This window comes from Pygocentrus nattereri, chromosome 10 (genome assembly GCF_015220715.1).
Source record: "Pygocentrus nattereri isolate fPygNat1 chromosome 10, fPygNat1.pri, whole genome shotgun sequence".
NCBI lineage: Eukaryota > Metazoa > Chordata > Actinopteri > Characiformes > Serrasalmidae > Pygocentrus > Pygocentrus nattereri.
Window position 1 is genome coordinate 32436177 of NC_051220.1, and position 121896 is coordinate 32558072.

The 121896-nt window shown below is 39.2% G+C and overlaps 1 protein-coding gene and 1 non-coding gene across 9 annotated transcripts; both read left to right on the top strand.

Annotated features, from left to right (window-relative positions):
• Positions 1–23821: 23821 nt before the first annotated feature.
• Positions 23822–23969, top strand: LOC119264192. Its single transcript, XR_005130857.1, has one exon. It is a non-coding gene; the product is annotated as a 5.8S ribosomal RNA (ribosomal RNA).
• A 6387-nt stretch (positions 23970–30356) lies between these two features.
• On the top strand, positions 30357–105267 carry esrrb (estrogen-related receptor beta). 8 transcript variants are annotated; one of them, XM_017690841.2, is made up of 8 exons: positions 30390–30477; positions 39020–39088; positions 52422–52843; positions 62039–62155; positions 75928–76038; positions 78628–78789; positions 96594–96863; positions 101825–105267. In XM_017690841.2, the coding sequence occupies exons 3-8, from the start codon at positions 52435–52437 to the stop codon at positions 102067–102069; spliced, it is 1314 nt and encodes a 437-aa protein (XP_017546330.1). In that variant the 5' UTR covers positions 30390–30477; positions 39020–39088; positions 52422–52434; the 3' UTR covers positions 102070–105267. The 8 variants fall into 8 exon arrangements, with proteins under 8 accessions (XP_037398111.1, XP_037398112.1, XP_017546330.1 ...); XM_017690837.2 differs by lacking the exon at positions 30390–30477 and adding an exon at positions 34608–35603; XM_017690836.2 differs by lacking the exon at positions 30390–30477 and adding an exon at positions 34608–34783.
• Positions 105268–121896: the final 16629 nt, after the last annotated feature.

Below are 121896 nucleotides of genomic sequence, written 5' to 3' on the forward strand. Positions count from 1 at the left end.
AGATTACTGCCCAGCTGTGCCATCTTAAAGACAAACAAAACTGTATGCAATCACTACTAATGCATTGGGTATTAAGGATGTTAAACAGTTAAATTTTGTTGTAATTACTAATAATATGGTCGTACTGTTGCAGTGATTTGAGAAGCTAAAAATAGCTGAAATGTGCTTTTCCTTGTAACTTTTTAAAGAACCGTACTGTTAAGTTACAAGCAACAGACTTGTCGTGTTATGTATCAGACTACTGTATGTAAATATGTTTCTTTATTCTGTAAATAGGAGTTACAGTAATGTTCCTGTCAATTACAGTAAAGGTCTGGGAACTCTGCTGCCTTCTGTATACTGTAAAATTTACAGTAATGACTTTGATACTGATTCCTTAACAATGCCTCTTCTGTTGAAACTCTAGCTTTACAGCTAATAATTCAGCTGCAGTGTGTTAGTTTTAGACATGCAGGTATTTCATATGAAAACTCTCACTGCTGTTCATGTGGCGCACTCGGGGCACTGATGGAAACTCCTTGCATTGTTAGTCGTCTCTGCCCACCAAGGGACCAAATTAAGAGTTTGTGCACATGTTTCTCTTTGCCCTCTCTGTGCCCTGAGTGACATTTGTATTCTGATTGGCCACACGGCTGTCGAGGCTGAGAGATGCTGCTGAAACGTTGCATATGTAAATGGTGCGTGTTGTGTGAGGTGGCGAGATGTCCCGGCTCGCTGACTGAAGGCTTCCTGCAGCGTGTAACTGAGACTTCCTGGTGTGGTTGCCACAGTGAGGTCGCGACCCCAGAACATGGCACAGACTCACGGCCCTGTCTGCCTGCCGGCAGAGAGGAGTCATGGAGAGAGAGCGGGAGAGAAATAGAGGGAGAAGGGGAGGGGAAATGAAAAACAGTTGGTTTATCTATTTTCACTCACTGCTGATGAAGCTGTTTGGCAGAGAGAAAAACAAGGAAAGAGAGTAAGATAGAGGAAGAAACATGGCATGACGAAGTGCACGACAATTCTAATGTAAATCCAATTGTTCACAAATCTTTAGTTAATGTAGCTTAATTGAGAATTAGTTCGGAAAATTCCTGACTGCAACACTGGTTGAACGCTCATCTGCAAAAACAATAATGTGGCTTCACCTTAGAAAGTGTTGACAACTGACTCTTATGACTCCTTCGCAAATGCCTATGAGGACTGTTCCTAATTTTCCACTTGTAAGAATAATATTTAATATTTTTGTATTCTTTTCATTTTTTTAAGACCTTTCATTTTTCTTAAAGATATTTTTGCTTAAAAAGTCTATCCCACATTTTCCTGTCACTACTGATACACAAAGAGTTTTAGTCCATAGGCAGAGCTTTATTGTAGCCACACCCCTGCATTTTAGAGCTGGAAGTGAGACTGTATCCCTGCATTAATTAAGCCTTCTGAAACATTCTGTCTTTTAATTACAAAATGTAACTGTTCACAAACGTTTTACAGCTGCTCACAAACGCTATGGTTGCTTTAGTCTTATACTGACTAGGTTTTTTGAGCTCTAAATTAAAACATTTGGTAAAGTTCTGTTAGCGCTGAGATTGTTTTGTTAGTGTTGAATGTCCAATGCTGAATGTCTCTAAATTGAATGCCCAATCAATTGTTTTAATAAGACTAACAAAATTAAAGTACAGGGTAATGCAAAGCAAAAGGATTTTAGTCTAAAGTCCGAAATGTGTTTTCAACCCTGACTTTCAACCGATTCAGGGTTGAAAACACATTTCGGACTTTCACATATCTTTATGAACACTGCCCCTCAGTAAGGTTTTAGCAAGAAATCTCATAATTAACACAAGTGCAGTTTTCTAATGATTTTGTCCTCATATAGATCTTAAACATGATGAAATCACAAGCAACACTATTGAGTTCAGATCATTTAATGGCCACTCAATTAGCTGCTTATAAAACATTTCTAGCTATCCTTCTCTTTGCAAAGCTCAAAGTGATGACTCAATTGGGCAATGTCTACATCGCAAGCTGGTGATACAGAAAAGATATTTAATCACCATTTGTGTGCTCGGCCATCCCTCACTGTGTTGAGTCTGCTCCCTGCATCAGAATGTGCTCAGCCAGCGTGGCTCGCAGGGCTACTTCTAAGTGTTAAGTTGTAGGAATTTTTCTCTTTTTCATCTCGTAGCCTGGGGAATCTCGGCGGGTAGGAGGCTCATTTCCTCATCAAACAGTGCGCGAGTGATTTGGAATATTTATGAGGGCTCCAATTTAAGTTAAACATTTAACAAAAAAGCATCCGATTAAAATTATACAGCAGAAAGAGTTAAAGTCCCCGTGGGGGGGCCTGGGGTAAAAAACTGAGGCAGGGAACAGGTTGAATTAAAGCAGGATTTTACTGAGAGGGGCAGTAATTCTCTCCCGCGCTCTCGCTGTTGCTATGTAGTCGTTATCAGTGCAGATTTAAAAGGTGTTAATGAATTTGTATCAGCTCAAAAAAACATGTCTAATGTAAAGCTTAAGATGCAAATCATTTCAGCTGGATCATCATCATAATTGTGTGTCGACTGTCAGATGATATCTTGATGAAGGAGATAGATAAGACCAAGGCATTGATGTACAACTCAGAGATTCATTAATTACCAGCCAGTTCAGAAACGGAGGCCTAGCATTAGCATGGAGAGTAATCCATATCATGGCAAAACCTGGGGCCAAGGTTTGAGCTGATCCATGGGGGGGGGACTAAAATTATGCCATAAACATATAATAATATATTATGTCTAGTAAGATAACACTGTCATGTTACCATTGTTGATTATTAATTAAAGTTAATTATTATTAACTGTCATGACAGCTATCACAATGTTTGATTGTTGTAGATTGTTGATTGTTGATGATTGTTAATTAGAATGCACAGCAATAATTAGCATTTGACATAATATCAAACCTTGACATCTGACATTACAACTCAGGACAACACAGAATATCCAACATAACATGTTTATGGCATAGTTATGTTAGTGTTATGTAGCAGGGTTCAAGTAAAGTGTTTTAAGAAAATATTTTGCATGAATCTTTCTGTGTTGGTTTATGTTGCAATGTGCTGAAGTTAAATCTATCTGGATTTAGTGTGTTGTTAGCAGAATTTTAAACACAACATTTTGAAAATACCGCTGATGACATGAAAGCAGGAATTAAGTTCAACAAACATATTATTTTGTTTGCATAGAAGCACAATTTCATCCACTACCTCAGGTATTACTTGAGTATTATCTACTTCAGCCGAGTACGTTTATTTATGTTTTGGCCTTTGAACTAAACATTTCACTGTGTGGTTCACGTATGCCAAGCTTCACTCCTTTCCATTTCCAGTCTTCCCTCTGACTCTGCTCCTCACTGTATTTTTACACAGAGTGGGTAGAGACGGGCTGCTGTAGCACTTCAGTGCCAAAGTGACTCATGCTTGCTCCAGTTTAATCACCCCTCCCTGGGGGTCTTCTGTGGATCTATGAATCAGGTAGGGAGAGAGGGACCTGGCTGGTTTGATCAGCAGAAAGATAGACAGGCACTCTGGCCCGAGTGTGGCCTACATAAATGATAATGGTACCACTACAGGCCATGTTATGACAAGTTGGACTGTGTGATGGAGGCTGGTCAGACATCCATAGAGGTCCAGCTCCCATTGGGATGCCCTGTCTCTCCTCCCTAGGAATGGGTTTAGGTGCATTATATAGACTGGGACAGTAGGAAGAACTTACGCTTTCAAGGGGATTTTTAAAAGTTATTTCTGCATACATAAAACAAAGTCATTGCGTGGGGTTTGATGTGAAATGGCACATTCTAGAGAAATCTACTGATCCAGAATTGAACCAATAAATATTAGGCATCTGAAGCGTTTAATGCATCTAAAAGCTTCCTTACAGAATGTTAGTTCAAAAAACAGTTGTGAATATGTTTTCTGATGTCTGAAATATTGTTTTAAGGTAGTTTTGAGATAAGGCCTAAACAATATTTTTAGTCCATTCATGGTGGAGATTTGCATGGAGGCTAAATACAACCAAACGTAACATAGTGTCTCTATACAAAGAAAAACAAATTATCTCCAAAACAGTACTTTTACAGGAGATCGCAAAAACATTCTTAACTTTGGATGTAAGGTAATGTAAAGAGTACTTTTAGAGAACTTCTATTGATTCTTTCATCAAGAAATGTCCACACAATGTCAACGTATATCTGCCATATGCAAAACATTTAGAAAATAGAAACTGATAAAAATATGCATACTTTTTTTTTGGAGAGTGGAATTGTAAAAACACTGCTTCCTAGAACTTTTACATTATGTTCTTAAACTTTGAAGACATTCTCACACTCACACATTTACTTTACAAAAATGGTTCTCTAAACAACCTTTCATTGAAATGTTTTCATGGAAAGCAAAAGTTTTAACCTGATGAGAAACTATAGCACACAACTCATTTTTGGTCAAAATCTGTATAAAGTGTTAAGAATTATTTATTAATTATTAAATTATGAATGAATCTACCTAGTTTTGAATAGCACCATCAACATAGTCCAACAAAGAAACAGGAATTTTTCATAAAATGCCTCTAAATGGTGCTTAATTTCTCATTATGTAAACAACATTTTTGCCAGTGTTGTTAGAGATGGCCTAACCTAACATGAGCTAAGAAGATACAAACCTAAATTCTGTTTAATCTTTACCTGTCAACATAGTCTTATGAATCAGCCATGGGCCCCCAATTGACCCTTGCAGTCTAAAGGGTTACATTTTTGATGTTTTACTACATCAAACTTTACCATTAATATTTTACCTTTGAACTTTATTGCTTATTTTTGTTGTTTTTTGTAGTATTCATTGTGTGTTTGTTTTTGTTAATGCGTCCTGTCCATCACAGAAGCATGTAGGTTTTTAATGTGTTTTTTGTTAATGCGTGCTGTCTGAGGGATCGAAGGTCACAGAGATTTCTCCCTGAATCTTTTTATGATGTTATGCAGTTTAGTAGATACATAAGCCTTAGCAAAAGCTCACTGATGAATGCTCTTAAACAGTTGGACTTTTTGCTGATACATTTTTTGGCTCGGCCCATCAAGGACTAGGCTTGCTCTGAATGCTTCTTGTAAACCTAAGTATAATTGCATCACCCATTTAAGAAGCTTTTTGAACAATTGCTAAGTGTCCTTAGTCTTACATTGCCCTGTCCCACCTTGTTTGGGACTGAGGTTTATATGTGTGGCTCAGTTAGAAATACTGTATGTGATGGAGCCACAGTAACATTTCAACTGCTGCTATTTAGTAATGAAAATGATAAAACTTATTTAAACATTTAGCACTTATTTTTATAAGAAATACTACATTTTTTCCCAAGGAACTAAGCTACATCTACACTTCCAGTTAAAAGGAGAACTGCTGTGCTGTTACCGGAATAAACGCAGTGTGCTGTGGCTTCTCCTCGCAGTAGGAGTTCACCTTGTGTTTGTATTATGTGTGTGGCAGCCTTCAGGGCACTCACTGATGCCTACTCCACTGTTCTATAGCCTCGGGCCATCATATGCTGCCCGCTATGTCTCCTGGCCCAAACTGCATGTGGGTGCGGGTGTGTATGTTTGTCCCAGCATGTTTATCTTTCTTTGCTTCGAGTGCAACTCATCATGCTTGTGTTACTTGTCAATTCCACTCATGCATCGCCTCAGAGACAATGCACTGCAGTCTGTCTGTCCATGCATGCATGCAAACACAACCACCCTGCACTGGTAAACATTGTTTGGCTGTGCTCCCTGCTGGAGAATCACACGCAAATGTAATGTATGAATATGGTTTGCCGGAGGGTCAAGAATGCCATTGCGTTTTTGGTACACGATCATATGACCTGTTCAGAGATTCCTGGAATTGTTTTGTCTTTACTCATAAATTCCATTGTTTGACATGATAGTTTTCCATTAAATGAAAGGAGAGCCGTTGTTTCCAGAGATCTTGAAAGAGCCGTTTACACTGCTTATGTTGCAATAGTTCTGTTAAACAGTTACTTTATAGAAAAGCTTAGAAGAGTCTATTTAGACAAGCATTACTTATGGTCTTAATCATCCTCTGGAAAAAGCTCAATGCTGACATGTTGCAGGATACACTGTTGTCTGTCAGACTGCTAACACATGCACATGGAGTTTGAAGAGGCTAATTGTGAAGTGTTTATTTACACATTACAATTTGTCATTCTATAATTACAGACTGTAGTCCATCTGCTTCTCTGCATACTTTAGCCACCCCTTCACCCTGTTCTTCAACGGTCTATTTGGGTGGTGGATCATTCTCAGCAGTGCAGTAAGACTGATGTGGTGGTGGTTTGTTAGTGTGTGTTGTGCTGGTGTGGGTAGATCAGACACAGCAGTGTTACTGAAGTCACTGCTGGACTGTGAATAGTCCATCAAGCAAAATATCCAGCCAATAGCCTCTGAGCACTGATGAAGGAATAGAGGAGGCCCGAAACAAACTGTGAAGCAACAAATGAGCTACTTTCTGTATCTTTACATCTACAAGATAGACCAACAAAGTATGAGTGTCTAATAGAGTGGACAGTGAGTAGATACAGTTTAAAAATTCCAGCAGCACTGCTGCGTCTGATCCAGTCATGCTAACACACCACCACTACATCAGTGTTACTGCACTGCTGAGAATGATCTACCACCCAAATAATATGTACTCTGTGGTGGTCCTGTGGGGGTCCTGACCATTGAAAAACAGGGTGAAAGGGGGCTAACAAAGCATGCTGAGAAACAGATGGACTACAGTCTGTAATTGTAGAACTACAATGTGCACCTATATGGTAAGTATCCATCCATCCATCCATCCATTTTCTAAGCCGCTTCTCCATCAGGGTCGCGAGGGGGTGCTGGAGCCTCTCCCAGCGGTCATCGGGCGGAAGGCAGGATACACCCTGGACAGGTCGCCAGTCCATCGCAGATATGGTAAGTAGAGTTGACAAAATGGGCAACAAATATAGACAGATGTACCTAATAAAGTGCTCAGTGATTGTTTTTTTCTTTCATCTTTTCTATGGTAGAGAGGAACACATAGGGTGTTGTAAGGCCACATAGCCCCAAAGAATTTTTTTTTTCAGATTTTCTTATATTTTACCACTACAAACATTACATATAAAAGCACAGAAGACAGTAAATATTAATTACTGATTAAGAAATTAAGAGAGAATTGTAGAGTTCTATTTTTATACAACATTTGACAACATCAACTGCTTTTTTGTACATCATATGAGCATTTAATGAATTAATTTATTGACCACAATATACACTTAATTTGTTGTATTAACATTCACTTAAATTAGGTCACTTTTTCTCTCATCCTTTTTCCATGATCAACATTACATTGACAGATTCAGAATACACATGTAGGTTTACTGGTCATTTTGTAGACTAAGGAAAACGATGTATTTGTGCTGTACTCATCTGCTTCCTATCACCACCACTGTAAACCAATCTGAGTTGGAAAATTTATCTACAATGTACAAGTTCACACCAAACCTCTCTGATTGACTTTGTTTACATGTCAATTATGCAGACAATTTCTGTCTAAAAATGTTTTTTTTAACTTTTCGTATGAAGTTTCCATGTTGGAGGTATGAGGTTTTGTTATGACTGTGATGTGTTCTATAGCAGCTGTTAAGCTCTGGGATTTCATTTCACCAACTTTTACACTTTGGCATCTTTTTAATCAAATGCAAAAGTAATGGACTTCTTTTACATCAAGATGGTAAGATGAATAGATTTCAGAGCCTGGTGACCTCTGGGTGATCTCCTCTGTAGTTTGCTTGTCGGCAAGTCTGTTAGAGTTGGACTGCATGGCACAGATGCCTTTCCAAAGCAAAGGGTCTGTGATTAGCTGACACGGCGTGTGGGTTTTGCAAGCTGTACTATTCTGGGAAAGGGTGGTCAGGCTGAAATGGGAATGAAGGTATTGATCCTTTGGCCTGGATGAGAATGATGCACCACAAGCTATTTTGGTAGCGGGGGGAATTCGTTGCCTTTGAGTGCATTATGCAATATGACGTAGATAAGCTCAATGATATTGGCTCTGAAACAAAATGGCTGCTTTATCACATGACCTCTAAACCACCCAAGCCAAAATAACAGCTCCTTTTGCCCTGGCTCTGCGAATATAGACACGACTATAGTTCTTTATATTCTCTATATATTAGCCAGCAAAGCAGGTACTACTTGCAGTCAGCCATTACTATATATAGGACACTCTTACATGCATCTCATCAAGCGTGAGGCACAGTGAATCGCAAGTACTTTCTGAATACGCAATGTAGTCTGCTTACTTTACTGTCTGATTTACTGACTTGTGACTTGTGATAACTATAACATTCTTAGTATGTCAAGAGCTAATAATTGACTGCTTTTGGATGAAAACTTTTGCTTCAAATTTGCTTCAAATCTTTTCAATATATTTGTCCTCCCACTGTGCCTTGTGGCTGACAGTGATGAATATTTGGCTAAAAGTTTGTGCTCTACATAATGATTTTCCTTAATGAAAATGGATTAAGGCAAGGGGGGTGTGGTTAATGTGTGTGGAATGGCGTGTTGTGGGCTTACACCCCTCTAAAAGGCCATCCATGGGTCAGTGCACCATGCAAACTCACCACTCTGGCAGCCTGTTTGCCCCTCTTGGTGATAATGCAAAGAACAGCTTTTACAGTTCTCTACCTTTTTAGTGATTCCTTTACCCAAACAAATGTGATCTTAATGGTAATGTGCACAGCTATTTTAAAAATTATAACTTCTTATTAATAGTAGTAGTAATAGTAGTAATAGTACTAGTAGTAGTTTAACTTTAATCGATTATAAGTTACAACAATTGATCTTAGGCAACTGAAAATGTCTTGTGTAATTCTGTAAAATAGTTTCTATTACAGCAAAACGATATTAATGAATTTATTATCATGATTATTTTCCAAATTATCGCTGTCAGAACAAGACCTCATGTCTCTAAGTAAGCCTTGGAGTCTTTGCAGAAGAAGAAGAAAAAACATTCATAACTTTCAGTCTAAGTTAATGTGACAATATATTATTTTAAGTCATTTGGAAATGTTCATCGTAAAATTCTGACACAGTGCAAACAGCTTTTTTTTCTAATTAATGTAAAAAAACTAAATGTCAAAAATGGAGACATAACTGTAAATTATGGGAAACAAAGTTTGGGTTATCATGTTCTAGAGTCAAGCAAAATGAACCAAGCAATTGATAGGAATATCAACTGCAAATGTGAGCCAATGGATTATCCCACTGGTCCCAAATGTGACATGTTTACATCTCCTGTAAGCATGATATAAATGTGGTAGCATAATCTTAATTAAAATACACCTGAAATAACGGGCTGTGCCAGTGGTATCTGTTTTATAACATTTTTCTTTTTCTTAGTTCCTTTTGTAGAGCTTCACCATTCTTGGGTGCATATTTGACATAAAAGTCTCAGGTTGTGTGGAAAGTCAGGATAACCTTTAATTTAGAATTTGCCTTTCAGTAAAGTACACATTACTTCAGATGCACAAAATTTCAGTCACAGCTGTGGCCGGTGGGATTAACACTTAAAAGGCAACCAGTGGGTCCAGGTTTCCTTACTCTTATAATATGAGAGTTCAGCAAGTTTGCATTGTTTTGCATGTAGCTATAGTATAATAAGCCTGAGGATATACTGAAGTTGAGATTTTAAGGGATTAAATTGGTTAAAAAAAAGTTAATGACCTTACTGGGCACTGCTACTCTTATGCTAAAAGACTATTACAAACCTAACATCTTGATTTTTTTTCTTCTGCTTCCCCTAAAATGACACTATAGGATATTTTACACAGTATTGTACATGGTGGTCACTTAAAGAGCAGATTGCCATGAATTTTTTTTACATATTTTGTAAAGGATTTTGTCCAGAAAGCATTATAGATGACTTTTAAGAATTTTTTATGATGTATGTTGTTGGCTGTAAGTGTTACACATACAAGAACTATCAAGTATGGTTAATACATACACAGAGAGAAATACATGTGTTTTACATTGTACATAAACTGTTATTCTTTCCAAAACTTGTCACATCCAAAATTGTTACAAATGGATGCATGACATTTTAGAATGAAACCCTTCAGCTATTGTTTTAAAACCCGAAGCACCCAGCACATTAGATTTAGTGCAGTTAACTATGCTATACTGATGTGTCAATACACCTTATATATCTCAAAGCATTAGTTTCCATTATATCAGCTGACCTGTACTGTAGACCTTCTCAAATGCATATGCATGAACCAGAGCAGCCATTTGACTACTTGGTAGTGAGACAGTTCCAGCCAATAGCAACCGGATCAACAAGCAGCAGTAATAGCAGATGGCATTGTGTGGATTTGAAAAACGATGGCCTCTAACATGCCCCAGGCTATCCCACAGGCCTGTGCACTACCCCCTCTCCACATGTGGCTGCCCACTGCAGACATTAACTGGTTAATGGTGTACTAGCTTATTGATATCACGCGTGGGGTTTTATGGACCACATCCACCGTTTTAGAGCCAATGACTGAACTTCTAGATTCACATCTATGCCAGCGTAAACTCATTCATAGATGTTTTAAGGCTTGAACAAACATTGAGTAATCAGTCATGAGAATACGCCAGGCTGTATGACTTCATTTGGAAACAAACTTTCCACATTAGCACTGGTGTAGCATTTATTCCTTTCTCAAATATCATGTGCTCACAGGTTATTTATTTAACTTTATACAGCGGGTGAACCCTGAGGCCTTTGTGTTCAGATCACTGATAGAGGCAAGGTCCTAACATTGCTTCTTCGAACATGTTATAAATAGATTTAAAAGAGTTATGTTTTTTATTACATGTTGAGAAATCTGTTCTATTCACTGCACTGCAGGCTCCTCTGTGCTGACTTCACTCTTTTGGTTTAAAAGTGTTCATTTGTGACCAGGTGGATTTTAATGAACACTGCAAATGTTAATTCAACACTTGAATATGTGTTGTGCACTTGAAAGTTGTTTACCCCCCCCTCCCCAATATAACGACAATGGTCTATATGTAGGCCTTCTTCAGTTCCTTTCTCTCATAAATACACTACATACATATTTTTCATGTTTCACTGCAGTCACTGAATAATGAAAAGTGGTTATGAAAAGCTTTTTAAAAAAACTGTATATGTTAATTTATTTATTGTATTTTCCAGGTAGCACTTACCTTTGTGACTTATTGGAAATATTTTAAGCAGATGAACTTTCTATAAGTTCTAAATTTAGGAATAATAAAGGACTGACTTGATGCCTTCAGTAATTAATCATACATGTTTTTGGTGACTCTGAACATACTCATAATATTCTACTATTACTATGTTAACTATGCATTATGAATTGTTAACATAATGCATTATAGTAGTAGTATTTATAAGACATGATACTGTCAGTGCCAAAGACACTCAGTTCCAGCCTGCATAAAACAAATGTTTTCAACACTAGTTTGCTTTGGATCACTGCATTTGCTGTGATTTTAATAAACATTGTTGCAGTCTAAAATATACTTCTCTTTACTTAGAGCTTGTGAACACAACAAATACATTCTAACAATATGGTTATAATATATACTTTACTTGTCAATAATAACCAATACCTATTATTTAATTTGGCTATTACATTAAATTACATACTACATACATGCTAATTACATACATTAAAATGTCTGTGGACCACTCTATGAATTAGGTCAAACTGAGGTCCTACAGTAAACAAAAAAACAAAAGAAGATTTACAATTATTATTTTAGGAGGTATTTGAATCCAAGGCATTCCACTGGGATAGCAATAAGCTAAATGTATACAAAAATCTTAATTTATTTGGTGCTTTCTGCGATGGGGCATCGGTCCCAAACCCTTTTGAGCTTTAAATTTCTCTGTGTTCATGTCACTACTACAGTTTTAGCCCATAGATGCCTTATAAGAATAAGAAGCCTTATTTTAGCTACACTCTTGTGTTTTAGAGCAGGAAGTGAGACTGCATCCCGGGCCCTCATAGCCACGTGGTGACCCAAACTTTGAAAATGAGAATTTTACGAGGGACATTAAGGATTTGTGTTTTAATGAAAAATTTCACAATTCTTTTTCGGCAGCTTAGTTGTAGGAGAGGTGATCCAGCAACGTTCTTGGGGTTTGTGGGTGCAAGTTGAAAAAAAGACTTCCCAGGACTGCCAGGATATTCATGGCTGTGCCCTTGGGCAAGGCATTTCAACCCCCAACTGCCTCAGGCAGTGCTGTGCTGCCGGCAATGCTGTGCTACTCCCAGACTGGACAAATGACAAATCTTCCTTTTAGGACCTATAAAGTATGACATGCCTCATGAATACATTAAAACATATTATCACTGTCCTCGCTGTTTTTATAAACAGAAAGTGTTTAGCAGAAAAATGTTTTTGCTTTTTATGTTTTTAAGTGTACAAAAGTATTTAAAGTTAGCAATTCATTTATAACTAGAGCTTTTATTCCTTTTTCATAACCCCAAATAAACAAAATGAATTTAGGATGCATGTAGGGTGGATGTATGTTTTGTACACTCTAAGACATGTAGAGAATATATAAGAGAATAATAGTCTTATGTATATATAGTAGGTTGGTTGACAGCACTGGGTTAACTGTATGCTCTCTGACTGTATCCTTTCATCATTTCATTCTAGCTGAGGTTCTTTAATCACAGACTGAAGGCCCAGCTCAGACTATGTCCGTCAGAGTTGAAGTCAGATAGAAAGATAGAGCAGCTTTAATATCCAGCAGCTCTGTGTCTAATACGCAAGCTGGCAGAGTTCTGGATGATGACAGTGAGGCCATTGAGCCTACTGAGGAGAACATGACCCCAAGCCCTGGGCAAGGAGCACTCTGAGTGCCACGGTCCATTCAGCACTCTGTACACTGCCAGCCCACCGCTTCACTGAGTAATAGCCGCTGTATAGAGAGAGCATTCAAGAACAGGATTTAAAACCATTCATCGTTCATCATGGACTTCACAGTGATTATATTTAGTTGTGTAAGAAGATAATATGAAAATTATGACTGATGTGCATTTATGGCACAGACGCTTTAATGCACACTCTTAAAAATAAAGATTTCAACAGTGAGAGACAACCCTTCATCAGTTATTCACTTTTCAGCACCAGGAAAAAGCAGAATCATATATTTCATAGAAAATGACACAGAAACCTCAACAACTAAAGTATCAGTTTTTGTAAGTTTTTAGTATATGCATTCTTTGCTTTTATCACAACGTCAGCTTTTAAGGAGACTTACTTTCAGTTTTTTTTCCAAAGAAATCTGCAGGGATGTTTTTATACCTTCAAAGTTCAGTCTTAGAAGTTGATCAGATTTTCTGCTTCTCACAATCCACGGAATCCCAAACACATTCAGTGATGTTGAGGTCAGAACAGTAGTGTGGTCAGTCTATTGTTCTGAGAACATTGCTTGATTAGTTTTTTTGTCCATTGCACATCCTTTCAGACCCATATTGCTGAGTTTCTTCTCACAGTGGAGGGGTAGATTTTTAAGATCTGAAGCAAAAGTGAAGCTTGATTTCCTCCTACCTTTATGTACTGTTTATCTGACTGTGACAGTTTTGGTGGTCTACCAGGTCTTTAGGTTGTTAGGAGTCCCATGTTCTTTATATCTTTTGATCTACAGTTTCACAAACAATTTTTTCCATTTGTTTTCCTTTGACTTTCCCCTTGCTTAAGTGGGGAAGTAAGTGGGCTGTCTTATATCTAGTCCTTTCAGAAATCTCTCTTGAAAAATGAAAAAATTGTACTCAAAGGGGAATTCCAAATTTTTCATAACTCATTACAATATAAAGAAAGTTATTGGGTGTGGTTCGATGTGAAATGCCCCATTTAAAAGAAACATACAGTGTCAGAATCTTTATCCAGAGTAATCAAGAAATCCATGCATCTGATGAGTTTAATGCTTCTAAAAGCTCACTTACATGAAGTTATCACATTAAATGGTTATGAATACACTGACTGACTGACATTAAAACATTGTTTTATAATAGTTTTGAGAAGATTTTGGCTTCAAACATCCATCCATCCATCCATCCATCCATTTTCTAAGCCGCTTCTCCGTCAGGGTCGCGGGGGGGTGCTGGAGCCTATCCCAGCAGTCTTTGGGCAGAAGGCAGGATACACCCTGGACAGGTCGCCAGTCCATCACAGGGCAGACAGACAGACACAGACAGTCACTCACACCTAGGGGCAATTTAGCATGTCCAATTGGCCTGACTGCATGTCTTTTGGACTGTGGGAGGAAACCGGAGAACCCGGAGGAAACACACCCAGACACGGGGAGAACATGCAAACTCCACACAGAGAGGATCCCGGTCACCCGGCTGGGGAATCGAACCCAGGCCCTCCCTCCTTGCTGTGAGGCGACAGCGCTACCCACCACGCCACCGTGCCGCCGGCTTCAAACATATATTATTTAATTCATTTATGGCAGAAGGGTACATGCAGAATGTGCAAGATAGTCCCCAAAGAATATTATTTGTTCTGATTTTCAACTATTTCACCATATCAACATTCATTTAAAAACTCAGATGATACATGTAGGTTATCTGGTCATTTTAAATAGCAAATAAAATAGCTATATTTGTATTGTGGCTTTATCAGACATTGGTTCCTATAACAACTGCTGGAAAAACCATTTCACATCAAACCAGGCCAAATTACTTTGTTTCCATCTCAACAAATTAACTATGCAGAAATTTTGAAAAATCAGTGGAATTTCCCTTAATGGTTGTTTTGACAAAATAAATGCATGAAGGGTGATCTCGGACTTCTGTGCGGTACTATACATGGTTCTTAGCTTAGCCGTATTGTTCTAAGAGAACCCTTCCATTGGTAAGAATCCTTTAAAGTTCCCTTTTAAAGTTCTTTAAACTTTAAAAGGGTTCTTCATGCTCAGATCCCGTATTTACTGAGACACCCACTGAACCCATGTTTGTGCCTATATTTAGAGAGCATATTCACTGCTATAAGTAGGGCTGCTGGATGTTCTGTCTGTACATGTGTATTATGTCCCTCCGTGTTCTTTCACATAAAGAAATTGTGGTTGGAAATGCGATGAAACTTGTTTTTTCCCCCAGGAGACTGATCAGGGCGCAATCGCTGTTGTTACTTGGTTGCACAATTTGAGTGCACATTATACTGCACAATCAATGCCCATCAGCCGTTTCATTTGGGCATTTTTGCTCCTCAGAGTCGGAATAATGTATCCGAGGCTACACTGAAAGCCGTTTAACCACTTTGGAGCTGTGTCTCTAATTGGATTTTAACTGCAGAGCCTATCAAATGCCCAGCAGTGACCATCATCTCCACTATTGGATTTTTCCAATACTTTTATGCATCAGGTCCTCGTCTGCATTCCCTCCCTGGTTAAATGACATGCCTTTTAATCAGGAGCTGTGTAAAATGTCCATATGAATTGCGCTCATCAAACCTGGACACACGCGCTGAGCAGTCCATTAGCAGGCCAGACAGAAGATTGTCTCTAAAATGAAGCCATTAGTTACGCAAAGCCCATGGAGTAAGCGCTTGTTTGGATAAATCGGATTGATCTGCCTGCCACTGTGGACGAATATTTTACCCAAAATGAAATTTAAACGCATGGAGGAAAAAAACAAAAACAGTAAAACAAACAACACAGAGGACAAGTGGTGGTGGGGGGGTAACGGTGAGAGGGGATGTGAAGGTGGATGATGGGCACGGGAAGGTGGATTGGGGGTGTATTCCCCCTCTCTCTCCCCTCCTCCTGGAGCTCCAGGAAGAGGATTTTCTCCAGGTTGAGTTGGCAGGGCTGATGATGAGTCGCTGAACGGAGGCTGCGGTCTGAATGCTCCCAGTTAAAGGAGAAATTAGGGGCCGAGGAGAGGGGCTAATAACTGTTATTAACCCCGCGCGGGCGTCGCCGTGCAGAGTGCGCCGTGGTAACGAGGGCCCACTGTCAGGGCTGTGAGGCGCGACGCCCAGCCGCTCGCCCCCTAGGAGAAGCTAACTTATTAAAATAATGAATTAGCCCAGCAGATTACTGCAGCCTGCGGCAAAGGCAATTATCCCTCTCTAAATCCCCGGACGGGGCTCCCCAGCGCAGCCATAAAACAAGCGCTCGCAAAAAGAGCGGCAGCAGAAAAGCCACACTCCAATGAAAAAGGCTGTTAATTAGGATCTCTCCCACTGCGGGCAGCCCTTTACTTCAGCCATAACACAGCAACCACAATGGAAGAGTGAAACAGAAGCACACACAGAGAAAAAGGAAGAGAAAGCAGAGAAGTGTGAGATAAGATGGCAGGAAAGAAAGAGGGAGCTGTGGCAGGAAGCGGAGGGACTGCACTGTCACTGGAGACTGCTAGTGCTTCTTCAGCTCAGACTGTTTAGGTGCCAGGTAGAAGCCTCGGGTCCACTTTATGTAGTCCAATATAGATTATTGACAGATGCCCAAATTATTAACAGACTATCTGGTCATTGATCATTCTCAGTATCAGTAGTCAGTTCCACATTATGGCACCTAAAGTGCATATAATAAAGCACAGTTAGGTAAAATATATAAACAGTATATACAGTTAAATAGTTTTTGAAATTGTTGATTATTTTATGTCTTATTTTATGTATATTCGACAATATATATCTTTTGAATTTTTTTGAATGGAATTTATATCAATATCTGCACCATGAGAAAATCTTGTCAAAGTGTCCTCCTGCACTTGCTGAATAAAAAAGAATCTGGTTCTGATTGTGACTAGGGTTAGAGTTAGGACCAGGGCTAGGTTGAGTTTTAGGTGCGATTGAGGTCATTGTTAGCATTAGAGCAGGAGTGTTCAGACTTTTTTTTTTTGTGGGGGTGGGGGGGTGGTGGTTGATGCAATGTTTGTTGACAAAAAACAAAACTATATACAAAGAAAGAAGGCAGATGGGTCTCAAATAGACTTTTAAAAAATGTATTTTATAACAATACCTTATATTAAGTGACTGTGCAATGCATGACATTATTGTTATTTGGTTTATGTTCTTAATGTTGTCAGATCTATGTTCTTTTGTAAGTTAAAGACAAGGTGAGCATCTACAAAGCATTTGTTTTGGATCACCTAAATAAAGTGTTAAATAGCCAGAGAGAGACAGAGACAGCAAGACAGGCTGGAGTGGAAAAATGAATTAGCAAAGCAACTCTGGTGGTATTAAATGATGCCACTGTATAATAGCCCTCTATAGACATAAGCAGACAAAATCCTATAACTAAGCATAAAGCATTTGTCTGTGTATATATATGCGTGTGTGTGTGTGTGCATGAGTCGTCTAAGTTTCAGCCTCCGTTCCCATGTCACAAGCTGGTTAAATCTCCCTGGTGTACCGTATGTGCTTTATCATGGTAGTAACTTGTACGCTGTGACTGGAATGAGTCCGTATGGACTCCACCACAGCCTTCTGATGGGCTCAACTCAATTCAATTGAACTCAATTCTATTTGTACAATGCTTCTCACAATGTCATTACAAAGGGCACTTTATAAAATGCTCTGTTAAAGTTAGGCCTGCTGTCCGTGTCTGTGTTAGGCCCTCACTGCTGGATGTTTTGTCTTTGCAGCCTTTGAAGGTGAGAGGCACATCAGTCCAAGAAAGTCGGGCAAGACTAAGCGACAAGTGAACTAGGCCAATAGCAACACTGACAAAAGGGCTTCGCCATACACCATGACATATATATACCTATTAATGGTTACAAACACAAAACATATCACACGTTTGACACTGAATGAACAAAGCGCAGAGTTTCCATCCTCTAATGTCAGGACCAGAGGAAGTTTTGAAGGCTGTGCTCACCTTGTCCTGTATAGAACTTAACAAAGGAATCTGAGCTGGACTGTAGGCAATGTGAGTGCTATATAAAGACACTGTCAGTATCATGGAAATCCAAATATATCATAAACCTGCCTAAAAAATGCAAAAATATTAAAGGGCCCATTTCATGGAAAACCACATTTTTAATTTTTTTTTACAGAACCCATATAATTTTTCTTTAATTTTATTAAAGTCTGAGTTTTGTATGGCTTGAAATACGAAAACAGTCATAATTCATTTTTCATAATCCATTTGTCCAAATGTGCTCTGTTCTGTTTGGCTGCCGTGTATTGTGTTCATCTGGGTTGAATCACTCCTTATAACTTCACTGTGAATGGCCAGGGCTGAACTGCTTTATGCTGAATAGCTGGATATATATATATGTAAATGGTATGTTTTGATGACATCATAAAAACAGTGAATTCAAAACAGGCTGTTTTTCACCTTGGTTCTATACAGGTGCTGTACAGACTGGGGAATGAACATTATTGAAACGGAACAAAATCGACGTACTATTCAATCCTTTTTTGTTTATATAAGAAAAAGCATTTACTTCCATGCTACATAGCATTCACTATACTCATGTTATAAGGAGTCAAGACTGCTTTTAGAATGAGGGCAAGCAATCAGAACAGAGACCATTTACATACATTTACATAAATTATGTACATCTTAAAGGCACAGTTACAAGAGCAGCCTTTTTTGATGCATAAAACCTCACAAATGGCTGAAAAAAGTACAAAAAAGATGTATGCTAATCCCTTTAATGTATAAATATGTAAAGATATTCATAAATAAATATGACTATGTTACATACAGTACCACAGATTGGGGATCATAGATAAGTTTTCTTTTATAAAAGCAACAATAACAAGATGGCAGCAGGATATTACTGTAAACCGGCACACATAATGCTGCTGACGAATGACTTATATGATCTAGAATTATGGACAGGGTTGAAACCATTCTGTACCAGCCAAATGACTCAATTCACCTCATGGTTTTACATCCAAGTTTACATCCAGCACTGCATATCACTGTCAGGATTTGCATATTATGTATGAATACGTGTCTGGATTTGCATATGCATGAAGAGCTTATGCTCAGGGACTACAGCTTGGTGACTGTAGGTCAGTCGCTGCTCATCTTGTTGCTAACAATAGATATTTTGACACAGACGTGACACCATGATGAATAGCATTGTAATTATAGTGTATCTGATCACTCAGAACATTTTGAGCGGAAACAGCAGGTACATCTGTACAGCTCTTGTCCACTGCAGTGACTGACACTCCACCGAGTGACACTTCGCTTCAGCATGTCCATATACAATGACCCTATTAACGTTACATGGACGGTGCCTGAGCGCTCAGAGAATATCCCTCCACCTCCAATCGCTCCTTGCTCTATGGCTGCCTGTGAAGAACAATCAAACAGCCCCCTACCCCCCGCTATTTATCACTTTAAGACATTAGCAAGACATGGGGGGGAATATTAACGAGTTCCTTTACCGCCGAGTCCCACACCAGAGGCTCTGCATGGTACCATCCATTTTTAATCAGCGGGGAGATTTAGTTCCGTGTGTTTAACACTCCTTTGAGTCTTCCGCTGATGCTCCTGAATACCTCAAGGATGAGCATGCTGATCCTGCTAGCTGTACCTGCTTTTACACAAAGAGTATGTTCTGGAAGATCTGTGAAGCAGACCAGGGCTGATTCCAAAAGCTTAGTCAGATTTAATGTCATTGTCTAGATGAATAGGTCACTATATGGTGAAATGAAGGTGGCCATCTTTTGTAATTTTTTTGCAGTGTTTTAGAATAGGGCACCTGAAAGGAATAGAATAAAGTTTAGACGGTTTTACACCAAAGGTCATTGATCAGACAACAGATTAGGAGTCAAAAGTGTACTTCTTTAGCTTGCCTCAGGAGCTACAAGGCTAACGTAGCTAAAAGAAAACTGAATGCTTAAATCATCGCATTTGGCACAAAACATTTCAAGTAGCCTCAAATGGACTTATGTGGCTTCTGACACTGTATGGAATACTGTTATCAATAAAAGAAGACAAGTACAGACAAAATTCAGGCTTTAAGTTGGCTATATACTGTATTCAACATATAAACTATGTATAAACTAATATAAGCTTAAAAAGCTGGGACATTATGTTCATTCTAAAATTGATGCCTTATTTTGAAATTGATGCCAAAAAAGTTGGCACAGGGGCACTTTTAAGATGAGGAACATTGTCCATCCATCCATCCATTTTCTACGCTGCTTCTCCCTCTGAGTCACGGGGGGAGTGCCGGAGCCTATCCCAGCGGGCAGGAGGCAGGATACACCCTGGACAGGTCGCCAGTCCATCGCAGGGCAGACAGACAGAAGGAACATTGTGAAATGTTAAAAAAAAACAAGGGATGCAATCACGCTATAGCATAAAGGAGCAGCCAGGGAAGGCCTACTTCATTGGTCCATTTTGAGCAAGGATGGATCAAGCCTCACCAATTTCCCAAAACTGTATCAGCGAATAACTCAACAGTTTAAGAACAGTGCTCTTTCATGAGCGATTGCTTGAATATAAGATATTCTACAGTGTGTAAAATTTGTGCATAATGGGCAAAGCTGAAAAACAACAACCAAATGCACATGATCCAAAAAACCTGCATGCTTCTGTGATGGTTATTATCATATGGGCTCAGGAATACTTAAACTGTTGTCAATCAAAAATGTTCATTGCTGCATCCACAGTTAATTTAAGACACTATTATGCAGGCTTCTATGGGCACAAACACTTCTGAAATGAAATGATGCACAGTGGAAATGTGCATTGTGGTCTGGCAAGTCAACCTTTCAGCTTGTTCAAGGAACTAAACCAATAAGGGTCCTTGGGCAAGACTCCTAACACCACCTTGGCCTACCTGCGTAAAAATGATCAAATTGTAAGTCGCTCTGGATAAGAGCGTCTGCCAAATGCCGTAAATGTAAATGTAAATGTAAAGACAATGTCTTTTTCAGGGATGTTCATGCTTATGCTTATTTCACCATGAAAACTCCAAGAAACATTCTGCAGTGTTACAACAGCATGGCAGCTTAATCAGAGACTGCAGGTGGTAGACTGACCTGTCTGCAGTCCAGAATTGTCTTCCAATGTCTGGCACCTTGTGGAGTGCAATATCTCACAATGAATGCCTCATGGAGTGATAGAGCTCAAACAATGCTTTCAAACTAGATCAATTAGTGTCTTGAGTCCTTAAACAAATAATAAGTTAAAAGGAAAGGTGATGTAAGACAGTGGTAAACATGCTTCTGTCTCAATTTTCCTGGAATGTGCTCCAGGCATCAAATTTGGAATGTGCATGAAAACATCAAATATTGTATACTAAGGCTTTATTCAGTAACTCTTGTTGAGCTATTCTTAGGTTATAGAAGTGTGTAATAAAACTTTGGGCCTGTCAGCCCAGGCCTTGTAAGGGGTTAATATAGGTCAAACAGAATTTACTAATCACTGCTTTCTGTTTTTATTAGACATTTCATATACTGTCGCAACCTTTTAGCAACTGAGGTTTGTTTTTTTGTTCACTATAGACATTAGTGTTCTGTACTGTAGCACATGCCACATGAATAAGTCAAGATTACTTAACAGTTCTTGAGGTAGGTGTTTCTGACATTGCATGTGAACATCGATTATATTTCAAACATGCTAGCCTCAAAGCTCCAATTCAAAACTGTTAATTAGTTAAGAGAGTTCAGAATATGACTCTTCCCAAACAGTAGCCAGCACCTGCCTCATCCCTGTGTTTTCAGAGTTAGATCAAAGTTTAACTGTTTCTACTATTGCTTTCTTTTCAGTCATTCAGTCCCAAGCAGCTCAAATCTTTCAGATGGATATAAGTGCAAAATACTCCAAAAGGTTGATACGAATACATATACCCTAGAAACATTACATAGATCAGTATGACATCTTCTAATACATCCAATAGACAGCCAAATTTGATGAATTTGCAACAGCCCAATTAGGCAGTATCACCAACTTTACCATAATCAAACATTACAATATAAAAATGTAGACAAATGTAGATTTAGTGCAAATTCAGCTTCTCATGTCAGATTAAGTCTAACAGATGATGTTGTTTGGTGGGGAAATGATGCAAATCAGTTAAATTCTAAAGGAAGGCATGCTTGAGGGACTTCTACCAGCATGTATCAATCTCAATCGCTCTCATAGCCACACAAATTAAAAACTAAAGAAAGACATTTTGTGCCCAATGGAAGTTTTCCTTTGGAAACTTTGCCTTCCATTAAGAAGCAAATTAAGTACTGGACCACTGCTCCAGCTCCTATTAACCCCCCTTCCCAGACCTCCTCACATGTACACACACACACACACACACACACACAGTCACTCACTCACAAACACATGCTTAATTTGTGATTTATTAAGTTCCAGTAAGAGCAGGAAGGATTGGCATGATGAGGATAGGGTACTTTTTTCTGCTGTACTGCGTGTGTGTGTGTGTTTCTTTTTTGTTTTCATATCTTTTGAGGACAAAAGGCTTCCAACTATATAGGAAAACCTGAGAAAACAAGACTAACCTACAAGACCAACAACATGCTCCTGACTATTTTTTTTAAGCTGCAAAAAAAAAAAAAATTAAGGTTAACTTTACATTTATAGTTTGACAAGACCATTTAAGCTGTTCACTTTAAAAATAAGCATGACCTGCACTATTTATATTTGTTTAAGTAACATTCTTTTTTAGAGTATATCGTCACATACTGTCTGCTTATTTTAAAACAGTTGATAAACTAGCATTTCGTAAAAATGTAAAAGGCTACTGTATTATGAATAATGTCTTTACAAAATGTAACTTGGACTAAATACAGATACTTCATTTCTGCATAATCAATACATATTACTAATAATTGTATTCCAAACCTGTGCATGGAGCTGTCTATGTGGGTGCGTGAGAACATGCATTATTCATATAAACATGCTTCTGTGTATTTACATGTGTTCCTCTTTTAAAAGACAGAATGAGAGCGTTTAAAACCAGTGAAAAACTGTATAGCCATCTTTCATGTTGATGGGTCAGCTCAGCTCTGCATGTGACAGGTTTGGTGACCAGAGTGAGACAGTAAAGGTCACAGTCCAGCAGACACTACGCTCTGTACTCTGCTCCATCCATCTCTCTTACAATCATATTTCTCTCCTCAGATCAGTTTTAGATATTTGCCTAGCAGGACAATATGGTAGTGATTCATAGCTTTCATTCAGGTAAATGTGCAAGTGTAGATCATCACATGAATGGAAGAGGCAGAATTATATTCATACATGGTGTTCTATACACTTTTAGCCTTGAAGTCACCTTAAGTCCACTACATATCCAAAAGTTTATAGAGACCTTCTGAAATAGCCTCTGCTTTTCTGGAAAGGCTTTATAATAGATGTTGGAACATTGCTGTGAGGATCTGATTGTATTCGGCCACAAGAGCATTGGTGAGGTAATGTCGGATGATTAGTTCTGAATCTTAAATGCCAATCCAACTCAGCCCCAAGGTATTCAATGATGCTCCATACCCCAGTGCTGGGCAAGGCTTTATACTCCTCCAGTTGACATGGCTTTGGGCATGATGACCTTAGAATCATGTGTGGCTACTCCAGAATATCCCATTTTAAAGGCAGCGGTTTTCTATGGAGATTTTGAGCTGCGTGTGCACAACTGAAAGCTTGTTTCAGCAACGGATGCGAGCTAGCTGGATACTTTTGGACATCCCTTTGCATTGTGTTAACATTTCATGATAAATGGACCAACAAATGGTCCAGACTTACTTAATATTTATTAAAGTTAAGAATTTTTGTTTTTATTCCAACATTAAGTTGCTACTTCAGAGATACGTCTTGTTTCAACTGTTACTATACAAGTGTATGGATCACTCGGCTCATGCATTGATGAAGAACACAGCCAACTGAGAGAACTAATGTGAATTGCAGGACACATTGATCATCGACACTTTGAGTGCACATTGCGGCCCTGGGTCACTCCCGGGCTACACCTGTCTGAGGATTGCTATTGCAATCGACTTACCATTTCCCTTCTGACAGAAATGAGTGACAGAACAAGTGAGTGAGTAACAAGCTACATCCATGAGGCGCTTCACATCCAAAGACATTACTGGTGACAATATATGTAATTTATAGTTTATTTACAATAAAATGACTATTTAAATTTAAATAAATAAGTTAAAGTATTTTTGATCTACCAGCTGTTCTGATACATTATCCATGCATCTGTGACATGTGACACTGTATTTCAAACTACAGCAGATAAAAAAGACACTCAAAAAGGGCATTGGTGGATTAAATAAAATTGCAACCTCGGGGACTTAATGGCCCAATTTATATTTTTAAAAGACTTTGATTTAGTCATAGTTCTATTCATCATACTATCTATTTAACAAGTACTATCTAGCATAGTCTGCTGAGTTACTTGTGTTAATAATTTATCATGTACATGTGTTATTAATGTGTTAGCAAGTCATTAACTTTGACACCACTAATAAGAATGTAAGTTTTCTTGTATTCTCCTATGTGTGTGACGTCTGGCACTTAAGCACACGCGTTTTGGGCTTTCAGCGGTGATTCAGGCACTGCGAATAGAGCAGATAAAGGTGTGTGTGTGGCTGGAGCAGATGAAGGTGTGTCACTCCGTTTTCATCCCTCCTCTCGATGCCCTCAGGGCTGTCTTCTCACCGCCTGCATGAAACCCACTGAAACGTCCCCTAATTAGTCGTGCCAGTGTTTTATCCCTGTTTGAGAGTTGATCTGAGGACCTCTCAGTCTCTCTCTCTCTCTCTTCCTCTCTCTCTTCTCTCACAGAGTGAGATTTACAATTTAATCAATACTATAAATGTGCTTTATAGAGACATAGTTTTACCTCCCATGATCATATCTGCAATAAAAGAACTATCAACTATCGACAGACCAGGCAATAATCGAAATCACAGTCAAAAGGAGCTGGAAGAATTTGATTTAGCATCGCTATTATGCGGAACTGAATCACCTGCAATTCTCTCTCCAGCAGGGAGTGGATGAAGGTCCCCTCAAGCTACAGCTGCAAATGAACCCTTTGTTGGGGACTGCCTGTTGTAAGAAAAGGCCACAGATAGGAAAGCAGATAGCTCTGATCAATAAGAGCTGCACTTTCCCACTTTTTCTCCCTGGCCTTGGCCCTCTTTCATATCTCCACTCTTTCTTCCATCCGTAGGGGGTCGGGTCAGGCTATGCACGTCCGTTAGAGTGCTGAGGAGTGGTGGTGGTGGAGAGGGGGGGGCAGTACGTGGTGATGTAGGCGGTCTCAAGCCGCTTTATCAATCAGGATTTTAATTATACACATCCCAGCCGACAGCTAGATTAGAAACCAATCGACGCTATCGGCCACAAAATCTAATTACTGTTTATTGACAGATAAGGCCAGCCCCCCTTCACTTTCCCAAATAAGATAAACCTTCTTTTTTTTGCCCCTCCTCTGCACACAAAGAGACTGCCATGCTTACTGTCCATGAAAGATTTTCTAATGAGTAGCTTGTTAGTGCTGAACAAATGGTTTTAGCACTGGGTGCTTCTTATATACTCTTATATTGCGTCTAGAAGGCTATTAATGGCTTTTAGTCCATCTTTCAAGTGAAACATCAATATAACTAAATGCATTCTTGATTAAAGCTTTTCTGGAGTGAATGTCTGAATATCACAGCATCACCAAGAACTTTACATTCTTAAAAATAAAAGTTCCTAAATGTTTATTGGCTTGGATGTACAGTTCTAGGAAATATCTCATCATGTGAAGGTTCTTTAAACTTTAAAAAGGTTCTTTACACTCTTGCATCTCATCTACAACAAAAGGCTCTTCATAGAATGATGGATTGAAATGTTCTTTAGACAAAAAGTGGTCTTCAAAGAATGTTTCTGGCAACTTTATTTTTCAGAGTATAATAAAGTCAATCAGCATCTTCAACAGCAAAACAAATAACTTAATGATGTGACAAAGTGAGATGCTGCAAGTCACACCTTCTCCCGTTGTGCAGGTGAACACAACTAAGTTCTGCAGTGAATTTTAACTGTATCCAGACAGTAGGGAAGAGCTGTAATTATAAGACCCCTAGAATTTTACTCCATTAGTTCAAGAACATTTATACCATCCACTTCATATTTGTGTTGTTCAAGGAGGCCTTTGTGCCACAACATACTTTAACACACTTATATACTCAACTTTACACCATATTCCCCTTTCCACAGTCAGTCATCCAAGACATTTGATTTTCGAAGTCTGCTTCTTTAGAATTACGAGGCTTATGTACCCAACAGGTGATGTAAAATTACATAAGCATGCTTAAATCAACTCACCTCAAACCACACAGAGTTGTTAAGTAATCTCTGATAGACTTTCTTATAAATAATAAAGATTCTGAAAGAAAAAGATTCAGGTGTCTATAAACATGGACATGGCCTATAAACAAGGAAAGTATGAGCAAAATTCAGGCTTTAGGGTGGCTGCTAATACTAATAAACCAGCATATGTATAAACTGATATACTTAACAGAAATTTGATGAAAATATATCTTACAAAGAACTCATATATATCAGTATTTTATCTGCTTCAGGTCTGAGAAAAAATCTACAGGTGTTTCTGGTCATCCTTCCACTGTGAGAAGACAACTCAATACTATGAGTCTGACAGGATGTGTAGCTGACAAGAAGCTGTTACTGAGAAAAAAATAGAGAAAAAAGAAGAACACTTGCACTACAACATCATCTAAGATAGAGAGTAAAGCTTCATACACTTCATTTTACTGTACTTTGGAGAAATATTCCAAAAAATGCAGCAGATTATTTATTTTTGTTAAACTGTCACTATAATGCATTAGAGAAAAAAATAATGTAAATCCCACTGCTGCTGATGAATGCTACTCCAGTAGTTGCTGTTTTAGTCATTCTGTCACTGTTCAGAAACTGGGTGTACATTTGCAAACAGGGGACTCCACTTCTTCTTCTTTCGGCTGCTCCCTTTAGGGGTTGCCACAGCAGATCATCTGCCTCCATCTTGCCCTATCCACTGCCTCCTCTACTTTTACACCAACCATCTCCATGTCCACCTTACGCTGGTATTTAATTGCAGTCAAGTCAATAAGGCTAAATCTATTATGATGTTAATTTGAGCTGTTCTTGTGCTTTCTCACTCTAGGTTCTGGCAGCCACCACAGTCTTCTGGAATGAAGTAACAGGTGCTGTTTTCTTCAGTGCATTATTTGCCACTTCACTGTGAATGTTCTCCAGGTAAATCTGGCTTAAATTATTGGATTATTGTCCTTTCATTTGGCTTCGTGGTAATGGCTCAATGATAAACATTGCAGTGTATGGATTTGCTGTCAGATCCCATGAAGGAGACATCCTCATCTCGCCTCTGGACCCCACCTCTCACATATCATGCCTGATACAGCCCCATTTCAGGCAGAGAAAAAGGGAGAGAGGGAGTGAGATAGGGCATCAGGGATGGATAAAGGTGGAGGAGGAGGAGGTTATGTTCAGTAGTGGCACTGCACATCCACTCCAAAGTTCATTCAAAGATTTCAAAAACCACTTAGAGTCTCCTGTCCATTTTGCTTAACTGAGTAACTCTACTGGATGAGGTGAAGTGAAGCAAGATACCAACTTGGAGCAAGCTGGGTGAGCGCGAGCATCTCCCAAATGAAATTTGGGGCTGGAGAGGATTGAGAGGAGTGGACAGAGGAATGAGTTTAGAGGAGAGCCTGGTGTCTGATTCAGTTTGAGCGCTGGGAAGAAAAATGTTTGTGTTTTGAATTATGCAATGTTCAAAGGGGCACGTTTAGATTAATGCTTGATTCTTTTTGATCCGAGAACATATTTTACCAGGGCTCCTCCACTGTCCATCCACTCAAAATGTGAGTGACTTTAACTCAGTTTGCCATTATGTCATAATTCATTTAGGGAGCAGCGTACAAGCGGAGGGCAAAAAATAATTAGGTATACTGCTTTTTAAAGCAAGCCACTATAAACAAGACCCATACAAATCAATCAAAACTAATCCAAACTGTGTGTATCAAATGTTACATTAACTATATATTGGGTCTGTGAAATATGACTTAGCAAATTATTTCATATTCAAAGTCACTGAGATAAAGGGTTAGATAACTCACTTGTTGTTTAATTACTGCAATATAAGTGACAAATCTGTTGTGGTGTAGTAAATTTATCTTAGAATTTCACATAAAACACTGAAATGTGGGAAACCACTGACTATATCATCAATATGTAAAATCAGTTTCTAAGGCTCTCATCATAGATTTAATCAGCATTGAAATAAACTACTGATTAGATGTGATTGCATATAAGCAAATACTAATTCAAAGATAAGCAGACATAAAACCCCTCGCAGGCTTTAGACACCACTGAGTATACACACACTTGTAAAAGCTTTAAGCTAATCATTACATTCAATGTAAAACAGCAATGCAATTTAAAATAACTGATACTCAGCTGCAGTTAACTGTGTACAAGCAGCTCAAGCCTTCTCTACATAAGTGACACTGTAGGAAAGTGCTGCATGGGCATTGGAAGTGACTCTCTGTACACTCACAGTATTCTTATTGAAACACAAACATGCTTTCTTGTCAAGTTTGCATTTGTGATATATTCCCTGTGGAAAGAAGACAAACAACTATACGAATATAAGAACCTGCATTAATAAATAAACAGGCCTCTTCAACTGTTCTCAGTTCTTGTGAAACAGAGCTCCCTCTAGTGGAGTCATGTGGATTGGTGAAACCCTCCTAAATGACTGCAGGATGCTTTAATCAGCTTACTACTAGCTTTTTCCACACTGAGGCCTTTAGTCAGGAAAGGTTTTGAAGTAATTTTTCTTTTGTTTTGAAGTATTTTTTTTTGTCTGTGGATAGAAAGAGTGTAATTTGTTTGTTATTGGAGAATATAGTGAATAAAACTGTTAGTTACACAGAAACAAAAATCTAAATAATACTGACTGAATGAATAAATAGCCTACACCAACTGAACAGCTGGAGAATCATATATCTATTGTCATATGCTAATTTATGATAATTAACCTCTTTATCATGCACGTTTGTTTAGTTATTAACCTTTAGATTTATTATTCAACTACTTTTAACTATTCAGTAACTACTATAAAACTAATATGCAAGTTACGTAGCTGTGAGAAATTCAAATATGGGCCTACATTCAGGTCACTTTAAGGGGTTAAAGACCTTAAAGGAGAACTCCAGCAACTTTTCAATACAGTTCAATGGCCAAGATATAAACAGGTCAGTGTGGTTTGGTGTGAAATGCTCCATTGTAGAGAAACGTGCAGAGTCAGAAAAGTTCACAGTGGTGGTGATAGGAGCCAGATGTCCATATATAAAAGCTCCCTCAGAGAAAGATAACACATTAAATGGTTAGACATATGCTGTCTGAGACATTGCTTTGTGATAGTTTTGTTATAAGGTTTTGGCTTAAAATGTATTGGAATCCATTTATTTTGATCATTTCGTGGTGGAAGGCTACATGCAAAACAGCCCCAAAAGAAAACTTTTCTAATATTTCTATTCTATATTTCTGTTTCTACGTTACCATTGTCAACGTTACATATAGAAGAGACACATAGAAGAGACGTAGGTTCACTTGTAGTTTTGTGTAGTAAATAAAATGTCTATATTTGTGTTGCTGGCATTCCTATAAACACCACTGTAAAGAAATCAGTGTCATTTTCTATACAATATACCTTTTCACATCAAACCAGTCTGAATGACTTATCTCAAGAACTGAATTATTCAGAAATAAAAAAAATGGGTGGATTTCCCCTTTACATTTATCATAGATAGCAGGTCACTAAATACTGAAGTAACTAAAATAAATCAACTATCTGAGGTAAATGAACAAACGGATACACATTCAGTTAAACACCGAGCTTCACACTTTCAGACTTTCCACAGGCTGGACTGAAGCCCTAACTTCAGCCCAATGACTACATGACACCGTCTCCCAACTCTCAGCTCACGTCGCCTCAGACTGTTGTCTTCTAATTTATTCATCAACGGCGGACTCAAAACGACCTTTCTTTCTTTTTTCTTTCCAGAACTTACGGTTCGTGTTCCGGCGCGCGAGCTGCGTGTTTTCATGTGAAGACTTGCGTACTACGACCTAGCATGTGTGCTAGCGTGCCTGTTAAAGGCAGACGGAGGGGGACGTTGTGGAAGACGGCTGAGCTACACGACTGAACTTCTTTCACTCATTCGTTTACTCGTAGCTTAAAAAAAAGTTGGAGCGGTCAGGGCTCAGAAAGCACAGCGTGTGGAGGCTCGGAGGGATGGAGTGAATGAGGCAGAGCCGGAGGTGAAGGAGGAGGAGGAGGGGTGGACAGACCTGTCGACCAACGGCAAGGAAGCAGCAGTCAGTTTAAGGTAAACGCAGTCAGAGGAAGCCGAGGACGTCTCTCTCTTACACCGGCGCACCTGAGGGAGCTCGAAATGACCTGTGTGTGTGAGAAGGTAGAGTAGTTCTCTCCTCCTCTCTCTCCTTTTTCTCTGCGACGTAGGCTACTAATGCTGTCTCGTTTCGTCTGCTGGCTTATTCAGACGTGCCCTTTTCCCTCAGAGTTTTGTCTGAGTTTATCTGCTACTCAAGCTGTGGAACTCTTACAAAGTTGATTAGAACTTGAGTGACACTGACATTCTGAGGCTTTCGTGTCTGTGGACTTTCCTTTCCGCCTGAGCGCCGCTGCTGCTCCGGTATCGCGATGTTAAGCTGTTCAAATGTTTCACCACGTGGGCAAAAATGTAAACATTTGCAGTGACGTTACGGTATAGAAGACGTACGTGTCGAACGTTAACGATAGCAGCGTCTCAAGTCCCACCTTAAACTATCTTAAACGGCAAACATTAAAATAAAATGAGGCGCGTTAATGATCAGTGTCGTGTCACATGCTGCCAAGAAGCCGGGCAATGATCTCTCTCTCTCTCTCTCTCTCTCTCTCTCTCTCTACCGCGTCAGTAGTAGCCTACCTTACTATTAACTAGTTGTGCAGTGGACTTCAGAGAGCTTTTAAGGCCACCAGGGAAAAGGGAACGTTACACTGATATTTATCTGCACCTCTACACAGCTCTGCCTAATAAAGCCTGTGTGTTTTATTTTAGAGCCTATTTTTTCCATATTTATAATCCACAGGTACAGCAGTGGCCTTACTTTATTTTGATCTGAGTTATCATTTAAATTTTAAGCCACATTTACTCTAGTCTGTTTTTTGCTGAGTGTAAAATCAATGTAGTTGTCCCATTAATTTTCCAATATTTTATACTGCTTTGTTCAGTTCTCAATATATATGATCTAGTGTCTGTATTTTTCTATGTTTTTATCTATGTCTGCTATGTCTGTTTTATCTATATCTGTATTTTTGTAATGAAACAAATTACACCAAAGCTTAGCAAATAATTGACTGAGATACACTTAAAATGACTTTAATCTCTTAAAAATCAGCATTAAATTTTCTGCCACTTTTGTAATTTGCAGCAAGTTAACATGTTGGGCATGTTTTTGTTTTTAATGGTACATCTTAACACTCTCATTACAATACCTTTTCATTTCTCTCAGGTTGTGAAAAAGCAGCATCTGTACTGCTGCTTACATCAGATTCAATTTAAAGCATTCTCACTATTATTATTCACCATATCAGTGATTTACGTCGTGTGCAAGTGTAAGGCAAGGCATAAAAGGATGAATGAGGCAGCTTTTTGTGCAGGACTTTGTAGAGCCAGTTGCCTGCCACTTAATATGAATTCCAAAGGGATCTCAGCCCTCCCCTTAAACCAAATCAGGTGGATTAGAATCTCGGATGAATGACCTTTAATCCTGTGTTTTGCAATTAAATTACAGTATGTTCCTGAATTTCTGAGACATCAATCATCCACTCGATATGAACCACAATGTTGATGTACTTAAAAATAGCTTAGCACATGCTGGGGCTCTTATGAGCCTTTTACATGCATGTTGGATCAGAAGAGCCTTTGATGCTTTTTTTAGAGTTTGTACTTATAGCTCGTATATTCGGGTAGATTGAAAGGGGTGTTTTGAAGGACTGAACTGCATCTGTATGGCTGGATTGAGAGTGTTAGGTGTAATTAAAGGGGAAAGTAAATGCAGTCTGTATTATTGATTTGGATACATGTTCATATTATTACAATAGTTTGGGAGCTGTTCATGTTTCTGAAATTACTTTAAAGAATTTGTCATTATTAATTTACTTTGATTCCTGGTTGTCGTGCACTTCAAACTAGCTGTGATGTCCAGCTGAATAAGTGGGTTTTTTTTTTTTTTTATGCAAACCAAACCTGAAGGCCTGCGGTAGAGCATCAATGGGGGCCTGTGATGATCAATAGGGATTGCATGATGTTTTAGTATTGATTATGGAAACGTGAGCCGATGAATAGGAGAGTGCTGGATTCTCTTAACAGCAGGCTGGAGCCGCCCAGTAACGAGCCCACCTCCTTCTAGTATGTTCCTACAGAAATCAAGCAATGAAACAAGTGCAGCCCATCAGTCACGCTCTCTGTTGTTGATCATAACATATTTGTAAAAGTCTCTGAACTCGGCCCCGATGTTTTGTCTGCTGTTTCTCTGCAGAGTTGCTGCGAAGGCTTTGTGTGTTTTATAGAGTTTGGTTTTGTGAGACGCTGTAAGTTACATCTGTTCAAATCGCCCATTGGTCATCCATGGCTTTGTCAGCGCTCCCTTTGGTTGATATGGTGTGCCGTTGCTTTATAAAATGGGATACAGTAACATGGAGACCCTCATCAACTGTGAAATGGTATCTGCATTCCCTGCATTCTTCTACGGCTTGATCAACAGTGAGACACAGGCGTTTTTAAAACCTCGGGACACTGAAGACAGGCAAGGATTTTCCGCCGCTTTAGAAGCTGATGGGTGTCCAGTTTGAGTTATGGCTCGAAACATTTCTCACACTTGTGCTGAAACTTTCACAGGATGGTTGCTGTGTGATGGTGTAAAAGAAGAAAAAAAAAAACTGATGTGACTCTGCTGATTTATTTCTGTAGACTTGCCAGTCTTAAAAAAATCATGAAAGTTAACTAGTTTGCAAATGCATGTGCTTGTTTTAACTTAAACATTAAGTTATTAATGTTCATTTAAGAAATATTGACATAAATAAATAACTTCATAAAATACAAAATACATTATATCTGTTTTATCTGATTTCAGTACATCTCAGGACACCAATTTAATCTCAGTACATCTAAATCCTGGAAACACATCATTTAAGATGAATGCGTTAAAAGAGAAATAGTTGACAGTAGAATTAAATGTAATAGTGAGCTTAAAAAATAAACAACTGTGCTCTGACAACGGCAAAATATCTGTACTGAACTATATTACCTATGTTTAAACACATGCTTATTATTAGAAGTCAAGAGATGTATAAGACATAAGAAAAAAGGCTTTTTGTCGAGCCTGGTGATTCGGGAGGTTTTCTTAAAGTATGTGTCTGTTTTGAATCTGTGGATGTTTTTGTATTGCTATACTAATGAGGACCAAAGGTGCTCACATGTAGGGATGCACCGATATGGTGCCTATTGTGGGCCGATGCTGATATCTGATAAATTTCATCTATATCTGATGGTTCTGATACATAAACTTTTGTACATTTGGAAATGTGTCTGCCTTATATAGCATTATTGTAAAAACAAATAAATTCTTTAGAACACTTTGAAGATTTTAGTGCAGTAACCATGTATCACCTAAACATTCTGCTCTTTCAGTAATAAAAGTAATAAAAACATCAAATTTCAGTCTGAAGTATCTGTCAAATATCAGATCTTTTTTTAAGCAACAATTTTCTGACATTGATATGATTCTAATATTATTATGCATGCCCACTTTGAAGTAGTGAGTCTTTTTGCCGGTCGTAATAAGTGTACGTGCATTTATTGTATAGATTTATTGTGTATATTTATTGTGCCTTTTCTATTCATTTTCCAAGTGTGTTCTTCCTCTAAATGGTTAAAGTTAGAATCAGGGCTGTGTTTAGGGTTAGTGTTATATTCTCTCCCTGGAGTCAGTGAAAGACCTCACATGGAGCTCTATAGTAAATTGTGTGTTTGTGTATATCAGGGTGTGTGATTTTCTGTGTGGGCATTTAAGACCACCCCCCCCCACACTTTCTCCCCACCCCCTCCCCTGTGTTCCACCAGCCTCTCTCCCTCTCCCTCTCTCTCTCTCTCTCTCTCTCTCTCTCTCTCTCTCTGTCGCTTTAAGTCCGGCCCCCCGGAGCCAGCCAACAGCAGCTGTTCCATATTCATCAAGCCCTTCAGTCTTAAAGAGCCCTATCCTGAGCATGGAAAGAGTCATTTCTCTCGCTCGCTCTCGCACGGCCACTCCATCTTAGCGCTTGCTCGCTCACCCGCTCACTCTCTCTCTCTCCACCGCTTCCTCTCTCTGCCTCGCTCACTCCTTCTCACCCCCCCCTCCCACTTTACCTCTTGCCCCCCCACTCTCATGCACATCCATACACACACACATACTAGCTAACTTATACACACACACGCAAACACTCTTGTACCTGTGCAGACTGGGGGGGGGGTGCTGTGCAGGAGGGTGCTCTTTTTTTTTTTTTTTTTTTTGGTTTAACATTATTCTTTGAAGGTGCTCGTCCGTCTCTCGGTTTTTGGGGGGAGAAATAGGGGGTCACTCATTTCCTCTTTCCTCCTCTGCTTCCTGGAATGCTAAAACTGGACTGATGGACATTTCCGAACTTTGCATCCCTGATCCTCTCAGCTATCATAACCAGTAGGTGCATCTTTCTCTTCTCTGCTCTATTTTAACCTCTCTCTCTCTTAATCTCTCTCCCTCTCTCTCTCTCTGGAAATAGCATGTTTCTGCTTTTGCTCTTTCTTTTTCTTGCTTTTCTGAGTATCTGGTTGGGCTGTCCTAAGCAGCTTTTTGCTGTTATTTTTAAGAGGCTTTGTACTTTCGTCAGCTGTGTTGGCACTCCACATATGCGTAGACACATTCTCTCTGTCTGTTTCGAGTGTAACGAGGCTTGAACAGATTATTAAGTATAGCAGCGGAGCAGGTGCTTGTTCTGTATGGGACAGGGGGAGAAAGCCTTGCCTGAAAGCCGCTTGTTAGCTGTGTGTGGCAACTCTTTGCACATTGCATTAAGTGCGTGGCCAATCAATTAGGTGCTCCTTAAGTGCGATTTCCCTTCATTTGTATGTGAACGCGTAAGTATGTGCATGTGCATTTCAAAAAGAATGAAAGGGGGAAAAAAAACCCAAAACAAATCTTAAGGTACTTGTTCAAGCGGGACAAAAGCAGTGAATAAAGGGGAAGTCGCGCTTAGATCAGCGCCTGCTCTTAAATGCATGGGGCTAAATGGAAAGAGACAAGATTAAAGAGATCTCATGGGGATCGGATAGGCTGAATTACATGGTGGGAATATTTGTTATAGAGAAGAGAGATCCAGAGGAGGATTCGCCGCTCAGGACGCGCTCTCTCTCACCCCTGTACTGTGCTGCTACGGCTACAGCTGACTGGCCTCAGAACAGAGCCAGAGCGCCTTTTTAAACTTGACAATTCTCAAACTCTGTCCATACCAGCTTTAAATGTGAGTTAGAATTATTTTCCTTCTGCATTTCAGTTATGTCTCATTTTCAAAAATGAATTGTCTTTACATCAGATCTACTTGTTTAAAACCTCAGCATATTTTTTTATTAGGCTTTTATAAGTGATATCTAGTTGTCATTTCTTTTCACTTCTCCTCGCGCCATATTTCTCAGTTATTTCTAGAAATTTATAGCCATCAGAAGTTTTTTTTCCCTGCGCCCGGCATGTAATCTCTGCATGTACTGATGTACTGATATATATCATGTTGATCATAAACCATACTCAGAGCACTCTTAATTTACAACAATAACTCTTTTCACGCTAAAAATCCAATCAGCCAAATGTGTGCGTTATTGTGGCTGGATTATCATAAAAAGATCTCCAGCGTGGCGGGCTGAAAGATTGATATGCTTGAAAAGAATAATGTGAAGTAGCTCAGCTGTATGGATTTTTTCCCTGTGGACGGCGTGTAGGATTACACCGGCACTCCGAGCCTACAGACGCACTGAGGGGACGGAATGAAATGGGCTAAAATGACATCAGTTCCTGCTGCAGTCCGGGGACTGTGTGTCTGTGGGTTTTTGGGGAAGTGTGTCTGGCCTGCCGCTGACCACGCTGTGCACTGCAGAGCTCGTTAACTCCTTAGCCACGCATATTTTAATCTGCTTTGTAGTTAACACTAAGCAGGATTACAACGGTTCAATACGGCTCAGCTTTTCTAGGTACACTACTGGACAGCCTCTGCCCAAACTGCTACATTTACAAACTTTTTACATTTGCTTTAAACACTGCTGCATTTTGAGTTTAACATACTGAAAAATGGGTCTGTTAGTTCTTCTGTGATGTGTGTTTTTTTGACAGCTCTGCTGGGATATTTATTATCTGCCACATAATTGCAGAACATAGAGAATACATTTGCATTAACAAAGCTTAATAAACAAATTATTATATTAAATAAAAAGTAAATATGCATTTTAGATCTTGCTGTATTTATTTTGTTTAAATATGATTTAAACTTTTGCTGCCTACATTTTACAGCAATTCTATATCTTAGCATTAAGAATAATGAGGGGCTGAGTTTACACTGTTGTTAAGAGAGAAATTCATGTTTTTAAATAAGACCCTATCCCTATTCAATATCCTAACTGATATTACCATCTCATGCTGTTAATTTGATTTCTTTAAAAATATTTTATTAATTTATGCTAATATTTTTATTCAGATTTTAATCAGTGCATTGTTTTCGTACTACTTCCACAAGTCTGAGAAATAAACAATATTTTAGTTGTTGTGTATAAATGTATTTATGCCACAGAAAAACAGTTGGCATATTTACACCGTGGTGAGAATTGTGCACACACATGTGTATACAGACTTCAGATTAATACACTGACACTACTTTAAAAGACTAAACATTTACTTTTAATGGAAAACACGTTACTTGAAATGACGTGTCTATTATGCTGCAGTGTAAGGCTAGACCAACTCTTTTCTCAGGACACCACCCAACAGTGTTTAAATGGTGTGCAGTGTGCCGTATGTATGACTCGCACAGACATGGAACACTAACATGCAACAGCATGTGCTGTAATATGACAATGAGAGAGCAAATGTTTGGCCTCTAAACAAACGTTTATATCATTTAATATCATTTAACATCAGCAGTGAGATTTATGTGTATGTGTGTGTGTGTGTGTGTGTGTGTGTGTGTGTGTGTGTGTGTGTGTGTGTGTGTGTGTGTGTGTGCTGAACAGTAGAAGAGCGCCAAAAATCGTTTGCTGTTTTAGAAATTTCAGGTTTCCTATATATATATATATATATATATATATATATATATATATATATATATATATATATATATATATATATACATATATATGCTAATTACTTAATTATTGCTATATCAAATTTAAAAAGTAATATACATATTTTAGATACAGTTCTCTATTATTACTATTTATTTATTTTTAGTCATGCATTACTAAAAGCACTAGTTAGTAAAACTAGTAAAAAGAAACTTTAGGTGTATTTCATTTTTAGTTTCTGAATGCTGGTCATTTTGACACATCTTCAAAGAATCGCTCTGAATTGGTGCTCTGTGGGGTGAGAATTAGATAGAAAGAGAAAGAGAGAAAAATCTGCTATCACTGGTTTGTTGAGTGGACTGTGCTGGCCAGTCCATTAGTCTGGTGTTGGTGAATTCAATATATGCATGCATCTGTATGGATTGACCTCAACATGCTCCACTGTCCTGAATTAGCACTGAAAATGTGACCACTATATGCTTACCAGTATCAGATGTAGACAAGCCAGCGCTGTTTACGTCGGGCACTTCCAGAGAGGTGACACCAAAGAGTTAATAATGCAGAAAGAGTAAAAGCTTTCTAGTAAATCGTGTGGATTGCGTTTGCCACATGTGGCAGTTCCTTTTGTCTTTTTTTGCATCTTCTTTTTTAAGTTTGGTTGCCAGGGTTCGGGCAGCAGCTGGAGGGAAATGGCTCGCTTTATTGCACCGCTTGAGTTTTTGTGGTGTTTCCTTGCCATTCAAAAATCTGGCAATATTGTGACTTGTCACTTTCAGTTTTTCTTAGCTTGTTGGCACATTCACAATGCGTGAGAATGAAAAGAGACAAGACTTTTCCTCTTTTCCTCACTTACCGACAAGCATATCCCCCTGTTTTCCTCACTCACATACCCCTCCTACCTTCTTTTTCTCTTTAGTGGAATGACAGTTGGATTATGTATTTCTGTGGTGAACCTCTATACACACTCAGTGATGAATTACATTTAAATTTGTTTGACTTCATTCCCGAGTTGGCGCATTGAGCACTTAAAATGCACATCTCTTCCGTTGTTTTCCTCCCCCCCCCCCTCCCCTCCTCTCCTCCATTTTATTATATTAGCTGTAGAGAAAACAAGGCGAGGGAATTGCATTAGTGTATCTTAAGTTAAAAGCTCCTTGCTCTTTGACCAAGTGTTTCAGTGCTATTGGGTTAATCAGATTTTTGCTGTCTGCGTGGAGATGCTATCGTGGGTAACCAAAGCAGCCCCCACTCCGACACTATCCAGATGGGATCGGCTTACGGTAATTTGGTTTCAGAATACATTACCCACAGAGGCCTGTCTGTGGCTGCGCTCGACCCACCTTTTTCCCCTAAACTGAGAGGCTTCAGCCCGCTCCGTCCACAAGAGCCCAGCCTGTGACCACTGCCGGGCTGCTGACCCTTGGCCAGATTGAGCACCTATCTAATCACAAATGATATCTGTCTCACCTTGTATCCATTTGTCCGCTGCCCTTATGACGGGACAGCTAGATGCCTTTTTTCAAACAAACAGACAAACAGCTGTTTTTTTTTTTTTTTTTTTTAATTTCATTTCTGTCACCCCATTTCTAAATGCATCTCCTTGTACCAACAGGGCCTCCTTGTCCCATTCATTAGGCCGATTACTCAGTCCACTGGCCACTCTGGAGCCCTCTCACTTCTGGTAAGCCCTGCACAGCACTCTCATTCTTTGCACTGTAAATGAATTCACTTAGTGGCCGTGCAGCCGTGCGGCCCACAGGGGAGCTGAGCCTTCCCCGGGGTGATTTGGGATGCGCTCTGTATTGACCGTCCCACCGCTGCTTTTTTTGTGATGCGTGTTTGTGTTTACAGGCAGCATGCACATGTTTCGATGAGAGTTTTTCTATGTCACTCTCTCACTGACGATTCACACATAAATTCTACTCATGTTAAACATTTCCTCTATAGCTGCTACTGCTCATTTCAGCAGGATGATATGGAAGGAGTAGCTACTGTGTGCAGTGAGTCTGTCTGTATTGTGTTTGTACACATCATGTTGCAGTTTCTTTTGTGTTTTGTAGCTAGAACCGTGAAAATGATTATAGCATAGCAATGGCAAAGGATGTAGCTTGCTGATCTACATGTCAATGATGTAATTCTACTTCAGAATCAAAATCAATCTGTTTTATAGTTTAATTTCTATTATCTGGATTATGACAGCAGACCAGCAGAAGCAGACCTGCCCTATGTGATTTCCATTACTTATACTCAACTCTGAAGAGGGTGTTGCAAAAATTAGGGATGTGCCAATGTGGAAACTGTGGGCCGATGCCGACATCCTTTTTTCATGAATATATCTGCCTATGGCAATACATGAAAATGTAGTCATTTGGATATTATATATTTGCATTAAAGTGAAATGTAACATTTGTTTGTAGATGGTTATAAATGCACTAGTGAATTAAATTCCGTTATACCTGCGCAGTAAACCAGTGTCACCGAAATATTCTGCTCCTCCGGAGCGCAACATTTACATCAAGTATCAAATTGAAATATCGGTCAAATCTAAACATCTGTCCCAATAATGTTCTTTTAAAGCAATTATCTGCCAATACTGATATGATTCTGATATTATCATGCTTCCTTACAACTGCATTTTGAAAAATGGGACATTTAAACTATGGCTTAAATTTTTTTTTGTTAATAGTTTTTCTTGAGGGCAGAGTGCGGGCAGCCTTTTGTCTCTCTATTACTGTAGTTCTCTATTATTTGAAGTACGTTCACTAGTTCTAGAGGACTACGGCTGCAGGTGTTGTTCTTCTCTCAGTGGAGTGCTGCAGTCTCACTCTCACACCCTGCGGCAGCGTCCGAAGCAGGCCACATCACCCGCTTGTCCCGCCTATTCTCACTAAGGTAACCTTGGCATCCTAGCTGCACTGTGACAGCGTGTTTAAAAATAAAGCGGGGGTCCATTAGTGCACTGGGGATAATGCCTGGCTGAGACAGGGCTGGGGCCTTCGCATCCTGCCTCAGCACATCTTCCTGTTGCTCCGACACCAAAAGGGCACTCGCATGTGCACACTTGAGACTTCAGGGACAAAGCTACAGAACTATTTGTATAGACAACTGTATTTGAACACTTTGCTTACCCAAAAATGTTAATGAGTTTGTAAATATACATTTCAGGATGCTTCATTTGTACTGATTAACCTTCATTTAATTTCTTTGTTGAATTCAGGATTTTGTGTGAAAGAAAAGCTCTACAAGTCAGAGATGTAAGCCAGTATAAAGTTGCCCCTCTATAGAGTGTGACAGATGTCAGAGTGTGGGTGCTGTACATGCACTTTAATGGAAATATGAGTTTCGCTGCAGCAGGGTGGTGCTGTCCACACCACTCCATCTCTGTTTGCATCCGTGACAGTGTCAGTCCCACAGACACCTGGGAAACGATCCACACCCTGCTTTCTGATTCGCTCCCTAATTAAATGTTTATGGAGGGAAAATGCTAAGTCCACTAATTTACACTTTGGAGAGAGAGGAGGAGAAAAAAAAGTAAAGCACGACGTGCGTTGGGTGGCTATGCGAGCGTTTATCAGAGAATGTTATTGGTATTGAACGCCCAGTCGTTTGAAGGTTATGTTTCTGAGCAGTAATTGAAATGCAAAATAACATTAGGATCGATGGTTAGCTCTGTTTATTTATGAAATCAATATTGAAACGGTCCGTCACAATACTGGCTCTGATTCCTCCTGACAGCCAAACTGAGTGCAGGATGCAGCGGCTCCAGCAGCACATCCAGCCTCAGCAGCTCTGCCTGTGGCATCCACACCATACCTGTACCCTGCATGGGTGCCCTAACACATACACAGCAAACAACAGCATGGAAACTTAGAGAAAGTTCAACAGGGGATTCAGAAATGTGTTGTGGGGATTGATAGTGATGTTTGTGGGGGCTCTAAGTGGACATTTTTAGCACCAATTTTTAGAATGAATGTGTCATAATTAAAAATATTTTTTTCAGTTTTTTTGAGAGAACTTCCATTGAAACTGTTGCTACTGTAACAATTACTAGATATATGTAGTACAGATGTACCCACAACAATAGGAAACAATTAAAGCAATTTCACACAAGGAAAAGATGCAAAACAACAACTGATATAAAATATGAACCAGTCTTTTAGAGACCTCGTCCTCTCTGGTTATACCAGTGTTAGTTAGAGGGGATGGATGATTTTTTTTAATACAATGTTGTCCAAAATGCAGCAAATATAATATTTCACAAAAGACCTTTAAACCAGTCCAGGGCTTGGACTTTATAGAGATTTAACCCTGGCCGTTTTAGGTATCTCTTAGGCTTCTCTCTCTTCTGACTTTTCGGAAGGTTATCACGTTCTGTTTAATTTCTTTGTTTTAATTCAATGTCAATGTGTTATCTCCACCACCTACATCAAAGTCCATTATACGGGAGCTTTTGTTCCTCTTGCTCTCTGGCGCTGACCTGTGAATGATGAGCAGCGTGTTCACAGAAAAGCAGAGTGCATTATAATGTAAATCTTTATCCAGTGTGCTGGCCGCCAAGCGATCCGCCCTGCTTTAGTATCTGAGGCACAGTGGGGTGCGGGGGGACGAGCCGAACTGGACATAGCACTGCAACTTTTTTGGCAGATGCTGCTGAGTAAAAGTGCCAGCCAGGCCGAGTGAGAGCTTGAACGTGGGAGGAAGCACGCTCCTGCTGTAGCTGTCATGTGTTCTTTTTTAGGACTGGGTTTATAGATACTTTTCTATGCGGTGCCAAAATTGATTAAAAGTCAAAAGTGATTAGTACTAAACTTTAATTATCATCATGATGGTGTGTGTCTGATCACTGTCAGTTATGATGTTCAGGATCAAGTTTGTACTTATGCAAGCTATTATAGTTTGCCAAAGCATAGGCTGTTTATTGTTTGTGAAGATGCCACTGAGTCTTTACCTGCTTGTAGCAGGAGATTTGCATTGTCCCATGAGATGTATCTCTGTGTTAAAGTGACATAAATTTGACAAAGTCCTCACAGGTAAAATTTTCTTAATTCTGTTTGAATGTTGAGGTTCGTCAGGATAGTGAGGGATAGTGTTCAGAGTAATCCTTCATGGGGACGAAAAATAGTACACCATACAACACTGACACTGACAGAAAGATAAAGACTGGCTGATGAGGAACGTTCAGGCAGTCTCTGCTAAACAGCATTACATTATGAGTACTTTGAATTGTTCAAAATAAAAACTGATCAAATAGTCAGATCAAAATAAGCTATGTCATGTTTTTCAAGGCATTGCTTCTAGGGATGCACTGGCATCTGGATTGGCACTACAGAGAAATGAAACACTTGTTTTGTAGAGAGCTACAAATGCAGTAAAATGAATAAAATGCAGAGATTTTAACACAGTAACCCAGTGCTGCTTAAATGTTGTGCTCTTCCAGAGTACAGTAAACACATTATCAAACATACTAAGAAACTCTATCAGGGCATCAAGGTATATGGACTGTATTTAGAGCTTGCAGGATAGAACTGGATAAAGCCTATCCTCTTTGGGAATCCTATGTGTCTAGAACGTGTGTATCCCTTTCACATCAGTGTCAGACTGTAAAGAATGTGAAGAGTAAGGCTAATGTTGTTGTGTTCTCTGAGCATGAGTTAAGATGCAGACGTTGATACATTTGATTGTTCAGTAATTGTCAGGTGCACTGGGCAGGCCAGGTGGAGCTTTTCATCTCTCCTGCAGTGGATGTGTGCTGCGTTCTCCACTGGGCATTCCCTGTGATGAAGAGAGTAATTGATGACTATGGAGCGACGGGCTCTTTGTTCATAGCAGGTAGAGTTCCCCCCTAAACAAGGGCAGCCTATGAGAGGAAGATTAATGAACTAATTTCATGCATCGTTCCTTGCTTCTGTCTGCGTCTACCCCCAGCTTATGCACTGAGACCTGAAATATACACAGAATGGTGTACCTTTACAATATTACTTCCATCTGTTGTGAGAGTAGGCTCAGAGTGATGCATGTGGTGGTTAACCCTCAAGGTGCTGCATATTCGTTTACTGCTTGTTTGGTTAACATTAAATTGACCGTGGTGAATGCTATATTTTTATTAGGAATGACAGCCCTTTTTTGTCCACCATAGAGGATTTTGGGGACTTTTTTCCAGCATTTTTTGCTTCTGTAGGAGTATGGGTGTAGAAGTGAAGTGCTCAAACTGATCCCAGCAGTTCTGTTCTTTTGTCTTATTTTGCATCGCTATAGAGAGATCTGATCAGAAGCCACCCTTCTCAAAGTGACGTTCACTAAGTATGATGGCACCGCACTGCTCAGTGTTTAATTCACACAGGGAATGTGCTCTAATTCTGAGGTGTTCTTGTAGGAGAAGAACGATGTTCTTATGACAAAGGCTAGGTGAAGAACAGTCTCCTATCAGCCCTTCGCACGCCACCTGAGATTCTGATGTCCATACGGTGAGCGATGCTGAAGCTATTCACAAAGACTGATGTCGAGTCAAATGACTTTTTTTTTTTTAATAAACCAAAGACACACTGAATGATTTCTGTAAGAGGGACACCCACATACTCATTTCACTCTATTTCTGAGGCCCAGAATATATTTGATGTCAGCTAATTATTTAGCAGGGAAAGCGCCATTATACATTATTTCTAGTGTAAAAAGAAAAAGGGAACGATTTAAAAAAACCTCCCTTGTGTGTGCCAAGCGAGGAATGAACTACTTTTTCCATATGATGAGCTGTTCAATTCAAGTGGGATCTTTACCGCTGGGCTTACACAGTTACATGTTAACTCATTCACTGCCACACAATGAATGGAGCTGTTCCACTGTGGTGATCATGCAAATGCTGCAGTACCTGAAGACCACTGTGATTAGTCAGTAAATAATTTAATGTCAAGTGTATCCTCACTGTCAACACTGTATGAAAACCCTAGTCATTTCTTTAAAACACAAGCTGCTTTTTACATTTTGTGAACATGTCATGACGAACAGAATGATTCAAATGGTCTTGAATTACTTGGAAAATCTTAAATTGAAAGCTGCACTATGTAAGATTGTTTTGGTTAAAATTGAAAGACGTCTAAAATATTGTGTTTGTGCACTGCCCTGAGTCTCCCTTAAAAGCCTGAAATAGTAATTCAAAAGCCAGAGTTGTCAGATCATATTTAACAGTATTTTTTGAACCACATCATACATCTTTACTGATTACTGTCACATGCATAGGCTCAAAAAAGAAGGTCCAGCTCAGGGTTTAGGTATCAAATGCAAAATCAACACTAGACATGAAGATATGATGGCAAAGTATTTCATTTTCTTATTCATTCATTCTATCAGAACCATTAGCCTACTATGTTTTGCACACAGAGGAATTAGACCTCTGCATTTAACCCATCCATGCAGTGAAACACCCACACATGTGCACGCTAGTGAACACACACACTAGGGGGCAGTGAGCACACTTGCCTGGAGCGGTGTTAGATAAGTTTTGACTTTTTAGTAAGTTTAGCGGTGTTGTCTTTGAATATTATTTAATACACTCGCGATCATCAGATTCATCCACTCGGGGAAGGGCTCTGAAGCATGACGGATGGTACAAAATTGTGTTTCACAACACATTTCCACCAGAGGGCTCTCTAAATCCGCTGCTCTTACATACACATGTTTTCTAATCTTTCTGGCTTGCAGGTCAATCTTATATAGTGTATCAATTAAAGTAAAGTTTTTGTCTCCTAAGTCACTGTTTTGTATGTACAATGTTAGAGCATTAATATATAAATGTGCTGCATTTGTAAAGGATTTTCTTTGTAAAGAGTCATTTACAGCACTATGGTGCAAAGCTTGAAAATAAACTAAATAGAGTAAAACACTTTAAAGATGGTCTTTAAAAATGAAGCTCAGCAAGTTAATAAATACATTTTCCTGATGATCCCCCAGTAATGCTGCCCTGTCACATGATGTCTCCCAGCTGGTTCTTGAGTTTACATTTCTTTCCTCTCAGAAGTGTTAGGGCTTGTGTCAGCGTAGAGTTTTAGTATCTGAAGACCCCCTCCCCTTCAGGAACAGGAAGGAAGAGAGGGATCAATAGATGTGATCTGCGTCTGGGTCGGTGCTGTCAGGCTGGCCCAGGGCCGCGGGCACGGCTGGGGCTCATGTTGTTGTCATGAGTGAGCTCATAGTTTTATAAAGCCTGCAGTGGAGAAGCCAGGGAGATGGGCTAAATTTAATCCTGGGCTGGAGACGCAGGAGCTTAATTGCCGGGCCGCTGGGCCGGGCTCCGTCCCCCTCGTGGTAACCGAGCACCAGCCGCCACTGCAAGCAGGCCACAGCGACTATTGATCCACTGCCCTATCTCTCTCTCGTTTTCTCTCTCTTTTTCTCCTACTGGGCCTGCTCTGCTCTTTCCTGCATCATCCCAGTTATTCTCCAATTCTAGTAGGGTTGGACGATATATATCGTTCATTAATCCTGATCGTGACATCAGTCCTCACAATACTATAATCACAAAAGTGTGCAATATGCAAATGAGGCTCTAACCAATTACTAAAAGTTTTATTGTGTGCTGAGAGCATCATGACCAATCACAGATGTTCTTTAGGGATTGGGATGATCCAAAGCCTTCACATGATCCAATATGGGTCACTGTTCAAAAAAATATTTTTACTTTTCTACATCATATGCACTCAGAGGCTATGCTTTCCATTGCTTGAAACCTACATTAAAAGTAAGGAATGTTATTGCTCATTAACATTTCTGAGATTTTTAGACAGCAGTTTTGATCAAATATTGAAGTCAAGTCATGTGTAATCATATCACATCAAGGATTCACTAATGTTCTTAATATACTGGAAGGTAAATCGCAAATGCAATGTAGCAATATAATTGCAGTATGGTATTTTTTTCAGATCATGCAGCTCTAATCAAAATATTTGAGCTGTTGTCTTAAATCATTACATCATTTCCGTTGCTAAAGCATTGTTTGGAAATGATAAGTTTCTCCTTTTCTGTTTCTTTTTGACACGTCTCTAATATCACAGTATTTATTTGCAAAACATGCGATATTGCAGTGTGACTTGTAGTTTAACTTTCACTGTGCATGCACTTTGTACATCAGCCTCTGTTACCTTTGTCCCCCTTTATTTTTCCCTTTTTCATCCTGCCCTTGTCAGACTCTTGCTCCCTCTGTATCCTTTTCTCCTCATCTTTTATTTGCCTCTTTAGATCAGCTGATCGTAAATCTTTGTCGGGTTCATGTGGAAGGCTGTGTTTTATGCTTTATAGCACAGAGTTCCTCCTTCACCTCAAGCTCCTGTTCTGTCTGCTTAGAAAATACTAATGAAGAACGAGACAGTCCAAAATTAGGGGCTGCTTCCGGCCACAGATTCAAATGGATCCCAGTGGAGCATGGCGAGTGCCAGTTACCTTTGCTGCCCTGCTACCCTTCACTGGTGATGCTTTCCGTGTACATTCACTCTCTCTCTCCCTCTCTCTCTCTCTCTCTCTCTCTCTCTCTCTCTCTCACACACACACTCACATTTTAAAATTGCCCCCTAGGTCTGGGGCCCCAATATTCCCTTGGTAGCTGTTAACCCAAAGCATTTATATGGCTAGGCAGGGACGTTCTCAATATTTCCTAGTGGTCCTCAATGCACTGGCCTGGCTAGTACCCCCTCCCCCAGAGAGTGCACTTTGTCTAAAAAAGGCCCATTTAATTTGCATTGTTGTTGGGTTCAAACAGGACATTGTCTACACACTGATGCAGACATAAAATCTGAAATACCAAAGTGTTAAATGCTCATAGTAACATTAATGTAAGTGTGACAAATCACTCATCATAACAAAACCTTATATCTCTGGAATGGAACTTTATTGTTCTTAATGCACCTTAATGTAAAGAGATTTTGGACCAATTCTATTGGTCCACCCAAGAAACATCTATACAGTGTAAAGGGCATCTAGAATTTTCACACAGACTTAAAAAAAGCCTTTGATATAAAAGTGCTGTTCTCCCAGTAGTGTTCTCATGCAGTGTTTAGTAAATTTGCCTGGTGCGTTTGCTCTGCCTCACTGTGTTCTCATTGCACTGCTGGCCGCCTCCAGAGGAAGAGGGCAGTGTGGCAGCTGCCCGCGAGGCTTCACTGTTGCCTCTGAGCCCAGAGGAGTGTGAGTGCCTGTCAGGAGTTAATTGAGTTCCTCCTCCAATGGCTGCTCCCAGGCCAGACCCTTATCAGCCCCATCGCCTGGGGTCCTCTCTCTGATCCCCCCACCTCCGCACCGGGCCATCTGATAGCACCCTGTCTGCGAAGGGCTTCCCGCTCGCACTGCTCTCACTGTGTGTGTGTATGAGAGAGAGAGAGACACCAAAGAAGAGAGAGAGAGAGGAAGCGAGAAAGGGCTCTGTGAACTGTAACCTAGCCGATCGATTTTAAAACGACAAAAAATGTCTTTTTTGTTTATGATAAATGTCTAAAAGAAGTATTTTCAAATAAATTAGAACATTATTTGGATATGCTTACCCATGAATCAGCAACATTTTCTTTGCAAAAGCCATATATAAATAAAGAATTCTCTCTGAATATAGTGAAATTCCTGTAGATCAGTGCAACATTTTGTTCACTCATTTCTTTAGATAGGTAAAGCTTCTTGTTTGTGAATTTCTTTAGATTAGTACAGAGTTTGATCGTAAATTTCTTTAGCTAGGTACTGAAATGTGTTTGCATTTTTTTTACGTAAGTACAGAATTTGATTGTGGAATTTATTAGACAAGCACAGAATTTCTCTGTGGATTTTGTCTAAATAAGTAATAATTTTTTTCACATTTTTTCTATATAAGTACACTCTTTCATTCATAATTAGATATATACAGAATATATATGGAATTTTGTTAACAAATTTCTTTATATAGGTGCTGAAATTTGTGTGATTTCTCTAGATAAGAAGAGCTATGATATGAGCAGGTAGATTCAACCCTAGGCATGGGCAGTCCTCCCTTAAAGCTTATGGCACTATTCTGAGAAGTGTTGTGGTGAGTTGAGGTTAGAAAAACGCAGTGGCACAAAGGGCAAGAGACTGAGTGCTGGTCTTGTGGACCGCAGGAGCACGAGGGCACAGGATCATTAGAGAAGCTAATCTCCAGCACTGCCACCACCGCACAATGATATTATAGCAGCTGAAATTCTGTTAGGATGGCCAGGAGGAATCAGATTAGACTCAAACTGAACATTATGCTTGGTGGGCAACACTCAGCATGAATTTCGATGGGTGCACAGGGGAGCAAAAGGTGTGAGGAAAAAAGTAGAAGAAAAAAGTATTTAATGTGCTAGTGCTGTTTGACACAGGCAAGCAGAAAGAAAAGGACAGAGTACAGCACTGGGCCTATTACTTGTTTTGTTATTTTAGTGTCATTAATTTGTGTTTGAAATGGCTTTGAGTTAATGGTGATGAAAACGCTCCTTAAAAGATTATGATCCAGGTCAAACTCTATTGCTAACTCTCTTACTCTATGGCTATCATACCCAACTTTTTTAGAAAACAACATTGAAGCTCATTGTAATGGTAGGGAGTGATGAGGCGGACGCACATGCTGAGATAAGCGACTTTTATTAAGGGCAAATCCAGGGTCATGGTCAAAAACGGTCCAGGTTCATATAGCTGACACAAAGAGCAGGAGGGACAGACATGACAAAAATGAACACAGATCTCCAAACAGCATAAACATAAAACAACCAGCACGATCAAACAGCACAATCAAACAGCATAATCACACAGTACAAAGACCAACACAGACGAGGGCAAGCACAGGGCTTAAATACACGCCAGGTGACGAGGGACAGGTGGGAAACAGGTGGAAACAATCAGGAGTGGAGTCACAAAACAAGGGGGCAGGATTGTGAAAACCAAAACAAAAAAGCACATGGACTACCGGGAAGAAAACACAACATGAGCACATGGGGGAGTGGGAGGAGCCAAGCGTGACACTCGTCTGGCCATCGACCTGTAGAAGACTTTCAAACTGATTGATTTGAATGGTTTGCAGTGTGAGATTTGTTTATGCATTTAATGAAATAATCGGAGTATGGAGCGCTGCTCTAGAGCAATGCGACAGTGTGGCCGGCGGGATTCCTCAAGCCTGTATTCATTATATATGAACACAGTGCTGGGAGGACAACAGTTAAGACACTTATGCAATTATGCTAAGTGTCACCTCCACAGTAACCTTTGAACTGGGGTTAAGCTCTCGCTGAATTTGAGAAATAAAGGCTAAATGGAACTGTCGTGTATGCTGACGTTTCTAATATATAGCTTTTAATAAGTCAAGTGAAGGTGCAAAAAGGTGCACACACATGCATCTGTATTCAGAAGCCGCCAGCCAATGACATCCAGCTCTTGCATTCCCTTGAAGAAAAGGATCCAAGTGGTTTCAGATTCATATTGGCTTTTCTTTTTCTTAGTTAATTTTATTCCCAGCTTCAATGTGACAGAATTTTAATATTTTGTATCACAGTTGCTGACTCTAGTGCAAAACTTTGAATGAAAAATATATTTTTATTCTTGATGTAAATGTGACTGGTCTTACTATATAGGCCTGAAAAAAGCCCTTGAGTGCGGCCATATTCTACAAGGTCAACGGTTTTAACAGGGGGCGTTTTTTATTATTTATTTTAGCAGTTAACCTTTTTGTGAATTTCCAGAGGTGGCGGCAGCTGGAGCTGCAATGAATATACATGGCGGGCGATAGAGAGGGAAACCAAGCAATGAGATTTAATTTGACACGTTGACCCTGTCTCCGCGGGCACAGGAAACTGGGGTGAGAAAATAAGGTTGACCTCATGACCCATGGGCCTGAACCCTACAGTCACCCACACGTACAATTAAATCAGCCAGAGAGGGAGAGAGAAGCAGCCTAGGGACAGAAGAGGGATATATGTCTCACTTCCATCTAATAGATTCTTCAGTTTTAGCTCTTTCCCTCTCCGCTCTTCACTTTCCTTATGTTTCATATGGTCTGAACGAGAGAGGGGAAAAGCTCCTTTGCGTTGATGATGATGGGCAAACCTGGTGGTGACATGTAAGCTCCTGTATGTCAATATTTGCCATTAGTTAGCAGTATGCTAATTAAAGCAAAATGCTTGGGGTGTGGGCCTGCCACTCAAAGTGTAACCCCAGCAGCTTGATTTGCATAAAGCTAGGCAGAGCTCAATTTTGTTAATGTGAGCGAATGCGTCTGACCCATCATCCCTGTCGCCTGCACCTAAATACACATGAAGTGGGCATGTATCATCTCTGTCAGAACAAAATTCAGTTTTTGTTGTTTTTCTTTTTTTTACATTTTAATTTTAAATTGTGTGATTTTCATGATAAATGGACTAAATGGCTCAAAATTGCTTCCAGTTAAATCTTAAGAATGTTTTTTCCTTCTACTGTAACGTTAACATTTTGGAGAAGGTTTTGTTCGGTCTGTAAAGTATTGTTTTTCCCTCTTGCTTTTTTGGACTAAATTCAGACACTTGCTGTTGGAGTGTTACTAAAGAGTATCCTCTCTTGTGCCCACACAGCTTAGATTAGTGAACCTGCAGCAGAGCTGCTAAGAGTGCTCTTCACTATATGTAGAGAGCAAAGAAAGTAAATCTAATCCAGTGTTAAAACTTACTCTGATATTCTTATTATTTATTACGATATTGCTTGTTTATAACACCATTTCAAAAAGCCATGACACGGCATGGCCACTGTCCCTGAGTGCACTCTCTGAGAGTGTATTTAGAGTGTTTATTGTGGTGGGTGGGCTGTAGGTTTATTAACTGATAATAAAGGGTGCGCTCCTCTCAGCTACAGCATGCACCAACCCAGCAGCACTTTACTTCTAATGGGTCATTAAGTTTTCAAAATGTGCCTGTTTTGCATCTCTCTCACCAAAATAACTTCTTTCTTTATTGCTGTCAACCAAGGAGCACCTTAACCCATTAACACCTAGTATTTGCCTGTGCTTAGAGGCTCTAACTTATGGTCTGCTCCACCTCTGCTCATGAAAAGGCTCAGATGTGTCACACTGCTTCTCTTTTTTGTCTCAGTTTGAATTTCCATGAAGTAAACATTCTGCATGTTTACAGAATAGTTTCTGTATGTTTTTAAGACATTTTATCATAATGTTGCTATACTATCATTTGTTCATGAATTTGTGCTTGATGATTGGGTAGGTGTTGAAGGGCCCATAATCCATCCATCTTCTAAGCCACTTATCAGGGCCCATAAAATTGAAAATTTGATTACGTAAATGTTGCTAAAGTTTTGAAATGTTTTGTTTACTCTTTATTACATACAGTCTATAAATGGAAAATAGGCTGCAAAAACTTGTTCTGAATTCAATGTTTCTATGATGTCACAAAAACTGAAATTTTTACTTATATGTCCATCTGTTCAGCCTATAGCACTTTAGCTTCACCCATTTACACTGAAGTTATAAACAGCCTGTTTGTTTAAACAGCCTGTATGTTTCAGCCTGGATTGCTTTTCAGCCGGAAACAATACAGAACTGCCAGTCAGAACAGAACTCATTTACATATATCAGACTTGAAGGCACAGTTTGTTTAATTCTAACTGATAAAGAGAAGTTCAAAAATAGTCATGTCAAAATGCAGTATATGGGTATTTTTGATTACAATGAGTAAGAGTGATAAGTGAGTCTATCACAAAGTAGTTGGGCAAACTTGCAAATGGAGTGATAATATTCTCTGCATGTGTCAGATTTAAAGCAGCTGCAATCTGTGAAATCTAAAAATTATATTGCAGTTTCACCACAGTATGTTTAATTTTACACTTGCACAATACGGCATAATATCCATCCTGGACAAAGTGTTTTAGCTGAAAGATTAGAAAATGATGTGTACCTTTTAGGCCTAGGCAGTTTTGTTCAAATATTAAATAACTGATATTATATCCCTGTTGTATATTGAATATATCTCAGTCTCACTTCCTTTCTCTCTCTTTCTCTGTCTCTCTTTCTTTCTCAGGCTGTTGAACAGGATGGCCGCTGAGGAGCGGCACCTGCCGTCCAGCTGTGGCTCGTACATAAAGACGGAGCCCTCTAGTCCGTCCTCGTTGGTGGACACGGCCAGCCACCCAAGTCCCGGAGCCCACTCGGACGCCAGCGGTGGTTACGCTAGCGCCATTAACAGCCACTCCAACGGCCTGGACTCTCCACCCATGTTTACCGCGGCCGGACCCCTGGGTGCCGCAGGCAGCGCCTGCCGCAAACGCTATGAGGACTGCTCCAGCACGCTGCTGGAGGATTCAGGCCCCATCAAGTGTGAATACATGCTCAACTCCATCCCCAAACGCCTGTGTCTGGTCTGCGGAGACATTGCATCAGGCTACCACTATGGCGTGGCCTCCTGCGAGGCTTGCAAGGCCTTCTTCAAGAGGACAATACAAGGTACTGACACAGTGATACTTTAGCTTTGTTTTCACTGTAGGGTTAGATTATTCTGAGTGGGAGGGGGCAATATCACTTAATATCATTGGCGCTGTGCTCGATTATTCCTCAATAATCTTTTCTTAGTATGTTGTGGGTATCGTCAGAGCACTGAAGAACTGCATGTTTCATAAAAAGCAGATTTAAAGCAATTATAGTGAGCCTGTAAACAACAACTAGTGTAACTACACAAATGGCATAGTAAAGGGTACCTGACTGGGTGTCAGTTCATTATGCCATTAGCTTGTTATATGAATTTATACATTTTTCCAATTGATTTTTTTCTTTTTGTTTTTGCCTAAATACTTAATTTGTGATAATTGAAATAACAATATATTTTAAGATATCTTCTTTTTGTCATATTTTGTAAATGTGGCTCCAATGTTTTGTTCATTAGCAAACCACCGAAAAATTTAATGTTGATGTATATTGTGTAAAAGTATTGTGATGTTATATTTTAGCAAGTTTAGCTTAGCCTTAATTCTGAGCATGGAGAGCAACCAATGCCATTCCACCTGGACACCACTGTGTCCAGCACAGTTTGCTCAGCGCATTTAGATAAACATGGCATGGATACCCAGGGGTTGGTTTTACATTTACACCACTTTTGTGACTCACAGTACAATGTATTTCCTTTTTCTGTACATGCTGTTCTCAAATCAGGGATGGTGTAGAGGTCAGTGGAGGATACTTGCACTAATTGGCATGTGGTCTGACAAAATAAAATATTCAAGAAAAAATTGGAAAGACTGACCGTAGTTTTTCTTAAATATTTCTTAATATTGATTTAGCAGCAGGACACAAAAACAAACAATAACTGTTCAAGGAACTGAACAGTTTGACAATTCTGTGGAAATATAGTGGCTATAGTGTGTCTTATACAAAAACATGCATTAATTTGGTACTTCTGTCTGGTTGTGTAGCAACAGGGGTGAGTAATATGACAAAAATAAAACATAATAATAGTAAAGAATCAGCATTAGTTTATTATTGTATGAATTGAGAAAGCAGGGCATTAAAAAGTACAGTTTTTAAAATTCTTATATTACAGCAGCATATGCCTACATATAAAAATGTAATGTATAAATAGAAGTATTGGACATACAAAAGGACATTGCACATACTAGACAAGTACACTAGGTACAGGCAAGTGGCAGTAAGGAGTGAGGTAGAAGACAGTGATAACACTGCCCTGTGAATATAAGGTGTAGAATAGTGCAGAACTATGTACAGAAGTAATACAGTGTAAGAGACCACATGTGGAGTAATACAGTATACAGGAAATTATTGAGTAATACAGTGTAATGCAAGAATATAAACAATTCTCCAGAATATGGTATTATATATACATGAGAGGTGATATATATGATTTACTAGCTAGACTGTGCTACAAAGTGTGCATGATAGAGTAGAAAAGGTGAAAGAAAGAATATGTACAATTTAAATATAAAGGTGAGATAGGGACAATCAGTGATTTAGAAGTGTTTGCCAGAGGGAAGACAGGGCAGGGTGGGAAGCATCTCAGATGATGGACTGAGCCCTCGCTCAGCATAATATACATGTATAAATGTCCTGAAGTTGTGGGAGGTCAGTAGAACTCCTGGTTAGTCAGTTTGCCAAGCCAAACCGTGATGCACCCAGTCAGAACACTCTCTGTAGTGCACTGGTTAAAGTTGATCATAGCAGATGTGTTTATTCCTGAGCTTTTAAAGTCTCCTGAGGAAGAACAGTCGCTGCTGTGCCTTTCTGAGCATGCTGCTGGTGTTCAGGGCCCAAGAGAGAGTCTGACAGTTGCACACCCAGGAACCAGAAACTGCTGACAATTTCAACAGACAAAAAATTGATGCTGATGGGAGTATCATCCTTTCTGTTTTTCCGGAAGTCCACAACGAGTTCCTTTTTGGGAACATTCTGGGCCAGATTATTGTTGTGACACTAAACAGACAGATCTTCTATCTCCCTCTTGTAGGCAGACTGCTTATGAGTCCAGTACAGGGGTGTCATCTGCAAAATTAATTATTTTGTTTTGGTGCTGCATTATCATGAGTGAACAGGCTGTATAACAGGGGGCTGAGGCAGCACCCTTGTGGAGTTCCTATGCTTAAAGCTTAGAATCATGCTTCAAGACATTTTAGTGATATACAATGTGCATCATAGTATTTAGTTTTTCTTTCTATTTTTTCTGAGCTTTTTAAAACAGAAGAAAGTCCCAGTGGTGACACATTTAAGTATAAATACAATGGTTTTTATTCAATGTTTCACATACTGTACTAAATTCAACTGAGCAGGCCTAATTATGTTCTCATTGTAATGAAACATGCAGTTGCTCAGAACTGCTGACAGTACTAACAGTATCCATAGTATATAAGTATATGACATAATGTGATATAATTTTTCATGGTAATCATCTATATCGTCATATTTCCCACTGCAATGTAGCTGTTCTCTAATGGAGTGTGCTGTGAGCAATATGTAAAGAAACACTACCTGAGTTTGTACTGACCAATAGGTGATAATCCAACTCCAACTGCAATCCAGTCACAGTGGACACACACTGGGCAGTGTACCGTTTGGCGCCAGTGGTGACATCATCATCGTGATCAATTTATTTGATTGCCTAAAGGGTGTATATTGTTACACTGACACATGATCAGATGACCACGCTGACCAGACAGAAATAGAAGGACAGGATGGACAACATTTGCTGCTTTCTGGCCTGCATTGCTTCAGATCAAATGCACTAAATTCCAGCAGTGCTGAAAGTCTGGGCGAGACTCAACTGTGTTTAGGCTTTTATAGACAAATAATCGTTGATTCAGTTAAAAAGATTATCTAATTTAAGTGTATTCAGTTTTTTCAGATGTTTTCTGGAGGCTTTGCGTTTAGTGTTTGTCCGGTTTATCTGTGCATAGACATCTGAAGTTGTGTGTCATTCTGTAAATGTAATGCACGTATTAGGAGCTCCAGGTCGATTTCTCTAAGGAAAAAATGAATGGCATTTTCAAAGTCACCACATTTGTGATAAACAAAATGGATCCACACCAGATACATTTTGTCTTACATACATTTTCTGATTTGGTTGTTTAGCAGTTGAAACAAAAATAATGTTATATATGTAGAAGCATGTAAGCGTTTAAATGATGTTGCACAAACTTTAAATTAAATCCTATTATATAATGACATCATCTGCTCAAACTGTTGTCTACTACTTTCAAAGCAACTTAGCTACCACATTTGACAAGGCTTGCTGGTTTGTGTGGGGCAGTTTGCTGAGGTGTCAGTCCTCTAAAGTTGCAGCAGTGTTAGCTTGCATGTACCAATATTCATATTTCGACCCCTTAACTACCTCATATTTCAGAGCATCCAGTGACATTCGGATGGGGAAATGTCTGTACAGCAAAGCATATTCAGTTTTGAGCATTTTTGTTTACCATCGTGCTCGATCACAGTGTCATTTTTGAAAAAACGGCATTCATTTTCCACACAGAAATCAGCTTAGACCCTAATATGGAAATGATGCACAACTTCAGAGGTCTATAGTGATTGCAAGTGTTGGTACTGTGCTGCTGGCTGGTACAGTGCACATACAACAGGGTCACATTGGATTGGCCCAGGCAGAACAGTCAGTATGTGATGACCCAGATATTAATCAGATGGAGTCAAACAGGTGTGTGTATGTGCCTGTCTATGGCTGTTTGAGAGAGTAACAAAGAAAGAGAGTGAGGAAAAAGAAAGGAAGGGTGACCACCAGCAATTATGACCTGATCGCACTGCTCTGCCATCGTAAACTTTTAATAACATGCTAACACTAATGCATATCTCAAGGACTGACTGTCCTTAGTACATAAACGGATGTGAGCTGTGCTTCAACATACTAAATACCGCAGTGGGATAGTGTCAGTGTACATTCACAAAAGGCCAAAAAAAGTTTCCACAGTCTCGTGGTGCTCAGGTGTTTGAATACTGCTCTGTTGGGGCTGTTGATATTGGCCCGGTGGTCCTATCGGCTTTAAACAGTCTATGTACCTTTTTGCAGACAAATAATTGCTTTTGTCCAAACCCCGCTATTTACACTCACCTCCACCAGCAGTCTCCTCTGTTGACAAAAGATGAGCATTTTCCCTCAAGTCACATATTTAGATGCAGTCTTTTAACCCTACTGAGACGAGCACAAAAGCCATTACAATGGAGAGACAAAAAAAAAGGACTCTTGAAAAGAGCAAGCCATCTTAAGTGGAGTGATGGCCTAAACAATTAAGACGAGGAGAGTTACAGGGAAGAAAAAAGAAAAGAAAATGTCAAAGACCCCTCCCTTTATTCCTTTCCTCTTTGCGTGCGTTGTCAGGTTGAAATTTCCCTCTATCTCTACCTCTCTTTTGCTCTTTTCTTCCTCTTGGAGGGCTGCCTGTAATGGACCTAATCTTGTGCCGTTTGTCCGAGCCACAGGAGTTTTGTCAATAACAATCAGCGTTCAGAAGGAGTAATTAAGGCCGAGGCTTTTCATTAGGCCAAGGGGAGGGGGCTGTCTCCGGGGACGACCGCCGCAATTAGAAACGCAGGCACGCGTCGCTGGGTAATTTCGGCGAAGGGAAGGAAGAAGGGATGAAAAAAGAGGAACGAGAAAAAACCTGCGGACTTCTTTAGATTGGAGAGGGACCCGTCTGCTCTTCTGAAAGAGTCGGAGAGAGGCAGGCTAATGGCATAATAAGCAGACGCGGGTCCCCGGCTGAACATGGGAGGATTTTGGGGGGGGGGGAGTAAAAAAAAAACAAAACAAAACAAAGAGGCTGGGAAGGTGAGTGGGAAAGAGAATGGGCAGACAAAGAGCTCTTGAAGGAAAAACAGGATAAGTGATGTGAATTAGACGTGATTAATTAAGTAAATAACGAGGCTGACGAGGGTTGTAAGTGTGAGCCAGCGTCCCTTTAATGAGGACAAAGCAGGAGAGGTGGCGTTTAATTTGCCTCGTCATTTTAATCAGTTCCATTCAGCCTTAACGCCACTGCAAAATGGCTTTTTTACTACCAAACATGTAATACCTTCTCCCCATTCACGCGTCTCATTGAAAAATGAGTTGTCACAGCTGCACACGCTGCTTTTGCCTCTTTATCACCGAGACAACATTGTTAAAAGAGAGTGATCTAAAGTCTCCCGGTGAATAGTAGGTGAACTGCAGGCATTTAAATGCTCAAAAAGCCAGACTTAAAAAAATTAGAAAATATTCAGTATATAATTCTGTGTGCCTGTTTTTTTTCTCCAAACATCACTGGGTTTTCAGCTATTGAAAGGCGTTGATGCATGTTGTATATCTAAACCAACACTAAACTTTTTATTGTTCCATATTTCATAAGCTTTATCTCTTTCCACACCTTCCGCAACTGAGCCATGACTTTCTGTCACTGTGCCCGTGATTCAGAGCAGTGTAGCTCTACTGCTGGCAGCCTGAGCCAAAAAAGGTCAAAGAAAATATCAGCTAGTAATAAGAGCTGCAATATTTCTGTCTAATAATTGATATTTTCTATATCTTAGAAAGTGTTGTAGAATTGAGAGAATGTTGCTCTGGTCATAAATGGAGAGTGCAGCAAAAATTTCTCTTTATTCTTTATTCCCCTCTTTCCCCCCTCAGTCCTAGCTTCATTTAGCTTTCTTTTTCGGTTCACTTCCCCCCACCCTCCACCTCCCCACAGACAAAGACCCCACTGGCCTTACCTTTTCAACACAGAGGTGGACGGCAAATCCATCTCCTGTCACCTATTCATCCACTGTAAAGCCCTTTTGAACTTGCACATGGAGATAGTTACATCAGTCAAAGCCAAGCCCCAAATTAACGTCAGGTCTGATCACCATCCATCCCAGACCACCACCATCTTCATCCCCCCATTGCCCCAAACACCTTGCGTGCACCACCAATCAAACCCCATACATCTCCTACGGAGCCCTATTTTCCTGTCATTTAGAACACAAGTGTGGAATTGTATGAAACCTAAACCATATCGACTGGCCCTCTCTTTCTCCTATGGAGTAATAGAGCTTGACAGTAAGCCTGTAAAAGTCAGTTTAGATTTTGATGAGAAATACCTGCCATTTTACTGTAATTTACTTACTCGCCCCAAGTCTGCCCCAAACCATGCCCTGGCACAAGTCCTGAAAAGCCATAAAAGAAATTGAGACAGATAAATATTGAAAAGATAAAACTCTTTGCTTTATATGTGTTTTCCACTCCAATTCTTTTTTATGTTTAATAAAGTAACCTTTAATGTTGAACCAGATCAGTTGAAAGTGCTAGAATTTTGAACAGTCAGCTGTATTAACTTTTTTAGCTAAATAAAAAAGACTGGATACTAAAACCAGTCTTTTCATATGTCTTCTGCATTGGATTAGTCTTTTCTCTATCATAGAAGCCGTTTCCAGGAGCCGTGTCTGTTTTTGAGCTCCATTTTTTGTGAATGTGAGTGTATGTATTCATGCCCAGTGCACTAGTACACATGCATGTGTGTGTGCCTGACCGGCTGCTTTTGGTGAGCCCACAGGTGTAACGAGTGCACATGTACTCCGTCCCTACCCTCTACAGGCGGCCGGTAAACATGAGTGTCCTGTGGGACCTGCAGGATCTGCTTTTCTGCTGACAGAGTGTGCCAGTTACAGAGCCAGGATACCAGCTACATTTACTAACAGCACAATCCAAGAGCCATTCTATAATAACCATCAGACACAGAAAGAATAGAAAAATACAATATTTCAGTTATTCCTGAACACCACATCCAGGTTGGTTGCCAAAGAAAAAATAGGATGATCAAAGGCCACCAAAGAATGAGAACTGTGGTCACCTGCATAAACCATCTTAAGTTTTGGCCTTAAACCCATTTTTCAACATTTTTACACAATTAAATTAAGTAAACAGAGTCACTCAGAGTGGTTTGATGTGAGATGCTCCATTCTGGGGAAACTTACTGAATCAGAATTTTTCACATTAGGGATGATAGGAACCAGACGTCTGAAGGGTTTAGTGCCTTGAAAGTTTAACACTGATTTATGCAGAAAAATGGGTTACATTACTCTTTAAAATGTCCTTTACCTTGAACAAGCTGTTTAAATGGCTTCTGGCACATATTTAACAGTAAATTTAAGAAATTAATTGAATTTTAAAGTTGCAATGTTAAAATTTATAGATCTAAAAATATACCTTAAGCTTTAAAGTTTCCACCAAGTGGCCACAGACCCTTGACTTTACTGGTGAGGTAAGTCTGCGACCCCATATATATTTTATCTCTATATAATCATGCTGGATAACACAGACTCAAAAGCCAGTCCTTGGATTGAAAATAAATAAATAAATCTCTGGCTCCGCCTTTGCTCATAATCACATAGGAAATATATTCTATTATAACTGTTTTATTTTTCATATCAACAAAAGGGAAAACAGGAAGAGGAGCAATCCGACTTCATCACATTCATTTTCACACCTTTATTTACCCCAAACCCAAAGAGATCTGTGGAATTTGCATACTGATTTGTATAACCCAGATAAAAGGCGGAATTTCTAATTATTTAATATATCTAGGGACCCTCTACTTGATCTGTGCAATAATGTTAACATAATTGCCCAAGTTGGGAATGGGAGATGGAGGGATGAGGATGGAGGAGTCCTGTGAATGTGATTCCTGCTAGGCAAAAACGCAGCCAGGGTCAAACGAATGGAATGTAGATGTAGAGCTATCAACTGAATATATCATGTTACCTCTTACGTATTTATTTCAGAAATCTGAGCAGCATATTGAGTAATGTCTGAGCGTAGGTTTAGTAAATTATAATGCATACAATGCATTTTTTTGTACAGGATGGTATCTAATTGCAGTGAAGATATTTACTCCACTATTTTGAATATGCAGATTGCAAGTATATCGTTGCAGTCAACTTCAGGTTAGTTGCTCAGAAAGCTCACGGACTCATGGAACAGTTTCAGTGACCACATGCTGTACACAATATCAAAACAAGCCCATATGAATTCAGACGGAGAAGCCCAGGTATAGATATTCAAAACATGCCTGTGCATGAGAGCGAGGGCTGTCTAGTATTGTAGGTGTGCCTTCTCATCATTCCCCATTTATAGTGGACTGTCATTCTGCATTCAGTGCTCCCCCTTGCCATTACCCATACACATTCTAATTGAAATGCCTTCCTACAGTTAAATGTACCTACATGGACACAAGCAGAATGGGATCGTATATCAAGCACTCTTCCTATTGTTAGTCGCACAGTACAGCAGAAACAGCTCTTTTATTGTGTTCCAATGAAACTCCTATTCACTGGAATCAAGCGCTGAAGTGCTTGACTTGAATAATGTATCAGTGCCTTAGTCGCACTGTATGTAAATAGTGAAGGGCTGTGCAGGGGGGTTCGGGTTTGGCGGGGCATAATGTGGAGTGGCTGGCCCGGTGCGTACTGGCCAGGGATTGGGGAATGCTGAGGGATGCTGCAGATCTTGAGGATGCTCGCAGCTTAAGAGACCAATTTAGAACATAGCTTTTAGAAGCAGAGATACTACAAGAATAAGGCCTGGTTGATAAACTATCTACTCATCCACTGTGCTTGACTATCACCATCCTGTATGAAAATCAATTTATTGTATTATAGGTATATAAAAAGATGGGTAGACAGGCTGAATGACAGCAAAAATGATATCTTGGCACATGACATCATCTTAAATGTAGTCAATATATCATATAGTTCTCATTATAGGACTGTCTAAATATTACTAGATGTTTATTTACTTGTTTTAAGCAATTTTACATAGTTAAATTGTCTTACTCTGATGGCTGGTAATTGTACTTGCCTTGAGAAATAAGTCAGATAATTTGACTTATTTAAAAAGGAATGAGTTTGTAATAAACTCAGTTACCAGTACAACAAGATAATTTAATTGCAAAAATGTCTTGAAATAAATAACACATTATTAGAAATAAGATAATCTTATTGTTACTGCAGTCTCAAAATGAGAAACATTAGACACATATTGACTACAAATCACATACAAATATAAGGAATAGCTGTACATTAAAAATATAAATAAATACTTATACATTTTTCATGATCATGATCTCTAGTAGTGAAAGGGAGAAAGGAGTTCTGATCCTCTCTATCTCCTCTTCTGTCTAGGTAACATAGAGTACAGCTGTCCGGCCACCAACGAGTGTGAGATCACAAAGCGGAGACGCAAGTCCTGTCAAGCCTGCCGCTTCATGAAGTGTCTGAAAGTGGGCATGCTGAAGGAAGGTAAGGAGCTCCTCACACATCTCTATCCTCACTGCTGTTTGCCAGTTTAGTTGACTAAATCAGCATCTGTGCAGGCCGTAAATGTTCCGCCGTAAACCCTTCAGCATAATATGTCAAACGTGACTAGGCAGTGTAGCGCATGACTAGGATCCCAACATGCTAATAACAGAGTAATGCTTAAAACTAGGGATCCTATTTCTGGAACTTGACATTGCGTGCAGCTTAAGGTTCCTCCTTTCACAGCTTTACCAACACTCCAGTGGTAAAAGCCTTTTATTAGATCTAATTTTCACTTAATAATGTACAGCTGTACTTTGAAAACAATCAGCTGTCTTGAGAGTTATTTGCAACCGAATGCTGTGATCCTCACCGCCCGTCAAGTACAGGACAGTCGCACAGCAGCGCAGCAGTAGTGCATGTGTGAAGCAGATGAAGGCCTGTATTTATTAGAGACACACATCTGATGCTGGTGTCATAAACATGGCTGGCTGGCGTACCAGTGGGACGATGCCAGGCCAGATCGGTGCTCGAGGGGCTGTTGGCATGGCCCGGCTGTCCACCCCCATGTCCCAACCACGGAGCAGTAAATAATGCGCCTGTTGGGCAGAGGGACAGAAATATGCTGAATAGGTCGATCCCTGCATCTGACTAATAGAAGTGTAACAGTATTCCGACTGGAAAGGCTTCAGCGCGGTCCCTGAGCACACACTCCAGCCGCTCTCAGCTCTCCCCGGCATATTGATCCGCTAAATGTTTTCCGAACATCTCAGCTCCCTTCCTGTGGATGCTTTTTTAAAGTCACGCCAGCTGGGAATTCAGTGACAATTAAACATGCTGGCCATGGATTTTTTTTTTCTTCTCTTGGATGGGTTTCTATCTCTCCTGCTCCGTTTGAGCTCTATGGAGGACTGTGTTTGCTAGCTTTTCCTTTGGCCCTTGCTCTGCCAGCGATAAGTAATTTTTTTAGAGGCAACATTCACAACACTCTTTCGAACAAAACTCAAAAGTCAGCATTAATGAAGTGATACAATTCTGGTTTAGTAATGCTTTTTACATAAGCTTGTATTTATGTTCTGCCTTTCATACAGTAGTGAGATGCGAGAAAAAGAATGAGCTCCACAAAACAGTAACATGGAGCAATCTATTTATAGGAAGTGCTACATGCATGCATTTAGAACAGGTGAACAGAATATCTGTAGTGGTCTATAGTACACCCAATCCATCCATTTAGTGTCTCTAAAAGGCTCTTCCTCAAAGCAGCAGAGAGCAATCTATATGGAGCTAAGTGAGGTAACGGAATCTCTCAACTGCATGTTGAGATAGAGGGAGGGCGAGCAAGAGAGAGGGAGAATGAGGGAGTAATCGCATTACTAGCTGATGAAAAATTAATGGAAATATATTATCTAGAGGAATAAGAGACTAGAAAATAGGGAGAGATGGTCATAAATGAATCACCAGTGTCAGGGCAAAAATGAAGCTTAGCTTAAACAAGAGAGTAGAGGCCACTCCACTACACTGCCATAGTCATGTACTGCAAATCACAGCATGTGGGCAGTAAAGACAGGACAAAGAGAAGGCAAGATCAACACTGTAGGTCCACAGAGATCAAATCACAAAGAATTTCAATAATTCCTAGGTTGTGAAATGTTTTGGATGTAAAGAAAATGTCATTTTTTGTCCTTACACATTAAAATTCTTCTAAAATATTATAATTTGTTAGTGATAGGTTATTTCAGTAACTGTTACTTGTTTACTTGTTAAGTAAACTGACTTGTTTATTTGCTGTGCGTTAAGCTTTATTCATTATGACCTATATCAGTACATAACTGGAAGTATGTTCTAAGAAATGCTTGTAATAACGCAAAACCAATGCTTTGTTAAGAGCTTGTAATGCATGAAATATTACCTACATTTAAAGCATATTAGTGTATTATTGGCTGCATTTCATGCTTATGGGCACTAGGTAGTGTCCAGTTTATTATTGTATCTAGGATTATGAATTAACAGCTAGTAAAAGTTTAATAAGTCATGGAAACTTCAAGATGTTTTCCATATTCTAAAGTGCAGTTTTAGTCATTGTTAATTAGATCCTAAAAACAAGTTTTAATACGTCAATGTGTGTTTTAATTTGAAAGTTAGAATTTTCTTCCATATAAATTTATTCACATTTGTTTTTTAATGTTGAAAAATAACACAAAACATTTCGGACTTGTTTTTGACTACCAAAAAGTCATTAAACAATCTTTACTGTAGATTATAGGATGCAAACTAACTTACATAAACTTAAAGCTTTTTTTTTTTTTTGTTATAGTGACTTATGAAACTCTAATTAATTTAAAGTAATGAAGTCCAGAAGTCACTTGACAGTACTTAGACACCATAGGAAGGAAATGCTTCTGATTATATGCTATGCATAAGATATGAATTTAGGTGATTTCTTCATGCTTAATAATTAAAGTCTTAACAAAGTGCACAATTATAATTCTCACATATACCTTTAATTATGAGAAGATAAGAGGAATAAGAATAATGTTTAATGCACAGTTAATTAACCATTTATATGCATTTTGTAGCAAAATATGTTTCTTAAAATACGGTTAATTACTGTTAGTTTTACTTTGTATATAATATGTGTTTTAATTTGAAAAGTGGACAGGGATAGATTAGGTTATATTTTTCACATGCAAGTTATTTCTTCATAAGAATACACTATAAATGCACCCCAAACATTGCTCAGAATAGTTTATTACCCACTGGACTTGGATGTCTAAATGTGTCAGACATTACCACATGAGCTAATAGAAGCGTTTTAAGTGGGTGATTTAGATGACACAAGGTGCTGTGCCAGAGAACATTGCAGTGTGGAACACAGTACACCTCTCTAATTTTCCTTTAGTCCTACACTATTTAGAAAAGGTCATATACCCCATCCTCACTTCATTCTGGTTGCATATACCTATGTCCTCCTTCAGTGTGTCTTCACTTATGAGGTGTCCTCAGCGCCTCAGCGTACCCTTTATTAGTTATGAATGTGACACATACACGTACCACTTAGCATTTAACACATGAGGCTCCTAAGCTCCATGTCAGTACTAACCCAGCCCCCCGTGCACCCACACTCTCACCTTCACCTACCATTTCCAAACACTATCAAAATAAGTCAATACATTTTGCAAATGAATATGAAGATGTGAAAGGCATCTTGGTCTACATTTGGTATCTCTCCTCAACACAAGGTCGGGCGTCTGTCTCCCTGCCTACGCTACGTGAGCGCGAAATCAATCAGGCTTCTCAAGGAGACAAGAACAAAACACAGAGAGCTGTGTCCATCTCTCTTACACTCAGCCCGTCTCTGGGTTGCTGCGTCTCAGCTCAGGAGAAGGCCGCCTCCGTCCCACTCAAGCTGAGGCCAGCCGTTGGGCTGGGTTAGAAGAGGAAAGGTCATGCAGTCAATGGAAACCATCCACCCTAATTATAACTTTACTGCTTGGGGAAGGTGCAGCATGGATCACTACAAACTTTCCATTCTACTTAATTGTCCTCGTAACATGAACATGTCTTCAATGCCAAGGATTATGTCATGGCACACCTATGTTTCAGCGGGATTCCACAGTGTCTTTGATGCAGCCTGACCTGTTCATCTGCATTGAGGGAATATATCATTTTTTTGCAGACTAGCTGCAAATATTTTGAATGAAACACTATAAAAAATGCATCATTCATCAAAAATGTGTTTGTATCTTTTTCAAAATAATAATGCTACAATTTTCTGAATACATAATATATCCATATTTGGCTGTTTTTTGGAGCATTCCCAGAGATGCCAGACAGTGTAATGGGCCTGCTGTTCTCAGATGAGAGATATGCAACAGAAGTTGGCCTGAAACTCCTGTGAAATTGCTTCATTTCCCCCGTCTGTATAAAAGAGGAAGTGATCAATAGAGGGACTCAAATGTCAGGGACTACAGGTTTTTTTCCTCTGATCAATGGAAGAGGATCGGGGCTGAGAGGATAGGAACAGATACTATTGAGAGATTACACTGATGTAATCCAATGGCTACTGCCCTTTAACTCACTAGCAGACTCTTTTATCCACACAGGCAGTGGACATTCAGAGAGTGAAATATGCTATAAAACAGTATAAAACAGTTGGAACAAATCTGCTATGAGAATTTACTAATGATTATGCAAGCAAAGACAAGAAAAAAAAATCCAAAGTTCTAAGTAAAAACAGGGAAAATACCCAGAATCCACTAGAATACATTCATAGAACCCATGGAAGACTGGGCAGTACTCTAGACCACTCCTCTAAGCAGTATCTTTTCCAGGCCACCGGATGTAACCTCAATATCCATAGGAGTTGGTGGGCTTACAAAAGGTATCCTCTCTTCCAGTGGAATAGGAAAGGAGACCCAAAATTTGCACGACATACATTGATTTCTACTTTTCTTAACTAATTGGCAAGAGGATGTTGAAGAGCCCCACATACTGAGTTTATGAGATGCCAAGTTCAGATCTCAGGTCAGTATCATGGTTGTTAGTATTCAGGGGCTAACAGTAATGATCATCGACCTTCTGATGGAAAACTGCCCTCTGGAGGTGGACATGAAAGAGGGTGGAGGCTTGGTCACTGTGTTGGACCCAAACATCCATTACAGGAGCATCAGTCTGACTGTGGCTGGAAAGCTAAAGAGTAGGAAGACGGGTTCCCTGTGGTCTGGAAGGCTGCAGAGAGAAATGTCAGAGGGATTAGTTGACGTTATTTTGTAAATCTATCCACAATAACCAGAATGTTGGTGTAGTTGTCCAGTAGGATTAAATCACTGAGAAAGTCAAATGATGGAACTGTTGTGGTAAGACTGGACATAAGCTAAGCCACAGAGAGCCTCCAGTTCTCAAGAGAATTAAAAAGGAGTTTGGCACTAACAGCCTCTACTCTTCTGGGAAGGCATTACACATGATGTTGGAATACTATTCTGCCTGACGCTTTTGAAGAAGGGGTGTCCACAAACTTTTGGACATATCGTGTACATGAGTGTGTGGTGATTTTGTAGCCTGTGATATGATCCTCTTGGGCAGCTGAACGGATGAAGATCTCATTCTGATGATCCTGCAGAAGAACCCCTACTAAGGCATCCTGGATATAGCCTTTAATGACCAGGTGGAAGAGGGTACAGATGATCTCAGTCCCTGTCATTTGACCATCCAGAGTCTGCACACAGAGAGGAGAAGGAGATGCTGGAGTTGGAATTTCAGAGTCTGCACAGAGTCTGACAGCTGTGAAACAAATACACTGTGTACTACTTTATACTCACCACATCAGCATACATGCCTTGGCTCATACACTGGAAGAATGGTGCATTCCTTATGGGCAAATAGGACAAGATTGTGAGTGTAGTATTGTTGTAGTATAGAACTGCTGTTGCCACTCTGTGGCTGTGAGGTAGGTTCTGCTGGCCTGTATGAGGTCCACCTTATTAGGAGGCAGTTCTCTGAAAAAGTCTGCACCAGAAGGCAGTTTTCAAAGCTGCTCCAATATACCAACTAATAGCAAAGGTACAGAAGGTAGAGAAGCACACTGTCAGCCATGGAACTCAAACCGTAAGGGATTTGGACCGCTCACTTTCTTAACATTTGTCTGCCAACACACTAGTTAAAAACTGTCCTGACTCCTTGCTCTCACTTATCCATACTAATATGTTTTCAGTCAGTAAAGGAACTATTGTAGCCACCCTGGAGGTAGCAAAGAAAACTGGGCCCACATGGTGGACTCTGGTTCCTGTTTAAAAAGAATTACACCTTGATTGGCCACAGCTTAATTGTGATGTTCTCAGAGAGGGGAAAGATGCATGTTCTATGACTTTATAATAAACTTAATTTATCATCACTCTCGAAAAAACAACCAAGATATCTCTACTTTTTAGTTTTTCATTTTTGGCCGCTGTCAAAATTTCATGATGAATGGACCAATAGGTCCAAAATAGGTCCAAAACAAACTAATAAGTGTGTTACATTAACTTACATTTGCTTCTGAAGTTACTTTTTCAGAGATGCGATGTTTTGCTCTGACAGTAATGATATAGTGATGAAACTGGGAGGATTATCAAAAAATTTCAGATTATTGAAAATGTTTCCGGTCATCTGAACTACTTTCTGTAGTGGACACAGAGAACCCACAAGTGTAGCCATGGATTCCCATTCCGTCATTATGTTCATGCTAGTATAGGGCCTGAACAAAATTAGCAATACTGTTCACAAGAGCTTTTCAGAAGGTGCTGTAAACCCTCAGCAGCGCGTTCTCCCTGTGCTTTAAGGAGGTGGCTGAGTGTGTGAACTGTCTGTCTGGCAGTCAGTTCCCTTGAGGCCAGCCTGTTCCTCAGCCTAACAGGTGAGAGGATTACAACAGGCGAGAACACGTGTTTTCCACTGAGGTGGGTAGGGGGGCAGGCTGGGTGGCCCACTTCTTCCTGCAGCCTTACACATTGTATATCATCTCTGCTGGGAGACAGATGTATGAAGGACTGCCCAACCACAACCCATACCAGCTCTGCATGACTCTCTCAAGCATGGACTGAAGAGACAATGTATGAGGGTGTTTTGAATTCAGAACAGAATGATCAAGTAACATTAGCAGGTATTTACAGAGCAGCAAATGTGTGCTCAGTGTTATTCAGCATTGTGAAATATGAATATCATCTTGGATGGAGTTGCCCTAATGCCAGTGGCTGGAGAGTATACCTGTAGATTGTAGAAAGGCTACTAAAGCACCACAGGCCCACTAGAGCATGGTTTTCCCATCTTATCTGTAAATGACTGGAGTAGTTGATGTTTTTCAGTACCACAAAACAGAAACACACCTGATTCTACTTATTTAATCATTTCGTCACAGTCCTAACTGATCAAGCATGTCACTGCTTGGGTGGAAAACCTGCAACAACATCAGCTGTTTGTGGATAAGATTGGATCCTGGCTTGGGTCTTTCAGAGTTCAGTGGGAACACTGTTGGCTTTTCTCTCAGTCTGCCCTCTTCCTCCTGCACTTTCTCTCATCACTACTCGTGAGGATGAATGCCACGACACACTTGCAGGCATGAGGCGTTGCCAGCCAGAGGCCCTGTGAAATAGTGCTGACGAGGGGTTAGTGGCGGCAACCATGAAAGGCAGGGTTCGCCGTGGCCCCGGGACATGGCCCTGTGTTTTTCCCAGCTAAAAACAAGTCTGTCTAAGCTCCCCTTGGCACTGCCAACCATCCCAGCCATGCTGACACTTTCCCCTCTCCCAAGGGACAGGCACCCAGAACAGGTGAGAGACCCAAAAATAAGGGTCCCCGCCAGCCCTCCCTGGCCTTCCCCGCCCGGCCCTCACAAAGTGAGTGGGGACAGGCCCTTTTGTAGGGGCCGTGCTCGGAGAGGGATTATTATTGTTTTTGGAGAGAAAGAGGAGCCTAGGGTCAGCTGGCCCCCGTGCAGCCTCGGGCCCGGGGCTAATCCCCACGCAAATGCCAGCCGCTTTGGCCCTGAGCCCTCCCTCTCTCCACTGGCACCCCATTTGCTTTGAAGAACTGACACCCGAGAGCCAGCCGCTATCTTCTTTGCACCAGCAGCAGCGGTCAGAGCCGTAAAACTCACTCACTCACTCACACACACACACACACACACACACACACACACACAGATGCATATATCTGTTGATTAGCCTGATAGTGACCGCGGCCTTATCCCAGTGAAGCAATGCTTCAGGAACTCTTGGAAGTGAACTTCAGAAGCACACAGAGTATGACATACTCAGTTTCCTCATTTGGATTTTATTATGTATGTATGTCATCAAGGACCTAACTCCCATTCTCTTTCACATGCTGTAGTTGGGTTGTGGTAAGTACTAGCAATTAGCTAAAGTCACAAAATGACATTGTGGCTGTAATGTTTTTTGCCAGGAGTGTGCAGCTCATGGTTTCCTCTACTATCATGTTTTTGATTAGTGATTTTACTGATGCTATGTCAGTTCAGTTCAGGACATGATAAATAAAACAAAGAAAAAAAATGCCAAAAATTACTTGGAAAAATTCTGGTTCAACTGACTTACACTAAAAATAAAGTGTCTTTTTTTCCTTCTACTGTAAAGTTAACATTTTGGAGATACAAAGATTTGTTCCAACAAGAGTGCTAGGCAATTTAGCAATAGAGATGTAAAAGCAAAAATAAGGAGTGGCTAAAGATGTGCCTTACAAAAATATGTTAATATTTCCATTTTCATTTTGTTGAATATTACTTTATTTTAGAGCTTTTAAAATGATAAAAGTACAGTATTTAGACCCAAAATGGTGCCTTAAAGTATCTCAGTCGAATGCTCTATCCAATGCAAGGCAAGTTTATTTATATTCACCTTCCATACACTGAAATTATGTGCTTCACTGTCAATACACTGCAGTCATTCAAAGTGAAAAAAAAATACAAAGTTAATTCAAATTAAAATAAAAATATAATGAAATAAACACACACACATTATTGTATTCTTCTGGGTTGTGGAGATACAATAAAATAAACATATTATATATTATAAAAAACACAAATAAAATACAATTAAACTAAATAAAAATAAGTTATCCATAAGCCCAAAGCTGACACATTACCTGCATGCTAATCGTCTTGTCACAACATAATGGTCCACTCTCAGAAAAAAAAAAGTTAAAAATCACCGGGGTCATATCCTTAATGTACTCTGTAGTACCCTTAGCTAGGGAATATTTTTTATATAAGTTTAAGAATATAAGTTTTACTATGTTGACTTCATACACTCTTCATACATCTCTTGACTCTGTTTTTCTGTTTTAAAAAATATTGCTAATGAAAAGATCCAAAAACGACCCCCTGAGGAAAAAAAACTTTTTCACTTTTGCTTAGTGAGCAGAAGTGCACCTGTACCTGTATTTTTCTGACTGTACGATATGATGCAATTTGATACAGTATGATACTTTATATTGTTACATCCCTAACAAGTAAACATAAAGCTATTCTATTCCATCGTTTCATGTTTGCAGAGTTCTAGGGGCCATATCATTAACTCTTGCAGATGATGAACATATGCATTTCCAAGATCCTGATTGTTGCTGTTCATTAGAGACTGAATTGAAGCTTAAAACGACCAAAAACAAAAAAGTTCTGAATTAAGTCATTTTTTGGCATTAGAGCAGCATTTTGATAAGTGTCCTGTTCTCTTTACCTTCTATTACATTACTTCAGAGGTACTGGTGACATTATGATAGTCCTGTGATAAGTCACTATTTTTCCATTAGCTGCATTAGAGAGCTCTTCTCTCTCTCTCACTCTGACCCTCTCCGAGTGTAAGGGAGACTGGCTAGTGCCAAGCTTTAATTCCTGTCAGCATCTGTTAATTATGGCAGGCACTGTTCTAATTAAAACAGGCACCCATGTACCTCGGAATCTTCACACTGGCTTTGCCATAGCTGACACTAGCATGTGACACAGACAGAGAGAGATGGGTTCACAGTGCACCTCTCGGTCGACGAGACGAGAACATCAGGGGAGCGAGAAGAAACAGTAGAAAGTAGTGACATCAAAATGAACAAACCGGAATTTTCCATCTCCATCGGAAGGCCAGTGACCACTAAATTACCACAGAGATGAAGCTGAATATTTACCAAATACATGACGTTGCAGCTTGTTTTTAAAATGTAAGAATTCTTATGTAATGTAGCAGAAAATGCAGTGTGAGGTGTCAGATTTTAGCATTAGTTTAATAATCTACTCCCATATTCAGGTGTGGAATGAAAATGTTGCTATGATATTTGCATACTTTTAACTGTCTGCTACATGGTCTGTCTGTGTGATTATCAGTGGTGAAATTAAAGTTGCAGTTAGGAGAAATGAGATTTTTACTGCGATTTAACAACCACCAAATGATCTCCCAGTGTTTGCTAGGAAGGAAGGGACCACAGGGACCAGTGGGTAATTAGGTTAGTGGGTTGTCAGTGTCAGGAAATTGAAAGACAATCCTAATCAGATTTCTGTTTCTAGGGAATCAAATAATTTATATAAGTAGCAGAAATCTCCTCATTCCTCTGGTAAAACGATAATGCAGTTTGTTTGAGCCGCTCTTTGTTGTGTGCATGATTATTTTGAATTAATTTGGCCCTCTAAGGAAAGCTAAAGCTAGATTGGGAAAAGTGTGCACTTCTGCAGGAATTATAAATGTCCTGAAGAACACTTACAGGTTTTTGATCCTTTAAATTTACATGCATGAGACTCTTTATTCAAAATTGCAGTCAGTAGAAGTTAACAGTAAATCATTCAGCGTACTGTACTCTGTACAGATTTCAGGTGGTAGTGTAATAGAGTCAGTCTGAGTCTTTTTTCAGTTTCCCATCTCCTCATCCTGTTCCACCTCTCCTCTTTTGTCCTCCTGCAATTTCATATTTTTTAAAGGAAAGGGGGCATGAAATTAGCATAATTGTCAGTAGTAACACTCTAGCTTCATTTGCCTTAGCCTCTGTGCTTGTAATGTGATGAAATCATTTAGCGAGTGCTCCCCATTTGACAGCTGAGAATGTCAACTAGGATGGATGTGCTTTAAAGCAGTGCGCTGTGTCTGTTCAACCTCCTGCAAGTGGATTTGACTATATGCTTTCTTATATTTACCCTGTTAAATATATGCCTGAATTATGGAATACACATCCATTTTCATGATTGTATATTGAAAATTACTTAAAGTGGTGTTAAGAGAGAGAAAAAAAACATTTCAAGGAATACTTTGTATTTTGTTATCATATGGCAACAGCATGCAAAAATGAAACTGCAATATACAATGCATACAAAGACAGTAAAACCAATAAACTGCCATAGGACATTGCTTTATTTATCATCCAGACTGATAAAGAAATATCCATAGCAGCCCATTAATTCATAAATTAAAGTGTATTATAAAATATAATAAAAATGGAATATAAAAAGGTACAGAATAAAAAATAAATAAATGACATCAACCTGAGTTGGCATTGTTTCCAGTGGCAGTGTGCACTCCCGTTGTATGCATTGCAAATTGCCATACTGTTGCCATATAGTAACAATAATATTGTATGTATTTGTATAAATCTACAGCTTCTAAACTGGCTTTACTTATGAAAACAAAATTCTAAATACCCACAGATTGTGTTTCATTTTTTGCTTGAATATCCTTAATGAAGTATTGAATTATATGCAACACTCTTGGAGGACTTCAGATACTAGACTTTACTATGGGAAGTGTATGTGAAAAAGTAGGGATGCTCCAAATTGGGAATTGTGTGTCAATATCTGACATTTTTCACACACGTATATGCTGATACCAATGCATAAACAATCGCATAATGGGCCTACCTGGCTTAGTATTAAAGAGAAAATTAGTATTTATTTTAGTAGTGTTGCAAAGGCAACAAAATAATTAAAATGCAGCCATTTCAGTAGAACAGTAGTACAGAAACCCAGCGTCACCTAAATCTTGTGCTTTTCTGGAGTGCAATAAATATATAATAAATATATAATCAAATATTGGTTCAAAGCATCAGTTGTGTCTAAATATCTGTCCGATGCTGATATTGTTTTTTTAAGCAAATCAGCTGATAGCGATATTATTCCAGCATCATTGTGCAGCCCTATTAAAAAAGTACAGACTGCAACAGAACGGCATGTGATCTAAAAAGGTTTTACACCTGACACCTTCTGTTTAATAAAATAATTCACAAAAATGACTTGGTGTTGCCATATGGCAACAGTGAAGAAAGTTATTTTTGCCGTATGGCAACACCAAGCAGTAAAATATTAAGTGTAACAGTTTAGCGGTTGATGTTGCAATTGTTTTTTAAGCCTTTAGCTTCATATTTCATCTGTATAAACCAAATATATTCTTTCTCTACAAAATGAAATTACAACAAATAGTATATGAATCATATAGATATTAGAAGTTGTGCATTTGCATTGTGTATAATGTAAAAATATAAAAGCATTCTTATCAAATAATTGGCTAATAAATAACAGATGTTGTGATGAGCATGGTGGCATTTATTGCACTATATTAACTCAGGAGTGAACACAGTAGGCTTAGCGGCAGAAATACACTGATAAGCTTCTACGTTCGTCCTGCTGGAGTTGCTTAAATAAAACCAAGCTGATTTATTGGAGTGTATGTGTGTGTGGTCTGTTACAGCACAGTGTGGTAAATTTCATGGCTGGCCATGCTCTGGTGTATATGCGCTGCTGCCGCTACCTCTGCTGTGTGTATATGAAATGAGTGAGTGTCTGGTTAGCATGCTCAGCGGCTCTGCTGAAAAGCTAAATAATTAGAGGGCCAGTCTGTGAGATCATTGACCCTGGTTTAAATATTCATGTGTTTGTTGTGCAGCAGGCTGAGGTGCAGGCTCTGTAGTGTGACAGTGGAGCAGGAGCAGCACATAGCTCAGTTCTCACATATGGAGCACTGCCACCGCTGTGACATACCCTGACACAAGCTGCCTCTACTGGACACCTCCTCTATCTGCTCTCCCTCTCTCTGTTTCTTAAACCTGTCAGTGCATGTTTGTGCAAGTTGTTTGTATGTCTGCTTCTTTATCTTTCTTCCTTTTGAGGACATGAAATTATTTATTTACACTCTGATACTGTTACCTTAGAGGATTTTAAGTGTTTGTGTGTGTTGGGGTGAGTGTTCAATTTGCAAGTCACTAAAGCTGCAGTTTTTATTATAGACAACACTGTCACAAATGTTTTCTTAGCAAGATGGTGAGGAGACAGAGATGTAGAGGAGGTAGAAGCAACCACACACCCTTATGCTGTGACATCAGAAACACAACTAAATGGGAGTCTGGCACACTCCAGGATATGCTAATTTTTGTGGACTATAAACTCAACCTTTATGTATAGAAAATTATTGCAATTTTTTAGGAAAAAACACAATTAGATATTTTCACCAGAAATGTTCATCCCCATTTAAATTACATTTATTCATCAAATTGTTCAGTCCGATTTAAATTATTTTCAGTTAGGTGAGGTCAGAGCCTGTTTTTTGCCAAGAAGACCAACAACATATGGTTTAACCACTTCTCATCTTCACAGATCTGGCATTTAGTAATATTACACATGCAGCTACAATGTGCATGTGGAACATGTAAGAAGGTGAAGGAGACAAGGAAGCAGGATGCAGCTGTGAGCAGGTTGTTTAATAGGTGTCCATGAAAAAAAGGAAACGCTAAACCAGAAAACTACCTAAGAAACTAAAGGAAGTACTAAAGAACAGTATACTAGAAATAATTACACTAAAATGCAGTCTGAGAACATGACAAATAAAGCAAGGCACAGGATAAACACAAGAGGTATAAATGCTGGGGGAGACAACAAAATACACCTGGGAAAAATTACAGGGCGGGGCAACTGATCAGGCGCAGTTGAGGGGCATGACAAATAGGTAGAGCAAGGGAGGGGCAAGAACACCAAAACAAAAACAGAAACACATGGCCAGAGACATGAGGGAATGTAAACAATAGGAGAAAGCAGGCAAGGGTAAGACAGGATGTTACAGCATAAAAACACAGTACTATTGGGCAGTAATAAACCAACCAACAAACATCTGACAGTTCAGTCACTCTGAAATCAGAAACATGCTAAGTTTTAATTTATTTAGTTTTATTAAAGTATTTAGGAAGAACAGTGTGTGTGTTTTTGAGGAGGTCTGTGTGTGTGTATAGGGTCTGTGTATGTGTGTGTGACCTGATGTTGTTCGCTCTTTCAGGTGTTCGTCTGGATCGTGTGCGAGGAGGCAGGCAGAAGTATAAGAGGAGGATTGACACAGAGAGCAGTGCTTACCTGGGCCTCACACTGCCACCTCCAGCAAAGAAACCATGTAAGCTCTCCAACACTGTCATGATATATTAATTAGTAATAACAGTAACAGTAACATCAATTAAAATGTATCTTCTTGATGAATCTGCAGTGATTAAATGGCTGATTTCTTTTACAGTAAGATACAAATCCTGATAAGACACTCATTTATAAGCACTGTTTTGCCATATAGTGGTCATTTACTTCAGCATTCAAAGTTTTGATAACTTTTTATTTTATATAGAATAATAAATAATATGATGTTGATTTAATTATTCTAAACTAGAAAAAAATTGTTTTCAATCAGTTTATTTTAAAACTTTTGAAAGCTAGTATATATTTTGAAGATGTCTTTTAAAATTCTCCTTGTTTATCTTTCTCCAGTAAGGGATTTACATTGTCATTGTTCATTTAAACCTGTATTTCCTGCAGGGCAATTTTTAAAAACAATCTTTTAATGATCAGAGTATTTGGTAATTACTAAATTAGTTATATGCCAATACTGATGAACCTAAAGCTTCCAGATTTATATGATGCTGTTAACACACACTTCTTTCTGCTAGAGTTCACACTGAAAACAGAGCAGCATACAATTACAAACACACACACTTTCTACTGAATGGCATGTACACAGCAGAACACAGTCTGCAGCAGGTGATTTTGTTCTGTTTGACTGCCTCTATTCCCATCAGAGCAAACTCACAGGGCAAATATGCACCAAACAATGTTCCAGTCACAAGTCTGTCTGAATCAATAGTCAGTCTGTTCTGTTCTCTCTCTACAGCCTGAACTCTAAAGCCCTCGTTATCAATTATCTATATAACTATATATAACAACACACCGTGTCACTAACAGTTCATATACAGTTCATACTCTAGCCTTTAAGATCTATGTCAAATACTTATCTGTTTGAATTAAATTTTATTTCATTTATGTACGGTACTATGCAAATGTTAGAGACCACTTAATTTATTCAATTTTCAGTCAAAACAGCCGTTTTCAATTTTCAGATGTTTCTGAGTATATTCAATATAAGATGAGCCACTTGCATAAGGAAGGAAAAAAAAGTATAAATGAGTTTCCAAAACCTTAAAAAAATGTTCCAGAAATTATTAAATGAAAATGGGACTGCTAACAACCATGCAAGACCCGGTAGACCACCAAAACTGCCATCTGATAAATAGCACTTAAATTGTTCACCTTTGAGAGAGAGGAGAAAATCAAGCTCCACTCTTGCCTCAGATCTGAAAAAAAAAATCCACAGGTGTTTCTGTCCATCCTTCCACTGTGAGAAGACAACTCAACACTTTGAGTCTGAAAGGATGTGTAGCTGTTAAGACTTACTGAGAAAAGGAAATAGGCAACAATAGAACATTTACAAATCAAACGAAGCTGCTGGTGTTCTGTTAACAAAAAAAAAACAATATTTCAGTATTAACTATTCAGACCTAAGATATGTACAAGAATTATGTTATGATCTATTTAAACTCAAGGCATTAATTGAGATACTAATAAGCTAAATATATACAAAATTATCATGTATAGGATAAGTTCTGTTGGGAGGTGGCTGTGCCAAACCCTTTAAATTTCAGCATGCGAAAAAAAATGTACTTTTTCTCACATTTTTTTAATGTAGATTTTAAATAAAAAACTTTAATTCATAGGTGGACCTGTAATTTAGCTACACCCCTGCATTTTAGAGCAAGAAGTGAGATTGCACTCCTGTCTTTCATGGCCGCATCGTGAGTGAGTTTTGAAGTAGTTGTGTCTGAAGTCTAAACATTTGTCTGTAAAATTGAAGAATTGTCACTACCAAAACAAATATTTTCTGCAGTTAAGTAAACTTTTTTCTGTTTTAATTAAATATATAATGGTTTTATTTATGTGCACTGGTTCAAAGCTGTATTTGCTAGTCATGTACTGGCTAGCATTTTTGAGTTCTGCTCAAAATTAGCTAAAATTGCCACTCCTGAAACATTTGATAAAGTTTTGATGGAGTTATGATTGTTTTGTTAGTAACAAAAAGGAATGTTCTATCATTTATTATAATAAAATAAACTTAATTAATGTGCAGGATCATTCAAATGAAAAGTATTTTAGTCTAACATCTAAATTAAAAGTCTGAGATGTGTTTTCAACTCTGACTTTATACCCATCCAGTAGAATGATCCATTCATATTTTATAATTTTGCTGACAATGAAAAAAGAATAGCATCTATTTAATGACTATTTAACTGAATTGAATGAATGAATAAATACAGTGTGGTCTCTAACTTTTGAACAGTATTGTACAATAGTTCATTGCTATAACTTGTACAGAATAATAGAGAAAATGTCACAATATGTATTTTTAGGAATATTTTAATGACATAACAGTTCTATTCCATACCTAATTACCCAATAACACACATGATGGCAGTATAGTTCACAAATTTCTCTGTGTGTCCCTGTAATAAATTACACACAGGCCTATGCAGGTTGTTTGGCTTTGTAACATATGAGGTGCTTAAGAATCACAAATGCTTGTTTATTTCTTTGTGCTCCTTGGATGATGTGGTTCAGCACATTAGTGCATCATAATATTAATCTCCATCCTACTCCTCTTCCGCAGTGACAAAGATCGTGTCCCACCTGCTAGTAGCAGAGCCAGAGAAAATCTATGCCATGCCAGACCCCACCATGCCTGAAAGTGACATCAAGGCTCTGACCACCCTGTGCGACCTGGCTGACCGTGAGCTGGTGGTCATCATCGGCTGGGCCAAGCATATCCCAGGTCAGTCCAATTTGTATTGACAGTCTTTGTTACTCTCATTCTAGTACAGAGCAAATACATTAGTGCTGTATTCCAAGCAGACGCTTCAGTGCTCATTTCTGCTCAAGGCAGAAAACCTATTTCTGCTGTTTAATCTGCTTTTATCACATGATATCTCATGATGTGTTGCTGCATTCTTCTGATATGCAAAGAACATGATCTAACAAAGCTTATTTAGTTTATCTCACAAACTACCTCTTTGAACAAGATAACACATGAATGTCATACATCCGTCATGTTTTTGGTTACTCTGGGTAAACAAAACAGTAACTAAGCTCTTACTGGTTCTACTCACTTTGAAAAATGACAGTGCATCCAACAATAAGGGTAGCCTCGAGCATCTTTTATACAGAAATGAAAAACATAGTAGCACATAGAAAGCTCTGATTTAACACAATGAAATGTTTCATTCTGGCCATGCTGTAACTCCTCTGGCAGCAGATTTAAATGAATTAAAGGGCCATCACCAAATTCTCAAAATGGATAACTGGTGAGATGCTTAATTTGATTAGGATTAATTAGGAAATACAGTAACACTATTTTGCAATATGTCTGTGAGTATGAGTAATGAGTAAATCTTACTGCGAAACCAAGAAGGTTTGTGCATTTTAAATTACTTTTAAATATCTTTACAATAATTAAACACATTAAAAATCAGACACAGTTTGGTATTTTGGTATTTAGCTTGCAGGTCAATAATTAAATAAGCTTTAAATCTGCAGGCTCTAGCCATGATGATTGTTAATGCAAAAGGTACATCTTTAATGTTAATGAGGTTTTCATTCCTTAACATGTATGCACATTTTTGATGTTTTAAATAAATAATTAGAAAATACAAAAATTATATGATAAAAAAGACCGTCATTGACTTATAGAAATCATAACATATTCTCACTAGTTCTTGTTGCTTTCTGGCCAAGAGAAAGAAACCAAGGAAAGAACATCCCAAGGCTCAGTTAAGATTTTGGAGAAGATTGTAATCGGAAGCTGGGTGAAGTGTTATCTAGTAAGGAGATTAAGGGGATGTTGACCCCATGCATTCACACACACACACACACACACACACACACACACACACACACAAACCTACACACACACTGTGCAGTGCTGTGTCAGCGCACAGAGAATTTAAGCAAGGAGCTTACCTATGGCTGGATCACTAATGACCCAGTAACACAGTCCCTTCAACCTGCCATGCACACATCTCTCTTAGTCCTGCTACTGCATTCTCTCTTTCATAAAGACTGAAATGTTATAAGACTGCAGCTAAAATGACAGTTTTAGACAAGGTCTTGGGCTCCTTAACCTTTTAAATGGCCATTTTTATTACATATTTCTATAACCTAAGAATAGCTCAGTCAGTTTACATTAAAGTCTCTGTATTTACTGAATAATAAGCTTTAGTATGTAATAAGCCTATGATTGTAAGGAGTTAAATCATGGATATTAATATCATTATCACATCACTTATTATGCGTTTATACACAATAATGTGCAAACGTTTGAGACCATCATGTATGTATTTAATTTATAGTCGAAGCTTTTTCATTTGTCCATGAGACAACAAACAAAACATATAATTAACAGAAAATAATACAGAAGCCAGTATTTTGTATGTCCGTCCTTTCTCTTACAGCTTCCATTCTTTTCAAGAGACTTGCTGTCAATCTGCAGGGATATTTTTCCACACCTCTAAATTTTAGTCTTAGAAATTGGCTACATTTTCTGCTTCTCACAATTCAAATAATCCCAAACACATTCATTGATGTTGAGGTCTGGACTCTGGGGTGGTCAGTCGATTGCTTTGAGTACACCAGCAGGTATTTATTTGATTTGCTTTTTTAATATTTTTTGGTCTATTTTTTGTGTATGGAGCAGTTCAGACACAAGTGATGAACTGCTGTAAATACAGCAGCAGACACACAGTAACTACTTAAGACCTCCTAATGTTTACAGTGAAATATTGTGTAAATGCTGTAGTGGATGTCAGCATTGGTATTTGTGAGCAGAACTGTAGAAACCTAATTAGATTTCACTATAATGCAAATCCCATGAGCTGAATGATCTCATAATCATCCACTAACACAAGCCCTAAACATCTTTAGCACAAACCCCAGTCTTTGACAGTTTATCATGTGGGATTGCTTTTTAGTTGTGTTGCAGAGTCGAGCATGAGAAACAGCCTCCCTCTGATTAGAATGACTGACAGTGTAGTCTGAGTCTTAATCCCCAGAGCTGGAATAGAAGTTAGAAATCCTGTAAATGGCATTTAGTGATGTTTATCTCTTTTTAATCATTCCATTTTAAAGGACTTAATCGAAGCATTTGCCTTTTTAGGTTAATGCCACTTTTAAACTGCTGTAATATGCTTGCTGTGTAACTAAATTGGCTGATTAAAAGGGGCTGGCCTTTAAACCAGAAGGGCTTGAATGTGGGCCCACACTTCAGTGTGTCACTCTTATAACTATATATATTTCATTTTCGTGGTGGTTACAGAACATATCATAGTAATTGTTGAATATTATGCCTTAAGATTAATAACTGTATAAATTCTGGTTTGCAGAACATTTTGCTTTCAATCTCCTCCTTGATTTCATCGTTGTGCTGCACATGGAGCACAAATCTGCTTGAGTTTGTGTATCAGTCCTGTGTCAGGACCCATGAACTGGAGATTAGCATAGCCCAACACAGCACTCAGGGCATGGCACTGTCATCCTTACTGTGAGACGGCTGATTACATTCTGATAGATTTTCAGCCCTTTGGCAATGGAATTAAAAAAGATTAACAGTTCATTATGAAGTGGGGAACATTGATTAGGACATTGACAGATGGCCAATGACCAAAGTCCAAAGGTAACAATTTATATGTCAAGAAAATTGGCACTTAACTTCCCCAATTGATTTTTCATTGCCCCTTTTGCAAGGATAACATTTGAGAAAGCAGGTTATGAAAGAGCGGTAATTTGCAGAAGAGTGGTCCTTTCCAGCACTAATCGGAGAGTGATGGAGAGACAGGCTACGACAATGACCGTGTTTATTCTTATGCGCAAATGCACTGACTCTGAGTGGGTCTGCAGCATTACTGTTGAAACCGATAACATTACCAGTTGCCCTGGAATCTTTTTCTTTTCTTAAACATTAATTGTAGTCATTTTACATATGTCAACTTGTTTTGGAAAGCAAAAAAAATCTCACTTTTTTACTGTATTCATGTTTATTTGCATTTATTATAATGATGTTTGGTGCAAGCAGAAACTCACATACTGCCAAGATAACTGCTTTTAAATAATGTTTATGCAGTACTGTCCTCAAAAAATCTGTTTGTCATTCACTGTGTGAATAAGACACTTTTTATGTCACAGCATTGCCTAACTATCCAAGATGGCTCATATGTATGGTCAGCTCTTAGCCACTCTGCCTGTTGATTAATTGATCATTAATCCTGGAGTTGAACAGCTCAGCACAGACTGGCCTGGCAGCACGAGAGCACGCTCTGTAAATAGTTTGAGTGACGCTTGGCATTGGCGCGTTGATTAAGGCCAATGTGTGTGAAATGTTGACAGATGGCTTTTTTGCTCCTGAGGTGCTAAAGACCTTTGACATACATATGGTAGCTGCTTGTTCTCCTCTGTCTCACATTTCACTGTGTCCAAGTGACACAGGCTCTACTGTAGTTACTTGCAGCCTTACGCATAATACACTGCAATCTGTTCAGGGTTAAATACTTGAAACACCCAACAGAAAATTGTCCGATCAGGATTTACTGACACCGTGGTATCTAGATAGATGCAGCCAAGTTAGCTATGCCATTGGTTGGGACTTCTGGAGCTGAGCTAAAGGCCTAATGTGTCAGATTAACCACCAACATAATCCTGAAGTGAAAGTGAAATCAAGCAATCTTTTTTTTTTATTTCCAATGGGACGGACCTTTATAGAAAAAAGAAGTCTACTCTAGGCCTTCTGGAGGTTCTAGATATGTCACTGATGATTAGTCTGAGTCGTATCCTGACCAGTGCATTTTAATCTGATGTTAGAAATGTAATACAGCAGCAGCAGCTCTATGTCAGGGCTCTTTACTGAAAGAGATGATAGTAATGTAATACAGCAGTGGCAGCTCTACGTCAGGGCTCTTTACTGAAAGAGATGTTAGAAATGTAAAATAGCAGCGGCAGCTCTATGTCAGAGCTCTTTACTGAATGAGTCATTGTAAAACTGCTACGTATATTCATTGAATATAAAACATATGTTAATGTATTTTACAGGCGTTTATGACCCAAACTATAGACCTAGCTCTAATAGTTGTGGTTCAGCGCTGAAGGAATTATACAAAGTTATTATCAAATGATTATTTTTAGTTGTCAAGCTAACAGCATGGTAACAAATTTGCTGTCCCTTCTTTGTTGTCTAACTCAGTAGCTTAGCATTTTACCCTGGAAATGTTATACAGCAAGTCTAATTTCCAACATAAATTAATTGTGTTGAATGTGATTTTTACCTTCGTTCTATAAAGCTTGAACAACCTCACAGCAGCTGCTACAACAGAATGCATTTGAGGATGGCACATGAATAGGTCAGATCTGTCTGTCAGTAGTCATAAGTTTTGATGAGCCAGTAGACTGAGTGTACTTTGCTGGGACTGTGTGAATGTCATATGTCGTGGTTTGGAATAAGGCTTTACATTCCACATCTTGCGCAACACAGTTGCTTCATCACATTAGGCAGCTGCTAGTCACCTGCCTCCAAGCTCCGGATTCACAGAGCAGGATTTTTCCACTAGGGAATTCCGGGCTGAGAGAGTCCGCAGAATTGTTTCCCACATGATCTCTCCACTGCCGCATTGAAGCTATTCTCGTCCTGTGATGCTTCTCCTGTTATAAAAGACATCCATTTGATATTTTATATGCATTTGTTCTGCTGAAAAAAGTGATGCATTTCATTTACTTGATTAAATTGTCATGGTCGTAAGTAAATGTTTGGGCGCCCTTGGTCAAATGTTTTGTTGATCGTAGAGGATACTGAGTACACATCCTCTACAGACAAGGTCCTTCTGCACTTTTGAATACACAATTGCTGGTTATTTGCTTTGAGTTTATCATATTAGAGAAAAAATATAAAATATGGTTCGTGCAAAGTTAAATAAATAGAAATCTGCACTGCAATTTACAAAAAAAATGCCATTTTTAGTTTTTTCTGTTACTATATTTTTGCTTTGAAAATCAACAAACATGTAATTTGAAGGGGGGTGGTCAAACCTTTGCATACAACTGTTTACTACATCAAAACAGTTATTGTCAAAAGTAAACAAACTAAACAACAAAAGTGTGTATGAAGTAAATCAATACAATATAAATTTAAAAAACCAAGTGCATTTCTGTTTACAGTGCTCATGGAAAGCCACATTTCAGACCTCTTATATTTGCTACTTAACAAGTTTACTATGGCTTCTTATGGAGTTTATGAATTAAATGCGCAGCAAATGTTGATGAATAGTCCTTCAAGTAACATATCACATTACCCTTTAGTAAAATCCACAGACCATAGTCTTCATAGTAACTTTAGGTATGGAAATTGATCTCCTCTCAAAGCTCAGAGCCATCACATCAGAGCACACACCTCATGGCACAAGATTACCCCCCCTCGCTTGCCCCTTCTCGCGCTGAAGCTTGCTGTTTTCTCTTTGCCATTAAATTGTGAAATCTCCTTACTGTGTTGCCGGGGCTGATCCCTCTCGAGCTGTGTAATCTCCTTGTAATGGAGTGTGAATACTGCCGGCCGATAAATCAGCACCTCATCAGCGGCCTTTATTAAATATAGACACCAACAGACAGGCCTTAGTATATTCAATTTACCCACTGACGGAGGCTTTAGCAGCGCAGATCAAGATGGATGGAGCAATCAGGTGGAGGCCCAGGCCTGATACCCCACGCCTGAGATGCAGAATGCAGGGATGGAGATTTGAGGGCTGTGTGGGGTGGGGGGTGCAGGATCATGCAGGGGACAACACCTGCTTGGGATGGGTACATATACTTAGAGAAAGGGGGAGATCCATTGTTGGCCATGTCAAAGCAGAGGTTGAAGTGTATGTACCTTAACTGGATCAAAGCACCCTCAGAACACACCCATGGGTGCTGATGCTCACAACCACATGGAGTGGTGTGTATACTAGGGATTTTTACAGGTACTCAGTTAAACATTCAAGGTGCTAGTCTTTGAATGCTGAAATGACATTTCGGTAATTTTTATTATAGGAGGATAGAGAAAACGGGCTGGTAATTCAGTGAAACGTTTTATGTATATTATGATATACTTTGCTATTGTGCTTGTATTGCCAAGGATGCAGTGTTAAGGACATGATTGAGAAACCATAAAACATAGAACTTCTCTGACAATCTAATATGTTAGCACATCACCCAATGAGGACAAAAGACGAGTCCTCATCAGCATCACACACGAAAAACCTACCGATTTTCCGCAGCTATTTTTTTAAAAAAGCTAATGTTTTCAAATGTGTTCCTCCACGTGCTGCTAACTGTTTGTACAGAATCAGTGCTGTCACCTAAAAAGGTAAACCAACCGCCCTACATTATTTTTGAAAGTCTGCTGTTTTTGCTGTTGTTTTTATTATTTTTTTTATTATTATCCGTTCAGTAATTGTTACATGTCAGAATTAGTCTTAAGCGTATACTGAGGTATACACCATATGCTCACCTCTAAAAACATGTGATTCGCCACATACTCATCAAAACTGGCACTTGCATTGTGGGTTTGATATTAAATTGATTGCTGAGAAAAAAAGACCCTCATCCAGTCACGAATGGTATAACAAGTGTGCTCCTTTGTGTTTATTTCTTTTTCCTGCACAGTAAGTGATAAACTCCTTAATGTAATGCTAGATATGGCAGTAGTGTATGAAGCATCAAAGCACGTTATTCGGATTTATGAAGAACCGTTAAGCTACAGTACATGTAATGACAATTTGTTCCAGTCATGTTCCAGTCCCAAACCCAATTTTGGTGATCATATTCTCTCACCACCTACACTGTACTTAGTTAGATGTCTCATTTACATATTGTAGCTTTTGGTGGCAGTATTGTAAAGGCTGGTATTGAAATAATGATTCACAAACTATATTTTTTGCATCATCTGATCATACAATTAGCAACTCTAAATGGTCACGTATAACAATAATTTCATGATAAAATTGAAGTTCAGTCCACAGTTGTAATTTGTCTTCAGATCTGCCTACACATCTACTCATTTCCTTGAGGATCTCATTTTTAGCCAGCCCCTTTACGAAGTAGTCAATAGGACATGGTTATTCATTAACCACCAGGTCTGCTTGGCAGCAGAAATAAATGAAGTGTAATTACACGACTGATTAAGGTTCGTCTCTTCCTCGTCACTGAGCTAAACAGAGATATATAACGTCCAGTGGAGGCTGTGGCTCCCTGGAGAGAACTCAGTAGCACTGGAGTCAGGTCAGAAGGTCAGAAAAAGCAGATTAAGACAAGGGGATTACTGTATTTAATGTTACAAAACTTCATATCGTTCACACTCCGCTGGCCAAATGACCCATCTCCCTGCCATGTGCTCATGCCTAATGGGCCTCTTATCATTTTAAAAGCACCGATACTCCAGATCTCAGCTGGAGGAGGCCCTCTGCTTTAATATGCTTCATTCCTATTTGAACACAGATGTGTCAGGGTCAAAACTGGATTTGAAATTTGTAGAACATCTTATATTTTTATTTGACTACTGATCATTTTACATGTAGTCACTTAGTATTTAAAAATGATATCTAGTAAATTTCAGTATCCCATTAAATCCTATTGAAATATAATTAGGGAAATAAGTGGCAAAATTCCCTTATCAGGTTGGAAAGCTATTCTTATGTTACTACTATATGTCTAGTTTGTGTGGTCTTTAGGAAAAGGTGAAAGGGGAAAAGCTAGTGTGAGAGTCCAGCACCTCTGCTGAATGTGTGACCAGACCTGGGTCAAATTATTTATGTCAAGTAGCTTAGTTTATGACCAGACAGGTATTGATTAGATCCTGCTGATGCTGTCATGTAAATTCTTGAGGAATTATGGGCAGCAGCTGTGAGTTACACAGGAGTTTGTATACCTAGCCCTAAACCCAATACTAATCTTAACCCCAGTAGCCAGAAAAAAAATGTTTTTATGCTATTATATGGCAAGACATGACAATATACACATGTCGCTCACACTTTCACCTTCTGGATGAACTGCGACCAATAACACTAATATGTAGCTCTGTAATTCATTGTGTCACATTCATAGTCGAGCAGAGATTCAGAATTCAATTGCACACCTGTTGGGAAATATAGTGGTTGAAAAACCTGTAAGATTGTGATGTTAGGTGACCTTTTTAAGTTTAAAAAATAATATTAGACCACTATTATGGCTCATGTTTTAGCACAGAGTGCTCAACAGTTGACAAGGGAAGCAGTTCAACTTCAACGGTAATATAAGTGCAATGTTAAATGAAACAGATTTTGAAAACATATAAATAACCTAAAAACCTAAACATACAAACTTCACCCTAAAACAAGCACAGTTGTTTCTTACACTGTATTTAAAATGTCAGTTAATTTTTAAGATGTATGCGTTACTAGTAGTTGCTGTTGAACAATCCAGAAAGCCGGGTGTGCTTCCCGTATCCATGTGTGTGACTGTTGTCATTTGGCCATTTTACTTGTTTTTCCAAGTTTTTCAGACAAAACTGACAATTTTGTCTTGCGCACAAACACAAAAATGATATGTGATGATGTGTGGTTTCATGTACTCCTTGTTTCCAGTGTTGGGATTAATACAATACAAAGCAATGTTGTTTTCCTGTCCCTTTTTCTGTAACACAGTCGTGTAATGCATTACAGTGTAAATTCTTGTCATCACATTACCTGTACTCACTTAATAAGCACTAATTTCACTGTTTACTAAAAAGTTGCAACACTGAAGTCAGCTTGTCATTCACCAGCTTCTTATTTTATCTGTCCCGTTCCACCTTAAACGGTGCAGCAGTTACATTCTGGCGTGAATGAAAAGCTGTCATCAGCCTTGTAAAAAATCTAACGTTGAAAGATATTTTACACAAATTGATTCCACTTTTGAGGAAAAGTTTCCTGCCGTTTTAGACAGAAGCAGAAGTAAAGTAGTAAGTAATTAGGATACTTTTTTCAGTAAGTACTGAGCAGCATAATCTCATTGGAGTTTGAAATAAGTAATTAGTAACTTATAATGGATTTCCTTTTTTGTTTAACTACACTGTTTGTTTCTCTCCCTGTTGTTCTCTCGCTCTCTCTCTCTCTCTCTCTCTCTCTCTCTCTCTCTCTCTCTCTCTCTCTCTCTCTCTCTCTCTCTCTCTCTCTCTCTGTCTCTTGCTGTTTTCTCTGAATATCCATCTCTTCTTCTGCCTTTTTTAACTCTCACTCAGACAAGTACTCTTATCCAGCCCGCTCACACACACTCACACTGTTCCTGAATCATATAGGTTTATTTAAAGTGTGACTTTAGCTCGGGGTCAGTGGGAATGCAGGTGGCTCGTTTGAGTGAGAAAAGGTTCAGATATAAACAGCCTGTTGAGATGCAGTGAGGAGAAGGACACAGACTCACACAGCTCAGCACACACAGACCGGCTGCTTATAGAATCAGGGCAGTGAGAAGGACCCTTGGCTGGTCAGGGCTCTCATTGCTGCTGACCAATAGTCTGCAGGACCTCTGTCTCTGATTAGTGGCTGTGATAGATCAGTGCTGGAAGAGAAGATGCTTGTTTCTCTGCTTTATGGCTTCTTTCCTGTCTTTTCTGTCTCTCTGTCATTTCATGTGTTTCTCTTTGCTTTGTTTTTCTTTAGAGTTTCTTTTTTCCTTTTTCTAACCATATCTCTTTCTCTCTTACGCAAACATTTTCCTTTCTCATTCTCTCTCTTTTTCTGGCTCTCCCCCATTTCTCTGTTTCCCCCTCTTCTTCTCCCCATTTCTCTCCACCTCCTTTCTTTTCCTCTCTCCCTCTTTCTCTTTTCCTCTGTGACTGTATCTGCGTCTTTCTATTTATATATCTGTGTCCCCTCTCTCTCCTCATTTATTTTCTCTCATTTTCTTTCTCTCTCTTTTCCTGCCTCTTTCTTTCCTTATATTTTACTTTATTTCATTTTATCTCTTATCTATATATCTCTCTTTCTTTCTCTTTCTCTCTCCCTTGCCCTTGCCTCTACTTCTCTGTCTCTTTCCCTGTCTACTCTTTCTCTCTCTGTTTCTCTATTGCCTCTCTCTCTCTTTCCTCTCTTTCTCTTCTCTCTCTGTCCTTCTTTCTCTTTTTCTCTCTAACTGTATTTGTCTCCTTCTCTCTCAGTATCTTTCTTTTATTTCTCTCCCTCTTTTTTCTCTCCCTCTCTCTTTTTACCTCTGTTTTACTCTTTCCTTCTATCTGCCTCTTTCCCCTTTCTCTTTCCCTAACTCTCTCTCTCCTTTTTTCTCTTCCTGTCTCTTCCCGCTCTCTCTACATCTCTGTCTCTTTCCCTGTCTCCTTTTCCCCCTCTCTCTGTCTCTTTTCTCTCTCTCTCTCTCTCTCTCTCTCTCTCTCTCTCTCTCTCTCTCTCTCTCTCTCTCTCTCTCTCTTTCTTGCTCTCTCTCTCTCTCGCTCTCTCTCTCTCGCTCTCTCTCTCTCTCTCTCTCTCTCTCTCTCTCTCCCTCTCTCTCTCTCTCCCTCTCTCTTGCTCACATATCTGATTGAGGGTGAAATATGAGGGGGGTGCAGCTGGAGGGGGCCACTATACCTCGTAATTACATCTCATTTTATGAGCACTACTAATGGCCCTCAGGGAGAAGGAAACAATAATAAATTAATATGAATATGAACTTCCGCTCAACAGAAATGCACAGCGCTTATTTTCAGCCCCTCTGGTGGATGAAATGATGAAAAGAAACATCGTCCTGATTGATCACAGGAGAGGGATGTACCACAACCACATCACAAGGAGACTTTACGTCTGATTAAAGGGGTTGAATTATTTCCCTTTAACTGAATAATGAGTGTCTTAATAATAATAATAATGAGAAATCTTAGTGTTTGGTTTCTACATCTTATGTGGGAAATGCAGTGTTTTAACAGCTGTGTAGTTCAGTAATGCTAACAATAGTTAGTAAGCAGCCATTTTCAAATCCGTAGAGGACCTCAACCCACAGCTCAGCTCAAATGAGAGAATAATCAGCAACGCTGTGTTCCACAGTAACCTCTCAAACAGGACACGGGGTCAAGGAGGAGGAGACAACAGCAATAATGTGCCAGAAATACAATTTCAAATATAAGCTCATAAATATAGTCAGATTAAAACTTGCTGGTTTTTATGGTTATTTTGTTTATAAAGGACTGCTGGGGCTGTAAAAGCCTTTTTCTGAGGGCTATAGCTTTTACCCATTTTCAGAAATGTTGACTTCGATTCAGCAGGCATGAAATATGTCAGCAGGACACAGCCAAGCCTGTCTTTGTTATAGTGGCTGTTTCGAGTGATGAACTTTATTGAACTGCATAAAAACAAGCTAAAAACTGATTACATTTTATACAAGTGCTGAAGATAGACTGTGCTGGGACTTTCTCCACAGGAATGATAAATTGAGTTTTTAGAAACATTGCAGCTCAGGTTCTATAATGCTCTGATAACTGTATGGGTGGATTTGACCACATCGAACAGCACAGGAGAGAATAATCTGCCTCACAGCCACTCATAGCCTAAAGACTGCACACTTAAAAGAACAGAAAGCACTGTACAGTGTAGCATACATTTTTTTTAGCTTTGATTAACTTTTATGATCACCCTCTGTGTGTGATACAATGCTGATTTCTCAGACATTTTGTGTGTCCTAAACCACTCAGCTTCACAAATGATGAATATGTCCAGCACTGACAACGTATTGTTGCTGTCAGAACAAAACCTCATGTCTCCATTTTTGTCATTTTTCAGTTTTTGATATAATTTAAATATACATGTTGTCCTTGCACTGTAAATTTCACGATGAATGGGCCAAAAGGACTTGGAAAAAGTCTGGTTCCATTGACTTACATTAAAAGTAAAGTATGTTTTTTCCTTCTCCTGTAAAGTTACAGTTATGGAAATGGTTTTGTTCTGACAACAGCGATATTTTACTCACAGTACTTCACAACCAAATTACTCTACATAAGCAATCCACACCCCACAGAAACATACAGTAAAAATAACATCTTTTCTTCTGCATCTTGACTTGAGAGTGACTTCTTGAACATTTGAAGTTTTTTTGGCAGTAATGCAAATTAATGTTGGCAGACTACTTGTCTATCCAAATGATTAGAAAGCATCAGCAGCACTGTGAATATGTCTATAGATGTACTGATATGGCTCCAGCTTGCTGCCTGTGATCTCTATTAGATGCGCCAATGGAAATTCCATTAAAACAGAGTTAAAGGCAACAGATCTAAAAGTTTCTTTCAAAGTGGTATAGCATGTTATATACAGTGCCAGGATTAAATGCATGTAAACGACGAATTGCTTGTCAGAGTGAGTCCAAATCTCTAGAAATGATTTTTAAGGGGGAATTCAGTCAGTCACACTTTTCATAATGTAAAAAAGGCTGTCAGAGTGTTTTGATGGTTCTTTGTTGAGAAATGCTAATTCTTTACAGTGACTTCTTTACACTGATGGTGATAACATCCAGGAGTGTAAGTGACCGCTCATGGATGGCTACAGCACAAATCTAGCCTTTTTATTTATTTTATTTCTGTTGTTATATGCAGTGGTAATAGTGGTAAATCCAAATAAAAAGTTTATATTGGAACTATTTTGCCTTACACCACTCTGCAAGCACTCCACACTCACTCACACCATGAATGAATTAAAAATATATATATATTTTGCAGTGTGCAATAACATATTGCAGTGCAATATCATTTTAGATAACAGCTTTCTGTCAGGTGTATAACACTTTAGATGTATAGTTCCTAAAAACACTTTGAACAGTTCTAACTTTGTACATTTCACATCAAACCACTGTAACTGACTTTATATCTTCATATATTAAACATTCAGTTATAAAGAAGTTTTGAAAAAATTGGTGGGATTGCCTTCTGCAGATACGCACAGTATTAAAAATTAGTTACTTCCAGCATTTGATGAATGCACTGTATATAATTACATGTATGAAATTACTGCTAGTAGTATTAGCATGGTGAGGAGTAAGAGGACACATCTCTACAGCTTTGAGGGCAGAAGCTAATGCACTGATCGGCTAATGCCCATTGACACTGGGCACTCTATTTGCTAAAGTGCCAAGGGGCAGGCACAGCAGGCAGGCCGCACAACTTGGTCAATATTGTGTCATGTTTGGTCAAAGCATGCAGAGGCAGTTGGTTGGAAATGAAGATGTAAATATTGATATTTCATTAGAGGGGGAATCACCCGCTCCTCAAAGCACTTCAGCAAGGCTGCGCAGCAGCAGCGGAATGGCCTGAGCACCGCTTGACCGGGGGAGCCGGGAAGTCACTTCATTACTCGATTAAATTGAGTGGAAAAAAGCGAAGGGAAAAACACAAGATCCCATTTGGAGTGATAATTCAGCACTGCGAAGGGAGAGAGAGAGAGAGAGAGAGTGGGTGGACAGCACAGAACGTTCCGCATTCTTCCATCTCACAACAACCCACAGTAGACGATTAAGCGGCGGGCCTTTTAGCGTGGCGCGTAATTGAGGCCTGCCGAGTGTGATGGGTGTTGAGAGTGTGAGGGTGTATGCTGCACAGGGGATGTTTCCGCATGTCCTGTGTGCATGTTGAACATGTGCCTCAACCCTGAACGTCGTGCCGGGTCCGAAGGGAGCTGTGATCTCTTCTGGTAGCCTAAGCCCTGCCTGTGATTGTCATGCAAAGTTCATGCGCTGATCAATCTCTGTTGAATATGCATATGCACCGCAATTAAACTCCTGACAGGCTGGGCTTTCAGTCACCTGTAGATCTCAGATATAATGCATTATAGCAATGTGGACAACAACTGATCGGTAAATCTTTAGTAGAAATAGAGGTTTTAAATATTGAATTTACTCAATTACTCAATTAAATTTGATTACGCAGTTTAAAAAATAATTAATATTTGACTTCTAGATGAATTGGTAATGATCATTTGACAAGATTTGTAGTATAATAATGCCTATTTTAAATTATCCTACAGTACAGAACTGTAAGTCTGATATATTTGTCCATTGTTTAGGATTGTTTATCTTTCACAATCATGTATTTTTAAAGACTATGCATGTTTTTTTATTGTTTAAATATGTCTACACTACCATTTAAAAGTTTGAAATAACTGTTTTCAGTATTATAAAACAGATTTTTTTGCAGATATACAAATAGAATGAACAATTTGTAGAATGCTATAAAAATAAACAATATAATGAATGGAGCTGTAGATGACTAATATTTAAGAAATGAGCAGATGTATATAATAAACATAATAAACGTAAGCATATAATAAACTTAGAATAAAGTTAATAGCCATAATTAATTAGCCATAATCAAATTAGCATAGTAATGACTGAATCTTACTGATATGTTAGCTATTAATAGTAATTTTGTGACAGAAAACATTATAATTATAGATTGTATTAGATTATATTATTTGTTAACATTTACTTTTTTGCCATTTCATAACTTCTTGTTCTTCCCAAAATACATTACAATGCAAATAAACCATCAGTTTATGTTTTAGTGTCTAGTTTATAACATTTCAGTCTACAGTTGGTAATGTGGGAAGTGATTCCAAACTTTTGAGTGGTAGTGTATTTTTATTGTTTGCCTTTTTTTACTCATTAAATCAGTCTGTAGATTGCTTTATTACTTATATATTCAGTATTGACTGCTGTAGTTTGATGGTTAGTCTTGAGTGTGCTGCTCGGATTTGCGCGTTGATTTGTTTGTTGGGGTGCCGTCCTGGCCTTCTTCCGTTTCTTTTCTCTCTGCCACCTCCACTCTGGCCCTATTGATTCCCTTTCACATTGTGAGGGGCCCTGCAGCTCCGATCACAATCTGTTAATTAATGTATCCCCCAGCACGCGCAGCCAGTGTTCACCCCTCTGATAAGGGAAATTAAACACTCAGGTACCCCCTTTTTTTTCCTTTGCCTCTTCTTCCCTCTCATTCTCTTTCTCTCTCCTATCCTGTCTCTCACTCTCTCTCTCTCTTTCCCCCCTGCAAACACTCAGGAGTGTCACGCGGTAAGCAGATAAAGATCAACCCTTCGACTCTTCCTCAATGAGATCATTTATATGAAAGAGGGAAAACATTGGAGGCAGGTATGGCGCGTGACCCAGTCAATACTGTAATCTATCACCTCCCTAATCATGAGGGGGCAGATAGGATTGCAACGGTAAACTTGTAAAAGCAATCATTTTAATCATCAGAGCCTGCGAGGGGGGCTAATATACTGTCAAAATGGAGGCCTCCGGCGGGCACAGAGTGAGGGGAAAGACGGAAGCGGGGGGGTCGTGAGCCTGACAGTAGGATGTGAAGAGTTTATCGACAGCTGAGAGCGGAGAGGAAAAAAAAGGATGAGATGGTTATCAACGCATCCCCATGACACACTGTGTCTTCGGCCACTTTCAAATCACTTACCTCGCCAGGCCTTAGTGATTTGCCTCACCCAGTCATTGTTGTGAAAGTTGTTTTAAAATTGCAGCACAGTTCATTATGCTGCGGCTAAGGCTGTGATTTGTGTGTAAGTGACTGCTCATCAGGCGGCTAATTCCTCTCCAGCCAGCTTCACTTGTGTTACACAAAGGCCAAAGAGAGGCCTGGGCTTTGTTTACCTTCTTTGACCCTCCTGGATCTCCTTACTCGTACACCATCTCCTCCTGTCAGTGTACAACTCCCCGGTGTAATCTGAAAATAAGAACTGATCTCAGCCTCGAATGTGCAAAAAAGAATGACACATGACAAAGTACTGAAACACTTTTCCTGAGAGGGGAACAGTTGAACAACATAAAAGAGACTCTTGTCATTATCGTGTGCTTGAATTGTGCTTACTTCATGTGTATATTACTAAAAGCATCAGAAGAATAAATGTAAATTAAGTGATTAAGATTAAGTTTAAATTAAGTGACCCTTATTAGTCCCACAACAGGGAAATTTCACCTCCGCATTTAACCCATCCATGAAGGGAAACACCACACACACTAGTGAGCACACACACACTAGGGGCAGTGAGCACACTTGCCCGGAGCGGTGGGCAGCCCTATCCACAGCACAAGGGGAGCAGTTGGGGGTTGGGTGTCTTGCTCAATGACACCTTAGCCATGTACTGGCATGGCTCTGGGGATCGAACTGGCGACCTTCTGGTCATAGGGCCGGTTCCCTAACCTCCAGCCCATGACTGCCCCTGAAATGCAAATGATAAATCAAGCAATTTTGTTTCTTGACCTCCTTTAACACTTAGAGGTCTACAGTTATTATTGGTATTTTGCTATACTATCTAAGACTATCTAAATGTTATTAAATGGTTAATTACATAGTTATTACACAATACATAATGTTTGATTTAATTCTTTGAAGGGTCTGTATTCTAGTGTATATTTTCCACCTAGCTCCACTTATGATTATGGGGTTTATTATATTATTATGTAACAGAAACTGTTAGAATTCATTTTTCCATGATTATTTTCCAGCCTTACTTTATCAGTTAGAATTTAACAAGCTGTTTTGCTCACCTTTAAGACTGATACATGCATATGGTAAAGTTTGAACAAATCAGATTTTGTTGATTTTCTAAATGAAAAAAAGTAAACATATCCTCTACAGAGAATGAAATGTGACATTTTTCTGCAAATTTTGTTGTTTAAATTCAGTAAATGAACAGTAATTGAGAATTAAACTGTGCAGAAGTGAGTTCTCTGTAGAGGATGCATCAATTTATTATAGAATAAAGAATGAAAGGAGCTCCTCAGAGTTGTACATATAAGATGTGTGGATATCTGTACATATGCAGATATAAATGTCTGTATGTATGCAAGTCAAATAGATATGTGCTATAAAATATACTATAAAAACTATTATATACAGAGCATTACAGAGTAATATAAACATTTGTAAAAATGTATTTATACTGTAGTATAAACAAGCATTAACAAGAGTTATACTGTAATACTGTAAAGAAGGTCTGCTGGTTCAGTTTAAATGTTGGTTTTCATCACAAAAACAGCATATACATACAACATACTTTTTTATTTCAAAAAGTACAAAACATAGTTTTTTATATGACCTCTTCAAGGATTCATGCCTGCACTTCTGATTTTTTCCATTTTTTGATGTCAGTAACAAAAACATGTTCAAATAGAAAAGGATTGTTTAAGAATGATTAAGCAAAAGTAGACATGAAGCCTATGTTTTGATGCTCATCTTCAGTGAAGTAATTCAACTAAAATAGCTCAATTTAATGTGTTATTCTATAAAGAAAAAATATCAGATCTGCATCGGCTGATACTACAGGTTCAGTATCGATATCGCAAGAGAAAAAGTGGTATTGTGCCATTTTTTGCAGTACACAAACAATAACTTTTCATCAAACTGATCCAAAAATATTTCATCTTTATACTTATGAACACAACTTTGGAAAAAAATTTAGAATGCAGTAGCTACAGTGAACTACAAATGAGAGATCATTCATATAAAATTACACTATGCTTTTATGTCTGGTGTTAAGGTTAAACATCATCACCTCTCTTTGCTTTGTGCCTCAGGCTTCTCCAGCTTGTCTCTGGGAGATCAGATGAGTCTACTGCAGAGCGCTTGGATGGAGATTCTGATCCTGAGCATCGTGTTCCGCTCGCTGCCCTATGAAGATGAGCTGGTGTATGCAGAGGACTATGTGATGGACGAGGAGCACTCACGGCTCACAGGTCTGCTGGACCTCTACGTGTCCATCCTGCAGCTCGTCCGCAAGTACAAGAAGCTGAAGGTGGAGAAGGAGGAGTTTGTCACACTCAAGGCCATTGCCCTTGCCAACTCAGGTACAGCCAGACCGCTCTTCAGATTTACCCTGCAAAAGAAACCACAGGATTGTATGTTATATTAAAAGATATTGAAAACTATATACTAAAAATGAAGGTGAAAAAAATTGGTTCTTTAGAGCAATGCCAGAGAAGGTTGATTCTCAAAGGATGCTTATAGCAGGTAGTTCGTTAAAGAGTCATGTTTGTAAATGAGATGTACAAGTGTGAAATACCTTTTTAAAGGTTAAACATCCTCCTAAACCCCCTCGAGTACTTGATTACCCAGTTGAGGCACTAGTATTGAAGTACTGTAATCACTAAATTAATGTTTGTTATCATGCATCATTTGATTAACCATTCGACTTGTGAGTATTGAAATACTGAATATTTGTTATCATTTGTCATGGGAAGATGGAGAAAATATACAGACCAACAATACATATATTGTATTTATTTTACAATACATATATAATACAGTTTGCTTTCATTGTGTAGGATAGGACTGAGAAGGATCCGGTTCTGCTGTAGCTTTTTTTGTTAACTGATAGATGTTAGCTAGGTCCACATACAGTGAAAGTACGTTTCTCTGATAAACTTACTGTTGGCACATCATCTACTGAGGAGAAATTAATGGCAAGTCTCTATCAGCATCCAATTCTGTACTGGTCATTAGCTCATCTGAAGAGGCAGCCTAGTTACTAGTCCAACAGGAAAATCTACATTTTTCCTTTGGCTATTTTTGAATATTTTTTGAATATTTTCAAGTGTATTCCTCTGTGTGCTGCTCAAAGTTGTGTAACACCAGAGTTATCATTTAAAAGCAAGCTTACTGCTTACAGTAATGTTGTACGAGTTTCTTTTCTCTTTTTATTCATTATTTTTCCAATTACAGTTCGTTACCTCTTGTAGACACACGAATATCAAAATCAGTCGAAATACACATCACTAGTCACGTAGTTGTTTTCCTGTGTTTCAACTTTACAAACTATCACGATAAATAAAAGATGACCAAAAACAGCCACAAAATAAAAGCCGCCCTGTATGTTCTTTAATCTGCTAGATCTTGATGTGGGTCCTCTGGATTGATACAGCTCAGATAAACATGAAGGACACACAGAAAGCGGGAGAGAGCGAGTGGGAGGAGGGCGCGCTGAGCTTTTAATTGAACGCCTTCCGTGTTGTGGCATTCCTCTATTCTCTCTCTCTCTCATTCTCTCTCTCTCTCTCTCTCTCTCTATCTATCTCCATAACAGTAGCCACAGGGCCCCTGCAGCCACAGGAGATAAATTTAGCATTTCATTAGGAGCACAGGGGCTGTCAATAAAATGTGTTAAGTCGAATGGAATGAGTATCAGGGAGTGATGGGCCTCGTTTGTTCCGGGGCAGAAGACGAGGGGCCTGTATCGACAGCTTGCTTTTCAGAAGCACGCTCTGTCCCTCTCTGATCAATGTCTGGACAGAGACCCGTCATCTCTCTCTCTCTTTCTGTCTGTCTGTCTCTCTCTCTCTCTCTCTCTCTTTTCCTCTCTCTCTTTCTTTGTTCGCTGTAAAAATTGAAAAATGCTGAGGGTGGGCTTTGCTTTACTTTCAGTTGACAGACCTTTCGGTGGTAGGTGGAGCAGGGACCGGAGGGGTGGGAGAGACAGAGAGAGGAGAGAGCATGTGTGTGTGTGTGTGTGTGTGAAGACTCTCGTGGGAGCGTCTCTGTCTGACAGCTGTGAAAATTCATAGCGATTGATTTTGTAATTAGCAGTTTATCAATTGGATCGACGGGGGCTCTCTGATGGATTGCAAGGAAATTGTTTCTTCAAAGTTGTTTTTTTAATGCTCCCCTTACACACTCTATCTCTTACACACATACACACACACACTCAGACTGACTCTTCATCCTCCATTTCTCTCTCCTTCAGAGACATGCATACATGTAAATATAACTGAGATTAAACAAAGATGTTGAATACCAATGTATATACCACCAATCATGTGAAAATAAAACACCTACATTTTTGTCAGTCTAGCGCAGTGATATAACAGTTCCCATATACTGTTACCGTATGTAAAACCATAACTCTTGGAAATCTTAAACTCTTCTAAGTGCAGAGTTACTACTTTGGTTTTGCTGGGCTATTAAAATGTAATTATTAGAGGTGTAACAATTCAAAAATTCATAATGCCGTTTATTATAATACGGTGGAGTCTTGATTCATTTTACCATACAGCAAAAATAAGGAATGGGTGAACATGTGCCATGTCTTAATATTTATATATATTGCATAAGGAGTGTTCTTCTCCACACAGTTCCTGATTTTGAGATTAAAAGTCATTTGTTCAGAGGAGGAAAACTTACACTCATTGTGGGCTTTGCTTGTTTATACTTTATTCTAGTGTTGAACGCTTTTTGGCAAAAATATCTCATTTGGGTTTTTTCAATATTGTGGCTGCAATAATGTTAAAATGTTAATTAAATAATTAATGTTACCAAACAGACCAAATAATTCTCCTTTTTTTGGCTTGAGGCCTGAATGCTGAGATAATTATGGTTATGTTGTCATGTAAACAGCACATGGGTGTTTAGTTGCTTTTCATTGGTCTAATTTTTATAATTGGTCTAATTTATTTACAGGCAGCTCACAAATTTAAATATAAATCAACACTACTATATACTTATACAACAACTACTGCTATTTTAAGGAAGTTTAACCAAAAACACTAAATTTAGGATTTGAAAATTGCACTTTTGATATAAAAATGTTTCCTCTTTATGACAAACTTCACGCAATGTAATTTATTTGTGCCAGTCAGTTGAAAGCATTGTTTGATACCTGTGTGTATTGAATTCAGATGCTTATACTGAACAGCACAATACAATACGCAGTGTTACTTTCCTAGTAATATTTAGCGGCAGATTTAATTACTCAGTACTTTACATTCTGTCTCAACATGTTTGAATCTGCTCTTCTGACTTTTTTCCGTTTGTCAAGAATTGACAAGAACGTTTATTCTTTCCTATATGCACAGCAATGACCTTTCATCAAAATCAAATCATGCTAAAAGATCTCCTGTCTTATACTTACAAACGCAGATGTAGCATCGATTGAAAGCTTAGAAGCTTCACTTCCAACAAGTTACTCCACTTGATCAAAAAGCCAGTGGTGGGAATATTAATATCAAATTACACCAAGCTTTTATTATAACCGGTGACGACAGCTACCTCTACGGTTACAACACTGACTATTTTAGAGATGTAACTGTATGACAGTAGTAACAGAATAAAACACCAGTGTGTTTCTTCATCCGTCTACATCGTGTTCATCCATTGTGTTTTTCTCACTCATTGTCATTACCCTGCCCGCCTGTTGCAAACACAGCCTGCTTCACAGTCAGCACTGAGGGATCAGACGAGTGAGAAATGACTCAAGGTCTTGGGAATACAGTTGTTCCAGTAGATGAATTTTAATTTTAGATGAATCCTGAAATCTATGTTTCCTGCTTTTTGTCCTGTATGGTGAAATATACACTAAGGTGAGACAGACCAGAGTCAATCACACTCCTCATCTGATGTGACAGACATGACTTAGCAACCACCGTCTCAGACTCGGGCCTGTGAGTGTGAGAGGTGGTGATGGGGAGTTAACCCCATGTCCTCTCTGTATGTGTCAGCACTGAAATACTTTACACAGTATTGTACAAAACAATGAATTATATGACAGAACAGGGGAGAATGCAGAAAATAGTAATTTTCTAGTCTGTACTTTTTTTCTAGTTAATTCTACTGTTAGAATTATCTAGATACTTATCTCGTAGAGGCAGAATTTGTTGATTAATCTCTGCAGCGTTGACATTTTGTTGGTGAATATATTGGCTACACTTCATTTGGAGAGAACACTTCAGATGCTTAATTACACTCTTAGCAACAGTAGTTTTACATAACACCAAAAATGTTACCACAGGTTTTAAGTCATAGAGAACAGGTTAACCATTAAACCAAGTCAGAAGAACCATTTAAGCTTGTGTGCTTTAAAATGGTTCTTATAGTTGTCAGGGTTCTACATATAACTATTACTTTTACTAAAGAACTCTTTAAGAACCCTTTATAAAGGTGTACATTTTACATTTTGTACATGTGAAGCCTTTAAAAGGTTCTGCACACTCACAAATCTTTTTTTAAACCTGGGTCTTTCGGGAAGCAGACTCAAATTTTCACTAAAGAAAAATAAAAGTATTAATAAAAAATGAAATTCATCTTTTAATAAAGTATGAGTTTGTTAATGCTAAATATTGCTGATATTACAATGTAACATTCTCTTTTGACAGAAAGTTTTTATTCCTGTAACACTGTGTAAGTGGTGTAAAGGAAAGATTTCCTTTGGATTCAGGTGGTCTTGGCTTAATCTTTTTGTCTGTATTTTCAATCAGTGTCTCTCAACCACTATTTATTTAGTTAGTTAGTTTATTTATTTATTTATTTTGTTATATTGATTTTCCATTCATTTTATCAGGCATACTATTAAATATCTACTTCAGTACAATATTCTGAATGCTAAGGTGTTATAGAAACAATAAAAGTGCTTGTGAACAAATGCTGTTGAAAAGTGTTATTGTTTGTATTTTTACATTGCTGAGTTTCTAGACTAAGGATGTCTGATGATATCAGATCCAGATTGGTTTCAGAAGATAATTGCTTCTAACAAATTTCGGCGTTGCACAGATGTATATTTGATAATATATTTATTGTGCTATATTTCCCCATAATGCAAATACAAATAAACGTAGCTCCAATTTTCTATATTTATATATTTACTATTTAGAAATGTTTATGCAGATATGTATGTTGCCATATCAGTGCATATTTATTCAAGACTATTCATTTTATTTGTTAAATTTGTAATGGGATGTTGTAAAGAGGTTTTCTACAGACGCAGTCAATGTGTGAGGAAGATTCCTCTAATCAATGTGTTGATTCTCATTTCCCCTTTTAGACTCCATGCACATAGAGGACGTAGAGGCAGTTCAGAAGCTCCAGGATGCTCTTCACGAGGCCCTGCAGGACTATGAGAGCGGGCAACACACGGAGGACCCTCGGCGAGCAGGAAAGCTGCTAATGACCCTGCCCCTGCTCCGGCAGACAGCCACCAAGGCGGTGCAGCACTTCTACAGCATCAAGGTGCAGGGCAAAGTGCCCATGCACAAACTGTTCCTGGAAATGTTAGAGGCCAAGGTCTGAACAGGCCCCGCACACGACAGCCACGGTCACATTGCCGCGGCAACAGTGAAAAGGGATGCGTTAGAGACACACTAACTGAGGAGAGGCATGGGGAGAGACACACTGTTTGACAAACAGATTATAGACTCGCCTCTCTCCCCTCTCTGTCTTTTCAAACCCGTCCCCCTCTGTTTCTCTCGGACACGAGACATTTTTAAAGAAGACCTGAAAAAAAGAAGAAACGCATTGAAAAAGTATAAATATAAATGAAGAAAAGTTTAAAATATATAACAAATCCTATGTACTTGTACAGTAATGATTTTTTTGGTTTGTTTTGTTTGTTTATGGTCTGTGCTTATGTATGAAGGAAGAAATCTCTCAATAAGGTGGTCGGACGCTCTTTTTTATTTTCAAAATTTTGAAAACCTAACTCTCTATACATGTAATGATTAAATCTGTAAACCTGTGGAGCATCTCATGTGATGGTTCAGCCCCTGGACGTTACCAGGACTCTGCTAGGACTTGTAAATATTCATTCACAGTGCGATAAAATGAGGTGACTGTACAGGCAAAAGTTGGGGGAAACGACAGCCATGTTGTCTTGCTCTGCTCGACCGGATGGGGGACACGTAATCATTAAAAAAAAAAAAAATTAAAAAGGAACATAAGCTCTTTCAGTTTGAACGTCCGCGAATATACCTCTTCAGAACAGTGACCCCCTGTGGCATTGATTTATCATGCCACATGTGGGATGACACAACTGGTAAACATGTTTAACCAACTAGCATAGCCAGGTAGTCAGTTGTCTTACTCTGTAGTAAAACTCAGCAATAAAGGGAGCTGATGGGACAGGCACCGGGGGCCGAACCCCTCTGACTGCTTTTCAATGCTGCTGCCATTAGAACACAACACCCTTTGATATGTTACATGTGTTGCAAGTGAGTGCATTCCGGCAATAAACGCACCACTTGCCTGTTGCACTGTGGCCCATTTTGTTTTCCTGATTGTTGTTGTTGTTGGTGTTGTTGTTGTTGTTGCTGATGTTTTCCTCCAACCCGTATTTGGTCGGCGGAGTAAGCTGGTGCTAAATGTTTGCTGGCAGGCTGACGAACAGACCCGATTTGGGCAGAGTGAAAGATGAGTGAGGGATTGGTGGGGGGAGGTGGGCTGGGATAGTTGGGGGTGGATGAGGTGGAAGGGAGGTATCAAAGGATTTATGCCGAGTGGCCGAAGTCCAGGAGATTCCATATTCAAACAATCAGAGGCCCATATGTCAAAGGAACTATTTTGGGTGTGTTAAGCCATGGGTAGAGCCGTCCCGCACAGAGGAAGCAAGGTGCCCAGCATCTGCTTGGCCCATTTTAGAAGTGGCCCGGACTTTTTATAGTCCTGCCACTTTTATAGCAATGTATCCAAATGAAGGTGAACGGCAGGTGCAGGTCTTTCACACCAGCTTTTATTTTTAGGCTTCCAAAGGTGGCGGCAGGCTGAAGAGTAGGCCACGCACACGCTGAGGGCTCTTGACCCCATGTTGACACAATAGCGCTGACGCATTGATTGCTAAAAAGGGCTTTGAAGCAGGCATCTACATAAACAGCTAATTACCCCCTAAACCCTCCCCACCCAAGGGTTCCATCTGCGCAAACAGCCATGGAGGATGACTAGAAAACACCAACACTGCTCCAACATCTCAGCAACTGCTCTAAAATAGAGCTGCCATGTTGTTTTGTTTGACCTTTTGTGGTGCATGATGGGAAAAGTAGTTCAATGCTGTAGATTTCAATCACCCTTTTCCTCCATTTCGAGAGAGTCTGCTTGGGAAGGGAACGGCTTATACTACTGATGTCATTTTATGTGATGTTGTAAATTGTGCCGCTGTCACAATTTGATACTGTGATCAAAGGAACTGGCATAGTGAAGGGTGATGGTGGCCAGCTCGCTCACTATATCATTGGCCAAAGTGCATCCTGCTGTACACTCATTGGCTACTTAATGGAGGATGGTCATGGGCCTCTCTCCACTAAACTGTCTAAACTTGAAGTGGCCACAGTCCTGTGTATGGAGTGGGCTTAGCCAGGCAGATAAGGACAATGTAATACAGGGCATTTTTCATTCTGTTGTGCATACTACGTGGGTAACAACAGGGACCAATTCTGACTAAAATCATGCCGTTACTGCTTTTTTTTTTCTCTTTCAGAAGATGCAAGAAGAGATTAATACACTGCAAACTCACTTAAAGAAACATTGTAGGATATAGCTTGATCTCTGACCTCTCACATGCTCTCTCATAGCCCCTACATTTGGAGCAAAAAGAGAGTTGTTGTGGTCTTTTTTGGACTTTTATCTGTATGTACTCTCAGTCTTGCATACGTACATTGAACCAACATGCAACGTCCAGTTAACTACCTCATCATTCATCCAGACTGTACAGTCTCAATTTGGACACAGTGTAAATAGTCAAAGAACACTGGCCGCATGTGTGTTGTGAAGAGATTGTGAGCAATTCAAGCTTTCTATTGCATTGAGAGGGCAGCGCTGTATGTAAGTGCAGGCTGTCAATAAGCACTGCTGCCCCCAGCACCTGCACTATTTACACCTACTTCACATTATGAACTCTGCAGCGCACTATTCGCCATGCCAGTCTCTATATAGGTTTCAGTTCACACTATCTATCTATCTATCTATCTATCTATCTATCTATCTATCTATCTATCTATCTATCTATCTATCTATCTATCTATCTATCCATCCATCCATCCATCCATCCATCCATCCATCCATCCATCTTGCTCAATATGAACCCCCCACCACTATCAACCTCTGTGAATGTCCTGTGCTCTTAAACACTGTACTGGTTTACTCCTTCAGTTACTTCTCTACTTTTAAATGAAAGATGCTTGTATAGAAGCACTGACACCCCTTATGGTCAGTTCATTGTAATACGTCTTACCAAAATGTTCCCCTTATCCACACCCTTGTGTAATGACACTCAGCATGCAACAGTCAGAATTGGTCCCACTGTGTTCAAATGTTGAAAATGAAAAGGGATTTTATTTTCTCCAAAAAAAAAATATTTATTGTGTGTATTATATCACTTTGGCTGCACTGTACAATAATATCTGATTGTTCATTTAACAATTCCTGTGTCACATTTCTTTTTTGTTTTGATGTCAAAAAAAATGAGAAAAGGAACAAAGAAAAAGATATACTCCCAACATACTGCGACTGCTTTTTTTCTTGTGTTTTTTTTTGACTACACACCAGACATTGTATGTAGTGCTACACAAGCGCGGTGGTTTGGAAAAGCCCGATGGCCTCAAAGCATCTCTGTGCTCTCTTGGGACAGCTGTAGCACACATACTGTTCTCTAAAGCAACCTATACCAAGTCTTCCAGTGTTGAATGAGCACCTTCAATACAGAAACAATACTACAATCTTATTTTAGGTCCAATTTGACAAAAATGGACACTGTAAAGGTTAATTCAATACTTGCTTTTCTGTATGGGATGTCCAGAGATGTTATATATTGGTGATTATGCAAAGGTAGCCTTGTACTCAGGCCAGTTACATATCACTACTGTCAGAAAACAAAATCTTGTATCTCCAGAATGGTAACTTTACAGGAGAAGGAAAAGGCATACTTTACTTTTAATGTATCTATGTAACCAGACATTTTTCCATGTTATTTTGGTCCATTAATCATAAAAACTTACAAATAATGTAAAGAGCAACAAGCATTTTCATAACTGAAAAACATTTTCATGTCACTAAACAGCTAAACTGGAGATGTAAATACACTTCCAGTAAAAACAGTACTAGAAGTACAAGTTATTTTTTTTCAGGAACAAAAAAACATATTTAATAGAGAATTACACAGAAGCCTCAAAAACTAAACATTATATCCAATTTTTCAGTATTTAGCATGTCCACTCTTCACCTTTGTTACAGATGCCATTTTTTTCAGGATACTTGCTTTCTGTTTGTCAAAGAAATCTCAAGGATATTTTTCCATCCCTCCAAAGTTCAGTCTTAGAAGTTGGTTTCACTTTTTGCTTATTATGATTGACGTAATCTCAAACACATTCAGTGATGTTGAGGACTGGACACGTGGTTCGTAATTATTCTGAGCACACCAGAAGCTTCTTTCCTTGATTTGCACATTTTCTTCTTTTTTTGTCATTTCCTTTTCTCAGTAACGGCTTTATAACAACTACACAGCATTTCAGACCCATAGCGTTGAGTTGTCCACTGACATTGGAAGGATGGACAGAAACACCTGTGGATTTTTTTCCCATCTGAAGAAAGAGAGGAGCTCTTTGTAAATCTACTCAGAACCAGCCCTTGAAAAATGAATGACTTTTACTTTTAAATGGCCACTTGGACTGGAAATTAAATAAAAGCAGGGTGGTCTCACTTTTGCCCAGTACTGTACATGTTTAGAGATCAGCACGTTTTTTGTGCATCTTTTGTGTATTTGTCTTTTAGACTTATGGAAATCACTTGACACACATTTGAGGTCCTTCACCATACAATGAGTGTAAAAGAAAGACTGCTGTCAATGCCTCTATAGTCAGCAGGCAGTGATGATGGCCTTCAGCTTGTCCACTCAATTTAGAGCCTCTCTGATTGAGCCCCACTTGCGGAGCAGATTCCTGTTTAAGTGGCGGAAGATCAGAAGCCAGAGTCTCCGGAGACTTCCAGCACAGCACAGCAGACTGAGAAGCTGGAGAGGCAGCCGGAGTGAGACAGTAGCACTGTGTGCCAGTACATATTTAATCTTAATTTCATATTTTTATTCTACCGCATTAGGAGTGTAAGCATTCACTAATATGGTTGTACAATTTATAATCTCAGTATAAATGTGCTCATACCAGCTCCATTTTTGAGTAGAAGACTGTAGAAGAAAATGTGAGATAATAACTGTCTGTGCTGGAGAGATGTGCTTCCATTAAGGCCTGTATAAAACGAAACACTTTCCTGGGATTAGTTAATTCCCCAATCTATATAATTAATATGAGGCAATTTTCTTTTTTGGCATGAAAAAAACTTAACAATTAGATCCCTCCTTATTTGAAATGAGCCTTGCTTTTAAAAACAATTGAACTTCACATTTTCTCATTATTTTACTGGTCATTTAATGAGCAAAGACTCATCTTTTTGTTCTTCAAAATGAAGCTACATTTACATGGAAAATGGACCAAACACAGCTATTTAAGCTTTAAGTTCGTGGAGACCATTGCAGCGCTAAAAGTAGCCTGCATTTTAAAGATTCATAATGATTCATAGTTTCTCTAGTTTTATACATTTATTTAATTGTTCATTTCCAAATTAAAGTAATGATCAGTTCACATTCAGTAATGATCACTTAACATTGTTTTTTTTTTTGCTGCAAACGCATAATGAAACACAGTTGTGCATATATCTAATTGTTAAAAAACAAATATATATCCAGCAAGCAAGCTTTCGAGCCATGCTTCATCTGTAATTTGCGGTGGGCACTGCTGAGGCGTATGTGGGACGTTTGCAGTTTTAGGGTTTCTCTGTTCTGTCCACAGATTAACATTCATCAGGATGCAGTCTCCATCAGTATGTGTTCAAGGCTTTTATATTTCCTAACTGAGCTCCATTATTCTGAGTGTTGATGATGACTAGGGAAAGAATTGCATGTCAGTGTGAGTGATTGGGTTTGAACTGAGCTGCAGTATACACTTTGCATAAAGCAATGGCTCAAATTACACTTAGGATTGAAAACAGAGCGAGCAAACGTCCCAGGAGAGCTTGTGGCACAGAAATAAAATATAAGCCTCGCTCCCTCATCAGTCTCTGGCTTCTTGCTCTTTCCTCTTCTTTGTGCATCTATACCCCATTTTTGTTCTTTTTCTGTTTCTCTCCATTCTTCTCCAAGCTTTTTGTGCGGCATGGATCTCCTGATCGGGTGTGCAATATCCTTAAAAGGGCATTTCACCAATTATCGTACATTTCTCCGTAAATAAATCATTAAGCGAAGTAATTCAGAGTGATTTGATGTGAAATGTTCTTGTTTAGGGAAGCTTCCAGAGTCCCTTTTTTTGGGTCCCTCAACGATTAAAGTTTGCAAACATTTATAAAAATAGGTTGTATTCAAGCAAATCTCAGCACTTTGAATATGCTGGAGTAAAGACAGCCGCCAGTGTTCACTATCACACAACAGGTGTTCATATATTTGTGTTTGCTGAAGCGACAGTGACTTCTGTCACAGTTCATGAGTTGGGAGTTTTGGGTTTCATACAACATGATCTGGTTAGTTTTGGGCACAGAAACAGAGGATCAGTCTGCACTCATTTTATAACAAATAGTGTAACTTTAATAATAGACTTGTAATAGCTTTATGTATTCCTTATAGCTCAAAGGGACCCAATACATTTGGAGGACATTTGAAAATACACAAGAAGTAATAAAAAGTTAAATACATTTATTTGTACATTTCTTAATCTACATTTTTTGTCTTGTAGGTCCACTTATAACATTTGTGTGAATTTATTTATTAAAACTGTCACAATGACTATTTTCCAACCTCTGTTTATCCTGTACAGTTAAACTGGCTGTTTTTGTTACTGTTCATTTAAGACTATATGTAAGTGTTCTGATTGATCACCTTGCACTGCACCATATTTGAAAAGCAGGATTCTGATCTGGTTAGTTTTGGACACTCTTTATAACTTCAGTTAGGCCTGGCTAAACTGCTGTCAGCTGTTTTTTTTTTTTTTTTGCTGCTTAGCTTCCATGTATGCACCTCTTATGTACTTTACATACCTTGTCAAACTTTTTAATTTTCAAAAAGGAGAGAAAAGGAACAGTTTTCCACAGTATAGGCCATTTAACTGTGATCCTCATTCAAAGAAGACCTGTGTACATTACATATATACTAGTAAAAAGAGGCTGTGGTACAGCAGTGATGAAAATACAGATTTCCAAGCTTCCTACGGAGGTGAAACAGGAGCTTTCATTTTAAAAATAAAGAGAAAATTAGAGAATGCTGTAATGAAAACAAACCCATTTACATATATCCACCTATAAAGCCTCCAGCAATTTAGCTTTGCCCATTCACACTGAAGAATTGTTTCAGCCTGGACTGCTTTTTGAATGAGGTACAATACAGGACAGCCAATCAGAACAGTGATTATTTACACACACACACACACACACACACACACACACACACACACACACACACACACACACACACATATATATATATATATATATAGACCACTGGGATAGGCTCCAGCATCCCCCTGTGACTCTGATGGAGAAGTGGCTTAGAAAATGGATGGATGGATGGATGGATGGATGGATGGATGGATGGATGGATGTATATATATATATATATATATATATATATATATATATATATATATATATATATCAGTCTTAAAGGCACAGTAGCCTGTTTAATTCTCCTAAGGAATAAAGAGAATCAAGTGAAAAGAAAGTGGTTTTTGATTGCTTTCTGTGTGCCTAAAACCACACAAATCTGTTAAAGCAGCTTTTTAAAATGTTTCAGCAATTGCGCTTTTGTACTAACAGATGTAAAAGGAAAAAAAGCAGGGGGAGGGAGCGGGTGGTCCACATTCAGAACACAATTTAAACAGCTGTAAGCATGACCCCTCCCTCACGCTCTCCTGAGAACGGAACCTTGACCATGAGAAACAAGTAGAAATGTGCATCTGAATCTTACAGACTTGGTTGTGTAAATGTGGATAACCACACAAAACAGAATAACGAACAGTCTCATCTGCCACTCACAAACAAGTGGGCTAAAGAAACAATGTATTTTACAGGTTTTCTGGTATGAAACCCTCAGAATGGGTGCGGTTGCTGAGGGACGTGCAGGCAGGGTTCAGACTGGAGAAGGAAAGCAGAGCAAAAATGGTAAGGGGCTACTCAGGGCTGGAAGCTCAGGATGGACCTGACCTTTTCTGCATGTCAACCAAAGGTTAGAAATCTCCACTGGCCTTAAAAGAAATGCACTTGTTTGCCATTACAGTGAAGATCCTCCTTATTGCAGCAAGCAAGAGTCCAGTGCACAGTCCCTGGGGACGCTCACGCATTGCATTCATGAGTGCATACAAACCCCCCCTCCCCTCTCTCTCTCTCTCTTTCTCTCTCTCTCTCCCTCTCGCTCTCTCTCCCTCACTATCGTTCTCTAAAAGAATTTCTGACATTTTTAAACAATACATTGGCTTGTTTCAATGTAGTCAACAACTAAAAGATCAAAATGTCAGTGTAGACAAACTAGATGATAGAAGCACATATCTAGCTTCAGCCAATGTTTTTTTAACTCTACCTATTCTATACCTATTATTGTTTCAAGGTGAACAGCCAGAGCATTACATCTATGCCGAAGATGAGAGCTAAATGGCATTAAGAGGAAAATCTGATCTTAGTTTAACACCAAAAACCTGAAAATACTACTGCGCGCTTTGTTTTCTCAGAAGAGATCAAAAATCATAAATACCGGCCTACTTACTTGTCTCAAGCTCATGGACATACTTTACGTAGTATAATGCACACGGCCGGCTGTAATTCACACATTTATATTCATAAATGTGATTTTGTATTTAAAATATGACCTATAAAGCTTGATATATGGAAATTGACAGATCATATGTGATTCCTGGATTAAATGTCTTATAGATCACATGCTTTATGTCCTTCCCCCCTCTCACGCTCTCCTTGCCTGAGAACGGAACCTTGACCATGCAGGTAATTTACAGTGTTATGGGATGAGTGCAAAACATGCTGTAAATAAATAAGAGTCAATCCATTTTATTTTAGGACGTGGGGCATGGGAGGGAGGGTTTGGGAGGGAGTGCAGGGTGGTTAGATACCCCCTCCCCCTTCCCCACGCTGATGTCCTGCAAATGGTGATGTTCCGTCACAGTTCATGTCGGTATATCATTGAGGAAGGGAAGAGCCCACAAATGGGGCAGAGAGCTGAAGTGTGCGGTCCATTTGCTAATTTCAATATGATCGCCGTCTGCACGGGAATGGCCTTGGGCACGCTGCTTCTGTCTCCTCTCTGTCCGGGATGACCTTGTTACCGAGAGTGAGAGACTTTCATAAATCGGCTGTGCGGCGCCGTGTGCATATGCACTGCACTTGCACTGCACCCGCACTTCTTCTGTCTATGAGGCGTGTAGCAGTGGACTGTGGGTAATTCCAGGAGACAGTGCAAAGGGTCACATGGAAGCTGAAAGAGAAGATGCACAAACACCCATAGACACCATTAGCTGTGAATTAATTGAAGGTGTAACAAACTGAAAACTTCATCGAAGATGTAAAAATAAAAGGAGCAAAACACACACACACACACAGACACACACACACACACAGACACACACACACACAGACACACACATTTTCTAAGCCGCTTCTCCCTCAGGGTTGTTGGGCGGAAGGCAGGATACACCCCAGACAGGTTGCCAGTCCAGGAGCAAAACAGTGTGTTAGAATTTAAAACTCTTTAGAAAATATGCTCCTCTGTCCCTTCTCCTCTCATTTGCTACGTTTTGTGGAAGCCACTGTCAACCATCAGTTCACTGATCAATTAAACCAGAAGAGAGATTTTCAAAATATTGAAAAATGTAGTTATCATTATTGATTGGTGTCAGACTCAGTGTACATTCTGCACATGCTGTAACTGTCTTTTTGAGATAAGTCACCACTAATTTTACAACTCTGGGCAGTTAGAAATGGAGACTTTTACTTTGAAATAAAAGAGCATTTTTCTGTGCCACATCAATTAGTGTATTTCAAAGCTTTGTACAATTACAATTTTTTTTGGCAGAAAAAAATACCAAAAAATCCAAATAAATGTAAATGACCAAATTAAACTGTATCTACAAATATGTGCATCATTTTACCCCTACAGTTCATTTGTTATTGTGTTGCTGATGATTATCCTGCTAATGCTAGAGAGTTTAGCTTGCTACTATTACAGAATCGAGTTCTAAATGTTGCAAAAGGAAAAATTCTAGCCTGGCAAAACTGTATCCCATTTCATATCACCATGTCTAGACTCAGAAAACACATAAAGCAATTATGCAGTTTTACTCTTGCACCCCATGGCATTTGCTTGTGCAAGACTCAAAACTAAGGCTACCTCTATCCCAGCATCACAGTAAAACTTAGTTTGACACTTGGAGGGTCTTTGTTCTTTATAAAGGGAGAATGGAGTCGAAAGTGTCTCTTACAATGTCAGTCTCCAGCGCCACAATACAGAGACACAGAGAATACCTCTGTCAGTTCCTCACATTGATCAATAGCAGCCTCCTGCAGCTGCTGCGCCGGCCTAATGGCTTTGTGTAGTTAAAGCTCACATATCGGCAGGCATTTTGGGCCTCTTTTACAGGGAATTAGCATTGTCACTATCCAGCTAATTGAGAATGGTTGGAGCATGGATTATTCACGAAAATATCAATTAGACAAACAAAGAGAATACAAAAGCTGTTTTTTTCCCCTCAAAGTCACTGCAGTTATGTGTCTGCCATCAATATTGTCAGAAGACAGACTGTAAACGTGATACACCAAAAATGAGCAACAACAAACACACTAATATGGCTATAAAAACACAACAAACAAGTCATTAAAGATAAATCTAGGATGTAAAAATAAATAAATGTATACATATAATCTTAGCATATACACTGTTATAACACAGTTATCTTGCAAATGTAAAAATATATATATTTTTTATTTATTTAAAGATTTCGCTACTTTGAGAGAAGGTATAGTGTACTTTAAAATCCAGTTATATTATTCCCACACAACACACTTCATAGTACAGTCCTGATCACAGAGCCTTCCTCACACAGTTCCTTAGAGCCCACATCTCCCCACCTATCACCAGCGTCTGCAAACTTTACGAGACTGTGAATTCTGATTAAAACCCCTCCAATGAAAGTCTTTACTGTTGTCACTGTTGCCTTTGGGTGTGTATTATCTCCTCTTCTGTCAGCCAGTGTGAGGTAAGAGTAGAGTGTCCAACTGAGGGGAGAAAAAAAGCAAAGGCAAAGAATATGTAATATGCGCCTCTCTGCATTATTGTAATTAGATTTCTCTGGTTAGCTAAATTAAGTCATTCTGCTGCAGGGGACTATGGACAATTGTGGCTTTCTCACTTACACACTTGGGGCAGTCCAATGTGTTAAGTAAAGGATAAGAAGACAACTATTTGTACAATTACAGGCCTGTTGGGGGGCGGCGAGGGTGCAGTGTTTATTCCTTGCATTCCCTATGTCACTTGGGACAGCCAGGCTGGAGCTTTACTGCGCCTCAGCACACTGGGCTTTTAACCACGGGGCATTCTGAGGTAGACCGGCTTTAATGTATTCTAATGAGAAGAGCTCCATCTATGGACCACCTGTTGAACTGCAGAAGTGTGGTTTCCTCCCATGTTTGGAAGAACTATTGAAAATGGGCTGTTTTCAATTGTGTATTTTAAGGTTTTATTATTCAAATAATAAAGTAGCTCATATTTATTGAGCATCTGCAAAACAAATGTGGAGTTCAACGCCAGAGACCGGTGTTTTCCCCTTTGATTAGCATTTGTGGGATTCAGACATATGAATGTTTTGGAGGAATGGCGTGTCACGCCCAGTGACAAAGGGAGATTCAGCACTTTTGATGATATGTGGGTTACATTACGGGTCTCAAGGCTGGCCACGGAGTTAAAATGCTCCAGTAACATTTCCTTTTATTTATATCTGTAGACCTTGGCTGAAATAAATGAGTTGAGACAAGTGTACGAGACCCGGTGCTACGAACAATCTTCTCCCTGACGCGGGGGAACGCGCCAAGACATTCAACTCTTTCATTGCCAAACGCCTGACAGCCATCTCCGGCAAGACGGGGAGGCCTTTCGCCCGGGCATATCAATGTCGCAGGTCCCTGTGTCATTATCTTAAATCTTAACTATCCCCCAGCAGTGGAGGAGTGAGCGACAGCCGTATCTGTCAGTAGTCTGAAGGGAAATGCTTTATTCTCTGTGTACAGTGAGAGAACATCGCTCCCTCAGCGCCGCCATGTTAGCCTAGCTGCCTCGGACTCCCCACCGCAGCAGCCTGTCTGCAGGGGTCATTCTACCCGCCTGCCTTAGATTTACTGCCTCCTTTTAATATTCTGTCATACTTAAATCTTTATTGCTCCCCTCTTTTTACGACCGTATCCTTATGTCCCAAGCTTATGAACTTTTCTATGCAAATCACTCCATTTCTCATCCTTCCAGGTTCTCCTGAAAAGTTAGCTGCGCGCTTGGGTTTCCCTCGTTGTGTTTACGAGGAGGACGATGAGCCGCCATTTTCAAGGTTTTACAGCGAGGCAGACGTGGGACGCACTGTGATTGACTCTTATTTTGTTGTGAGTAGTAAGTCATATTACCTTAAATATGAAATGGGTTGGTTTACACCACCGGATAATAGTCATGTCTAGAGATTTCTGTTTTGAAAATACGTACATACAGCCCACTTTTGTGCCACGCAAATATAACTCGTTTTGCGTTCTCGTCATTAATTTCATACGTTTTTTGGGTTCATTTCACTATTAAACTTAATATCCTTTCCCAATAGAGGCAGAGATGGTCAACTGCAGTTCAACAGGGTGTAAGAGCACAACATATTGTGTTGAATTGTCATATTGTGGCTAGCATGTTAGCTTGTTATTATAGCTAAAGCTCGTTATTTTTGTTGTGCCAAATAAGTTTAGCAAATCAAGACATCACCACAATGGGTTTTGTGGAGTGTTAGAGTAGTATTTTTCACCTGCTATCTCTACTCCAGCTGTTTTTTTTTTTTTTTGGAAAGGTGTTTCTTACTGCTTCTTGCATCATTACCTCACCAAGGTATGATTCTAAAGTAACATTGGAAAACATTTGAAGACTCTTAAAGCCATGTCCTTTGACAGTTTGAACTACTAAATAATTACAGTAGACCTTAGTTTTCTGCTTTCTGTTCTCCAGTACTGGACTGGTTCAGGCCTCAGAGCTGGGGAGAGTGCCCCATCACATTAAGTTCTGTGAAAGGTAATTGCAGCCAACAGCCCCACACCGCTTTTCCCCACCTCATTTGTCAAACTAAGTCTCTGCTTTAACTTTGTCGATTTCTTCTTAACCCCCTCCAATTAAAGCCTGCTAAAGCTCGCCGTGGGAGATAGAGAGGAGAGAGGACAGCTGTCCTGAGTTACAAATGACAGTGGGTTACTGTTTGTCTACCTCAGTCACTAGGAATCCATGACATCAGCGCTACAGTGCAGTCATTGTGTTGCAGCTTTTTGAGTGGAGGTTAGGGACTTTGGGTTAGACCACTTGAAACAGTAGAAGGGAGCAGATTTCAGAAGTTGCTGTGCCATACTGGCAGAATGTTTTTATACACGAAAGCAGGGCTGTCACTATCTATTATAATGGTAATCGACAAATCGACCAGTTATTTTGAAGACTGCTCGAGTAGTCAGAGTCCTTTAAAAAAGTCATGTTCTTTAAAAATATCAAATACTTAATAGGTGAAAAGAGGATTTAGAAAACATGGGTATAAGTGGGTTATTTTTTTTTATTGTTAATCTATTTTTATTTATTATTTAAAATGGTTACTATTATTACCATTGTGGTGTGAACTAGCAGATGACATGTGCCATATCAGTCAGTGCACCATTGACCAGTAATCGTTTTTTTCCGAAGTTATATAGTATTGATCTTATCGTGATTATGAAAGAGTGGAGAATTATACTGTGTGATGAGCAGGATAGACAGTTGAGTGTGATGGCTGTGTTTGTGTGTGAGTTTTTCCCGCTGCTCCTTGCTGAGGCTCGCAAGGGACTGCTTGTTCTTGGCTCGACACTTGTAATCGCCTCACCTCTGTGTGTTGTCTCTCTCTCCCTCCCCCATCTCCCTCTCCTCCTCTGTTTTCTTTTCTACTCTTTTTGCAGGAAGAGCTCAGAGCTTTGACAAGCCTGTGGCCAAGGGGGGGTGGAGGGGTGGTAGGGAGAGATTTATGAGCATGGATGTACCTCTGTGGAATTGAGTTTAGGTATATGTTTCATTTTTTACTCCAGTGTCTGGCCAGCATTATTGTCTGAGAGCAGAGTGGGCAGAGTGCATTATCTCTGGCCCAACCGGACCTACCAGAGCCATTTGAGCTGTCATATGATTTTATGCACCTGCTTACTGCTTATAGCCTTTCAGGATACTTCTAGTCCCCGAACGACAGACATATGGTCATAGTTGGTGATTTCTGCTGTGATTATTTCTTTTCATTATGATCAGTGAAATATATATTTTGACAGTAGTAATGCAAGCAAATGCTGTTTTTTATGATGTACTTCACATCCATCCTTGTTAATATACATTTTTTCTTTGCCATTACAGAGATTATCGCATTTTGATGAATTAAACACTGACATTTGAATCTTGTAAAGATATGTCATGTATTTTATTTGAAGCTTGCATCAGAGTTTAACATATATTTTGCCTGTGTTACATATTGTATGTAGCAGTTTTATAGTGACACTTTTAATGAAGACCCTTGCATAGAGCTGCCGCTGCTGTTTTGTTTATGTAACAACTGACTTAAACCTGTTTAGACAATGGCTTGTTGGTGTCAGTAACATCTAGGACTTACAGAAGGCCTTTTCTCATAAAATTGGTCCTTCCACTGGAATCAAAGCATGATAGTTTGATTCTACTATCATTTCCAACCTACTGTTACTCAGTGTTACAGCCTTCAGTCCGTCTCCTGAAGTCCTGACCAATTTGAGAATTAGACACTTGACTGTATGTGCCTAAATACCACAGTGGTAAAAAGCACAAAATTGCAGTGTTTACTACAAATACAAGCATGGTGATTCTATTTAATGACAAACTTATTTTCTTTCAGTTCTTAGAAAACATTTAGCTTCTCCGAAAGTCTAGAATGCCCTCAGGATCCCTCCTTGTGCAAAAGTCAGAGTCATTTCCAGTCAAAATAGCCATTAAGTACAACTTTTGGAACAAAGGAGAAAAAAGCATACATTTAACCAAAAGCTACACAGACACATGGGCTGGGTTTCCCAAAAGCATCGTAGCACAAAAATCATAAATGGCAGAGCTTGCTTGAGACTGAAGAGTCTCTGTACTAGTTACAGTCATCTTAACTCTAAGATGCTTTTAGATGCTTTTGGGAAACTGGGCCCAGAACAGCTAAATATAATTTCATATTTTACCCTTGCCTTTATTTTTTTGTTCTTCTTAGCTGACCTAATTTCAGTTTTTCAAAGAAATCTGCAGGGATATTTTTCCACATCTCCAAAGTTCAGTCTTAGAAGTTGGTTGCACTTTCTGCTTCTCAAAATCCAAGTAATCCCAAATGCAGTCAGTGATGTTAAGGGCTGGACTCGGTGTGATTTGTGATTAGTCTGAGAGCATCAGCAGCACATTTTATTCTTTTTACTTCTATATCCTTTTCTCAGTAACAGCTTGACAGCTACACATTCTTACAGAAAGCGTTGAGTTGTCTTCTCACAGTGGAAGAAGGATGGACGGAAACACCAATCAGTCCTTTGTTCTGAGAACACCAGCAGCTTCTTTGTTTGACTTGTAATTTGTGATTGACTTGTTTCCTTTTCTCAATAGTGGCTTCTTGATTGCTGCACGTTTTATTACCATTTCATAACCATTGTTGTGGGAAGATGGACAGAAACACCTGTGGATTTTGTTAGATCTGAAGCAAGAGGAGCTTTATTGTCTCATATCTCTCAAAAAAGAAAAAAGCTTGGTCTGTTTATCTCCCATTTATCTCCATTTTATCCAAAATTGTGTCTATGTGTATATATATATATATATATATATATATATATATAAACACAATTTTGAAGACACAATATATGAAGAGTTTTGTTATTCCTGTGTACATAGTATACATTCCAGTATAAATTTCTAAATTAAAAAGTGTGTGTGTGCCTGTATGCATGTGTTGGTGTGTTTTGGATTCAGACTAGCTTATCGTCTTACCCTTACTCGACTGCCTCTATATTTGCATCTGCACTTCATACTGCATCTGACACCAGCATAGCTCAGGTTGGGAGTAGTATACTTGTCATTAAGTGGCTGAAGGTGGAATGGGGACAATGCTGGCTAGGGCAGGTTGCTATCCCGATACGCAGGGTGCCTCTAAGTGTCTGCGAACGGTCCTAATGAGGGTGGCAAATGGAGACATAAAGAGAGAATGGGTACACTTTTCATTTGAGCCTGACATACTGTTGCTGCCCCCCTGAGCCCTTGAGGAGGGCTGAGGACGGCAGGCGGCCATGCTTAAAATTCCCCTCCTCCTCCTCGGGCTAATTGTTGAGGATATTGACCTTGGGTAGGGGAGAATGGGAGATGGGGGGAGCACAGAGTGCTGGTTGGTTGCGGTGCTATGATGAAAATGCACTTTCTTCCATTGACCTGTAGATAGTGCGTTCACACAAACTAATGGATGTACACAAATTCCATCATATGTATTGTGGTGTTTTTGGTGTACAGCATGATACATTTTTGATTAGCTAAAGGGAATCTAACACTAGAATTCAGTGATATTTATGTTATGTAGTGCAGTGTTTTTGTTCCTCTGTGTTCTGTCGCTACAATACCCAGCATGCAGAGGAGAGTAAGCCTGTTTACACCAGACGTAGTAATGGTCAGTTGTTTTTTTTATTTTGGCCAGCATGTTTTTTTAAAAGGAATGCCAAAATTAGTTTTGCTTTTATCTTTCTTGATCACTACAGTTATTTTGCCTACTGAAAGCATAATGAACACAAATGAGTCACTTTCTTAGGAGACAAATACATCTAAGTGCACACAACGTGTAAATGATTATGGGCAGTGATTTCAGGTGCCATTTTGTCAGTGTTAGAACAACACATCATATCTCCTAAGAAAGGAAGGACAAGGAAAAGACTTTCAATGTAAATCATTCTGCACCACCTTTACTGATCAGTTACTCATGAAAAAAGTGTTCAAATGTCTTCTAGTAGCAGTACTAAGAATAAATAATATGCTTATTGTAACATCCCTCACAAAATAATCATGCTATACAAGGTCCGTCTTAACCCAGAATTAATCTAGACAGACACACCTGTGCTCACATATGCATGCAGACCCCTGCATTGATCTTGCAAATATACACAGACACAGTAGCATCCCTTCCACCTTCTTCAGAAGTCATCAGTGCCCATGAAATCACATGGGCTACAATCTATCCCTTTATTATGTATCCTTCCCTTCTCATCTCCACCCAGCAGCATTGATTGGAGATGGTCATACAGCAATATACAGGCTCTTCCCTGCCACCACCACACCTAGACACACACACTGTGTCCTGATCCCAATCCATGTACAGCAAGTTCACCATGCCATTCTCTTACCGGCCAGTCAATGTGTGTCAATATGGTGGATTGAATAGACGAGAGGGGTGGGTGGGCAAGTCGATTAGGGGCTGATAAGTGAGGGACTGCTTTGTTTTAGTAATGACGGCTTAAACGAACGCCTCGTCTAGTCGAGGCAACACTTCAGACACAATTGTGCATCAATTGGCGTGTGGAAACAAAGCCAGCTCACCCTGTGTTGGAACACTGACTCTGCATGTCAGCAGAAAGCTCACTATAGCAATAAAAACATGTACATGGCTTTCCATGCATTCCATACGTATAGATGTTTCTCCTCAAGTGTAGGTGCATATGCAAGACATTTTTTAATAAAGATTACTCTGTATATCACACTTATGCCAAAATGTTGTAGGATTATTATGCATGAGTCATTGTACTAAATAGGCAGTTGCCTGTTACTTTCAGTGTTTAAATAGGCAACTGATTTTTCCTCAAACGACTGAAAGTGATAGTTTGGCCTAGTGAAGATCAAATAAAAAACAAATAAAAATGGATCAGAAAATCAGCCATCGGCAACTTTGGCTGTAAAGAAATCAGAATTGGACATGTGCAAAACAATTCATCCTCAGTGCATCCCTAATTGCTACCCTTTAATCAGGAAATTACAAAAATTGTAAAAAGTTGTATTCCTCCAAGGCATCTAAGGTTAATCAAAATGAAAATGAATTAGTAGTGTGGTTATAAGTACGCATCACTTAGAGTTATACAATTTCATTAAATTATTTGCAGTTGATTGATTGCAAATTTATTGGTATTTTACAATGTAATATGAACAATTTAATGTGTTGGTCTTGCACATAACATTCAAAGTTCATTAGATATCAATCAAATGTTATTGCTGACAATGCAACCATTAAAATTATTCTAATTATCCTGATCTCCTCTTCACTGACTTTTTATGTCAGAAAAATCAAAATTATGCATATATGTCATATTCCCACATCTGAAGGAATTTGCACTGTTATTTGGGAGTGCTCTACTTGGCTCACAGGCATGAAACTGATCATTTTAATAAAACTTGTGTACTTACTGAAGAATCATAGCAATCCATAAGTTATATATGTGACTATATTGTTTTATGTGATTCTAAGGTGTTTTTTTCTGCTTGCTTAAAGTGTTATAGGGACATGTGCTAAGCTCATTTGGTTGTTTAGCACAAATAAGCTGAAGCAAAGCACTATCAGTCAAAAAAGGTTCAAGCTTAAATGCACACAGGAAATAGCGAAACAGCTGTGTCTTCAGTCTGTTATTCCTTGAAGGGGTTCGCATGGATGATCCTGCAAGAGATTTTTACTCAGAACACCTTGTAATTGTTGCCAAACAACAGCCTCACGCCCGCCAGTCCTCCTCCTCTTCAATAATCAGGCTCTTTATGGAGTGACAGTTGCACTATACCTCTACAATTACTTTTCAATTAGCACGATGAACATTTTCAACACTGCAGCGCAATCATTTTATAGCCCAGTGTCTTAGCCCATTAATGGCGCTAGCAACAGCGGCAAAGTGATAAACCATCTGGCCAGGCTCCCAAAGAGATAGAGCACACTTAATGGAGTGAAAAAGTAAAAGCAATTAATGTCACATTAATATAATGATAATAATACCTTCCCTTGCAGCACTGGCGGGCTGGAGCAGGGAGCTGGTGTGCTGGGAGCAGGGTTTCAGCTGGAAAACTAGGGACAGGAGGAACCTTTCTCACGGGAGTTGGATACCTTAGACCTACCTGAGGCCTTAATGCCAGCAGTGTTGCAGTCATGGAGAGAAGAATAGTAAGAGGTAAGTGTAGATGTGAGTACTTGATGCACTGTCTTTGAGAAAGAGGTGATGTAAACTATCTGTATGTTTTGTTGTGTGCGAGTGTGCGTGCATGTGTGATCCTGTCTGCCTAACACTCCCCTGTCCCCTTCTATCTCCTGACCCCTCTGTGTTCCTGCCTCCCCTCTCTGTTTGTGTTAATTCCTCTACATCTCCAGGGTGGCTTATATTAGAATATCTTAACCAGCCAGCCGCATTAGCATAGCATGATGGATGCCGCTGAATCTCAGTGCCAGATAATGTCCACATTTTGCATTTTAAACTAAGCTATGCCTTGGACGTGCTATCCATTCTCACGGGAGACAATTAGGCTCCATTGGAGAGACAGAGATTTCTCTTCATAATGGTTTCGGACAGAACGGGTGGCCTATAGAAACCATGGCTAAGGATTTGCAACCTTTGAATGGGTAATGTAGTAAAGAAGGGTTCATCAACAAAAGATGACATCATTACAATCCTCAAACATACCTGAGCCCTCAATGGAAAGCCAGCTTTCAATGGGCTACTGTACAGTGTACTAAATTTAAAATATATACTACTGTTTTTTTTCTTCTTCTTTAATATAATGCAATGACTGAGTCGCATGGAATCATAAAGACT

Coding starts and splice junctions, on each gene's coding strand:
- esrrb (XM_017690836.2), top strand. CDS start 34,734: ATGGACATTTCCGAACTTTGCATCCCTGATCCTCTCAGCTATCATAAC. Junction 78,790..96,593: donor CTGGGCCAAGCATATCCCAG/GTCAGTCCAATT, acceptor TTTGTGCCTCAG/GCTTCTCCAGCTTGTCTCTG. Junction 96,864..101,824: donor CATTGCCCTTGCCAACTCAG/GTACAGCCAGAC, acceptor TTCCCCTTTTAG/ACTCCATGCACATAGAGGAC.